The sequence below is a fragment of the Acanthochromis polyacanthus genome, chromosome 23 (assembly GCF_021347895.1).
Source record: "Acanthochromis polyacanthus isolate Apoly-LR-REF ecotype Palm Island chromosome 23, KAUST_Apoly_ChrSc, whole genome shotgun sequence".
In the NCBI taxonomy this organism is placed as follows: Eukaryota; Metazoa; Chordata; class Actinopteri; family Pomacentridae; genus Acanthochromis; species Acanthochromis polyacanthus.
In genome coordinates, this window is record NC_067135.1 from 736,657 (window position 1) to 858,252 (window position 121,596).

At 41.4% G+C, this 121,596-nt stretch overlaps 4 protein-coding genes and 1 long non-coding RNA gene across 7 annotated transcripts; 3 read left to right on the plus strand and 2 right to left on the minus strand.

Moving 5' to 3' along the window:
• Nucleotides 1-4,521: 4,521 nt before the first annotated feature.
• Nucleotides 4,522-27,977, minus strand: LOC110965651 (microtubule-associated protein futsch-like). The gene is made up of 27 exons (XM_051943974.1): nt 27,963-27,977; nt 23,772-23,833; nt 23,338-23,376; nt 23,010-23,222; nt 22,728-22,930; nt 22,006-22,187; nt 21,637-21,771; nt 20,875-20,973; nt 20,705-20,766; nt 19,682-20,505; nt 17,589-17,732; nt 16,984-17,133; nt 16,859-16,893; nt 16,506-16,652; nt 15,247-15,375; nt 14,346-14,384; nt 14,090-14,212; nt 13,891-14,017; nt 13,120-13,214; nt 12,808-12,870; nt 9,339-12,311; nt 9,195-9,267; nt 8,500-8,652; nt 8,230-8,424; nt 7,702-7,812; nt 6,138-6,259; nt 4,522-5,445 (listed from the first exon to the last, which is right to left on the minus strand). Exons 5-27 carry the CDS (start codon nt 22,756-22,758, stop codon nt 5,389-5,391), a joined length of 6,069 nt encoding a protein of 2,022 aa, XP_051799934.1. The 5' UTR covers nt 22,759-22,930; nt 23,010-23,222; nt 23,338-23,376; nt 23,772-23,833; nt 27,963-27,977; the 3' UTR covers nt 4,522-5,388.
• A 5,794-nt stretch (nt 27,978-33,771) lies between these two features.
• Nucleotides 33,772-42,523, plus strand: LOC110965649 (type I phosphatidylinositol 4,5-bisphosphate 4-phosphatase-A). Its single transcript, XM_022214768.2, has 7 exons — nt 33,772-34,085; nt 35,586-35,767; nt 37,551-37,657; nt 38,632-38,743; nt 38,838-38,890; nt 38,980-39,070; nt 40,195-42,523. Exons 1-7 carry the CDS (start codon nt 33,983-33,985, stop codon nt 40,336-40,338), a joined length of 792 nt encoding a protein of 263 aa, XP_022070460.1. The 5' UTR covers nt 33,772-33,982; the 3' UTR covers nt 40,339-42,523.
• A 20,249-nt stretch (nt 42,524-62,772) lies between these two features.
• On the plus strand, nt 62,773-105,556 carry LOC110971259 (uncharacterized). Of its 3 annotated transcripts, none has more exons than XM_051943971.1 (35): nt 62,773-62,904; nt 70,242-72,591; nt 75,986-76,047; nt 76,804-76,842; nt 76,958-77,242; nt 77,323-77,525; nt 78,066-78,223; nt 78,322-78,456; nt 78,709-78,807; nt 78,918-78,979; nt 79,422-80,233; nt 82,415-82,558; nt 82,661-82,695; nt 82,902-83,054; nt 83,841-83,969; nt 84,605-84,643; nt 84,864-84,992; nt 85,077-85,203; nt 85,469-85,639; nt 85,716-85,750; nt 88,532-88,696; nt 88,788-88,922; nt 90,870-90,908; nt 90,991-91,131; nt 91,301-91,386; nt 91,502-91,525; nt 92,439-93,306; nt 93,396-93,458; nt 93,958-96,957; nt 97,029-97,101; nt 97,644-97,796; nt 97,872-98,066; nt 98,484-98,594; nt 99,922-100,043; nt 104,676-105,556. In XM_051943971.1, exons 2-35 carry the CDS (start codon nt 70,537-70,539, stop codon nt 104,736-104,738), a joined length of 10,110 nt encoding a protein of 3,369 aa, XP_051799931.1. In that variant the 5' UTR covers nt 62,773-62,904; nt 70,242-70,536; the 3' UTR covers nt 104,739-105,556. The 3 variants fall into 3 exon arrangements, with proteins under 3 accessions (XP_051799931.1, XP_051799932.1, XP_051799933.1); XM_051943972.1 differs by having other exon boundaries at nt 62,803-64,018; XM_051943973.1 differs by lacking the exon at nt 62,773-62,904 and having other exon boundaries at nt 64,032-72,591.
• Nucleotides 105,557-108,822: 3,266 nt separating this feature from the next.
• Nucleotides 108,823-120,796, minus strand: zgc:77880 (zf-DHHC domain-containing protein). Its single transcript, XM_022216082.2, has 9 exons — nt 120,631-120,796; nt 119,176-119,264; nt 118,188-118,261; nt 117,050-117,162; nt 116,905-116,966; nt 116,383-116,503; nt 114,666-114,738; nt 114,316-114,490; nt 108,823-114,087 (listed from the first exon to the last, which is right to left on the minus strand). The coding sequence occupies exons 1-9, from the start codon at nt 120,753-120,755 to the stop codon at nt 113,996-113,998; spliced, it is 924 nt and encodes a 307-aa protein (XP_022071774.1). The 5' UTR covers nt 120,756-120,796; the 3' UTR covers nt 108,823-113,995.
• On the plus strand, nt 115,411-115,780 carry LOC127532384 (uncharacterized). The gene is made up of 3 exons (XR_007939768.1): nt 115,411-115,521; nt 115,553-115,649; nt 115,749-115,780. It is a non-coding gene; the product is annotated as an uncharacterized LOC127532384 (long non-coding RNA).
• Nucleotides 120,797-121,596: the final 800 nt, after the last annotated feature.

A 121,596-nucleotide genomic window follows, 5' to 3' on the forward strand; every position in this document is an offset into this window, starting at 1 on the left:
ACATTTAGTCTTTATTATGAGCATTATTATGTATTATATCTCACTGGATGTTCTGTCAATGATGTGTTGATGACAAATATCGTACCTGCTGTTGATGCTCACGTGCATCCATGGAAACCCATCTCTGTTTACCCTGAGTATCACAGCTCAGCTCTGGAGCTCCCAGAGCGGTGGACGTCGGTGGCAGCTCCACTGGTTAAGCAGACGACGCTAACGAGACAAAAGAGGAGCAGTGAATAACAAGACAATAAGAGCAGCAACAGGAGGCCTTCATCTGTGGACGCAAGGCTGACAGGAAGTGGTGTCAGAGCAGCCCTTTCAGCCACAGACACAGCAACACACAGTATTAGTGGAAATAGAACAATGACATTTCTTCAGTAAAGGTATGCGTGCTCCTATAGCAGCGGTTCTTCAGTCAGACCACAAACAGGCTGTAATCATCTGTAACTTCCTGCAGCCACCTGGCTTTTCGGCTCACCCAAACTGAGCTGCTGGTGTTTATCTGTACTCTTCACTTTACATTTAGATAACATTTATTTACAGGTCCACAGTTTATTTTACTCTACAAACTACTTCAATTAAAAAAAAAAAGCAAACTGTTGCGTTAGTTTTTCGTGAAGCCAAAACATGTTTGAGTGTAGCGTTAAATGCTAGCAGGTCGCTATGGCAAGGTCGTTTTATAAATGTATTACACATATCTGTTAATTAATCCTAGTCAAATAGGAAAGTTCAGTTAAGCCCAACTGTCATTCCAGATGAAAACACTGTTTTCTTTCTGGACAATCATTTATTATTGGTGTGTTTCTCATTACAGATGTCTGCAGTGAACATGTGGATATCTGCAGCTGAATTCTGACTGGATGTGATGCCGGTTTCAGATATCTACAGTTTAATTCTGACTATTCATAATTCTAATAAAAGACATCTTTATTCCTCCTCAGTTCAACCTACCTGTGTGGCAGACTGAAAACGATTGCTCACACTCCACAGGATCAGCAGTTTATTCTATGCGTCATGCGAGTGAGAACAATCAGCGCTAATTATCAGAAAACTTTAACCGATCAAAATTCACTCAAAAATCATTAGTATCTATTCCTTAAGTTTTTATGAAGTCTTGTGAAAAAAAGTCCTGTTTTGTAGGACATTTTACTATTACTTTGCTTACAAAAACAAGAACTTTCCAGAGATTAAACAGAAATTACCTCTGCACAATAGTATAGCAGCTAACAGCGGCAAAACACAAGAAGCTAGTGCTAACGTTTGTTAACCTGTAGGTCAACAACTCATACTAAACTTATAGTAGCAGTCAAAGTTATTCAGAATTTACAAATTATTGAGACATACCGTTTTCGTGGCATCATATTGGTTATTTGCACCTCATACAGCGCTTCAAATCACATTTAGCAACGCTTTTACACCATTGACTGAGAAACTAGCTTCACTGATGTAGCCAAACCGGACTGGACACAAAATGGCCGACTGTTGTTCTGCAGCTGACAGAAAACAGCTCAACAGCAGGATTTGGTCTTTTCCCATAAAGTAGCACAATTATTAAAGATATGTGAAGTGTATACTCAGTAAAAATATATTCTAATTATCAACTGACTATCCTCAAGGCTTCATATGATATTTTAAATTAAGTTAACAGTTACCACAGATTTTTAAAATGTGCTAATTTTGTGTAGCACAATAGCCTAGCTGCTAAAACAAAAAGCTAATGATAACATTAGCTTACCTGTGGGCCAGCTAGTGATGCTAAACCTTTTGTAGCAGCCTTAGCTCTTAGCTACTTACAGATTTAGGAGTCCTATGGCTTTCCTGGCTTCAGAATGGTTATTTGAACCTCACACGGCGATTTAAATCACATTTAGCAACGATTTTATAGGACTGAGAAACTCTGCTGGCTTCACTGATGTATCTGATTGGACACAAAATGGTTGACTGTTGTTCTGCAGTTGACAGAAAATAGCTCAACAATAGCAGTCAATCTTTTACAGAGACTGTAAAAGATAAAGAACATTTACTCTGTACAAATATATTTTAAAAGTCAGTTGACTGTCATAAAGTGTTCATATTATATTTTAAATTAAGTTTACAGTTACTACAGATTTCTAAAATGTGCTAAAGTTCGTGTAGCACAAAGCCTAGCTGCTAAAACAAAAAGCTAATGTTAACGTTAGCTTACCTGTGGGTCAGCTAGTGATGCCATATATATATATATATAAAACTATTATATTATTACTATTATATTATTTATATTGTTATATATTTTTCAATTTATTGTATTTTTCTTTTTCTTCTTCTTCTTATTTTATATTTTATTATATATATTATATGTATATTATATTTATGTTTTTATTGTCACTATTTTATTATTCATATCTATGAGTGACGCTATGAGGGTCAGCTAGTGATGCCATATATATATATATATATATATATATATATATATATATATATATATATATATATATATATATATATATAAACTATTTTATTATTACTATTATATTATTTATATTGTTGTATATTTTTTAATTTATTGTATTTTTCTTATTATTTTACCACAAAGTTTAGTCAGTAAAGGTATATTTTATATATAAGTTTACTGTACAAAAAGCTTCATATGATATTTTAAATTCAGTATCTAATTACTGCAGATTCTTTCTTTTATATTTCTGTTTTGTATTCATTAAATTTTTCCATTTATTATTTGAACATAATTTATTTACCAAAGTACCTACACCCACCCCATTCAATATAAGCTGCTTGAGTAACCAAATTTTATCATTATTGTTTATATTTATCAACCAAATTAGAAAAAAATTAAAGCATTTAATTTGCAAAGGAAAATATCTGCCTGCTACTATTGAAATTAATTTACAAATAAAATGAGCTACACATAGCATATTAACACTGAATTAGTAACAAAAATATAATTATTTTTGTAAAATGTGAATGGTTGTATTTACACAGAGCTTTTATCCAAAGCGCTTTACATGATACGTCACATTCACACACTGATGGAGGAAGGTGCCATGCAAGGCGCTAACAATGACCCATCAGGAGCAGTTAGGGGTTAGGGGTCTTACTCAAGGACACCTCGACATGAGCTTGATGGGTCAGGGATTGAACCAGCAACCTTCTAGTTACAAGACAGCCACTCTACCCACTGATCCATGCTGCCATGCTGTGTTGTCAGAAGTATGAAAAAACATTTAAAAAGTTTGATATTTTCCAATGTACTGTGTACCTCTGCAAAAAAAAAAAAAACTGAAAAAACCTGAACAATGTGAAGGCGAGTGTTTGACTCAGTAAGCTGCACCCAGAGAATTACAACAAAATGTGAAGATTAAGATTTTAAGATTGCTCATGTGACCGAATTAAAGCTGGATGAAGGTTTTGACAAAAGACAAACAGGAGAAAAGGCAGTGAAGGCATTTCAAGCGTTGAACTCGAGATAATTTTAGGTTCACATACACACCTGGAACTTTCTTACACCTTTTATGCAAAATAATAAAAGCTAAATGTGTGATGAGCATGTTGTATGTGGTCCTGGTTGGCAGCAGGCTGTGGGCATTCCTGTTGCTCCTCTATTTATAGAGCAGCTGCAGCCATGTCATCCACACATGCAGCAGAATGTGTGCTAACGGGAACTGTGCTACCTCCAGGGAGGCAGATATAAATAAGACAGTGGACCTCACAGTGAGTCTGTGCTCGTGTAAACTGCAGGTTAAAGTGTATAAACCACCACCCATCTCATTTTATTTAGACCTAAACAGCAGGCAGACCAGCGGGGGTCTTCATTAAGTCTTCACAAAGCACAAAAACAAACTGTGTTCTAATATTGAAAGCTATTGCTAATCCTAAATGTTCAATAAGGAACCAACAGCTTTAATTACACAGTAAGACTGAGGCACACAGGCAGCATCATCTTTTTAGCTGAATTAATGCAAATTTCTCCACTGTGGGTTCAATAAAGTTATCCTCTCTTATCTGTAGAGTTTTCTCTACTTTTTAGCAGCACCAGGGACCAATAATTATAAATACATGCATCATTATCTGAAATGTTCTTGGCTTCATGTCTGCATCACAGCATCTTCCATCATATCAGTTAGAAGCTATTGTTCCTAAGTGATCCTGCTAGAATCAGATTTCCTCTCAAATTACTGAGGAGCTGATGGAAGATGTCTAAAGGAACCTCCAGCTCTGAAAAAAACTCTGCCAGAGAATCAGGAGCTGCAGAGAAAATCAAAGTAGCCTAGCCTGATTTCAGAAAACCTCAGAAAAAGGAATTACAGTTCATTTATTCAGATCTGACTCTGACATTAAGGCATGAAAATCCAAAAATTAGCTTGAAAAAAATGAGAATGCAACACTTTGAATCCACCATTTATCACATCTGCAGGTTTCAAAGCTCACTGGATTTAATCCTCACAATCAGAATTCAAGTTTAAGTTTCACATTTTTCAACCAGATCTAAAGTTTAAACTGATGTTTGATAAAAACAGAACAAAAGCAAACAGAACAACCTTTTTTATTTACTCTGGAAAACAGATTCTTACATATACAGTCGTAACTTCTTTGAGTTTTACAAATATGTACAAAACGACAGTAAAAAAAAAAAAAAAAAAAAGAGGCGCTTTGCACCTGACTGTCAAGATAACAGTTTCATTTGGATGAAAACATAAAAAAACAAACACCAGAGCATCATTTCTGCAGACTGTTTACAGTTAAATAAAAGATATTTCATATAAATGAGTCACTTCGAAGGTACAAACATTTCTTGGAACAGTTCTAAGCTGAGGAGCTGATGTGTGTTAGCATTAGCATGGCAGCGAATAAAGAGCCTTGAATTCTACATTTGCCAACAAATCGACCTTCAACATCTGAACAGAAATGTGCAGCGATTTCCCATCAGCCCCGGAGCGTTTCTGGATGGATGGCGCCTTCTGCTGGTTTTAAGCTGCACAACAATCGAGTATTTAGGAATCTGGAAGTCAAATTTACCTCAAACTCAGAGCAAACTTCGAGAAAATCTGTAAAAAAAAAACAAAACAAAAACAAAAACAGAACTGATGACAGCGCTAAATCTGCAGCCGACAAAGAAAAAGGCACTGATCAAAAGTCAATCGAAGCTGAAACACAACATTTAGTTCGTAGATCTTTCCAGGGACGTTTCATCGATGCTGCAGGTTTAACATTTTAAAGATGTTTCTGCTTATGTCCATTTTCAGTGTAACAGCGTTAAAACTGCTGAAATAATAACGATGGAAGACGTGGAACTTAAATCAAACAGCTGGAAGTCTCATTCCATTTCTGTTGTCCAGCTTCTCCTTTAATTAAACAATAATCAGCCGTTCCAGTCGATCAATCAGAACTGGAGCTTTAAGGGTTTTGTGTCGACGTTCTTGAAAGTTTTTGTCGAAGCCTCTGGTAACGTTTCTGAAAAAAATCAAGAACACAGAGACTGAAGAGGAGAGTTTTCATGAGTTTGAAGCACATTATTCTGGTTTGTATTTTACTGCTGAACAGACCAAAAGAGTCACAAGCTGAGAGTAAATAGCTCAGCCCCACAGGACTGAATCAGCCTGGAAATAAAAACCCATTCCATTGACAAACACAGCAGAAGAAGCTGCAAACTAAACCAGTGCACAACCTAAAAAACTTCATCTTTCTATGGGAGAACAGTCTTCAGGACGTGATGTCTGGTGATGTAAGAAACAGCTGATCAGTCATGTGACTTGAAATGTTTGTGACATCAGAACTTATCCAGAAAAAGAAGCCTGGATCTCAAAATGTCCATAAAATCAACCAAATCTGAAAAAGTTCCCTCGACCTCCTCACAACCAGCTGATTCCTTCAGGTCTGAACCGAAACTTTGACTCCATTCAATGCTGTGTGTGTGTGTGTGTGTGTGTGACTGTGTGTGTTTCACTGTGTGTGTGTGTGTGTTTCACTGTGTGTGTGTGTTTCACTGTGTGTGTGTGTGTGTTTCACTGTGTGTGTGTGTTTCACTGTGTGTGTGTCAGTGTGTGTGTCAGTGTGTGTGTGTGTGTGTCAGTGTGTTTCTGTGTGTCAGTGTGTGTGTGTCAGAGTGTTTCAGTGTGTGTGTGTGTTTCAGTGTGTCCTCAGACCTGCAGGTTGTCGTAGTGTCTCTGGCTGCTGCAGTGCGTCTCCTTGGCGCTGATCTCATTCAGGTAGAAAACAGAACACAGCTCACAGAAAAAACCCGACTTAGGAACCACAAACTCCACACCTGGAGAACAAACACAACCATGAGGAACCCAGAGTGGTGGTCTGTGAGGTCATCGTGTTCAGTTGTTGTGTTACAGTCTATCAGTGTGAAGTTGTGTAGTGTTATTGTACAGCTGTGTGGTAGGGTTATTGTATAGTTGTGTTATTGTATAGTTGTCTTATTGTGTAGCTGTCTTATTGTGTAGCTGTGTTACTGTGTAGCTGTGTTATTGTGTTGCTGTGTAGTTGTGTTACTGTGTAGCTGTGTTATTGTGTAGCTGTGTTACTGTGTAGCTGTGTTATTGTGTAGCTGTGTTACTGTGTAGCTGTGTTACTGTGTAGCTGTGTTACTGTGTAGCTGTGTTATTGTGTAGCTGTGTTATTGTGTAGCTGTGTTATTGTGTAGCTGTGTTATTGTGTAGCTGTGTTACTGTGTAGCTGTGTTACTGTGTAGCTGTGTTATTGTGTAGCTGTGTTACTGTGTAGCTGTGTTATTGTGTAGCTGTGTTATTGTGTAGCTGTGTTATTGTGTAGCTGTGTTATTGTGTAGCTGTGTTACTGTGTAGCTGTGTTACTGTGTAGCTGTGTTACTGTGTAGCTGTGTTACTGTGTAGCTGTGTTACTGTGTAGCTGTGTTACTGTGTAGCTGTGTTACTGTGTAGCTGTGTTACTGTGTAGCTGTGTTACTGTGTAGCTGTGTTACTGTGTAGCTGTGTTATTGTGTAGCTGTGTTATTGTGTAGCTGTGTTACTGTGTAGCTGTGTTACTGTGTAGCTGTGTTATTGTGTAGCTGTGTTACTGTGTAGCTGTGTTATTGTGTAGCTGTGTTACTGTGTAGCTGTGTTACTGTGTAGCTGTGTTACTGTGTAGCTGTGTTACTGTGTAGCTGTGTTATTGTGTAGCTGTGTTATTGTGTAGCTGTGTTATTGTGTAGCTGTGTTATTGTGTAGCTGTGTTATTGTGTAGCTGTGTTATTGTGTAGCTGTGTTACTGTGTAGCTGTGTTACTGTGTAGCTGTGTTACTGTGTAGCTGTGTTACTGTGTAGCTGTGTTATTGTGTAGCTGTGTTATTGTGTAGCTGTGTTACTGTGTAGCTGTGTTACTGTGTAGCTGTGTTATTGTGTAGCTGTGTTACTGTGTAGCTGTGTTACTGTGTAGCTGTGTTATTGTGTAGCTGTGTTACTGTGTAGCTGTGTTACTGTGTAGCTGTGTTACTGTGTAGCTGTGTTACTGTGTAGCTGTGTTACTGTGTAGCTGTGTTACTGTGTAGCTGTGTTACTGTGTAGCTGTGTTATTGTGTAGCTGTGTTACTGTGTAGCTGTGTTACTGTGTAGCTGTGTTATTGTGTAGCTGTGTTACTGTGTAGCTGTGTTACTGTGTAGTTGTGTTACTGTGTAGCTGTGTTACTGTGTAGCTGTGTTACTGTGTAGCTGTGTTACTGTGTTATTGTGTAGTTGTGTTCACCCAGGGGTGTGCTGCTGCTGAATGGAGGCAGACTGAATTCTCCACCAGCAGACTGACATCGAGGTTTCTTAGCTTCAGGTCCGATCAGCTGCTTCCTGCGTTTCTTGTCGGCTGAGAAGAAGAAGAACATGGAAGAACGTTGAGAAGCTCAGAGGACCAACCTGGAACATCTGATCTACTTCACAGTTATGAAAACATGTAGTTTATGTGGTACTTTATACCAGTTTAAGCTGAGATTTGGGTTTATTTCCTGGTAGAACTGAAAGTCACACGTGGTGAGTTCAGGGACAGTCAGAAACCTGAAAATCTGATGTTTTCTGACTGATCAGTTCCTGTCCAGATAAATGGTTTCATTTAAAGCTGCAGCTTTGGTGCTTCAGAGGTTAAAGACGTGGATCTACTTCATAGATATTAAACATGTTGCTGACAGTCAGACTCGTGTCTCCACAGACGTCTGATCTTCTACTTCCTGTTGTGCTCCTCAGAGTTCATCTGGACGTTCAGAGTGTATCTGGAGCTGAACTTTACCGTCGCTGCTCCGTCCCTCCTCCTCCTCCAGATGTCCTTCCAGCTGCTGCCCAGCAGAGGCAGCCTCCTCCTGGGCTCCACTCGCTGCTTCCACCTCCGTCCTCGGGATGGGCGGCTCGTCGCTCTGCGCTGCAGAAGAATCCACGCTTCCTTCTTCTTCTGGAGTCTCCGTCTTCCCTCTGGTGGATTTTCTCACTGCAGGACGAGAAGATAAATGATGAGTTTCCTGTTTCTACTGGACTGAGCAGCAGATGCAGCTGTGGTTGTTACCAGCACTCTGTCTGCTCCTCTTCTTGGGTCGGCCTCTGGTCCTGGGTGTCCTCGCCTCCTCCTTCGTCTCCTCCTTCTCTGTCTCCTCCTTCTCCTCGTCTTCGGCGTCTCCCACCTCGTCCACCGTCACAAAGTTCACGCTTTGCTCCAGAACTACAAATCAAACAGGTTCACACACACATCAGACTGAAAACAAACCTGCAGAAAGGTTCAACAGTCAAACGACTACATTACCCATGAGCCTCTGCTGCAGACGGACTTCAGACACAAACTGCAGATTAAATCATTACTTTTCTCCATCATGTGATCTTTTTCTGTTACATAACAGCATCTTCAGCTCTGTGAGGGACGACTGACAGAAATGCATCATGGGAGTTGTAGTCGACGGTAAAATTAACTCCATTTTATGGTCTTCATGTTTGATCATCACTTTCTGATGCTTTTATTTTGTAATCTATAAAACACTGATAAAGTTGATTATAATTAGTCTGCTCTACTGTGATTCTCCATTAAAAGGTAAATCTGAACCATCATCAGACTTTAAAGACCATAAAATGACCAGAATGCATCAGTGATCTGGTGTCCTGAAGCAGAAGTTTTCTGTTCCATAAAGTTCAACCTCTTGAACCTCTGGTAGGTTCAAGAAGATGTTCCACCATCCATCCAAGAAGAGAGGTGGAACGTGGATAACTCACCTGCGCTGCTGTCGTCGTCTTCGTGTTTCCGTTTAACAGATTTTGAGGTTTTCTCTTCTTCTTCATCTGCAGCCTGAAAACAGACACAACATGTTCAGCATCTCAGTTTCTGCAGGAGAATAAAGCCGTTGTTTGAATCTTCACCTGTGGGTTTGAGGAGGCCTCTGATTGGCTCTCCTGGCCGAGTGGGCGGGGCTCTGGCATGCTGAGCTCCGCCTTTCCCTCCTCTTCTTCACAGATCTCATCCAGAGTGACGAGTTCCTGCAGCTCTCCCTCCGTGATCTCCGGACGCCGCCCGTCTCCGTCTCCTCCCACCTCATCCAGAGTCAGCAGCTGCTGGCCGTCGGCCTCCATCCTGGTCGTCACGGCGACGCTGCTTCCTTCTCCTCTTCTGCGACTCCTCGGCTGCCTCTCCTCTCTCTCCCTGCTCCTCCTCTCCTCATGCTGCTTCTTCATCTGCTTCTGTTTCTTCTTCAGCTCCTCCTCCTCGGTGCTGTCGTCGGGGTAATCCTCCTCCTCTTCGCTCACTTCGTCCAGGTTCAGAGAGCTTTCCAAAGCCGCTTCCTGTTTCTTCTTGGTCGAGGCTTCGTCTGGTTCTGGACTCTTTTCCTTGTTTTCTGCAGCAGCTGGATGAAGCTCACCTGTCTGCTGCAGGTTCTCCTCCACTGCTTCTGCTGCTGAGGTTCCTCCAGGTTCTAGGTCTCCTGTTTCTGCTGCAGGATCTTCATCTTTAGTCCAGCTTCTTTCCGTCGTCCGTCTGTCTGACTCTTCTGTGTTCGTCTTCTCTTCTTGATCGTCTTCCAGAGAATCTACGATCTGGTACATCGGCTCCTCCTCCTCCTCGTTTATCAACGATGTTGAGCTTTTCTTTGTTTTTCTGCCGTCATCTTCACAAACTGGACTCTTGGATTCGTCTGTGTGACGCTGATCGTCCACTGTTTCGTCCCCGACAGAGTCCAGAACCTGATAAGCGTCTTCTTCTTCTTCTTCTTCGTCTGCGGCGGCTGCTTTGTTGGGTTTTTTAGCCGTTTTAACGTCTTTCTTTGGTCGTCCCCTTCGTGGTTTTCCTCCAGTTGTTGGCTGATCGTCCTCCACAGAGTCTAATATTTCATAGGTGGCCTCCTCCTCACCTGCGCCGCTCTTCTTCTTCGTTGGTGTTCTCTCTTTTGCAGCTGCTTTCTCCTCGTTTGGTTTCTGTGAACCTCTGGCAGGTGTTCGTCTCCTTCTGGTGTCGTCTTTTGTTGCGTTGGAAGCTTCTTTCCGGCTCGTTCTTTGGCTTCGTCCTCTGGTGGACCTCGTGCTGACGGTGGGTTCGTCGACGGCGGCCTCGTCCTCCACGGAGTCTAAAATCTCGTAGGTGATCTCTTCTTCTCTGTCGGGCTTTTCGGTGGCTTCTGTGTGACTCGGCGTCTTTTTCTCCTCTTTGTTTCCTCTGGTGGATCTTCTTCTACCAGACCTTTCTGTGGTGGAGGCTCCGTCCACAGAATCTACCGTCTTTTTGAGTGTCTCTTCCTTGTCCTCCTTCTTGTCTTTTCCTGCAGTGCTGTCCTTTGTTCCAGTCTCGTGTTTTCTGACCGTCCTGTCTGCTTTCTTTGGTGATTTCTCTTTGTCTTCACTCCGAGATGTTCTGGTCCTCGGGGTCCTCCTGCTTGGTCTTTCGTCTCTTTTAGTTGCCGATGCTTCTCCTCTCTTGGTTCTTCTCTCTTTGTTGTTGCTCTCTGACTCCGTCTCTGTCTGATCTTCCACAGAATCGATCACCTGGAACAGATCTTCTTCTGTGGTTGTGTCTCCTGTAGGTTTCTGCTCACTGGGAGGTTTCTGGTCGTCTCCTTCTGTGCTGGTCTGATCTTCCACTGAATCCAGAATCTCAAAGGTTCCTTGTTCAGAAACATCAGTTGAAGCGTCTTTGTCGTCTCGGCCTTTGGGAGGCTTTTCTTTACTGTCTGGGCTTCCACCTGCATCTTTGAAGGCTTTGCAGGATTCTTCTGAAGGCATTTCTTGGTCTCTGGTCCTCCTTTCTCCGCTCCTCGCAGATTTCCTGCTTCTTGTGTCTTGATTCTGATCGGCTGAATCTTCAGCAGCAGATTTATCAGAGCTGTCCACTGCTCTGCTCGGGTTTTTATCCGTCGGCTGTTTCACTTCCATCGGATGTTGGTCGTCTTCAGCTGCAGCTTCCTGGTCTTCGGTGATGCTCTCCAGCACACGGACTGAAGCGTTTCCTTCCTCTGGACGAGCTCCACCTTCTTCCTCCACCCTGTCCAGGACCTGCTGGACTCCATCATCCAGTCTCTGCTCTGACTGAGCTTCATCTGGATTCTCTTCAGTCATCTGTTCGTCTGTTTGCTCCTCCACTGAATCCAGGATTTGGTAATCTTCTTCTTCCTCCTCCTCTGTGTGTTTGTCAGCTTCCTCCTTTTTCCTTTCTTTGCTCATCTCCTCCTCTCTGAGCGACTCGTTCTGCAGACTCTGTGTTCGACTCGTCACCTCTGACTCCTGTCTCTGTGCAGGAGGAAGCATCTCTGATGAAGCTTCTGTTTCCGTCTCTGACTCCACAGTTTTTGCAGCAGCGCTCTCTGCTGACACCTGGTGGTCAGACCTTGCCGCTGCGCTCTCTGTGGGTTTTTCCTCTTCTCTGTGCGACTGATGACTTCCTGCTGCCGTCTTTGCTGATCGCGTCCGGCGGCCTGAGGATGAAGACTGCGACGCTCTGGCTGGAGACTTGGTGCTGCTCGGCTGAGCTCTGTGACCGGAGGAGACCGGAGGTTCAGCTGAGGTTCTACCAGCAGCAGAGGGTTTGATGTGGGATCTGCTGGGCTTTGATGAGTCTTGGTGCCTCTTTGGCGACGCAGACTTTGAGCTAGAAGATGAGCTGCTTCTCACGGAGGCTTTAGTGGGTTTGGACGAAGAGCAGGATGAAGAGGCCGAGCTCTTGGAGTCTTTAGAGGACCTGGTTGAGGTCTGTTTGGCAGCGTCGGAGCTTTCTCGCCCTCGTCCTTCTCTGGAGGTCCGCCTCGATGAAGAGGAGCTTTGGATGTCGTCGACGTCAAAGTTAAAACTCTGCTCGTCGAATGAAAAGAAGTCTGAGGAATCAACGTCGGCTGTGAAATCACTTGGATCCTGATGGAGAACAAAGAAGAACGTCTGAACAAACAGTCTACTTGCAGACCAACAGACAGAACTGAGACTTTACTGACAAACGCTGCTGTTAACAAGAACTGGAAGGAAAAACAGAAGCCATCATTCAGGGCTGCAGGTCTGCTTCATTTATGAACACAGACATTCAAATAATAACTTTATTTCTAGAAAACTAAGTAACAAAGAGCTTCACGATAAAACTAATGTCAAATTTATACAAATCATGAAAACAAATTCAGAAAAAAGATAAAATAGTTAAGTCTGCTCAAGATGATTTTATTTTATTTAGCACATTAGTCATTAGGAAGTCATTGCAGTAAAAAGAATCACAATCATTCAGAAAGTATCCCAACACGTGTAAATGTTGGGCTTCAGACTGCCGTGTCCTTTATGGTGTGATTTTAACTCAATGATTTACATATTACGCATTAAAACTCATGTTAGTGACATAACATATTGATATATACCACATTTTTACCTTTCCTCGTGCTGTGTCTTTATTTTTTACACTTCTGGAGCTTGTGCTGTTTCTGCCGGGGCTCTGAAAAGCAAATATTAAAAAAGAATGAGTCGGATTTTCAGGATTCGTGACAAAAAATGTAAAATACAAACATGAAGCAAGGGAAGACTATAATTATCTTTTCAACATTTTATGTTGCTGCAGTGTCTCAGATTCTGTTCAATCTTCATAAATGTGTTCACTGGGGACACAAACTAACTCCTGTGACAGAATTTCATGCTGACAGTTTTTCTATTTTTATCCTGTGAAGTCATTTTTAAGGTTTAATACCTCCACAAACTGAACTCCACATCTTGTTGTTGGGACGGATGCCCCGGCAGCAGCGTCTCTTCTGTCCAGTACGCCGTTTGGTTTCAGTGGTGATGCTGCTCAAACACACAAACTGGAGTTACTTTTTTATTCGCCAATTCATTTGTAATCTTTCAGGCTGTAAAAGAAGACGACTGTTGGTTTTAGTGCGACACCTAGTGGTTCTAAATTACAGCTAATATTTATTACTCCGCCGAGTCATGGAGTCAGTCAGTCAACTCTAAAACAAACCAACAGATTTACATGAAGTTTTCCCTGAAGCTCAGAAATGACTCAAGGACCAAGTGATCAGATTCTGGCAGTGATGCAGCTTATAGTCTGGATCCATGGATTAGTTAAAGATTTCTGTATCACTGCCAGATAGCAGCACGGTGTCACTGTAACCATGACAACCAGTGAACACTACATCAGCTGATTGTGATCCTACTACAAATCCACCTCTGAGGACTTATCAGGACTTATCCATCAGAAATGATCCAAGGAACAGCTGATTAAACTGTGGGGGGGTTTCTGAGTCCCATCATTTCCCGCTACATACTTAGGTCACGTGATCCGGTATCCATACATAACGTACACCTGCAGAACACACGCCTGTGCTCAGAGGAAGGTCATTTTATTAAAGATTTCATCCGTCAGAAATGAGCAGCCTTGGAGGAGTTCTGCTCTGACACCTTTTCCTGTTCGTGTTTGTTCTAAAACTTGCATGTTTTCTCGTGCCTCAAACAAACTTACGTCGCAGGGTAATCACGTCTTTTGGAATTCCTATCCAGTACAGCTTGTAGCTGTTGTCCTGTTTCAGGCGGCTGTACCAAAATCTGAGCTGATAAGCATCACGGAGGGAATAAAACTCGATGAACACCTGGAACACAGACAGATTAGACTAACAGGTGTTTAAATCTGCATGTGCTCGTAGGTGCTGGTGTGTTTTTACCTTGTTGAGAAGAGGCAGGTAGTTTCTGACAGATGTGATTTCCGTGATAGTTTTCCTGAGATCTCTGGCCTCGCTGGGTGAGATGTTCTTGATGAAGATCATTCTGGTCTCCTCCTTACCGGGCTTAGCAGCAGAACACACACAGAAAACACAACGGTTTGTGTTCACAGTACATTTAGAGCACAGACCGTATGTATGACAGTGTTCAGGTTATTTTGCGTGTGAAAGTTATCCTCCGTGTGTTTCTTTTACTTACGAATCGCACCAGTCTCATCAGAGATCTATAAAAGCCGAGCTGAAACAAAAGCATCGGCTAACGTCAGTACATCACATATTCAGTGTCTCTGTTCATCCAACTTAAAAATGACAATCGACTATTGAGATTATTAAAAAAAATCTTAAAAATAAAGATCAGGTTTCATGAGTTTCAATCAACAAAGAGCCTAATTTACATCTTCTTCTTGCAGAAATAACAATTCTTTGTTGGAATAAAGGAGCTCCCTTAAATAAATGTTTTCTATTGTGAATCTTTCCGTTTTGGGCTTTGCTACTGAATTCCTGCGACGTCCAGAGAGGATGAGGAGGCAGACACATTGGAGACTGAGAGAGGAAGGCTGACTGATATCAGGAGAAGTGACATCTACAGAGCAGCAGCACATTCAGGAAACGCCAGCATCAGTTCTGAGGATTCTCTCTGATTTTTGGGTTTATATTGTAGTTGGGAGAAGGTCAGCTTTAGATTACAGCCTGGCATGAGGACAACTTATCTGCTCAGCCATGTCAGACTAAACAACATCTAATCTTAACCAGGTCAGGGAGTCCTGGCATATCTTCTTCCAACAGCAGTTGGAGATGTATCTGCCTCTCTCAGGGTCATACCAGAGACAGAAAATATCTGACATTGCTCACAGGTTAAGTGAAGGATACTCTGAGGTGGCCTACAGGGGGTCCTCGCCTTACGTCAGAGTTCTTTTCCTATAGTGCAACATTTTTCGCCGTAAGTTGGAACTCTGACAAAAATGTAAACGAATCCGTGCATCACGACATCCATCAGTTCTTCATAAAGTCATGAAAATGTCTTAGTAAGGGGAAAGAGAGTAATTTTTCCATTCACAGCTTCATAAAACCCAATCCCGTAGTGTTTTCTACATGCGTACCGGGTGCATTGACATGGCGTTGTTCACCACATGCGGCGAAACTTTCGACCCTTTGAGTAAAAGGCATTGGGAGTCTTTTGCTTTGAGAACATTTTGTAACTCCTTCACACCTGGCATGAGGACAAAAGCCTGAAAGGAAAACCAGAAAACACAAATGGTGTTTAAAGCACATGAGATGAATGATGGAGAACATGTTAGACTGCAAGGTAGAGTTCACTTTTACCACCAACAAAACACCATTTATCACAGACAGAAACTGTATAAATTTAAAAAACAGTGGGATTTTTAACTGAACGTCTGTGACGCACCATTTCATCTGAATAATTAGCCAACTTTAAGTTTAAAATCATGATATTCTTCCAAATCAGTTTGTTACGTAAAAAACAGACAAAAAAAGCAACCATGAAGCCAAAAGTAATTCAACCAACAGTCAGTGCAGCATGGCTCAGAAACAGTGAACAGAGGGGGCAGTTGTTGGAAGATCCATCCAGCATGGTGAAACATCTTTTACAGCTGTCATTATTCATATTCAAAATGACATAAACTTGTGCAAAATGAGTGCAAAATGGTCAAAAATGACTGAAAAACTGTTTGAAATTACATAAATTCATTTGAAAGGACTCAAAAAGGGTCTAAAGTAGCAGAAACCTACGAGCAATTGTTAAAAAAAAAATTCTAAATGCTTCAAAATTTGTCCAAGATGACATAAACTTGTGCAAAAATCACTTTGAAACTGTCTAAAATGGGATAAATCTGTGCCAAATTGTTGAAAGAATTATTCTAAATGTTCCAAAACTTGATAAAAATTAATGAGAGGAAAATCAAAGCTACTGGATGAATAAAATAAATGCAGCATGGCTCAGAAACAGTAACCAGAGAAGCTAGTAGGAGTACATCTTTCTAGAGTAGAGAGGAAAAGTTTGTAGAGGCTGGAAATAGTTAAATATCTCTAATGTGGGGTCTCCATGTTTTGCAGTGTTGGTAACACTTGTGGGAGACATGTCAGACATGTTGATTTCAGGGTTTTCTCATTTTTTGTAAAATGAATAATTAAAGTAATCCAGAGCTTGTTTTGTCTTTTCTTATGATTTATAGATTTCTAACGTTGTTGCAGTGCAGACAAGACGTGTCTGAGTTTTCTCTCCTTCTTCGTGGTTGTTTTGGTTCTAAAGAGGTGCAGGACTTCATATTGTTCCTCAAACAAGGAAAAGAAACAAACAAAATCATAAGCACAGGATGAATAAGTAGTGCAGACCTACCATGCGTGTCTGAGGAATAACATAGATGCGATCGTCTTTATACCGAAACCCAAACGGGACGAGAAGATTGGCGACGTCCTGCTCTGTGTAGCAGCCGTCCTGATACTTTGGCAAGTTGTAAAGGAACAGCAGCGTGCTTTTTCTAAACTGGAAAAAAAAAAAAAGAGTCACAGGTTGGATGAAAGAAGAAGTTGAAGATGAAGAAAAGCACAAAGTCTCAGCATGATGTAGAATACGACACGATGTAAGACAAAGACAGAAAATGGTCGAACCAGATGAATAAAGTCTGGAGAAGTCATCACGGATATACCAAAACCCTCACTACCTTTATACGTCTTTGTATAACAACTTACTTTAGGCGCCAGGCATTTACGCCTCGCAATAAACCCTGAGGAGGAGAATCAGAGAAGACCAAATTAAGAACTGTGACCACAAGCAGAGATTTATGATCTTCTGAGAGATTTCTTGGATTACTTACTGAGGTTTGTTACACTGAGGTGTTTTTCTATCTCGTCCCCGACAGTCAGGGCAGGAACAGGAGCTGAAAGAGACGTGGTCGCTGCTGCTTCAGTCGACGATGATGGAACACCGACTGTTAATGCCGCATCCTTCTGGGTCGGTACAGCATCTTCAAAAGGAGGAAATACAGTTTAGATGGAGAGGAGTGTTTTTTTTAAAGATCCAGAAAGTGGATTCTAGTTCAGATCGGAAAACATTTGTCGTCAATTCAAGGAACAGAAGGTTGTTTCTGTAAATCCTTCATAGTCTGACAGAAAGTACAGTATGAAAAAGTAATCTGCTATATATATATTTATATAAACAACATGACATGCACGATCTTCTTCTTTGGTATCAGTCAATGTTTCTCATCAGTTAAAGTACAAACATTTGCTTAATGACACAAAAACTTTAGTATTTTTTGTACTTTCCTGCTGTCAGAAATCAACCCAAAGGAAAACACTGCACATCGAACACCCCGTTCTCTCAGATAAGTTGGATCTCTGTAGTCTTTTCATGAGAAACAGCAAGTGTGACCACCAGAAGGAATTTATCATCTACACACAGGTTTCTTGGATTTCTTACGGATTCTTTCTTTCAGCAGATGTTTTTCTATCTCGTCCCCCATAGTCAGCTTGGCAACAGGAGGTGAAGAAGGTGCTGCTGCTTCAGTCGACGATGACGAAACACCGACGGTTGGTGCTGCATCTTTTTGGGTCGTCACAGCATCTTTAAAAGGAGGAAACATCATTTAGATGAAAGAAGTATTTTCTAAAGATGCTGAAAGTCACTTCTAGTTCAGATCACAAAACATTTGTTGTCTGACTGTGAAGTTACTGAATCGAGCGCAGAGGGAAGCTGATGGACAAAAAGTCACTGACGTATTATTTTATATGTATAATCATTTACTATAATTTATTGATGTGGTGAGTAATGATTGATGTGTGTCTATAGTTCCTGGTGTGTGTTTTTTGTCACTCATCCTGCATCTTGTCATGGTGAGTGAGCTTCAAACCCAGACAGGCTCTCACTGTTTGCAACGTGCAGAACATAATGAGTGTTTTTAAGGAGATTTCATGCATGTGCTATGTTAACTACAGCTGTGTTTCTTCCTCTCTGTCTAAAGACCTGCTTTAGACAGTCTGAAATTAGTCCTTTAAAGGTCTTAAACCAGGACCAAAATCAAACCGAAACTACTCCTAGAAAAGTCTAAGACATCGTAAAACCAGTCCTTTAAAGGTCTAAAACCAGGAACAAAATCAAACCGAAACTACTCCTAGAAAAGTCTAAGACATCGTAAAACCAGTCCTTTAAAGGTCTAAAACCAGGAACAAAATCAAACCGAAACTACTCCTAGAAAAGTCTAAGACATCGTAAAACCAGTCCTTTAAAGGTCTAAAACCAGGAACAAAATCAAACCGAAACTACTCCTAGAAAAGTCTAAGACATCGTAAAACCAGTCCTTTAAAGGTCTAAAACCAGGAACAAAATCAAACCGAAACTACTCCTAGAAAAGTCTAAGACATCGTAAAACCAGTCCTTTAAAGGTCTAAAACCAGGAACAAAATCAAACCGAAACTACTCCTAGAAAAGTCTAAGACATCGTAAAACCAGTCCTTTAAAGGTCTAAAACCAGGAACAAAATCAAACCGAAACTACTCCTAGAAAAGTCTAAGACATCGTAAAACCAGTCCTTTAAAGGTCTAAAACCAGGAACAAAATCAAACCGAAACTACTCCTAGAAAAGTCTAAGACATCGTAAAACCAGTCCTTTAAAGGTCTAAAACCAGGAACAAAATCAAACCTAAACCAGTCCAAACAAATGTTCAGACCCGGTCACAATCCAGTCCTAGAAACGTCAAAAACCAGCACAACGTCAGGACTAAAACCAAACCTAAACTACTGCCCCCACCACTCTGGAACAGGGTAAATCTGGACTCATCAGACCACATGACCTTCTTCCATTGATCCAGAGTCCAATCTTTATGCTCCATAGCAAACTGAAGCCTTTTTTGTCTGATCATCCTCATTGATCAGAGCTTTTCTTAAAGCTACAGCGGTTTAGTCCCAGAAATGTTCGTACTTTCACTATTCAACAGCCCTGAGTTCTACTGGTGGTTTCCTACGATCATCTAAGAGTTTGTTACTGAAGATGATGGTTCTCCACTATCCTTCAGGTTCTAATGACGTGTTGGACGGTTTTTATCCTCCTTTTAGTCGTTTCATCTCCTCCGTTGTTTTCTTTGCTTGATGCAGGCCAATAATTTGACCCTTCTGAGACAGATTAACATCCCTTCCATGGCCACAGGAGACGTCTTCCAACACAGTTGTTAAGAAATGAGAAGCTCCTCACTGCATCAGCGAGGGTTAAAGAAGGCTTTGTCATCACTGCAGTAATTATCCAATAGAAGGATCTTACCCATTTGCTGAGTTAAATCCAGGTGCTGACCTTCTTTTTGGACAGGCAGTGTATTAAGCGAAATCAACTGATTAGCTTGTAATAACTAACATTCATACTGATAACACAAGAACAGTAGTTGCTGTGTCACTGTTCTTCTGCCAGAAATACTCAGTCCAAAACTAAAGGCAGTACCCAACAAGCACCCTCATATCTCAGATAAAGTGACTCTCTGTGGTCTTCTCATTGGATTTGTTGAGAAAAATGGTCTCCAACATACCTTTTTCATTTGTTTTGGTGTCCACCCCTTCAGCTGAACCTGTTGCCGTCTGCTGCTGGGTTTGCAAGGCCTCCGTCTTGGTCTCTGGTGCAGGGGATTTTGGATCTGGTTTGGTGTCTTGTTGGATCTGCGATGGAGCTTTGACGGAGGTTTCAGGAGTTGTAACGGCTGGCTGTGGTTTCTCGGGTGGATCAGTCGGGGGTTCAGGTGAAGACACACTGGATGCAGTCTGAACCGTAGACGGTGGATGAGTCTCACTGGACTTGGTTGGTAAGGGCTTTGTATCTGTCACTTTTTCACCTTTGCCTTCAGTAGAACTGGCAACCTCCATGGGTTCCACCACTCCTGTTTCTCCGAGCTCCAATGATTCACTACTTTTAACCTCTTTAGCTTCAGCAACAGGTTTGCTAAGTTCTGCCACGGGCTTCACTGCAGAAGCTGCTGCATTATTGGTTTCACCGTCCGGTGCCACCACAGATTCTTTAGCGCTGGTTTCACATGTTTTAGGTTCAGGTTCTTTCTTAGAAACACCAGCATCAGGCTTCTTTACTGGTTTGTTGAGCTTGTTGGATCCTACAACTTTTGAAGCTCCTTTTTTTACATCAACAGATTTCACACCTCCTTTTGCAGTTACTTTGCCTGTTTTTGTCTTTTTGACAGTTTGCTTGGTTGGTTGATTTTTGGCTTTGGAAACCAAAACCTTTTTCGTAGCGACTAGTTTGTCTGCTTTATGTTTGTCAGCTGCAGAAGGCAGAGATGAAGATGCTCCTTCAGGGGTGGATTTAGTGCATTGAGGCATGAGGGTAGTGGACTTCATAGATTTTCTGTGAAGAAGAAAGTTACATGAGGTCCAGTGGCATAAAAATCAGAGGTTTTCCTCCATCTGGCAGCAACTGTTTGTTTTACTGAATGAAAATCTGAAAACAAGCAGCAATAAAACATTTCTAGAAAAATATAAAAATCAGAAACAAGATCAAACTCCAACTACTGCTAAAAGAACAGTCCATGTGAAGCACTTCTTACTGCTCAGGAGGCTTCGTTGGCTCCTTTGCAGAACTTGGAAGAGGTTTCTTAGGAGGAGATTTCTATAAATAAAGATAATTCTGGATTAATGTGATTGTTGACAGCGTGATCAGACTACAGCAGACTGATGCCGACAATATTTCCATGGACAGACAGAAAAGCTGCCATACCTCCTCTCTGACCACAGTCACTGGCATCCCTTTCATGCTGATGCTATTGAAGCTCCTCAGTTTCTCGGCGTCTTCGGCGTTCTCAAAGCAAACCACCGCCTACGTGAACACAAACACAACATACACTTTGGATCACCTCAACTTCATCTTTCAACAAATGAAAGATAAAACGGCAAAATCCTGACTTTAAATCCGCTTCCAAGCTGATTTTCTTGAGTCTATCCACCTTTTCAATGACATTTCTAAACATTTTAAACAAGTAAAAAGCAACGCCGGATCAGCCGGAGTCTTCTTACATCAGAAAAGATCAGTTCTTCAGTAGAAATCTTCTCGTGTCGTCACACATTTCAATTAACCCATTTCTGAAAACCCATTTTCATAGGTGGCGTTTCAACACGTCATAATCCTGTGCTGCTTTTTCCTTCACCATTTTTATGTTTGACACATTAGAACATGCATTCTGTGTATAATGCCAGGTTTATCAGTTACTGATCCAGAACTGGAGCCATTAATCAATCAAGAGTTAACCTGCGGCAACTTATTTATTATTTGTTTAAATGGTGTTAAAACTGACTGCAGTGAGGTGGCATTTACTGCATTTTGAAATCAGAAAAGGACAAAACAAGCAATTTGAAGACGTAGCTTTGACTCTAAGAAAATATGAACTATAAAAATAGATGTCAGTTAACCCTCTGAGCCCCCAAAAATATAGAAATAAACCACCAAAACAAAAAATAACAGGAACACTCTTTATGTTCATACCTCCACTTTGGAGCGAAACAACACAACTGATTTGGTTTTTCCAAACTGCTCCACTGCAGCGACCACGTCACCATGAGACAGACTCGTACGAACTCCTTGCAGCCTCACCATCGTTGGAGGAAGAGATTTAACAACCTGAGAATACACACAACCACAAGAATGTAGGGAAGATATAGACTTGGTCATGAAGAACAGACGACTTTAGGAGGAGACAAACACGTCTAAGCTTGGATGTTCATGACAATAACTCCTCCATGACAGGTCTAGATGTTTCCTGTTCATGTCTTTGATTAAAGTCAGTCATTCAGATACAAGATTAGAGGAAGAAATTTGTTCAGATGTTATCTGGCTGCTGCCAAACAAACCAACCTTTGGCTTTGTGAAAGAACTTGCTTCACTCTTCTGAAGACTCGACTTTGCTTTCTTTGTGGTCAACTCCTTCTTTGAGGATGATGATGATGACTTCATCTTGGTAAGCTCAGCCAATAAAGCAGGAGCCAGAGTTTTAACCACAGTCTCCAGGTCCGACTGACTCGACAGAGACTGGACAGCTACAAGGACAAAGATACAAGAGAGTCTCAGTTTTGGTGGTTGGGAAGTCCCAGAAAGTTTCTACTGAGGACTGTTTAACACGATCAAATGTGGAGATAGAGATATTCAATGGAAACGATGAAAATTAGGCCACTTTTAGGACAAAATGCCAACATTCTCTGGCTGCAGCTGCTTGTTATCCTAAAAAGCAGTGAACTGAATGTTTTTGGGGTTGACAAGTAAAGATGTTGCTTTGGTCTCCGGATAACTGATGTATTTACTATGTTATGCCATTTTACGCAGGCTGTGTAATTCCAACAGAATCAGTACAAAGTCAGGATTGTTAATATTCATATTCTTCACTCATGGATGGATCTGTACAATTTCAATGTTTTTTGAGACACTGAATAATCCTGTGCAGCAGTACTTGTGTATTTTGCATTTTTTGACTGATGTCCCGATATTTCTGCTCTGTCCCCTTTGCTGCTGTAACACTGAAAACTTCCTCACTGTGGGATTAATCAGGGATTATCTTATAAAACATCTGCATTTTGTCCAACCTGTTGTCTGCAGCAGTTTCTTCGTCAGCATGTCTGTGCTGCTCGACCTCTTTCGGCGAGGGGACGACCTCTCCGAGGACGATCGTCTCTCACGACGTTTCTCATCCCTCCTCCTCGGTGAAGATCGTCTCTCATGGCTCCTTGAACGTGATCTGTAACGGGAGGAGGTGGGCCGGTCGTATCGTGGGGAGTTAGAGCGAGACCTGAGGGAAGAAGGAAAAAACTTCATGACTCGACTAATCTTCCTCCTTGGTTTGTCTACTTTGTTCACATTTCACAGACCTGCGAGTGTATCTGGAGCTGTACGGTGATCGCGATCGGCTACGTTTCTCTCTTCTGCTTTCTGAACCATAATAGCGGCGAGGGCTGTACGAGCGAGAACGAGATCGGCTGCTGCGTGAGCGGGAAGGAATCTCACGGCTGCTTCTCTGGTGACGTTCTTGGTAAGTTTGGGCCGAGGATGAAGGTGAGGGCTTGGCATCGCTCCTTGGGGCTCTGAAAAAAGGCAGTCAATGAGGAAAACATTACTGAATAACAGAAAAGGAAAACTGGCAAAGATCAGCAGGGTTCTCAGCTGCTGTGGTTGATGTTTGAAGACAAAGAAACTTACCTTGGTAATGATGGTACCTCCCCATCCCACTGAGGGTATCTGTGAGAAAACATCCAAACACACACATTAAAGCAGAAAACACTTGGCATTGATAACAGTGGAGTTTCTGCACTTAAGTAGAAGAAATTCTGCAGATTTTAACTACTAAAACAACACAGGAGGTACATTAAAGAACTCATTCCTAAGTCCTGATAGGAGTTCCACCAAACTTCCAACATTGTATATTTACAGAAGCTCGTGGCTGATGGTTCAAATTGCTTTACAAGTAATCCACAATAAGCCATACAGGTAGTAGTAATTTGCAGAAGAAGTGGCATTGAACTCCATCAGGTTTCTGTGCAGAAATGTTGGTCTATTATTAAATAAAATCTTTAAGGAAATCCCACTAAGTATGAACATCACTGAAAGAAACCTTTACAGAACAAAAGACCAACCGTGTCCGGAGAAGTTTGCAGTTCTCAAGGTGAAGGCTTGTATTCTGGTGAGAGAGCCAATCCTAGTAGTCAGAACAAGAAAAAAAATAAAGTAACCAGGAAAGAAGCCTTTATAATTATAGCTCACAGCCTGAATATAAGGGTAACCACATTTTATCATGAAATGCAAGAAATACAGGAGTCACACTGTTGGGAACATAAAATGAAACCAGTCTTCTCGAATTCTGGATTCGGTGATGTCCGGCTCTGCGGTCCTGGGTGGTGTCAGAATTTTTTGAGGTTTGGTGGTGGTCATCCTGGTTGAGATCCAGTTTCGTTCAGAGCAAAAACATCCAACCCCAGTGACAACACCGGGTGTAGAAAATGGTTTAATAAAATGTAAGACCCTGTTTCCTTTCTGAATTATTCACACTCCAAAAACATTGCAAGAACAAACAAACAAACCAGAAAAATCTTCTGTTCATAAAGGATGATGGTTACTCGAATTTGTCGTAACGGAAATTCTTCTTGGGGACACAAAACACTTCTGTACATGAAATAAAATGTGAGTTTGGCTCCATTAAGTACAAAAAATGAACTGCTGTATTTACAAACAACTGTTTTAAAAGAATGAAAATACACATGAAAGAACAGCCAAAAAACAAAAACAAATGTAGAACAGCCATCTACCATCATCATCTGACATCAGTTTGAATTAATGAAATTTGACTTCAGAAATAAAAAACCCAAAGTTTGCAATCCAAACTGGCAGAGTTCTTACAAATCTAATGTTGTTGTAATTATTTTGCTCTTAGATAAATATTTTACAGAAATTGAATAGGCTTTAAAGTATCATCCTTTGTTCTTTTAACAAATGAAAATCATTCTGCGCTTCCTTTTTCCACTCACCTTCATCTGAGAACACTCTTTGTTACACAGAGTACAGGTATGTGGAAATATTCTCGGTGAGGCTGCAGCATAGTCATGCATCATGGACGCCGACGGTAGACTCCTGGACACTTCCCCCGTTGCTGCACGCTGGTTGCTGGAAGGTGGCATCTGCATGTGAAGGAAGTTCATGAGGCCTGGCACTGGCTGGGGTAGAGCTGGAGTAGACATCAAGGGCCGAGGTACACCGACAAACACCGGGGGTAGAATGGAGTGCGAGGTGCTTGAGCTGCTGGGGATGAAAGAAGGTGAAGGAACTGGACGTGGAGCAGGAAACCCTTGAGGCTGCAACATTTGCCCCATCTGCAATACCGGCTGCTGCTGCTGCTGCTGCTTCACTGGCTGCTGTTGCCCCAGCTGCTGGGGTTGTTGCCCCAGCTGCTTGGGTTGTTGCCCCAGCTGCTTGGGTTGTTGCCCCAGCTGCTTGGGTTGTTGCCCCAGCTGCTTGGGTTGTTGCCCCAGCTGCTTGGGTTGTTGCCCCAGCTGCTTGGGTTGTTGCCCGGGCTGATCAGTAAACACTGAACTTCTTCCTTGAGTTTTATTCTGATCCTTAGAATGACTCTTGTCTTTACTGTCGAAGAGCACAACACCACATCGGACAGGATTCCCACCACGAACTAGAGTACCAGATGGTTCGGTTTTTGACACTTGCTGGTTATCTGACTTTAACTCTTTCGTCACTAGGGGATTGGGTATTTCAGTCTTGAAAAGTCTTATATCTGTGTCTTTCTTTGGCATAGGAAAAGAGAAGCTTGTTTGAGAAGTCTGGTCTGGTTGGGTCTTCAATCGTTTAGTTGGATCATTGCTTGGAGGAGTTGCAGAGCTCTGCATAGAACTGTATGAAGAGCTGAGGCTGGCACCAGACGCCCAGTGGTCATGTGAAGGAACTGAGGTACCTCTTTTGTGACTGCCACCACTGTAAGGGTTCATCTGGAACATACTTCCACTGCTACCACTATTTTCTCGACTGTCACTGGTCCTTCCAATCTCATCCCCAACCCCTCCAGTATATTTGCTCGTATGTCCATAGTCAATGACTTTACTTGGCTGAAGAACAGTTGATGACATTTCATTCAGGTGCATCCCTGCTCCTCTGGAGCTACTCATGCTTGTGGTGGGTTGGGGTTCAGGGTAGGGTTTGGATTGACCTGCACTTGCACCTTTTTTGGCCTTCTGGATACGGATTTGGCGCAAGATGAAGGGCAGATTGTCAGGGGTGATTTGGTTTTCATCGAAAGAAATTAGATGTTCCAAGTCCTCTTTTTCAAGTCCAAAGTGCAGAAGGATGTTAGCAGCTGATTCCGAAGTGTACTTTGGGCGACTGGACTCTGTCGGGGCAGCAAGTTTGTCTGGACCTGGATAGTCATAGTCACCTAAGCCTGGAATGGACTGCATACCACGTTCTCTTCCACTGGAGGCATTGAAACTACTGTCGTCACTGCTGGGAAAGCTACACGAAGCAGATGTTGAATAAAATCTCGATGAATCATCCTCAGTGGCCCTTTTGTAGTCTTGCAACCAGTCCAAGGAGCTACTGCCACTTTCAACATCAGTGTGTCTTTGCCCTTGAGAGGATGAGGGCATCGGATAGGAGATGTCCCCTGTGCTGGAGAAAGCAAACCTGCCGGTTTGAATGTCGTTAAATCGAGAGTCCTGACTGACAGGTTGATGCCTCACCTCCTCCCTGGCACTGCTAATATGCATGTCTAGGATTCTCTCTATTTCCTTGTCTAATACAGGCCGCCTCTGGTTAGTCCTGTAGGTCACTGGCAGAGATGGGACTGTTCCACCAGAGTTTGCTGGAGTCGCAGAAGAAACTCCAGATGAGCTGAAGTTGGACCCAGGTCCAAGGTGAGAAGGTGTCCTCCGAGGGTCCCTCTCTGGTGGTACATTGGAGTGTCCATACTGCCCCTGGGAGGAACTTTGGTTCCCAGAGGCATAGGGGTTATACAGAGGATGGGACATGGTGTTAGCAATCTTCAGAATGTTCAGAAGACTGATGGCTGCTGCAGTTGGGGAGGGGTGTGTTGTAGATATGTATGGTAGCAGGGTGTTGGTCAAGGGTATGGCTCGTCCACCAAAAGCAACAGTGTTGAGTCATCAGTGCTGCGTTATTCCAAGTTGAGTGTTCAGATGAGCCAGCTGCAAGGATGCAGCCTGCCGCTGAGTCAGCAACAAGGTCCCTGGGAGCCCTCAAACTAGAGGCTCATTTGTGGCCCTCCAGCACGAGAAGGGGCACGATGCCCCAATAGCAATGAAAAGCTGAAAGGTTAAAAACAAAGCAAATGGTTAATGGACAGGACGAGTCATCAGCTTCTTGGGTGAGTGAAGTCCATCATTTGGAAGGTGTCGTCTTGGTTTGCCCACTCTGGTGCCTCCTGTCAGATACACTGCATCAGTATCACTTTATAGTGTTCACTAGAAAGAAAGAACAAAAAAAGGAGCATCTTTGGACAAAGAGAGAAAACTGAGACAAGCAGGTGTAGGGCGGAAACTTGAGGCATAATACTAGTAGGAAAAGACAGTTTAAATAATAAAAAAAACTACATATTCAACCCTGATTCACAATTTCTTGAGTTAGGGGTGAGGTAGTGTGACAAGATGGTATCAACAACAACAAAAAAAGGTTACTCCAGCCCAACTTCTGCCAGACTCCACACTTTCACCAGATGAGACTGCAATGTGACGAAAGTCATGCAAAGGTTTTTCTCTTCTTTGACCAACCACACATGACAGATTAGGGGCGGGCAATCTGGCCAAAATATCATGTAACAATCTTTTGGAGCAGAATCCTTGTTCAGTTCATTGTTGTGGTGGACCTCGGTGTCATTCAGCCATCCCTCCAGTGAGTCTCTCATCAAGGACTCCAACTCTTCCTTCTTCTACAATCATCGGCTATTTCATCATGGGTGGATTTTATGGTATCCTCTGTGAGCTTGGTGAGCCAGTTCTTCACCTTTTGCAGGAACAAGTTGGTGGCGATGAGACTCACTGGAGAGGCAGATGAATGACATAGAGGACCGTCACAACAGTAAGCTAGCCAGTCTGCATGTAGGGAAACAAGATGGACCAGGAAGGTGCTGCATCAGTGTTACATGAGCAGTGTCATATGCTCCCCTGAAAAGCAGACCATGGGCCAAATTAGGACTGTCCATGATATAAGATCGTCAGATCACCAAAACCTAACTTGAGACTTAGATTACTTTGATTCTGTTGTTTCCAGAGATGTAAAGTCCTGTCTTCTCTTACAATCCCATCACATACCTCTCTGTTGTAGGGATGTACCAATCAAGTCACGAGCCGATCCAAGTCCTTCAATATATAGCATCTGCCGACACGGACTCCCAGTCTAGCACTACTTTCCTGGATAACACACACACACACACATATTGTGTACATTAAAGTCATTACTGTATACATGACAGTAAAATAAAAGTTTAAATTAGACCCTCCAGAAAAACGCAATTATGCGATCGCATGAATTCCCGCATTAATCACCAAAATGCCGCTGATTATGCGGGGGTCAATTATTTCCCAAAAGGCTGCATAATCCCCACAAAACAGCGCATAAATCCCGCAAGAATCTCACATTTCCAAGAAAAAAAAAAGAGAAATATGTGGGTCCCGCTTGATTTCACAATTTCCGCATAAAATGAGAAAACTATAACCGATATAAATGGAGTTGTGAGTTTTTATGTACGCCCGGCCTGACGTCATCAGTTCATTCACACACACACTAGAAGCACGAGCTGATGCGGAGCACGGCGCCAGTGTTGCCAACTTAGCGACTTTCTTGCTAAATCTAGCGACTTTCCAAAGCGTCCTAGCAATTTTTTTTTTTTTGGTCAAAAGCGACTAGCCACAAATCTAGCGACTTTTTCTGCCGTTTTGGAGACACTGACATGAAAACTCAGATCATTCTGCAGTTACTGTCCTCAACAAGCAGCAGGTGCTGCTGTGAGCTTCTCCCCCTCCCAGAGCACAGGCTGTCAGTCCAGTAACCCCACAGCAGTCCCAGTGTCTGATTAGAGGACGCATCCGTCCACGGCCAGACGGCAGGTGAATCGCGCATATTTTTGCATATTTCACAACTATTCGCATACTTTGCAACTTTTCGCAATTTCCCCGCATAAAATGGCATAAAAACCCTGCATATTTATTCGCATAATCAAGGATTTTTTTCTGGAGGGTCTATTAAATAAGAGTAATCTAGTGCTGGGAGTGCATGAAGACTTTTGGGTTCACTCTTGCAGTCAAGAGCAGAACATTTGGTGAGTTTTGCTCATGGATCAGACATATGAAATGTAACACAAGCAGCTGTGGAAATGAAATGAACAGAGATTCTTTTCATTGGAACTAAATCTACACTATCCAGAACTGACAGTTTTTTCCCTCTCTATTGACAGCTCCTCAGCTTCTCCCTCCCTTCAGGTTAAGAGTCTGGGTTTCATCCTCGATTCCTCACTTTCCTTCTGTTAGGATTTGTTTTTTTAAGGCACTGCTCGCTGAACACTGAAACTGATATCACATATGGGTATTACAATATTGATATTAATAACCATTTATTGTGCAATTAATGCTCGAGTTGTGCTTTCAAGGCAGAGATATGGATTCAGGTATTAACCCTAGCTGTTCACACACACACACGTTTGTTCTTCTATCTTAGTGAGGACATCCATAGGTGTAATGCATTTCCTAGAGCCTTACCCTATCCTTAACTATCACAACTGATGGCCTAAACTTAATCCTTCCCCTAACCCTAACCAAACCTCAATTCATACCTGTTCTCTAAAAACAAGTCTTCACCCTCAGACATGGCTGTTTCAAAGTGAGGACCGGCCAAAATGTCCTCACTTTGATAGTTAAATGCAGAAAATGGTACTCACAATGTAGCAAGTACAAGAACACACACACAGGTTTTGCTATGCCTCACAGTATATTCCTATTCTCTTATAAGGTAACAGCAAGCTGCACTGAAACTGCTATATGAGGTGGGAAACCATAACAATCCTTCCTATGGGATACCAACAGTAGCTGCATCGCATCACAGCTAACGAAGGAGAAGAAATGACAGGTAGAACGGAAAGTCTTAGAAAGGAGGGTTCTTTCCACAGGAGAATGGATGGATTGTGTGCTCAGAGATACGGACATATCTGTGCACCAACTACAGGGAGAACTGAGTCCAAACCACGGTTCATCCCCACCTCCTAGCCATTCACATTTCATCATTTGAACTATATGTGTATGTCCTATAGCCAATCACATTGCACCATGTAGAATAAAATGCTGTGTGTGTATATATATATATATATATATATATATATATATCAAACTTTTTCTGGGAGGTTGTTCCAAACAAAAGAGGTCCTTGGAAAATACTTTTTGAGACAGTGATAATGGAAACTAAACAGCTTAATTGGAGAGAAATAGTTTGTCTTCTGCCTGAAATAACAAACACATGATCCCACAATTCCAGTTTCCTTAAAAGGTAAAAATTAATTACACTGAAACTGCTAAACTCAAGGTTGTTTAAGGGTGGAAACCAAAATAACCCTCCCTATGAGAAGTATCACAGTTAAAGAAATAGAATAACTGTCGTGGAATGACAAAAGTCCCGACTTAGAAGTTACCTCAAGGTTCAATTCTATCTAAGATGAAACTGTCTTCAAAATATCTAGATTCTTTAGGTAAAATTGGTCTAAGTCTCACCAGTAGAGACAACAAGGAGTCCAGGAGTCAATCTTCAGATCCCAAAAGGGGATCCGAGAGATACCCCAGGGTATGTCTAAAGAATTGCCAAAATACACAGCCTTTTATACTATTTTGGGCTGAGGGCTTTCCACACCCCCAGCTCAACCTTCTTTTACTCCAACCTGCACCTGCTTTTCACTATTGTTTTCTCAATTCGATTTTGTATGGGACAGTATCTAACTTGTAGCCTAGCCACGCTAGACCCAGGTTTGAAGGCACAAGGGTCTAGGAACGCTCGACAGGGAGGGAGGCGGGCTAAAAGGTTGTCTTTCAAATCACTCTGCAGCAATTGGGTAGGTATACAACCAATCAGCGCAACGAATAGGCTGACGGAGTTCCTGGAGCACCGGATTGTGGCTAAGTCCCATTAGCTTCCCAACCAGCGGAGCCAACTGGTATATTAAGGATTTGCCATATCCCGTTGGCATAAGTCCAAATACGTCTTTCTTCTCAATGAAACACTTCAGTGCCGTCCTTTGTTTATCTTTCAAGTTGAATTTTAGCTTCAAATCTTTAAGGGCTGTGGCCAAAGCCGAGTCGAAAGATAACTGTTTATTGTGCGCCGGTTGTTTCTGTCAGAATCGTCGCGCCTCTGTCGTCACTTAGTTACGCCCGCCTTCTGACTCTACACTTCATGGTGATTGGTCCGGCCAGTTTTAGGAGAATCCAGCCTCGAGCCTTATGGAGGGTAACTAGACCCTCCCTGGCAGAGAATTAAATTCGTTGCCGTGGGTTGTCCAGTGCGGCTAGGCTACCTACCTTCCCAAAAAATATAAGATTGGAGTGGGCATTCCCCCAGAGGGAGGGACCCTCCCCCTGGCCTCACGCCAACACCAATCATGTGCTCTTTATTTTTATTCAGGGCGTCTCTTCAGTTACTAGGTAAATGAATACAATAAAGGTTTGTCACTCATACATTGGGGTTATATAGTCAATACATCACTATTAAAACACACACACAGAGACAGTGCTCTTAAACAATACTATAAAGAGATAAACTCCTGGTCCAACAGAGAGTTCTTCTCCAACCAACTAACTATCAAACTTCTTACTAGCAGCCGCTAACTTTAGCCTCCGCCGCTCCGGTGATAACCTGACGGTGAGAGAAGGACAAACATCGGCTGGAGCTGGAAGAAGTACAAATAAGTCTCAGTATTTACACGGTTTGGTTACCTACCGTTCAGTACAAATGCAGCAGAAACTTCTTCACACCCAAGTTTCCTCGGCAGCTTCAGGAAGCTTCAGTTGGTTTCCTTCTTCTTCTTCTTCTTCTTCTCCTCCTTCTTCTTCTGGTGAATCTGCGGCAGAGACCTGCTGCTGCCCCCACAGGCCACTTATGGAACTGCACTGTCATGGTTAAATCCAAGAACAGTATGGAGTCACAGGAGTGGCACAGCAAAAAATAAATCTGTTAAAAAATTCGGAAATAAATGTGCAAATATAAAGATAAATAAAAAAATACATCTGTTGAAAAATCAGGTAATAAATGGTTACATATAAATAGAAATAAATCAACGAATCTGGTAAAAAAAAAAGGAAATAAATATGTAAATTTAAAGATGAATGAATAAATAACTAAAAAATCCAGACAATGAGTAAATATAAAGAGGAATAAATAAGAGAAATAATAAATAAATAAATCTGTAAAAAATCAGGAAACATTAGTAAATATAAAGAGGAATAAATAAAAGAATGAAATAAATAAATAAATCTTTTAAAAAATCTGGAAAAAATGTGCAAATATAAAGAGGAATAAAACAATAAATAAATAAGTTAAAAATAAGGAAATAAAAGTGTAAATATATAGAGAATAAATAGATAAATTTGTTAAAAAATCAGAAAAATGTGTAAATTTAAAGAGAAATAAATAAAAGAATAAATAAACAAATGAAAGGGTAAATTTTGTCTTTCTTTTTCCCTTTGTTTTTCCTTTTGTTTTTTAATTTTTTCATCAAGTAAAAGAGCAGTATGTAATGTAAAACCTGAATATGATTAAAACAGTAATATTAAGGCTCTGTGTTTTCATTAATCCTGAATATCTGCTGAGTTTCTGAAGTTCAACAGGAGAAAACAGGAAATCTATTCTCTAATTGTCCACGTGCCGCTGTAGGACCAGATGTTAAACGACTGATTCACATTTTGTCGTACTTCTTACTGCAGTAGAAAAGAACAGAAAAGGATAAATATTATAGAAAAACAAGCACAAAGCAACACACATGGAATAAATTTAACATGAGGGTCATAACTTAAGTTCTACATGAATCAGGTTGATCTTCATAACTAACAATATTCAGCATTAATGTGTGTTACAGTCAAGTAAAGTAATGCTTTATTTAATGTTTGTCAGATTTTAATCCATAATATGCAAATTACTGACTTGTAAATTACTACTTGTAAATAAGATAATGAATTTATTTTCTAATGTTGAATAAATGTCTGACTTTATGAAATACCTGCAGCATCAGACAGCAGCAGGACAAATATGAGTTTCTCCAAAGAGACCACCCATGCAACTGTTCCAGAAACTTCAATAATTTGTTAGAATTATAACATTTCCCTGACATGGAGACGGGATGGAACAGGATCCAGATTAGATTAGATTAGATTAGATTAGATTAGATTAGATTAGATTAGACATGGCACTGTGGCAACAGACTGGTGACCTGTCCAGGGTGTCCCCTGCCTTCCCCCGAGTCAGCTGGGATAGACTCCAGCACCCCCCATGACCCCAGTGAGGATAAAGCGGTGTATAGAGAATGGATGGATGGATGGATGGATGGATGGATGGATGGATGGACAGATTGGACATCTATCTTTAAACCAGAAGTGCAAAAGAAGCAGTAAAAGTGAAAAGCAACATGCATAAGTGGAATAGCTTTCAGGGCAGTATGATTATGCTTAGATATAAAGAATGTGAGCAAAATAAACAGTAAGTATGCAAGATGTATAAGTCATATGCAATAAAGGTATACACTTATTATTTGATAGATCTTCCATGTTTTATTATATTACAGATCATATCTTGTAAAATCACAGAAAAAAATATTAATTTACATGTTATTAAAAAAACAGGTCAGAACTGTAAATAATGACATTTAAAATGATGATGTTTGCCGTTACTTGAAAGGAAACTGATGGATGTTTTACTGTTATGAGATATCCATAGAAATATACATTAATACGAATTGTTCCGTTAAAAAAATGGAAATACAATAAAACATTTAAAAAAAACATCGAAGCAGTCCAATCAGCGCATCTGGCCCCGCCCATCAACCATCCTAGCTCGCTCATTGGTGGAGCCCGCAGTCCGTCACAGTCGTGACTCAGACCACAGTCACGTGACCGATGTTTTTGTCGCTTCGCTTCCGCGGCCGTTTGGTGTTTTCGCCGCGTCATGTGGATATCAGGAAGCCGAACTTAGGGGCTCAGAGGCTGAAAGCTACAAACGGACTCTTCCAGAAAGCTGTCCCGGGGTTCCGAGGACTCCCCACCTCTGCACACACTCTTCCTGTGGGCGTTTTGCGAGGCTCGGGATGGCGGACGGGGAACGGTCGCCGCTGCTGTCCGAGCAGCACGACGGGACCAACGGCTTCTCTCCTGGGGGAAGCTCCAATGGATACCTGTCCAAACCGCAGAGTAAGTCCTCTCAGGGGTCTGCCAGCTCATTTACAGTAACACATATTAATTTACAGGCTTTTAAACATCATTGTCTTTGATTTCAGTTCATTCGGAGGCTTTATTTGTAAACAGTTGTCAGCCACTTTCTGTTTCCAAGCTTGTTAGCAGTTAGGCTAACGTTAGCTGCAAACAGTGAGGTTAGCAGACACATAGAGGAGATTTAACCCCTAAAAATAGACTTTACACACATTTAATGCACTTACACAAGCTATCCAACGTCTCTAAGCTGCTGCAACATTTAAACTTGGTATATGAAATGTGCTTTTTATCCAAAACAATACTATGAATGCCAGTCAGTTTGTTTGCTTGTTTACGTCATGAACTAAAGCTCATAGTTCATTTTTCCTGTAACAATCCACATTTGAGTTGACTTTTAAATCTGTAAATAAACAAAGTGTTGTAATTTAGTAGTCATCTACCATCAAAAACTCCAAACATTAGCAGTTCCCAGCTTCCTGGAAATGAGAGTCTGCTACTTTTCTGCTGTTTATGTATTTGTACATTGAGTATTTTAGAGTGGTTTTACAAAAATAGATCATTTAAAATACCATTTTGGCCTGTGAGAACATGCGATGGCTAGTTTAGGATTATTAAGCAACTCAACGACAACTTGAAAATGGGAATTAAAAGCAATAATTTATTTTTAAGCCTTTGCTGTTGAACTGTTTACAGCCACATTTCTATCTTCTTGTTTTATTTTTCTTATCTGTGCTGTAGCTCCTTCCCCTTTCTGTCTTCTTTACTTGCTTCCTCTGAACTACTTCGGTTTCCTCTTAGTGTCTTTCCTTCTTGTGCTACTCTTGATAAGGTTTGGCCTTTGCACAGATAATGTCCCATTAGCGGATGTAGTTGACATTCAGTTTTTGCTGACCAATACATGAGTCATTACTAGTGAACAAAGCCAACAGTAGAGGTTTATTGCGATATTTGGACTCCACCCAAACTCTTTATCACCAATAAAGCTGCCGTTTAAAAGACTTTATGTGTGTTTATGCTCAGTGTGTCGCAATAAAACTGGGGCACAAATTTTTTCTGTATTTTACCACATTTTTTATAGAAAAACATGTGGCAAAATATAGAAAAAATGCAGTTAAAATATAGTAACAGTACAGTGAAAATATATTAAAAAATAAAGTGTAAATAAAATATAGAAAAAATACTGGAAAATATAATAGAAATATAGTAAAAAATACAGTAGAAAATGTAGTTAAAATAAAAGGTAAGGATAGGGAAAGGTGTGGAACTGAGGAGACCAGCTGCTCCTTTTGCTTTCTGATCATTATCTGATCAGCTTAAGCTGGATTCACACTCACCAAATGAAAAGAAACATTCAGGTTCTGTCAGCAGCGTTCCTCCATGTTTATGAAACACATTTCTGCTCTTGAACCGTGACATTTCCAGCAGCTGATGTGTATCTCGGCGTAACTAAACCACGTTGTGCTGGTTGTTCGTCCCCAGGTTTGGCACCGTTCCCCAGCTCGGTGGCGCCAGGCGAACCCCCGCCACCGTACTCGCCCCAGGGCAGCCCGGACAGCAGCAGCGCTCCCGTCATCAGCTGCCGGGTCTGTCAGACGGCCATATCCGTGGAGGGGAAAACGCACCAGCATGTGGTGAAGTGCAGCATCTGCAACGAGGCGACGGTGAGTCACATTCAGACACGGTTCATCACAACATGTCGCCTCTCTTCTCTAAGATACAGTTATTGGAAACGGTGAAGCTAACTACAAATTCTGTCTGCTTATGTAAGTGATTTATCTCCCCCTGTGATGGCCGAAACTGATTTAATAAGCCGTGAAAAATCAGTCAGTCCTACTCAGGACCAGATGATTCTTTATCTACAGTAACTTTATTTAACGAAGCAAAGTTTTACCTTCATACTGGGAATATTTCCAGAGTTCCAGGTCCTTCAGATAACATAGAAGTGGGTCCAGATTTCACACTTTTAATGGAAGTTTTCCGTCATTTCTGAGCCTCAGAACTTCATCAGTCCAGCAGATAGACACATGACATTTAGGACACCATTTTTCCACAGCAGTGTCAAAATGTGTGTATAAATGCTCCTTTCATTGTCTGGAACTTGTTCTGTCCGACCACCTGTTACACATGCTGACATGAGCCTTAAAGTTTACCCAGAATGCACTGTCTAGTGAGACAAAAACTGTTCCAAAATGACCCAAAACCTGTCCAATCTGACTAAACTTTGTTCAAATTTGTCCAAAATTACTCAAAATGTGTCTAACATAACAAACTTCTCAAAGGATCACTCCAAGAATGTCCAAAACCATTCAGTTCTTGTCCAAAATGACATAAAACGTCTCTAAAATGATTAAAAATGTGCCCAAAATGATCAAAAAGTTCTTTAAAATGACTGAAGTGAAGAGGAGTCTTCAGCCTCAGAGCAGACAGACTCGTGACATGTTCAGGAAGAAGAACAATCTGAGTTCTGGTAAAAACTGCAACCAGATCAGTTTTACATCCACTCCCAGTGTCATGATCTAATACCGAAATCTGGTTTCTGTTCCTTTAGTCTGTAACCAACTGTGGCCATCAGTATCATGGGATGTATGGTGGTTTGAACAGCAGAACTGCAGCAGATGTTGTGTGAAATAATTGTCTAATTTAGCCTCCGTTAAATGTGCCACAGTTACCTTACATCCACACTGATTTTAAGAGAGTTAGGGGGAACTTTTTCACATTTTTTTGTTTTATTTGTTGATTTATTTTTTCTTTTTTCAAAGAATTGGCGAAAACCTGGCTATGTTATCCCTTTATAACATGAATCAGTCTAGGTTTTTGGTTGCAGTAATGCATAAGCTTCCACTTTAAATTATTTAGCAATCCACATTAATAATTGAAAAATAATAATAATAATGGGTACTCAAAGCGCTTCACAATGGATCCATCATTCATTCACTCTGGTGGTGGTAAGCTACATCTGTAGCCACAGCTGTCCTGGGGCAGACTGATGGAAGCGTGGCTGTTAATCCACGCCTACGGCCCCTCTGACCACCACCAACATTCACACACCAGTGTGAGAACACTGGAGGCAAGGCAGATAAAGTGTCTCGCCCAAGGACACAACGGCACATGACTAGGACAGAGTCCTGTGAGAATCGAACCGCCGACCCTTCAGTCGTTGGACGACCCGCTCTACCACCTGATCCACAGACGCCCCATATCTAAATATAACATGAAACCTGTGACGAGTGAAAACATGTACTAGAAGTGTCTTCATATGTGTTAAATTGTCTGAAAGTTGAAATCAGCTGCTGTGTTTCTCAACCATAAAATATCAGACTGTGTCCAGGAGTGATCATGTGTCTTTGCTCAAGAAGTCTTTCCATCATCTCCTCCTCAGAATCTCCTCTGCTGGGATTCAAACTGAACCTCTTTTCTTATTTCTCATCTCTTCTCTCTCTGCAGCCGATAAAGAACGCTCCTGTTGGGAAGAAGTACGTTCGCTGTCCATGCAACTGTCTGCTGATCTGCAAAGTCACGTCTCAGAGGATCGCCTGTCCCAGACCGTACTGGTGAGGCAGGAAAAGGCAGTGTGGGTTTGTTTCCACAGCTCTCAGCTCTGGCGTGTCATCGCTCCATCTGTGCACAAAGCTGTGATAAAATGACTGCAGCCGCCGTCAGGAATGTATTTATTTTATTTTCATCTTGGGTTTTGGAGCCATGTTTTTTTCCATCATAAAAACGCCTCCTTGTTCAGCTGTGAGGTATTGAGGTTCAAACAGGACCTCTGGTGGCACCAGGATGTTGGTCATCCATCCTGGGGGTCCTGGAGGCTGCAGGGTGGGGTCGTGGTTGTTCCCATGCATCTCATAGATATTTGATTGGATTGAGATCTGGGAGTTTGGAGGCTGGGTGAACGCCTTGGGCTCTTTGTCGTGTTCCTCAAAGAACGGCAAAACGACGTAAACCAAGGACCTCCTCTGTTCTCTACATGTCAGTAAATATAGGTCAGCTGTAGTTCCTGATTGTTCCACCAGGTGGAACCTCTTCCTTTTTAAAATAGAGGAGGCATCACTCACACTATAGCTAAAGCAAAGAGCATTGTGGGAGTTTAGCAGCAACGGTCACCATGACAAAGACTTCTGAGGAGGTTAATGACCTCCAACCAGAACTGACAAAGTTAGAAGTGAGTTTAAACTTCCAGGTTATCAAACCAAAAGAACTGAGCGGCGTTCGCACTAAATTTTGTATGTTGATGGCCAAAATTTTCTTCTTTTTCTTCAAACTCTACAACATTTGTTTGAACAACGAATCGGTTATTGATTGTTACGTAGCTGGTCTGAGAAATGTAGATGGTCTTTTCCACAGTTTAGTGTCTTCATCCTAAGAAGATGTAAATCAGAGAGGACAGTTTTAGGACGGAATAAAGATAATCCACATGGGGATCGTTTTGCCTCGCTAACGGTTAAAGTTGTTTTTCTCTCACTGAGAGACGTTCAGGTGCTTTAAATCAGCCACTTCCTGTTCTGTTTTCCTGTTGATGCAGTAAACGTATCATCAACCTGGGCCCGGTCCACATCGGCAGAGACAGTCCAGAACCACAGCACCAGCCGGTCGGCATCAGAGTCATCTGTGGACACTGCTCCAACACATTCCTGGTAGCACACACACGTTGGAACTGTAGATTCATCTGTTTATTTGCCGTTTGCCTTCGATCAGATCCACTCACTGAGCTCTCTTTGTGTCTCTCAGTGGACAGAGTTTTCAGACCGGACTTTGGCTCGATGTCCTCACTGCAGGAAAGTGTGAGTGTCTCTGTATCTGTGTGGTGGAGGTAGAAGATCTTTCACTTGGTTCTGTGACGCTAAGGCTTTGTCCCGGTTCTGATTTCCAGCTCTTCCATTGGCCGACGGTACCCGAGGAGGAGGAGCCTGCTGTGCTTCCTGCTGTTTGTCGCCCTGGTCGCCTCCACCATAGGACTCCTGGTGAGCATCTGAGTGAAGAACAGGATGGTTTCATCATTATTCACCAGAGTTTAGGAATGAAGAACAGGATGGTTTCATCATTATTCACCAGAGTTTAGGAGTGAAGAACAGGATGGTTTCATCATTATTCACCAGAGTTTAGGAATGAAGAACAGGATGGTTTCATCATTATTCACCAGAGTTTAGGAATGAAGAACAGGATGGTTTCATCATTATTCACCAGAGTTTAGGAGTGAAGAACAGGATGGTTTCATCATTATTCACCAGAGTTTAGGAGTGAAGAACAGGATGGTTTCATCATTATTCACCAGAGTTTAGGAGTGAAGAACAGGATGGTTTCATCATTATTCACCAGAGTTTAGAAGTTGTTAGTGGTTGTTTACAAGTTTCCACAGGTTTTACCAACAACAAACTAGTTTTGTTCTTTTCCATACTCGTCTCCTGTCAGAGGAGAAAGTTTTGGTTTTTACAGATTTTAAGTTGAGATAATGGTTTGTTCTTGGCGAATTCCTCAATGGGGCATCGAATAAAATGATTTTGATGAAATATCCAGATTTTATGCTGAGATTCTAAACCTGCAGAGTTTTTGTCATGTGACAGTCTGTCAAAGCTGAACTGTTTGCTTTTTACAAAACGTATTTGTGGCGGTTTCTTAAATGTAGAACAAACTGATTTTGAAGTTTAGTTCAGAAACTCTTGGCTCTGGCTGCTAACTGGTGTATTTTTAAAGGACAACATGTGTTTAAAATTCAGATTTTCAGGTTCAGATGGTTAAATTGTGCTAACGTTTTAGGTTATTTTTGCTAATTTTGTTTACATGTTGCAAAAAAGTACGCACTTTGGAGCGAGTTTTTTAAATTTTATCCTTATCTTGGATAATAAATAATACACTGAGTTCACACAAGAAATCTCCATTATTTTTTACGTTTTACCTGCATATCTTGTGAACATATTGTGACAGAAGCAATCATGTCTCAAAGTTGATTTTAAATTGAACGTCCAATCCCCAGAACTCGGGTTATTTACGGCTCAAACAGTGAAGCTGAATTCTAATTGGACAGAACTGGAATAGGTTGAAATAAAAAGAAGCTGTGAAACATTTCCCTGTGTCTGTTTCTGTCCAGGTCGGTACGTGGAGGCCGGCCCAGCGGTCCAAAGGGATCTACGTCTCCTGGGTGCTGCTGATTCTCTTCGCTGTGTTCACGCTGGCCAGGACCATCTACTGGTGGTGTCTGAAGATCAGCGAGCCCATATCCAACATCACATAGAGACAGGGAGGCAGAGAGCCAGGGAAAGATCTGAAGAAACCATGAGCAGAACAGATGAAGGGAGCGGTAGATGTAGAGGGAAGTGAAGGAGGAGGTAAAGCAACTATTTAACACGTCTAAATGCCATAATTAAACCAAGCTGGGTTTCAGTGTCCATGATTGGCCTCTAAACAGCACAGTGACTAATCATCTCCAACGTCTTCACTTCACCGTGGTCCTTTCAGAAGTCAGACGAGTGTTTTCTGTGATGTTTCCAAGACTTACGCTGCTATTTTTTTTCTAGATTGAAACCTCCACGGGATAAATTCAGGAGCGGGATTTGTTCGTTTTTTTTCACCTGAATTCAGAGAAATCTATGAAATTAAATGACAGTGACAAAGTGATGGCATCCTGGTGACCACTTTATGTTTTCTATCAACAGTGAGATTAATGCAGTGGAGGAGCTGTTTGAGTTGGTTATTGTGGATATGAAGAAACAAGATGCACTCATTTGTGGTTTTTTATCAAATTCAGTCCTTTTCTGACTGTTTTTCACACGTTCACTTTCAAACTCATCAAAAACAGCACAGAAGTAAGTAATGTCTCTACATTTGTCTGAAATGACATAAACTTGTCTAAAAAGATGTGAAATTTGTCCACAATGACAAAAACATGCCTATAAAGACTTGAAATTTCAAAGTGATTCCACATTTGTTAACTATCAATATAAGCATTACAAAATAACCATGAATTTGTCCACTTTGCCAGAAATCATTGTCACAAATGACATAAACATGGTAAAATTACTTAAATTAACCTATAACAATGCTCAAATTGACTCAAAATTTGTCAAAAATGAAATGTACCTTTCAAAAAAGACTCAGGAAATTATTTCAAATTTGTTTACAAACGGACTCCACATTTGTCCAAAATTACCTGAAACTTCAAAATGATTCCACATTTGTCAAAAATGAATAAAAAACATTCCAATAACTCAGAATTTGTCCCAAAATAACAGAAATGATAGAAGAATCAGTTGAAATAGCCTGGAACTTTGCCCAAATGTGCTCAAAAAAGACTCAAACTTCACACAAAGCAGTTTGAAATGTGTCCAAAGCGTAGCAATGCCACATGAGCAGTCCTGGAACTTTCTGATCACACTCGTACATCGAAGGTTCTCTCTTGTTCATGAGCTGATTAGCTTAGCTGAGCGTTAAGACGTCAGTGCTTTGTTTTTTAAGCTGAAGTGTGAAAATTACAACTTCAAGTTCTGCTTTTATGCTGGATATTTTTTCTTGCTGTTTGCCTCCGTTTCCGGGTTTAATGCTAAGCTAAGCTAAGCTAACCGCATTCAGGCCAAAGCTGCTGATGAACCTGAAATGTCAAAGTCTTTCTGAGGATTCTAATTTGAGCAGAGAAACATTCACTATGACAGTTTTAATGATAAAAAACACCGGTTGAACTTTCACTGTTGTAATAGTAAAATGAAAATTAACGGCGAAAACGACATTTTTTCACGTCTCAGAAACAGAATACTGAAAGCTACCACCACATAAACCCAACAGCTCATGTCATTTAAAGGCTTGTTTTCAGTCTGAAGAGTGAAATTTGATCACAAAGTCTATAAAAGTATGAAGAAACCCGGTGGAAGGCCGGCGATGTTCAGAAGTTAGTTTAAGCTAACGGAGGATTTCCACGGGGACGTTTCATAGACGGGCATTACCTGAGGCTGTCTGGGATCTTTTTCTTTACAGGTTTTCTAAAGTAGTAGTGTGCCAGCATCATATCATCTCACATGGGGGGTTTGGGGAGATTTTCTTTTTTCTTTGTGACGAAAACTCAAAATTTTGTGTTGATAACATGCAGAATATCACTGATTTCTGATAATTTTTTCCTGTCTGTAAATCACCTGAAGCACACAGGAAGTGTTTTATTTATTTAATGATGTGGATCAGACTAAACTCGCGGGTTAGACCTGTGTTTCTGTGTAAATATGTCCAGTGGATGTTGATTATTTCAGACTGTACAGTTTATCAGAGCTGTTGCTTCCCCCTTGTGGCCGATTAATGTAAGTACCTGCTGACTGTGAAACATGTTGCACTACATTGTACTGATGTACTACTACTGGATGTTTACTTTCTGGTGGACGGATTGTTCTTTTCTCTGTTTGTATATTGTGGAACAAAGTAATACTTTTAACAAGGTCCTCTGACTCAAACATGCCTCTTTTTTCACTTAGTAGTTCCATATGCGTGGATGAATTCATAACTGTGTCGACATAACTCGACTTTGGTTTAAAATGACATAAACTTGTTCACAAAGACATGAAATTTGTCCACAATGACGAAAACTTTTCCAAAATGAATCAAAATTGTCTAAAAACGGATTCAACATTTGTCCAAAATAACAAAAACATCTCTTAAATGTCTAAAAATGATCAAAAAGTTCTATAAAATGACTGTAGTACATATTTAATGGTAGAATGATGATGATCAAACTGTTGTTTTGTTATGAGTATGAATTCTACATTTCAGGCCTTATTTTACACACAGGAACAACATAAATACATACAGCTGAGCCCCAAATTATTCATGTTATTAAAAAAATCAATTAACAGTCATTTATCTTACAGGCAGTTATTTTCTATCCTTTATTTTCTATCCTGGAATGGACTTAAGCGAGAAGACGACTGTGTTTTAACAATTTTTATGCTCTTTTTTTACATATTTGCTCCAAATGAAGTGTCCAAATTATTCAAGCTGCTTAAAATTGTTGGAATTTACAATGTCCTGCTGTCTTTTGATGCTCATTTTTTTTAGTATTTCCAGCCAGAGGAAACTTGTCTGTGAACTACAAATTTAGCATAAATATCAATAATTTGGGGTTTGTAGGTTTAAATGTAGTAACGAGCAGCCGCCATCAGAGGGCAGCAGCACCGTGACAGAGGAACAGCTGATAGGATTCATAAATGTACTGTTTGATAGACATTTCTCTGTTCAACACTTCTGCCAGCAGGGCTTTGAGGTCTGCAGAGCATCAGTATTATGGGATGTACGGTAGTTTGAACAGTAAAACTGCAGCAGCTAAATGACATACAGTCCTAGAAACAATCATTGGTAGCCTGGATGATGTTCTATTTAAATTTGGCCAAAACTACTAAACAATTGTCCAAAATGGAAGCTAAAAAAAGCAGACGCATCGCAGAGTACGCCTTCGAACACGCCAGGAACAACCAGAGGAGCAGCGTGACGGCCGTCCACAAGGCCAACGTCATGCAGATGTTCTGTTTCTGAGAAAATGTCGTGAGGTGGCTGAGAACTACAAAGACGTGAAGTTCACTGAGATGTACCTGGACACCGTGTGCCTCAACACGGTCCAGGATCTGACCCAGTTCGATGTCCTCGTCATGCCTGACCAGAAAGGAGCTAAACATCGTTCAAAAAGTGGCTCCAAAAACAGCAACAGGTTTCCCAGAATGACTCAGAAGTGGTCCACAATGGCATAAAGCCTTTCTGAACATGACTCCAATTTTTGCAATACATTTTAAAGCCAACTTTGAGCATCAATATTATTGGATGTATCATAGTTAGAACAGTAAAAGTGCAGCACTTTAATGTCATAGAAAGTGTTTCTGTTTGTTCTGGAGAAAATGTTAACATTTTTCACTCATTTTAGGACTAATTTTGCATGTTTTTGCATAACTTGTAGACTTTGTTTTTGTCATTTTGAACCTTTTTTCATAATTTCTTTTCAGAATTTTAAGGCATTTTGGACACGGATGTGTTTCTGTTTTCTAATAATTCACCACAGAAAGCTTTACAAAGTGCATTGTGGGTAAACTTTAAGGCTCTTATCAGCATGTGTGATAGGTGGTTGGTCAGAACAAGTTGTAGACAAAGAAAGGAGCATTTTACCATGGACACGATTCACTCGATAAAAAAAGCTAAAGATGAGACCTGAACCAGAATTAGACTGCTGCAGTGTTGCTGTTGAAACTGTGATACATCCCATAATACTGATGCTTAAGGAGAAAATGAACAGGAAACAGTAAAAAAAGTCCATCAGAGTTTCTCAAATCAAATCAAAGATGGTGTCTTATAACCTGTAGCTCTGTCTGACCAAGAACCAAAAATGAGTAAATATATGAAGATGGAAGATGATGCAGATTCTGAAATTTGACTGTTTTGCTTAAATGATTGATCTGTGATCAAAACAAAGAAACAGTCCACAAATTTGTCCAAAATGACAAAAAGCTGCTCAGAGTTGTCCCAGTGAGTCCAAACTGGTCTAAAATGACTTAAAAATTGTAATAAATGAAAATGTGTCCTTATTCTAAACATTTATTCTTCAGACACCTGGATGGATTTAAACTGATCTGGGTCAGTTTTTACCAGAACTCACATGTTTCTCCTCCTAAATGTCCTGGTTCTATCTGCTGGACTGATGAAGTTCTGAGGATCAGAAATGATGGAAAAAGTCCATTAAACAGGACTTTTCATCGTTTCCCTTCATCAGAACCTCATCAGTGTTCATCTGGACCTCTATGAACCTGAAGGACCTCTAGATCTGAAAACATTCACAGTTTGAAGGTAAAACTTTGCTTCATCAAATAAAGTTCGTGTAGATGAAGAACCAGCTGATTCTGAGAAGATGTGCTTGATTTTATACTTAAAGGACTGAAATATTCCAGTGGAAGCTGAAACGTGTTGAAGCGACTTCATCAGAGCCTATTTTTAGCGTGACTGAAACATGTGTGTTTTACCTCCCATCTCCCCCCTCCAGAGCAGAGATCCTCCTCGTTCAGCCTCTCCAGCCTCCAGTCCTGCTCAGACTCGCTTTGGTTTCATGCTGGAGTAGTCGTGTCGCCTCTGGGATTTATTCTGGGATTAAATTAGAGGTGTGAGTGTGAATAAAGTGCTATGTGTGTGTGATTGTGTTTGAGGCCATGTTGGAGAAAAAGAAGGACCGAGGTTCATGTAAGATCAGCACCAAGCAGCAGAAGTCTGCAGCCGGTAGCAGCAGACCGACGTCCAGCAGCGCCGCCCGTCCTGCAGCGGGGTGAGGACGCACTTATCTCCTCTGTGCATGCATGCAGCGATGATTTGACTTTTACCTTTCTGAGCCGTGAGCAGCTTCTTCTGCTCATCTGTTGTTTTTCCTCTCAGTGGTTCATTTTTTACACTAATCACAGGGAAAAGACACTTTTCTGTCATTATTTATAAAAATGCAAAAAAAGCAAATACTTAGAGTCAGTGTGTCTCACTGTGTGTTGTTTCCTGTTTGTGTTGTTTTGTGTCTCGTTTTTGAACTTGTGTGCTGTTATTGCCGTTTTGTGTCTCACTGTGTGTTGTTTCCTGTTTGCGTTGTTTTGTGTCTCATTTTTGAACTTGTGTGCTGTTATTGCCGTTTTGTGTCTCACTGTGTGTTGTTTCCTGTTTGTGTTGTTTTGTGTCTCATTTTTGAATTTGTGTGCTGTTATTGCCGTTTTGTGTCTCATTGTGTGTTGTTTCCTGTTTGCGTTGTTTTGTGTCTCATTTTTGAATTTGTGTGCTGTTATTGCCGTTTTGTGTCTCACTGTGTGTTGTTTCCTGTTTGTGTTGTTTTGTGTCTCATTTTTGAATTTGTGTGCTGTTATTGCCGTTTTGTGTCTCATTGTGTGTTGTTTCCTGTTTGCGTTGTTTTGTGTCTCGTTTTTGAACTTGTGTGCTGTTATTGCCGTTTTGTGTCTCACTGTGTGTTGTTTCCTGTTTGCGTTGTTTTGTGTCTTGTTTTATAACTGTTTGTCTCATTGTCGTACTCTTTTGTCGTTCTGTGTCTCATTTATGATGTATTGTGTCCCATTTTTATTGTTTTGTGTCACATTTTTGCCGTTGTGAGTCTTGTTTTTGTCATTTTGTGTAAAAGAATAAACACCTGGAGTCAACATGTTTCCAGGTGTCCACAAGGTCCAACGTTTTTACAAACTCTGCAAAATGTTTTTCCTATTTTCTGTCTTGTATTTCTTGTTTTTTGTGTCATTTTTGTCATTTTATGTCTCTTTTTTGTTGTCTTTTGTCTCGTTTTTGAAGTTTTAAGTCATGTTTTGTCATTATTTGTGTCACATTGTATGGTGTCTAGTTTGTGTTGTTTTGTGTCATTTTTATTGTCTTGTGTTTTGTTTTTGTCATCTTTTGAAAGTTTGTTTAGTTTTATTGTTTGTGTATCATTGTTTAGTTTTCCTCTCCGTTATTGTCTGACTTCTTTTTCTAGTTTTGTGTCTCGTATTTCTTCTTCTGTATTTGTTTTTGTCATGTTGTGTCTCATTTTTGAAGTTCTGTGCCTTTTTTGTCTTTTTGTGTCTTGTTTTTGTTGTTTTGTCTCTTTGTGTATCTATGTTACAGATATTTAACTATTTCCATGTTTACATGTTTCCTCTACAAACTCGTTTTTTCCCTCTCTCCTCTGTTCATCATCACTATAAAGATATATATGTTTCTCCATGCTGGATGGATCTCCAGCTTCTAGCTCCTCTGTTCTGTTTTTAAGCCATGCTGCACTTTATTCTCAGTGTAACTGTCCAAAATAACTAAAAAATTGTCCAAAATAACTAAAAAATTGTCCAGAAGGACTCAGAAAATTGTCTAAAATAGCTTAGTGATGTAAAACTCGGCCAGAGTAATATAGAATTGTCCAGCGTAACTGGAAAGCGTCTGTTTCAGCCTTTTTCTCCTCATTCCTCTGCGTCCATGTGTGCATACGGGGCAATTAGCACGTGTGAAACAGTCCTGGGGCATTAACCCGGGTGAACCCGCCGAGCCGGAGCTAAAACAAGACGACAACTGTGTGACAGGGTTACGCGTGCATGTGCAGGAGGTTCGTCCGGCTTTAAACGTTTTCATCTCATCATGCATGCACCACAGAGGGAATGTGTGTTTTCAGCTTTCTATGCTTTCATTCCAGGGATCTCAGCTTTAATCAGGCGATGTTTCATTTAAACCAGTGGAGGAAATCATGTTTCCAGGCGTGAATGGTTCAAAAAGTGCAGGAAAGTAGCCAGCAAACAAATGTGTTTAGGTCGGAGGAGAATGTGGACAATAACAGCTGAAAAGCAAAAAAGGACAAAACTAAAGCAGAACAGATCATATGGAGCTGCTTTGGTACCAGAAAAGGTTGGAAGCAAGTCAGTTATATGTACTACTGTTGCAGCAAATTCTGTGCTTTTAGTTGAAGATTGTTCTGAACTCCAAGCAGGGCACCGTTTCTGAGCCATGCTGCACTTTACTTCCAGTGTGATTGTCCAAAATATCCCAAAAAATTCCAAAATGACCCAAAAAATTGTCCTAAAGGACCCATAATATGTCTAAAATAACTTACAGTAACCTAAAACCTGTCCAAATTATTATAAACTGTCAAACGTGACATAGAACGTGTCTAAACCTCCTTAAGAATTGTCCAGAATAACTTAAAGCTAGTTTAAAATGACTGAAATTTTATATATTGACACATAATACCTCCAAGTACTGCTCAGAAAGTTTCAAATCCAATGATCCTTTCACTTTTTACAGACTCTGCTGCTGCTAGACGCTGTATTTGTGGCCTTCTTAGCCCTCCTGGCAGATTTGTGGGGCTCAGACTGAAGGATTTCTCTGCAGAATAAGATCAGTGTGGTGTTTATGTTTCTTCTTCCCGTCCAGAAGGTCTGGTTGGACGGAGACGTTCCTGTTGTTGGTTTAACCACCTCTGAAGGTCAAATCAGAGCTCCAGTCTGTGTTCTTTTTGCTTTTATTCACTTCAGTTTGATTTAAACCACCACGTCCAGTGTTTTTGGAGTCATTCCAGCTGCAATAACTTAATTAAATTCACTTGTTTACTTCATTTTTAAGTCCTCACCTCTTATCAAACATTCATCTAAACTGGTAAAAACCCTTTGATTGTGGAGGAAAAACTGACTCCTGTCACTCAGTGTGGTTTGTTGGTTGAATATAATTTCATTATTAGTTGTCAGAACACAAAAAGACACAGTTAAACTGTTGTGTTGATGTTTTTTGTTGATCTGATGCAATATTCTATAGAATGTAGGTTCAGTGTAATGGTCTAAAATAACATAAAAATTGTCCAGAATGACCCAAAACGTGTCTAAAATAACTTAAAGTAACTTAAAACTTACACACAAAATGAAGTTGACGCAGCATTAATGTCATCCATCGAAGTTGACTTTAAATCCTGACGTCAAGGACGAGAAAAATGAAGTGAGAAAGCCACTTTCATTTAGTTGCTTCAACTTGACGCTAGTTTTAAATCAACTAATGCAGAAATTTGAGGTAAATTACAAACAATTGTGGACATTTTTGAGTGATTTGGGATGAATTTTGTAGCATTTTGAACATTTTTCTTGTCATTTTGGACACATATTGAGTCCCTCTGGACTTTTTTTGGTCATTCTGGACAAAGCAAGTGAAGCAGCTTGTAATAGTTTTCGTGGACAGCCGATACTCCAGCAGACATTCTGGTCCTAGGCTTGATGGTATGAAGGGGAGTAAACACTGTGAGGTAGGGTTGGAGGTAAACCAAAGGGACAACAGTGGACGTTTTATTATAAAAGGTGTGAAATAGCTTCGGTCTGAGCTCTCTGCTGCTGTGAATTCAATCTGCCGGATATAGCAGCGTCCATGTGTGTGAAAAACAGTTTTTATTTACCTCCATGTCTTTATTTCAGGTTTCATCACTTCACCTGCTGGGTTTATCAGGCTTGTTTCTGTTCAGTTTTAGATTCATGTGACGGCATTTCGCCACCAGCCAGCAAAGAGACGAACCGTTAGAGTGAACGTTCTGATGTAGAACCTCAGAAATACGTTTCGTCCGACGTCTCTGGCAGCTCCAGTGCAGCGGTCGGTGGAAAGTCACGGCGATGCAGCATCACGTAGTGCTGCCTTTACGTCTGCAGGTCCAGTTACATCATCAGCTTCCTGTTTCATCACCATCGAGTCATCATCGTTTGTAGAGATACAGCAGGACTGTTGTTTGGACTTCTCTGGTAGGTCCTTGAAGACGTTCCACCTCTCATCTTGGATGAACCTACCAGAGAAGTCCAGCTGAACCTCCTGTAGGTTCTTAAAGACGTCCCACCTCTCATCTTGGATGAGGCCTACAAGACCTTCAGGAGATTCAACTGGACTTCTCTGGTAGGTTCATCCAAGATGAGTGGTTGAACGTCTTCAAGAACCAACCAGAGAAGTCAAGGTAAATCTCTTGAACCTCCTGCAGGTTCTTGAAGATGAGTTACATCATCGTGGCTTCGTGTTTCATCACCCTCGCGTCACGCTGCCTCTCCGACACCGGATCAGCTGATATGGCGACTCGCTTCAAGACTTCTACTATTTTAAGAGGCTAAAAATACAGACGAGCAAGGGAGACTGGGTTTATTTTAGAAGATGCTGACTCCAGTTCCCAGTGAGGCGATTCCTTCTCGTGTCCTTCGGTATCTTTGGATCTGCAGCCGCCTTTATCTCCGCTCATCACCGAGGCCAGGCTCTGCACTGTGACGTCCCGTCCACAATCATCTCACTGAAGGACCGGAATCTGACCCAGAAACTCTCCTCACAGCCAATGAGCCGACTGTCAGGAGAGAAAAGAGGATTTATAGAGCTTCATGAATGGAAGCTCCTCTGTGAGAAACATGAACAGAATTTATTCATCGAGAAGGTTCATTTGGTTGGAACTAATGACACAGTGTTTGATTTTTAGGTTCTTTAACTTAGCATAGTGTAGTTTTTCTGGCTTCCTAACTTCAGTGAAGCAACCCGATTGGTCGACTTGTGTTCATAATTGTAGTAATTAAACACGTAAAACACAAACATTAGCTGTAATTTATGGGAAAAACTTGTTGGAACAAACTTCATTTTATGAACTAGAACAGCACTCAGAGAGCAGAACTCCTCCAAGGCTGCTCAGTCTTTGTATCATTTCCGACGGATGAAATCTTCAATAAAATGACCTGAGCACAGGCGTGTGTTCTGCATGTGTGCGTCATGTACGGATACCGGATCACGTGACCTAAATATGTAGCGGGCGAATCAGAAACACCCCCACAGTTTAATCAGCTGTTCCTTGGATCATTTCTGATGGATAAGTCCTGATAAGTCCTCAGAGGTGGATTTGTAGTAGGATCACAATCAGCTGATGTCGTGTTCACTGGTTGTCATGGTTACAGTGACGCCATGCTGCTATCTCACAATGATGCAGAAATCTTTAACTAATCCATGGATCCAGACTATAAGCTGCATCACTGCCAGAATCTGATCACTTGGTCCTTGAGTCATTTCTGAGCTTCACTGAAAATTTCATCGTCATTTGTAGAGATACAACAGGGTTGTTGTTTGGACTTCTCTGGTAGGTTCTTGAAGACATTCCACCTCTCATCTTGGATGAACCTGCCAGAGAAGTGCAGTTGAACCTCTTGTAGGTTCTTGAAGACGTCTTCATGAACCCAAATCCGTTAGTCTGTTTTTGAGTAACGTTGCTGACAGACAGACAGACTACACCCCTTGATGGAGCAACAAATAAAAACTGAAGGATAAATCTGCTAATTTTTCATTACCAAAGCTCCAACCGGTCAGAAGTAGCTGCAGAAGAGAACACCAGATGTAAACCTCCTGCTCACCATGATCCGATGTTTGATCTCTGTTCAGCTCATTTGTAACTTGAAGCTGTTATTATCGTTATTATTATTGTTATTATTATTAGACCGTTGTAATGTTGTCTGAGGCTCTGAGAACAAAGGACCTCCAGGTCTCTAATGTGTGGTGCTAAACTTAAACCTGTTAAACCTGATCGCCACATTGAAGTGTTAACGGTGCACAGGCGGGGAACGGGACGCTGAGAAACGCCGGTGTGAACTCTGCAAAAGACATTAAAGAGACATGAAATAACACCCAGCAGCAGGAAAAAGACACGAAAAGTGAGACGAAATGAATCAAACTCAGCAGCTGCACTCTTAAATCCACCTGTTGGGACAATCACACCCGTCAGATTCCAAAAAGCCAAACCCTCCCAGACATTTACGAGGTGTTTGGTCATATGGGGAGAGTGTAGGATAAATGTGTGACCGCTGCAAGGTCAGCGTGTTTTCAGCTTTCAGTCCACAGTGTTTCCTGCATGCTTCTGTCACTAAAGCAACAGGAATATCTAAAGCTGCCCAGTGATGATTGTTTCCCCTTGATTATAATTTACATTCAGAATGTTTTATTACAGTTATTCAGGTTGAGAAACTCAACCTGTGAAAACGTGTGTGAAAACATGTTCAGAACTGTGAAATGATGTGAAATCCTAAAAATAACAGCAGATACCAGTAGGACTTCTTTTGTTTTGGCTTGTTTATGAATTTCATCTTTTTCTGTACATTTTATTATTATTTATTATTGAGCAAAACATATGAACTCTGTAAAGTGACAGTAAATCGTTAAAGAACATTATATGTCCAGACCATTAGTTCATTTTTTACGGTGCAGATTGACTCTAATGTGACGGATTAAGAACGAACGAAGGAACAAACCAACAGAACATTAAGTCAAACACCTCAGCGGTTCTTCGTTAAGCTGCCAGAGGACAGATTTATGGTCCTGACAAGCACACGGCAGGGTTCGCCCGGTGTCCGTTACCGTGGGTGATCATTTCAACACGCCTGTCTGTCACTGAGGTAACCACACACCCCCATCACATGACCGAGAGCAGCCGATCAGAGCAGGGCATGCTGGGTGAAGGATGTAAATGTGGACCAGCAGAGAATGAAAAAACAACAAGAACAAGACAACAAGACGACATGGTCATCAATATCCCCCGCCACATGTGATGTCTATGAGTCTATATCCAAAATAGTGATAAAGGGCCATAACTCTGTTAAATATTATCGCACAGGTCTCATTTTCGAACTTCATCAAGGTGTCCATGGTGTGAAGCTGCACACTAAATTTCGTAATCCTAGCTGTAGCAGTTTCTGAGAAAAGCTGTCCCCTTCATCTCGGACGGACGGACAGAGGCCAAACCTATATCCTCCTTTTCTACTTCGTGGAGGCGGGGGATAAGGCAGGGGATAAATATTACAGAAACAAGACAGAAGATGACAAAAAATTAGACAAATGACACAGAACAAAGCAAAAAAAAGAGACGAAGATAGCACAAAACGACAAAAATGAGAAACAAAACAACAAAAATGTGAGACAAATGACAAAAATCTGACAAAAAAGACAAAAAATAGAAAAACAAGACAAAATATTACAGAAAAAATGAGACAAATGACACGAAACAAAGCAAAAAAGAGACAAAGATAACACAAAATGACAAAAATGAGAAACAAAACAGAAATATGAGACAAATGACAAAAATCTGACAAAAAATAGAAAAACAAGACAAAATATTACAAAAATTAGAAACAAAATGACAAAAAATGAGACAAATGACACGAAACAAAACACAGAGATTTAAAAGTTAGAAAGCGACAAATGAAAATACCAGGACAAAAATGGTAAATGTGAAAACCAAAACAACTAAATAAATAGATAAAGAACACAAACAAGACAAGAAAACACAAAAATAACAAAAACCTGACCTCCTCAGAATCAGCTGATTATTCATCGACACTAACTTCAGTAGATTTAAAGTTCTACCTTCATACTGTGAATATTTTCAGAGCTACAGGTCCTTCGACAGAAACCGTCCAAATTCTAGTCTATCTGCTGTACGTGGCCCGGAAAAGACAATAAGAACCGCTCTCAGAGAAGATGTTTTAGCTCTGGATATAAAATATAAACGTATGCCCATCTTTGTCTGTCTGTCTTAAAAAGATGCCAAACGCTATGAAGTCCATGTGAAAACTGATGAACTGGTGAAGTTATGAGGTTTGGAAATGATTAAAAAATACATTAAAAAGTGTACATTTGGACCCACCTCTACGGACTTCAAGGACCTGGAACTCTGGAAATATTCACAGGATGAAGGTAGAACTCTGATCATTGATAAAGTTACTGCAGATGCAGAACCAGATGTTCTTTGGGGTCATTTTGCTTCTTTTAGTGGTGATTTTGCATCTTTCTGTGAAAGTTTCCTTGTGGGATATTTACCTCTTTATGTGGTGATTTGAGGTCTTTTTGCGGTGATTTTGCATCTATTTGTGTTGATTTTGCATCTATTTCTGGTAGTTGTAGCCTTTTTGTGGTGATTGCAGTTTCTATCAGAACTCAGATGTTTCTCCTCCTAAATGTCCTGGTTCTATCTGCTGGACTGATGCAGTTCTGAGGATCAGAAATGATGGAAAAAGTCCATTAAAAAGTGATAAATCTGGACCCACCTCTGTGGACTCCAAGGACCTGGAACTCTGGAAATATTCATAGTATGAAGGTAGACCTCTGTATGGATTCGTTAGGATTGATTGAGTTGATTTTTTAGTTGATTTGAAACAAATTCTACCACAATTTTGACTGTTATACTAACAAATCCCCTCTAAATCCTTCACAGTGTAATCTGCTGGCTCCAACTAGCGACACAAGACCAGCCAAAGTCATCATATTAATGTTCCATCCAAATTAAATACATTAATAATCGGACTCCCCAGTAAAACAGGCTCTTTGTTGCAGCCACCTCGTCATGTTGGGACTCCTAAACATTCCTCAGAGCGTCTCCACTGCCCACATGGCGAGGAAATCCAATCAGTGTTTCTTCTGGACAGATACCCAGGGTTGGAGATGCTCAGATACTAATTTAAGATTTCACATTCCTCGTCAGACTTGGCAGCACTTCCCGTCCGTCGTCACCGACGGGGACTCGGGTTTCTTCCAGCTGGAATTATCCAGATTCTTTGAGAAAACCTGACCTCGTCTTTGAGGGATGGATAGGCAGATACTGCAGATCGCGTTAGCAACGACTTCCATTAATGAAAGTTATAATGAGAGGTTTTTCTGACCTCAAGCAGTTCTCCTCAGTGCCAGAGCTTCTTTTTTTTTTTTTTTCAAATTTATAGTTTATTGAAAAGCACATTTATAGTTTACATTCAAGATACAATGGATATGTTTCCAGCAGTTTTGCTTTTCCATTTTATACAGAAGAACATAATATATAACTACCAAATAGAGGAGCAAGGGAACCCATTCATTGACATATCATGACAAACAGTGGTATATGTGTTTACGTTAAGCAAAATCAGATCTTACAGGCTTTACATATTCTGTCCATTTGGACCACATTGAGTAAAATTTGTCCAGTTGTAATTTGAGGGTAGATGAAATCTTCTCCATAATAAAAATGTCTTTCACGACATCAATCCAACTCTCTATTGTTGGTCTTTCAGGTTTGAGCCACTTTCTTGTAATATTTTTTTTGCTCGCCGTCAACAGAATATTGATGAGTTTTCTGTCCTTTTTGCCAATTGTTTGAAGGTCTACTTTACCCAGGTACATTGTAGTAAAAGATGGGGGAAAAACAATATTAAATATATTTTGCAAGTGCTGATGAATGTCCAACCAGTATTCTTGTATAACCGCACATTCCCAAAATATATGAAAGTGGTTGGCTGTATTCTTGTTGCATCTCCAGCAGGTATCTCCTATTCCCTGGTACCTTTTCTGGGCTGGTGTAACAAAAAATCTCATTGTGTTTTTCCATTCGAATTCACGCCAAATATTCGACCCAGTCGTGGTCCACTGAGTCTGACATATGTAAGTCCATTCCTCTTCCGTAATATTAATTCTTCCTTCTGTTTCCCATTTCTTCTTTACGTAATATGTGTTCCCTCCTTTACCCACCAGGATGCTGTCATATAATTTAGATATGATTTTGGTAGGGGAAATTGGTTTTGTTATTGACATAAATGTTTGTAAAAATCCTTCAACCTGTTGATTTTTTATGTTTTGGTTAAAATAGTGTCTGATCTGTAAATATCTGAAGAAATCTTCAGAGTCCAGTCCATGTTTTTGTTTTAAACATTCAAATGATTGTAGTGCCCCTTTATGAACAAAGGAGTTGTAGTCTGTTAATCCTTTTGAAATCCAAAATTTAAATCTATTGTCATATTTATTGGGGGTAAACTCGGAGTCATAAGCACACCATCTGTATATTTTTGTATCTCCCTCCAACTTACATAATTTAATAACTTCGTTCCATGACATGAGCATCGTGTTGGATATTGTGTCATCTTGAAAGTTAGTTTTCTGCTGCAATTTAATGTCGAATAATAAAGCTTTCAATGGAATATTCTTAATTGTTTGCCCTTCTAAGCTTTTCCATCCTGCCGTGTAAGTCGGTGAGCACGCGCAAACAAGTGGCCTCAGCTGGGCAGCATAGAAATATTCACGTAAACATGGAAGGTTTCTACCCCCACTGTCTTTTTTTAGTTGTAATGTTTTATATTGTATTCTGGGTTTTTTGCCTCTCCAAATGTATCTTGATATCATTCTATCCCACTCTACAAATTGTTTTTGCGGTATTGAAAATGGCAGACTTTGAAATAAATACAGCAGTTGAGGGAGAAGAGTCATCCTTATTGAGTCAATTCTAGAGTTAAGATCCAGAAACGGCACATTGTTCCATCTTTTCAAGTCTAATTGTAACTTGTTGTTTAAAGGTATATAATTAACCTCATACATTTTTGTTAGGTCTCTATGTAGTATGATACCTAAATACTTTACCGCCTCTGCATCCCAGCTCCATTTGTATTCATCTTTAATATTTTGGGGTGGGTTGTAGTTGAAAGTTAGTACCTGTGTCTTATTTACATTTATTTTATAGCCTGAAAAGGTACCGTATTCTTCAAGTGTTTTTATTATTATGGGTAGGGTCTGTGTAGGTTGGGTTATGGTCAAGAGTAAATCATCGGCAAACAAGGCAAGTTTTTGCTCTTCATTAGTAACTGTTACACCTTTGATATCTTTTCTTTGCCTTATCCACTGGCCTAACGGTTCAATATACAAAGTAAAAAGAAGAGCGGAAAGATTGCATCCCTGTCTGTTTCCCCTCTGTAAAGTTATTGACTCCGTGAGGTCTCCATTAATTTTTATTCTGGCAGATGGCTTGTTGTATAATCCAGAAATTATCTCAATTACTGATTTATGAAAATTGAATTTGTCAAGTACCTTGTACAAAAAGGTCCACCTCACGGAGTCAAAAGCCTTTTCCGCATCAACACTAATAATTAGGGTTTCTTGTTTCTGTTGAACGGCATGTTGTATTATTCTCAAGACTCTCCTAATATTATCCTGCGTTTGTCTGTGTTTTATAAAACCCGTTTGATCATTGTGTATTAGTGATGGTAGTATTGTTTCTAATCGTTTTGATAAAATAGATGTAAATAATTTGTAATCAATATTCAAAACACTTATTGGACGGTAATTACTGCATTCTAATCTATCTTTCCCTTCTTTTGGAATTATGGATATTATTGCTTCATTCCATGAATTTGGTGTTATTTTCTTTTCCTTCACCCAGTTAAATGTTTTGAGCAATGTTGGAATCAGGGTGGTCCCCATAGCCCTGTACCACTCAGGGCCAAAACCATCAGCCCCCGCCATCTTGCCAGTTTTTAACCTCTTAATGGCTGCTAGAATTTCCTCTTCAGTTATTATAGCACAAAGCTTATCATTTTGTTCATTCTTTAATTTTGGTAAATCTAACTGTGCCAAAAAATAATCTATTTGTTCGTGATTATTCATCTGAGTTTGAGAGTACAAGCTTGTATAGTAGTTTTCAAAACATTGTTTTATTTTCTCATGTTCAATTTCAATTTTATTATTTAAGGGATTTTTTATTTTATATATTGTTCGTTCCGCTTGCTGTTTCCTCAGTTTATATGAAAGTAGCTTCAAAGATCTCCCATCAGCTTCGTAGTATCGCTGTTTTGTTAATATAAGTTTTTTCTGTATTGCCAATGTATTAATATCGTCTATTTCCTTTTTTAATTTTTGTATGTCGGACTTTAATTCCTTTTTTAGGGTCTTAGAGTGCTCTTTTTGAAGTTCTAGCAATTTTTCTTCTAAACTTTCAAGCTTGTGTTGATTTTCTTTTTTCTGATAGGCGGATATGCTGATAATCTTACCTCTCATAACTGCTTTAAGTGTGTCCCATAAGGTCCCCGGAGAAACTTCATTATTATCGTTAAATATAAGAAATTCTTTAATGTTATCTTTTAGTTGCTCTTTAATTTTTGGGTGATTTAAAATGGTATTATTCATCCTCCAAAGTGTAGATCTTTTATTACTAGTAAGGTTAACATTGACAATGACCGGATTATGGTCCGAAATAGCACAGGGTCGAATATCACAACTCTTTACCAACGTTAGATCATTTTTGAACATAAAAATATAGTCTAATCTGGAGTAAACATTGTGTGGATGGGAATAGTGGGTATATTCTCTTTTTGTGGGGTTATTTTCTCTCCACACATCTATAATACCTAACTCTTCCATAAGATGTAGCATCTTTTTTCGGATCCCCTTACGATCCCCTTTACTATTTGTTGAGTCAAGTGTATTATTTAAAACAATGTTAAAATCTCCACCGCATAATAATGTTCCTTGACTTTTTGTTGATATCAGCTCTAAAATATGTCTGTAAAGAGACCAATCGCTCCCGGGAGGGATATAGACATTAAGTAAAGTAGTAAGATTACCTTCAATTTTTCCAGTTATCATAACATATCTGCCCTCCTTGTCTTTGTAGTCAAATAAGTGCTCATAGTTCAGTACCCCAGATATTAGGGTCGCCACGCCTCGCCGCCGTCCCGAGCTATGTGAAGAGCAAAACACATGTTTGAAACCCATTCTTTTCAACTTTAAGTGTTCATCGTCCGTGAGGTGGGTCTCTTGCATAAAAGCTATATCTGCTTTATCTTTCTTAAGATTAGACAGAGCTTTCCACCTCTTTACTGGATTGTGCAAGCCATTAATATTTACTGTAATAAGCTTTATATTTCTGCAACACATGTCTTATAGTTACAAACAATAATGCACAAGTGTTCCCTGCTCCTCAACATGAACAATAAACCCAGAACAAAAGATGAACTTACAAGATAAAAACATAAAGAACTAAAATTATGAAGAGCTGACTTCCAAGGTAGGGGTTTTTGAGGCAAACCCTCTTGGGCCTCTAAAGGCAAAGTCCACATCAGATGATGGGGGCCCTTATTAGCTGAGAACTATGCAGCAAGAGATTACACCCCCATCGAACCATACTTTACATTGTGTTTTACACCAAAAATAACATTATCCTTAAACTTTAATTATTTTACAAATAGAGAGTCATGAGTGTTATTTGAAAATATTGTAAAGAAAACCTCAGTCTCCAGAAGCCCCTGCAGTGTGTCTCCTGAAGGCTCTCAGCTTCTCTTTGTAGCTCTGGGTCTGCCTTGAAGTTACTGTTGTGCGCCCGTTTCCTCTGGCTACTCTGCTCCAGGTCAGCTCCTTCAACTGCTCCACGGTATTCTCCGGTGGCATGATAACGGCGACAGGAAAGCCTTTTCGGGACATGTCCTCACTTGCTTCTCTGGCGGTGTGGTAGGTCTTTTCCCCATCAGCGTATTTCACCCTGAGCCTTGCGGGAAAGAGCGTTTGGAACTGGATCTGGTTATCTTTTAAAGTCTTACGAATGTCTGAGTATTCTCGTCTTTTTTTCAGGATAAGAGGAGGGTAATCGTTGTCAAGTGTTATGCGTTTTTCATTCCAGGTAATGCCTCTTTGTTGCCAAGCCTTACGGAGAATCCTTTCTTTTGTTTTGAGGCTCAAAAACCTCACCAGGATGGAACGGGGAGAGGCCCCACTAGGGGGTGGGGGGCCCAGGGATCGGTGTGCCCGTTCGATACCAATATCCTCTGTTTGGTCTATTTGTAAACCATCACGTAAAAGTTTTTCAACGAAACCAATGATAGTTGAGGCTTCTCGTTCCGATTCTTCGGGAACACCGTAAATCCTGATGTTCTGCCTCCTAGACTGGCTCTCAAATTCAGTTACCTTGTCCACTAGCTTCATGTGGGACCGCACGAGCTCAGTTACGACCTCTTCCACATTTAGCATCCTCTCCTCCGTCTTTTCAATCCTCTCCTCTGCTTCTTCTATCCTGTTGTTCACTTTCGCAATGTCTTCTTTGATGCTGCTAAGCTTTTCATTGTTTTCTTGGCGAAAGTCTCTCAGCTCTTTTAAGAGTTGCTCGCTTTCGGCCATGCTACAGGTTAGCTTGGCTGGTTGGTTAGTTAGCCAGTTAGCTTTGCGCTCGTGGAAATAGCCTTAGCAGCTAATGTAGCACTACTCAATTTCGGAGTATTTCACTCAAATGCTCTTCTGGACACTATATTTTGGTGTATTTCTCTCCCCCTCTATGTTGTCTTCGATAGGAATCTTCAATTTTCTTCGTTATAGAGGGGTGGCATATGAATTGCTTTGGTTCAATCGGGAGCTCCCTCACAGCACAGCCATCACGGTGATGTTCCCCGGTAGTCTCTGCCAGAGCTTCTTTTAACACAAGTTAAAGCTGTTTATGCTGAAGCCCAAATCACTCCCTGTGGACAGCGGAGCTCACCACATTGACTGTCTGTATCCAGTCCACAGAGGGGGGTCCACATCCAAACTCCAGCAGATAGACACATGACATTTAGGAGGAAAAACACATCTGAGTTCTGGTAAAAGCTGAAACCAAACTTTACAAAGTGCATTGTGGGTAAACTTTAAGGCTCATATCAGCATGTGTGATAGGTGGTTGGTCAGAACAAGTTCTAGACAATGAAAGGAGCATTTTACACACAGAAGACACCAGGATCATCGTATAGACACGATTCATTTTCTCTGGTTTTCAGTCATTTTGGACAATTTTTGAGTCACTTTCGAATTTTTGTCTTTAGAGACAAGAATTGGGTCATTTTGGACAAATGTAGTTGAAGGAAAACATAAAATATTTTTCCAATTTGTGCATTTTCCTGAAAACCCCTCTTCACTATTCATTTTAAAGAAATTTTTGATCATTTTGGACAGGAACTGAATCATTTTTGACAAATTTGAAGTCGTTTTTGAGAAGTTTATGTCATGTTGGACACATTTTTAGTAATTTTGGACAAATCTGGAGTAAAGTTTAGTCAGCTTGGACAGGTTTTGGGTCATTTTGGGCAAATCTTGGGTCACTTTAAAGACATTTTTGTCTTTTTAGACCAGACTTTGGTCATTTTGGACAAATTTGGTTGAGTTTTTGATCATTTTAGACACTTTTTTAGTCATTTTAGAGATTTTTTTGTCATTTTGGACAAGAACTGGATGACTTTTTTGGATGTTTTTTTCATGTTAGACATATTTTAAGTCATTTTGGACAAATCTTGAGTCACTTTGAAGAAGTTTTAGTGTTTTTAGGCAGTGCATTCTGGGTAAACTTTCAAGGCTCATATCAGCATGTGTGATAGGTGGTTGGTCAGAACAAGTTCTAGACAATAAAAGGAGCATTTTTACTCACAGAAGACACCAGGATCATCTGATAGACATACTCTAATCGAGAAAAGCTGTTTTCTAATGTCTGCTCTATGTTGGTTGTGGGCAGAATGAATTCTCTCAGTGTTTCTGTTGGGACCCCTGCAGTGGCTGTAGAACTGATCTGATGTCTCCACACATGCCAGCGTGTCCATGCGTGTGCGCTCGGCGGTGAGGTCACTGCCATGAGCCTCCATCAGGGTAGCGATGACAGCTGAAAATAAAACCGGACTTGTTTTGGCCCGCCGTCCTCTCCCAGCGCTGCCAGTCAGCTGTTGGGTTGCAGAGGGGTGTTAAGCCCTGCGGTCCCGGGGAGGGGATAAAGGGGATATATTAGTAATTTGCTGCAATACCCAACAGAGAAACATCCTTTAATGAAAATATTCATCATCACCTTCTGATAAACTGTTGATTCAACAGTCTGTAAAGTCAACAGCCGTTCATTATCAAAGACTTGCAGCTCGTATCAGTGCTCTCTGACTGTTACTGAGCAGAAATGAGGAGTAAGATGAGGTGTTTGTCTCCTTAGATCCTCAAAATCCTGACTGATTCTCATTTTTATTCGCAGGAACAAAAGGTTTATTGCTTTGTTCTCAGGGCTTCAGTAACTTTATCTGCTAGAAATGAAAGTGTAAGTAGACTAAAGGAGGACACACACTGGAAAAAACATCTCAGTTCACCCACTTTTTACAGCTTTCTCTGGTAGATTTTTAGGACTCTATGTCATAGACATTAAACTGCTGCAGTTTTACTGTTCTAACTGTGATTCATCCCATAATACTGATGCTCAAAGTTGACTCTAAAATGTACTGCAAAATTTGGAGTCACGTTCAGAAAAGGCTTATGCCATTTTGAAGCATTTTTGAGTCACTTTTGACCACTTTAGTTGTTTTGGAAAGCTTTGGAGCCAGTTTGGATCAGTTTGAGGCATTGTGAACAATGTTTAGCTCCTTGCTGACTGTTTTTAGCTTTAATTTTGGACAAATTATGAGACATTTTGGACAGTTGTTAAATAGTTTTGGCCAAATTGAAACAGAAACACATCCAGGGTACCAATGATTAACCACGCCTGACGAACGTCATTGGGGTTACTGCATTCGCTTCGGTATCTGGCTGGGTAAGTATGTATGTATGTATGTGGCGGGGTATGTCCGTTCAGACATCTCTGCAAGTGCTGAAGTCAGGATAATCAAACTTGGCACTGAAGATCAGTCTAAGGTCCCCTGCTCAGTTGTGGAGTTACAGGTCAGCAGATCAAGTAGGAAGGGAGATACGTAGGATGATCAAAATTGATACAGAGTATCATGCATAGGTGTGGTTCTGCCCTCTACTGGGGGCTTGTCTAGTTGTTTCTATGTCATTGAACTGCTGCAGTTTTGGTTGGTTGTTTGCTTACAGAGTATACAAACTTGGTTATAGAGAAAACGAACAGTTAACAGATTTATTCTTCAGATTGTGACAGCTGGATGGACGTAAAACTGATCTGGTGTCAGTTTTTACCAGAACTCAGATGTGTTTCTCCTCCTAAATGTCATGGTTATATCTGCTGGACTGATGAAGTTCTGAGGCTCAGAAATGAAAATACATAAAGAACTCATATCTATATTTCAGACTATGTTTTAGAGACGGAGGTTCACACAGATTAAATCCATCCTGACCCACTGGGAGCTTTAAATATGTATTGAACTGCTGTTACAGTGGCTCCACCCTGTGGTAAAATAATGAAAACACTTGTCCTGCTTTTTAAATAACAAAATAAAATCCAGAAACACTCAGTCTGTTACTTCATGCAAACTAAAAGAAATATTAAGATTTCTGTGGTTGTTTGTCACTGAAATATGATTAACAGACTGAATACACTAAGTCTGTGCACAAGAAGAAGAATAACAATTAAAACAAGAATGGATTTTCACAAGACAAAATGTCCTATTTTCCTGCTTTTACTCTGAAAGCGGCTCGCCATCCTGGAGTCGTACGTCATGACGTCACGGCCCCTACGTGCTAACAGTTTGAGAAGCTAACTCGTTCGGCCAATATATACGTCATTGCGTTTGGCGGCCAGAAAACCAACCCGGAGAGACGTTTGATCGCCAGAAAGATGTCAGAAACACACAAATAACGGGCGGTATGTAAAGAATGACGGTGATTTTATTAACATGGAACTATACGCATTAGCTTCCAGCCGTGTTCGGTGCTTGTGGAGCCGGTTAATGTTGTCAGGTTATAGCCGAGCCCCTGGAGGCTAACAGCTAGCAGCTACTGGCGCAGATCGAGAAACATTCAGCTGCTAAACACACTTTATAGGCCCCGAAAAGAGATTTAGGCATCAAATAGGTCCTGTTGGTCAAATAGGTCACAGAACGCAAATATTCTGAGTTTATAGTAAAGCTATTTATTGTTTAGACCAGGAGGCTGTAGTGGTTAGCACTTTCGCCTTGCAGCAAGAAGATCCCCGGTTCAAATCCCGGCCTGGGCCTGGGATCTTTCTGCATGGAGTTTGCATGTTCTCCCTGTGCATGCGTGGGTTTTCTCCGGGTACTCCGGCTTCCTCCCACAGTCCAACAACATGCTGACGTTAATTGATTACTCTAAATTGTCCGTAGGTGTGAGTGTGATTGTTCGTCTGTATATGTAGCCCTGTGACAGACTGGTGACCTGTCCAGGGTGTCCCCTGCCTTCGCCCGAGTCAGCTGGGATAGACTCCAGCACCTCTCGCGACCCCAGTGAGGATAAAGCTGTGTATAGAGGATGGATGGATGGATGGATGGAGGTTCACACTGATTAAATTCATCCTGACCCACTGGGAGCTTTAAATATGCACTGAGCTGCTGTTACAGTGGCTCCACCCTGTGGTAAAATAATAAAAACACTTGTCCTGCTTTTTAAATAAGAAAATAAAACCCAGAAACACTCAGTCTGTTACTTCATGCAAACTAAAGGAAATATTAAGATTTCTGTGTTTTTTTTGTCACTGAAATATGATTAACAGACTGAATACACTAAGTCTGTGCACAAGAAGAATTAATAACAAATAAAACAAGAATGGATTTTCACAAGACAAGATGTCCTATTTTCGTGCTTTTACTCTGAAAGCCGCTCGCCATCCTGGAGTCGTACGTCAGACGTCACGGCCCCTACGTGCTAACAGTTTGAGAAGCTACCTCGTTCGGCTGCAAGAAACCTACCCGGAGAAACGTTTGATCGCCAGAAAGATGTCAGAAACACACAAATAACGGGCGGTATGTAAAGAATGGTGGTGATTTTATTAACACGGAACGACACGCATTAGCTTCCAGTCATGTTCGGTGCTTGTTAATGTTGTCAGGTTATAGCCGAGCCCCTGGAGGCTAACAGCTAGCAGCTACTGGAACAGATAGAGAAACATTCAGCTGCTAAACACACTTCATAGGTCCGGAAAAGAGATTTAGGCATCAAATAGGTCCTGTTGGTCAAATAGGTCATAGAATGCAGATATTCTGAGTTTATAGTAAAGCCAGTGGCGGCTGGTGAAAAATATTGTAGGTGGGTCTGTGCCACATCAAGTCAGTTTCAGTAACCATCCCGATACAACTGAACAGAAACGGCAGGATATCAGTGCTCTGTGAAATAATAATTATTTAATGCCAATATTAATAACTCGAGGCATTTTTGCACAAAACATGCACAACATATTGCGTAACCACAATTTTGGCAATAAATTATATATACAGCTGAGCTCATGAAACAGTGCATTAGTGTTGAACTGACGACTCAAGTATTATGTTAAGAGTTAAGTATATTAAGAAATTAATACTAGAACAGAAAAATGCTGTACAGTAATTTATGATAAAGCTAAATGTTACTAACTGATCAGAACTGCAACAATTAAGTGATTTTTCAATTAGCAGACAAAGAAAAATACAATCTGCAACAATTTGGATGATTTCAACATTTCAGTGAAGAAGCCAGAAAATGATGAGCAGATTACATAAGAAACACTATTTAGACTAAATATCCACAAATTACTCAGTGCAATACATTGCTGGATGATGTGCTAAAGTCAACTTTATACAAAGAAAAATCTGGTCAAGGGAATAAATGTGTGTTTACAGACAGACAGTACTCTTCTGTTGAAGATTACTTTGCATGAATATGAAACAGGCCTGGACAAAAATGATGGTACCCTTAACTTAATATTTTGTTGTATAACCTTTTAAAGCAGTCACTGCAGTCAGGTGATTTGTGTAACTCTCAGTGAGACTTCTGCACGTGTGGACTCCTGGTGAGCAAACTGCTCCAGCTGTCTCAGGTGTGAAGGCTGTCCTTCTCCAGACTGCATGTTTCAGCTGCTTCCACAGATGTTCAGTAGAATTCAGATCAGGGCTCATTGGAGGCCACTTCAGAACAGTTCAGTGTGTAACTGTGTGTCACTCTTCATCTCTTCATCTAGCTGCGTCGCGATGTTAGCCTTGCCTAGCATCGTTAGCTTAACGGTGTTCTCCATATGTGCCCTCCTACTCTCGTGTTTCTTTATTTTCTCGGATAAATGTTTCATATCTCTTACTCCTGAAACAGTCCATGCCGTGTCTGTCCCAGCCGTTTTATAGAGCAAACACGGGAAGCAATATAAAGCATTTGCATGACGAGATCCAGCTAGCCAAGCCTTCCTCTTGTCACTGTGACAGTGTCAGTGTCACAGTTACCCACCGCACTCACGCATGCTCACTTGGCTTGGGGCGAAATCGATTTTGCCCCACTGGGTATCGACGTCGCTGATTGGATAAATTTCTGTTGCGATGTCGAATCTCTTGTCGGTCATTGGCTGCTCTGCCGCACTAAAGGGGCGATTTCTCTGGCGCCCCAGCAGCTCAGCAGAGATGAGCAGGAAACTAGTTTCCCCGAAAATTCTATTTAATATTTTGTACATGACATGTAATTGCGAATTTAAACATGCATGGTGCTAATAATAACTGATTATTGTTTATTTTAAAAAAATATTTATTTTAAAAATGAAAACTAAAAAACACCGGGGGGCGGCGCCCGAGTGCCCTCTATTGGCCAGCTGCCACTGAGTAAAGCTATTTATTGTTTAGACCAGGGGTGTCCAACATGCCGTCTGCGGGCCTAACCCGGGCGCGGGCGGGCGAATATTCGGATACCAAAATTAATATCCGGATACCGCCGTAGCGAACGAATATTTGGATATTCGGGTTCAGCCCTAGTTATTTGTAGGTTATTATGCTGTGATTTTACTGGTCTGGTCCACTGGAGATCAAATTGGGATGAATGTGGAACCTGGACTAAGATGAGTTTGACACTCCTGGTCTAGATTGTAATTATCATTATCAAAGGATGGTATATATCCCAATTGGTTCTTTATGAGGCTATTTCGACAGGTTAAAAGACCTAGATTAGTTATAATCAATGCCACAGAACAGGGAAAGTAATGCAGAGGCATAAGCATATTTGCAAAATAGGCATTTTAATCATAGTTGTTTGACCAAGATTAAAGCAGCTGTGGATGTATATAAACTAGGCAATATAAATTTGACAGAATATTACTTTATGGCACAACGCTGACCCAAGTAAGAGGAGTCAAAGAGCTTAATTGGCCAGTATTGTGTCATATAGTACAAATGAATTGGGTTAGGAAGTTGCTTTCTTGTCATTTTCTCTTTAAATGTGGCTCTAACTTCCCATAAGGTCTCTGACTGGCCTCAGGGATAAAGTGTGTATAAAACATTTTTTCAGCATCATTACAGCATAAGTATCTTCTCGAATAGAACACGTTTAGTGTCCGCTGGGGTGGAAAGCTTTTCTTGGCTCGCCAAACACGGGGAGCATCAACATTACCAAAAACACAAGCCGCTGGTACATTGTCAACTTTTCTTTTCTATGATGTGACGCTACTTTAACGCTCAGAGAGTTTATCCAAAAATTTCTCGTCACCCTAACTGTGTATACTGAAGCGCTTTCCCATATTTTGGTAGATAAGTCACTTGCTTGTTTACAGTTGGGTCTCAACAAAGTCTAAGAACAGTTCAGAGGTGTCGACTGAACTCTCGTTTTAGTGCTCTTCCGTTCTCCGTAGATGTAGAACTTCCTTCAGGCCTCTGTCTTGAAGACATATCTGCTACAAAATTTTTTCAACCCCTTTGTAGAATAAGTCTGTTGGGATTGCTGTGGAAGCCATCAGCTGCCCCCCAGCTGATCTGGGGGCAGCTGATGTCTAGCTGGGGCTTCTTCTGATTGGTCAGATGGTGTGAATATATGGCCCATGTTTCCAGGGATCTATCTAAAATGTTATTGTGCTGATTGTGAATGCAGGACTTGTATGAATAAAAACATTTTGTCATTAATCTCATTCCAGGCAATATTTTTATTCGTGTGTGTGGTCAGCACTAGTCTTACAAAAACTTTGTTTTCTAAAAGATAATCTTACAATTGCTGAAATATAGCTTGGCTAATTGTCATGTTACTGCAGCATCATCAACTCAGTCCTTTCTGTATGAGTATTACTGTCAGGAAGATTCTTCAGTGGAGTCCTAACTTCTCAAAATTAATGGTCAAACTCGTTTCTCAAGTCAAAGCAAAGTTTAACTCGTGGGAAGGAGTCAGCATGAACAGAGCACAGTCTGACCAAATGACTGGTAATATGGGAAACAGTTTATCTTTTATACAGGCACATAAATGGTTTACATTACCATGAGTTACCAGATGTTTGATTTGCAGTGGGATTATCAGTTTCAACCTGCTGTTTGCAAAACCAACTTGGATATTTTCATGCCCAGAGTTAACCACGGAGACTTACTGAGTTCACTGGGTAGTATGAATTCACAGTTATACAGTAGTTTGAGATCATAAAGAGCATTTAATCAGAACATTATTATAATTTTAAAACAATTACTTGCATCAACCAATCCAATCCAATCCAACTTTATTTATAATGCACTTTACAAAACAACACAGTTGACCAAAGTGCAGTACACACATAAAATATATAAGACATTAAAAAGCAATAAGCAAAAAAATAAAAACAGGTATAAAATTACAACTTAGAGTGAATTAAAAGCTAAAGTAAAAAGATGTGTTTTAAGAGCTGATTTAAAAACAGGCAGTGAATCGATCTGTCTAAGGTGCAAAGGTAGTGCATTCCATAAAATAGGACCAGCGACAGAAAAAGACTGAGCACCTCTCCTTCTCTTGTTTGACTTTGGGGTCACCAGCAATGAAAGATCAGCTGATCTGAGGGAATATGCTGGTACATAGGGCTGCACCAGCTCAGTCAGATATTGTGGTGCAAGGCCATGAAGGCTTTTAAAAACAAAAGAATTTTAAAATCAATTCTGTAGCGTACGGGAAGCCAATGCAAAGACTTCAGGATAGGAGTTACGTGCTCCCTCTTTTTAGTCCCAGTCAAGAGTCGAGCTGTTGCATTTTGTACCAACTGTAGACGATACAAGAGTTTTTCTTCAAGACCGACATACAGCGCATTACAATAATCAAGACGGTTGGTCACAAAAGCATGAATTAATATTTCAAAATGCTTCGGAGACAGAATAGGCTTAATTTTAGCCAGTTGTCGGATTTGGAAGAAGCTTGTTTTTACAACTGAACTGACCTGCGCTTCAAGTTTGAGGGTGCAGTCAAATTTTACACCCAGATTCGTGATCACCGGCTTAAAATACTGGCGCAGGGCACCAAAATCATCCTGAGCCGGGGTTCCACTGCTAGGCTCAAACACTGTCATTTCCGTTTTACTGTCATTTAAAAACAAGAGATTTAAGGACAACCAGTCCCTGATTTCCTCAACACAGTCAAGAAGTTGTTTTACACTATTGCCATTTCCATGCTTCAGTGGCATGTACAATTGTGTATCATCTGCATACAGATGAAAAGCAATGCCATGTTTCCTAAAAATTGTTCCGAGAGGAAGGAGATACAAAGAAAAGAGCAAAGGACCAAGAATGGACCCCTGGGGGACTCCACAATTTAGAGGGGACACTGCTGACTGAGAGGAGCCTATCCTAACACAGATTTCCCGATCAGTGAGGTAGGACCTCAGCCACTCCAATGCAGTACCCCAAATGCCGACACACTTTTCTAAGCGGGTCAAGAGTATCTGGTGGTCTACAGTGTCAAAGGCAGCCATCAGGTCGAGCAAAACAAGAATGACACTGTGACCACAATCAGTAGCTTGAAGACCATGTAACCATGTAACCACAGAACCACAGAGTCCACTTTTAAGATCTGTGGTGCAGTGAGTTGTTAAAACACAAAACAAGCATAAATGCTGTATTTACATATTGTTTTAATTCTTTTGGGGGTTTGTTTGTGAGATATTAAACGTTATCCAATATGCCCTGTCCGTGAGTTTAAAGGCTTACAAGAACTGTGTCCCAAGCCTGATCAAAGTAGTTTTATATTTGATTTTTGCAGATACCTAAGCCCATTTCAGTATCATATTTATTGATTTTGCACTGATATTCCTGTCTGAGCTGCAGGCACATGATACAGGCCGCAAAATTATATCGACCAAGTTCTAAATGATATCTGCCACTGGGGAATTTACCCCCACTTGATTTAGTACATGGAAATCATGAAGCCTCAAAAGACTTTGTCATGGTGGCCCTTTAGCTTAACCCCCACAACACGAATGCTTCTCAACACAGAAGTACCTACTTTATGGTGTTAAAAAGTAATGATACCAAGAACCACAGCCAAGCTACAAAACCTAAAGTGTCTATTAAGTTTGAATATGGCCCTGGGTATCAGGGCCATATTAGGAGCATTATATTGGGAGCAAAATAAACCCTCACTGAGACATTCCTGATGACAGCTCGACCCAGTCAATAATAGCAGGATTGTAGGATGAGACATGAGTTTACAGTTCTGGAAAGTCACCAGTCAGTCGATAAAGCATAGAAATAAGATATCCATGGAATAACGTGATCTAAATTTAAAATATCTGGTCAAAAATAGTGTGGCAGAGGATGATGGAGAGTGAACTTTAATTGCCTAATGGCTCTGTTTTTTTGTTTGTTTTGCATTAGAGGGAGTTTCAGATTGGTTCTCCTAATACATAAGAAGATGGCATTTTTTAAATTTGTCAGAGATTTGCTTTTTAAGGTTGAGCTAAAGTCAATCTGAACTGAGTACTAGTCTTGCATCGACAGTTTTGTGTTTTATTACAGTGTACCTGTCTAGGATCAATAAATTATCAGCCTGGCTGATTACTGAAGCCAATATCAGACACTTTCCGATTACTGGTATCAATATTTTTATTAACCATTTACCGCTAAATATGTTACATGCTTGTTAGTGAATAGCATAAAATTATATTGATGGACTAAATGTGTATCTGACAGGAAGCACCAGAGCGGGAAAATCAAGACAACACCTTCCAGATGATGGATTTCACCGATCTGAGACGCTGAAGCCCAGTCCTGTTAAATAATCCCTGTCTTTTCTTTAACCTTTCAGCTTTTCATTGCACTTGGAGCACTGTGCCCCTGCTTCAGGGCCACAAGCAGGTCCTCTAGTTGGAGGGCTCCCAGGGACCTCTCTATTGATCGGACGGCAGGCTGCATCCTTGCAGCTAGCACATCTGAAAGCTCAACTTGCATTGGCGCAGATAAACAACGCTTTTTCTGTTGGTGGCCGAGCTGCAACCTTGACAGCGAACTCCAACACGCTTGCTCCATACATATCTACAACACCCCCCTCCCCAACTGCAGCAGCCATCAGTCTTCTGAACATTCTGAAGATTGCTAACACCATGTCCCATCCTCTGTATAATCCCTATGCCTCTGGGAACCAAAATTCCTCCCAGGGACAGTATGGACACTCCAGTGTACCGCCAGAGAGGGACCCTCGGAGGACACCTTCTCACCTTGGACCTGGGTCCAACTTCAGCTCTTCTGGAGTTTCTTCTGCGACTTCTGCAAACTCCGGTGGAACAATCCCATCCCTGCTGTCTCTGCCAGTGACGTACATCCCTAAACAGAGGAGGCCTGTATTAGACGAGGAAATAGAAGGGTCTGTAGACATGCATATTAGCAGAGCCAGGGAGGAGGTGAGGCATCAACCTGTCAGTCAGGACTCTCGATTTACTGGCCCTCAAACAGGCAGGTTTGCTTCCTCCAGCACAGGGGGCATCTCCTATCCGACGCCCTCAACCTCTCAAGGGCAAAGACACACTGATGTTGAAAGTGGCAGTAGCTCCTTGGACTGGTTGCAAGACTACAAAAGGGCCACTGAGGATGATTCATCGAGATTTTATTCAACATCTGCTTCGTGTAGCTTTCCCAGCAGTGACGACAGTAGGTTCGATGCCTCCAGTGGAAGAGAACGTGGTATGCAGTCCATTCCAGGCTTAGGTGACTATGACTATCCAGGTCCAGACAAACTTGCTGCCCCGACAGAGTCCAGCCGCCCAAAGTACACTTCGGAATCAGCTGCTAACATCCTTCTGCACTTTGGACTTGAAAAAGAGGACTTGGAACATCTAATTTCTTTCCCTGAAAACCAGATCACCCCTGACAATCTGCCTTTCATCTTGCGCCAAATCCGTATCCAGAAGGCCAAAAAAGGTACAACTGCAGATCAGTCCAAACCCTACCCTGAACCCCAACCCGCCACAAGCATGAGTAGTTCCAGAGGAGCAGGGATGCACCTGAATGAAATGTCATCAACTGTTCTTCAGCCAAGTAAAGTCATTGACTATGGACATACGAGCAAATATACTGGAGGGGTTGGGGATGAGATTGGAAGGACCAGTGACAGTCGAGAAAATAGTGGTAGCAGTGGAAGTATGTTCCAGATGAACCCTTACAGTGGTGGCAGTCACAAAAGCGGTACCTCGGTTCCTTCACATGACCACTGGGCGTCTGGTGCCAGCCTCAGCTCTTCATACAGTTCTATGCAGAGCTCTGCAACTCCTCCAAGCAGTGATCCAACTAAACGATTGAAGACCCAACCAGACCAGACTTCTCAAACAAGCTTCTCTTTTCCTATGCCAAAGAAAGACACAGATATAAGACTTTTCAAGACTGAAATACCCAATCCCCTAGTGACGAAAGAGTTAAAGTCAGATAACCAGCAAGTGTCAAAAACCGAACCATCTGGTACTCTAGTTCGTGGTGGGAATACAAACCGACCTGGAATTCTGCGCGTGGACGGTCATGACAAGAGTAGCTCTAAGGATCAGAGTAGTACTAAAGGACAAGGGTTAAAGGTGACTGAGCAGATACAAAAGCAGCAGATGCAGCCGAAGCAGTCCGAGCCACAGCTGAAGCAGCTGGGGCAACTACCCAAGCAGCTGGGGCAACTACCCAAGCAGCTGGGGCAACTACCCAAGCAGCTGGGGCAACTACCCAAGCAGCTGGGGCAACTACCCAAGCAGCTGGGGCAACTACCCAAGCAGCTGGGGCAACTACCCAAGCAGCTGGCACAACAGCAGCCAGTGAAGCAGCAGCAGCCGGTATTGCAGATGGGGCAAACGTTGCAGCCTCAAGGGTTTCCTGCTCCACGTCTAGTTCCTCCACCTTCTTTCATCCCCAGCAGCTCAAGCACCTCGCACTCCATTCTACCCCCGGTGTTTGTCGGTGTACCTCGGCCCTTGGTGACTCCTCCAGCTCTACCCCAGCCAGTGCCAGGCCTCATGAACTTCCTTCCCATGCAGATGCCAACTTCCAGCAACCAGCGTGCAGCAACGGGGGAAGTGTCCAGGAATCTACCATCGGCGTCCATGATGCATGACTATGCTGCAGCCTCACCGAGAATATTTCCACATACCTGTACTCTGTGTAACAAAGAGTGTTCTCAGATGAAGGTGAGTGGAAAACTGCCCTCTGTTCTCTCTCCATGTTGGAAATTCTGCGTTATTTCATTGTGTTACATTTTTGTTCTCATGATTGGATTGTTAACTTTTTCTTTTCATTCTGCTACTTTCAAGCCTATTTGAGTTCTGTAAAATGTTTTTCTCATGGAATAATTACTCCGAATTCATGTGAGTAGGAAGCCTGACGTCGTGGATCGGTAACTCTGGGAGAGATTGTGTAACCCTGAAAGTATTTTTCATTTATTCAGACTTCACATTCTGCACCAAACTGTTTCAAGAATGAAAGTTATGGTGAACATTATATTGATATCCATAATTGGAGATGAATATATTACAGGTGTGTATTGGTCACTGTCAAGATTTACAGTGATTGTTTTCCAATTTGATCAGGGTTTCTGCCACTGTATTGCCAGACAAAGCCTGTGGGAAATTCTGCTTTTTTCTTCAGTGATGGTTTTTAAACTCTAGTTAGTGTGGAGGCTCTGTTAAAAATAAGTTTAATGGTTGGAAATCCCACGACAAATCTACAATTCTACAATTCTACAATTTGATTTAGCAGACGCTTTTGTCCAAAGCGACCCCCTTTTGTGTTTTTTTGTTTGTTGTATTTGTTTTTTCAACTTTGCCAGTGCTAAATATGTGCTGGGTTTTGGACCACCTGACTTATTCTACCCCTAAGGTGGAGTCGGATTAAGTGCCTAGGTGTTCTCTGAACAATTGAGTCTTCAATTGTCTCTTAAAAGTAGAGAGGGACTCAGCAGAACGCACAGAGTTTGGTAGTTTGTTCCACCATTTAGGAACAACAGAGGAGAAGAGTCTGGCTAGAGACTGCGAGTCGTGCTGGGCTGGAAGCACCAGGCGTCTCTCACGTGCAGAGCGAAGTGGGCGTGAAGGGGAGTAGACCTGGATCAGGGAATCCAGGTAGGCTGGGGCCGTTCTTGTAAATGTTTTGTAAGCCAGGAGGAGAGTTTTGAATTTGATTCTGGCTGCAACTGGAAGCCAGTGAAGGGAGATGAACAGGGGAGTGACATGAGCTCTTTTGGGCTGGTTGAAGACCAGACGTGCTGCTGCATTCTGGATCATCCGCAGAGGTTTGACTGTACATGCAGGGAGACCTGTCAGTAGAGAGTTGCAGTAGTCAATGCGTGACATCACAAGAGCCTGAACCAGAAGTTGTGTGGCCTGTTGGGTCAGGAAGGGTCTGATCTTCCTGATGTTGTAGAGGGCATAACGACAAGATCGAGAAACTGAGGCCACGTGAACCTTAAAAGTCAGTTGGTCATCAATCATGACACCCAGGTTTCTGGCTGAGTTTGTGGGCACAAGTAGGCTCGAGTGAAGTTGGACACTGATCTGAGGCTGAACAGATGGACAAGCAGGAAAGACCATGAGTTCAGTCTTAGACAGATTTAGCTGAAGGTGCCGTTCCTTCATCCATGTGGAGATATCAGCCAGACATGCTGATATCCGAGCTGAAACTGTTGTGTCGTCAGGTGGAAAAGAGAGGAAAAGCTGAGTGTCGTCAGCATAACAGTGGTAGGAGAAGCCATGGGAGCGGATCACTGCACCAAGTGAGGCGGTGTACAGAGAGAAGAGTAAGGGACCAAGCACTGACCCCTGAGGGACTCCTGTTGATAGGCCGTGTGACCTTGACACCTCCCCTCGCCATGACACTCTGAAGGATCCGCCTGTGAGGTAGGACTTGAACCACAACAGGACAGAACCTGAGATGCCGAGCTCAGAGAGTGTGGAGAGGAGGATTTGATGGTTCACGGTGTCAAAGGCAGCAGACAGGTCCAGCAGCAGTAGGACAGAGGACTGACCAGCAGCTCTCACCAGCCGCAGAGATTCTGTGACTGATAGGAGTGCAGTCTCAGTAATCTCACTAATTTAACAGTTTGAAATAAGTTGGCAGTCCAAACAATCGGCAACACGAGTGCTTCCACATGGGTGTAGTGTCAGGGAAGAAATGTGTCAGCCAAAGATGTTTTTCTGGAGGTGATGACATTTAGGAATAGACCAAGTCAACACCTTAGCCCAGCCTCGAGACATAGTGCAGCAAGCAAACACCTCGTTTTCAGTAAGTTTTCACAGAAACTGTAGGATCCCTCAGAAAAGGCTTAGTTGCTGTCTTATGTAGGCAATTTGGTATGTTGAGACAAATTGTAGAGGACTGGTACTTTCCTGGGCCAGTCCCAGAGCCAAACAACTTTTCTGGCAGAGACCCTGTTGACATAAAATGATCTTCTGAGGTGGTTGCCGGAGATGGAGCCAAAGGCCAAGAAGGCATGGTGAGGGGAAAATCTCAAGAACTGGCATGTCAGATGATGCTGAAAGATGGTTGCTCTCCTTTTGTTTCTTTTTTTACTGTTATCCTACACTGTATTTTCAGTTTTACTCTTTTGAAGTACTCGTTCGTGAATAGTGAATTTTCCTTTTCTGTCTTGTCACTTTTGGAGCTGATGCATTTACATTTTGTTATCTTAGCACGAGGTGCTACTTTTTGAACTGCACAAGCAGCAGAGCATTTTTCTGGTTTATTTGTTTTTGATGACGTTTCAGACTTCCGCTAATTCATAAAAGAAACACCGGCTCTCTCCAACTTCCACGCTTGCTACCATTTTCTACACCAGATGTGATCGCTTGGGTTCTCCATTTTTGTCCTGATCCAAACCGAACCTTGGCCAAGAGGACTACCGAGCAAGACTGAAGAGCCAGACACCACTGAATCCAGTCCCCGAGAAGACCTTTTTAGTTTTATGTTAACACTGTGACTCCTGTATTTATAGTAGCGCATCCTCAAAAATGAGAACTTCCTGAAAAAGTTTTTGCCATCAGCCTTTGTTTTAGTTTTGGTTAGTATAGCTAAGAGCTCATGAAAATCAGAAAATAAATGTTTTAATATTTTGAGAAACTGGATTTCAGATTGAGCTAGAAGCCACAGTCATCAAATTTGAAACAAAAAAGTCTTGAAGTACTTTTGCTTTTTAGTATATTAAGTTTTAGAATATACAGCATCTTCACCGTTGTAAATAGCTGATGGAAAATATTCATCGTTTTCATGATGTTCTGATTCTCTCAAACCCTTGTTAAACCTCAACTCAAGCTGTGAGCTGTAACTATAAAGGATTTCATTTCCCCAGTGAATTTCTACATAGAGAAAGGTTTCTTTTGTCTTGCCTGTTTCCCATTAGTGTTTGACTTCTGAACCATCATGTAAACACAATCTAAACAGACGACTAATGTCTGTGTTTCTCATTCGACTGTGAAGTTTAGTAAAATGTATGTTTCCAGACCATTAGAAAAGTTGAGCCATTGAAGCTGATGGCACTTGTGGTGATAACGAGGCCTTATCTAAATATTTGTTTCTTGTTCTGACTACTAGGATTGGATCTCTCACCAGAATACGAGTATTCACCTTGAAAACTGCAAACTTCTGCGAAAACGGTTGGTCTTTCTTGCTTTTAACTTTCACATTGTCTCACAGACTTAATGATTGATAATGAATATCTATGGTGTGGCCCCAAGAGGAATTTATAGTATTTCTGTACCCACTTCTTTAGAATTATGTGAACTTGGGATTTCTGATCTAATCTGGTTTGGGGCTGATGACGGCATGTTTTAACAGATTGGTGTTCGTTCGGTGGTCATTAAATGTCACAGAGATCTTTGTCATTGGTGCCCGTTACGAGTTAAACTCCTTGTAGGGCCACAGTACACCCTGCCCTCGAACACTACATTTCAGACTTTCCTACCGGAGCTTTTCAACAAGGTTCCACCGACAGAACGTTAAGGAACAGACTGGTTAAAGAAATGCAACTTGTTCCTCAGCACATGGCAGAGATATCTGGTTGTCAAGCAGATACGTTGAAGTGATTTTAATGGCTATTTGAAGTAGGTATTTGTAGTGTTTATTCTTGAGGAGAAGGGTATTGGATTGGGACTTGGTATCTGCAGGTACTAAATTTTAAATGACCAAGATCAGATCTTGGGCAAAAAATTTGATCATTCCTGGTTTTCTATCAGGTTGGAAGTTTGGTGGAACTCCTATCAGGACTTAGGAATGAGTTCTTTAATGTACCTCCTGTGTTGTTTTAGTAGTTAAAATCTGCAGAATTTCTTCTACTTAAGTGCAGAAACTCCACTGTTATCAATGCCAAGTGTTTTCTGCTTTAATGTGTGTGTTTGGATGTTTTCTCACAGATACCCTCAGTGGGATGGGGAGGTACCATCATTACCAAGGTAAGTTTCTTTGTCTTCAAACATCAACCACAGCAGCTGAGAACCCTGCTGATCTTTGCCAGTTTTCCTTTTCTGTTATTCAGTAATGTTTTCCTCATTGACTGCCTTTTTTCAGAGCCCCAAGGAGCGATGCCAAGCCCTCACCTTCATCCTCGGCCCAAACTTACCAAGAACGTCACCAGAGAAGCAGCCGTGAGATTCCTTCCCGCTCACGCAGCAGCCGATCTCGTTCTCGCTCGTACAGCCCTTGCCGCCATCACGGCTCGGAGAGTCGAAGGAACCGGCGCAGCAGCCGATCTCGTTCTCGCTCGTACAGCCCTCGCCGCTATTATGGTTCAGAAAGCAGAAGAGAGAAACGTAGCCGATCGCGATCACCGTACAGCTCCAGATACACTCGCAGGTCTGTGAAATGTGAACAGAGTAGACAAACCAAGGAGGAAGATTAGTCGAGTCATGAAGTTATTTTCCTTCTTCCCTCAGGTCTCGCTCTAACTCCCCACGATACGACCGGCCCACCTCCTCCCGTTACAGATCACGTTCAAGGAGCCATGAGAGACGATCTTCACCGAGGAGGAGGGATGAGAAACGTCGTGAGAGACGATCGTCCTCGGAGAGGTCGTCCCCTCGGCGAAAGAGGTCGAGCAGCACAGACATGCTGACGAAGAAACTGCTGCAGACAACAGGTTGGACAAAATGCAGATGTTTTATAAGATAATCCCTGATTAATCCCACAGTGAGGAAGTTTTCAGTGTTACAGCAGCAAAGGGGACAGAGCAGAAATATCGGGACATCAGTCAAAAAATGCAAAATACACAAGTACTGCTGCACAGGATTATTCAGTGTCTCAAAAAACATTGAAATTGTACAGATCCATCCATGAGTGAAGAATATGAATATTAACAATCCTGACTTTGTACTGATTCTGTTGGAATTACACAGCCTGCGTAAAATGGCATAACATAGTAAATACATCAGTTATCCGGAGACCAAAGCAACATCTTTACTTGTCAACCCCAAAAACATTCAGTTCACTGCTTTTTAGGATAACAAGCAGCTGCAGCCAGAGAATGTTGGCATTTTGTCCTAAAAGTGGCCTAATTTTCATCGTTTCCATTGAATATCTCTATCTCCACATTTGATCGTGTTAAACAGTCCTCAGTAGAAACTTTCTGGGACTTCCCAACCACCAAAACTGAGACTCTCTTGTATCTTTGTCCTTGTAGCTGTCCAGTCTCTGTCGAGTCAGTCGGACCTGGAGACTGTGGTTAAAACTCTGGCTCCTGCTTTATTGGCTGAGCTTACCAAGATGAAGTCATCATCATCATCCTCAAAGAAGGAGTTGACCACAAAGAAAGCAAAGTCGAGTCTTCAGAAGAGCGAAGCAAGTTCTTCTGCGTTTGTTTGTAAAATCTGCTTGTTTCAGTCATCTCTTCTTCATGATCAAGTCTATATCTGCTCTACATTTCCGTGTATTCTCAGGTTGATGAGTCTTTACCTCCAAACGAGGTGAGGCTACACGGAGTTCGTACGAGTCAGTCTCACAGTGACGTGGTCGCTGCAGTGGAGCAGTTTGGAAAAACCAAATCAGTTGTGTTGTTTCGCTCCAAATTGGAGGTATGAACATAAAGAGTGTTCCTGTTGTATTAGTCTACAGTATAAAAGTCATTGTGCCACCATAATTTGTGTGTTAGGGTATTTTGGCAAATGTGTTTATGTAAAGTATCTCTGTATGAACATAATTAATAAAGCAAATAAATCTGTACACCTTCCTGGACAATAGTCATGTGGCTTCACCCAGTCACCAGAGTCATCTTTGCACTCTTAAGACGATCCCAACTCGTGTTTGTTGTGTTTGCGTTCACCCAGGCGATCGTGCGTTTCGAGAACGTTGAAGATGCTGAGAAACTGAAGAGCTTAAAGAGCATTGAGATAAAAGGGATGCCAGTGATTGTCATCAGAGAGGAGGTATGGCAGCTTTTCTGTGTCTGTCCGTGGAAATATTATTGACATCAGTCTGCTGTAGTCTGATCACACTGTCAACAATCACATTAATCCAGAATCATCTTTATTTATAGAAATCTCCTCCTAAGAAACCTCTTCCGAGTTCTGCAAAGAAGCCAACGAAGCCTCTTGAGCAGTAAGAAGTGCTTCACATGGACTGTTCTTTTAGCAGTAGTCTTGTGTTTGATATTCATGTTATTGCAAAAATATTATATTGCTGCTTGTTTTGAGATTTTCAGTCGGTATATTCTGAATTTTGTGATTATACTGTTTTGACTTCTGGAAATTTACTTCATGACAACATCTATTGTATGTGAATTTTATTTTCAAATGAAGCTACACATTTAATAGCTAAAACTGAACATCCTTTATTCTTTACTTGCACAGAAGCGTGATGTACTTTCTTTTAACTCTACATGTTTTATTTGCATAATATTGAGTCCATCCTTTTTATTTGAAATGCCATTTATTTTGTTCTTTTAAAAAGAGTTGACCTTTTAAAGGATTGTACTGTCTTGAAGTGAAGAGTTCCTCAAATTTTTCTCTCACTTGACCTCATGTAACTTTCTTCCTCACAGAAAATCTACGAAGTCCACTCAAAGCACTAGATCCACCAATGCTGGAAAATCTTCATCTCTGCCTTCTGCAGCCGACAGACCTAAAATAGTCAAACTGGTCGCTAAGGCAAAAGTTTTGGTTTCCAAAGCCAAAAATCAACCAACCAAGCAAACTGTCAAAAAGACAAAAACAGGCAAAGTAACTGCAAAAGGAGCTGTGAAATCTGTTGATGTAAAAAAAGGAGCTTCAAAAGTTGTAGGATCCAACAAGCTCAACAAACCAGTAAAGAAGCCTGATGCTGGTGTTTCTGAGAAAGAACCTGAACCTAAAACATCTGAAACCAGCGCTAAAGAATCTGTGGTGGCACCGGACGGTGAAACCAATAATGCAGCAGCTTCTGCAGTGAAGCCCGTGGCAGAACTTAGCAAACCTGTTGCTGAAGCTAAAGAGGTTAAAAGTAGTGAATCATTGGAGCTCGGAGAAACAGGAGTGGTGGAACCCATGGAGGTTGCCAGTTCTACTGAAGGCAAAGGTGAAAAAGTGACAGATACAAAGCCCTTACCAACCAAGTCCAGTGAGACTCATCCACCGTCTACGGTTCAGACTGCATCCAGTGTGTCTTCACCTGAACCCCCGACTGATCCACCCGAGAAACCACAGCCAGCCGTTACAACTCCTGAAACCTCCGTCAAAGCTCCATCGCAGATCCAACAAGACACCAAACCAGATCCAAAATCCCCTGCACCAGAGACCAAGACGGAGGCCTTGCAAACCCAGCAGCAGACGGCAACAGGTTCAGCTGAAGGGGTGGACACCAAAACAAATGAAAAAGGTATGTTGGAGACCATTTTTCTCAACAACAAATCCAATGAGAAGACCACAGAGAGTCACTTTATCTGAGATATGAGGGTGCTTGTTGGGTACTGCCTTTAGTTTTGGACTGAGTATTTCTGGCAGAAGAACAGTGACACAGCAACTACTGTTCTTGTGTTACCAGTATCAATGTTAGTTATTACAAGCTAATCAGTTGATTTCGCTTAATACACTGCCTGTCCAAAAAGAAGGTCAGCACCTGGATTTAACTCAGCAAATGGGTAAGATCCTTCTATTGGATAATTACTGCAGTGATGACAAAGCCTTCTTTAACCCTCGCTGATGCAGTGAGGAGCTTCTCATTTCTTAACAACTGTGTTGGAAGACGTCTCCTGTGGCCATGGAAGGGATGTTAATCTGTCTCAGAAGGGTCAAATTATTGGCCTGCATCAAGCAAAGAAAACAACGGAGGAGATGAAACGACTAAAAGGAGGATAAAAACCGTCCAACACGTCATTAGAACCTGAAGGATAGTGGAGAACCATCATCTTCAGTAACAAACTCTTAGATGATCGTAGGAAACCACCAGTAGAACTCAGGGCTGTTGAATAGTGAAAGTACGAACATTTCTGGGACTAAACCGCTGTAGCTTTAAGAAAAGCTCTGATCAATGAGGATGATCAGACAAAAAAGGCTTCAGTTTGCTGTGGAGCATAAAGATTGGACTCTGGATCAATGGAAGAAGGTCATGTGGTCTGATGAGTCCAGATTTACCCTGTTCCAGAGTGGTGGGGGCAGTAGTTTAGGTTTGGTTTTAGTCCTGACGTTGTGCTGGTTTTTGACGTTTCTAGGACTGGATTGTGACCGGGTCTGAACATTTGTTTGGACTGATTTAGGTTTGATTTTGTTCCTGGTTTTAGACCTTTAAAGGACTGGTTTTACGATGTCTTAGACTTTTCTAGGAGTAGTTTCGGTTTGATTTTGTTCCTGGTTTTAGACCTTTAAAGGACTGGTTTTACGATGTCTTAGACTTTTCTAGGAGTAGTTTCGGTTTGATTTTGTTCCTGGTTTTAGACCTTTAAAGGACTGGTTTTACGATGTCTTAGACTTTTCTAGGAGTAGTTTCGGTTTGATTTTGTTCCTGGTTTTAGACCTTTAAAGGACTGGTTTTACGATGTCTTAGACTTTTCTAGGAGTAGTTTCGGTTTGATTTTGTTCCTGGTTTTAGACCTTTAAAGGACTGGTTTTACGATGTCTTAGACTTTTCTAGGAGTAGTTTCGGTTTGATTTTGTTCCTGGTTTTAGACCTTTAAAGGACTGGTTTTACGATGTCTTAGACTTTTCTAGGAGTAGTTTCGGTTTGATTTTGTTCCTGGTTTTAGACCTTTAAAGGACTGGTTTTACGATGTCTTAGACTTTTCTAGGAGTAGTTTCGGTTTGATTTTGTTCCTGGTTTTAGACCTTTAAAGGACTGGTTTTACGATGTCTTAGACTTTTCTAGGAGTAGTTTCGGTTTGATTTTGTTCCTGGTTTTAGACCTTTAAAGGACTGGTTTTACGATGTCTTAGACTTTTCTAGGAGTAGTTTCGGTTTGATTTTGTTCCTGGTTTTAGACCTTTAAAGGACTGGTTTTACGATGTCTTAGACTTTTCTAGGAGTAGTTTCGGTTTGATTTTGTTCCTGGTTTTAGACCTTTAAAGGACTGGTTTTACGATGTCTTAGACTTTTCTAGGAGTAGTTTCGGTTTGATTTTGGTCCTGGTTTAAGACCTTTAAAGGACTAATTTCAGACTGTCTAAAGCAGGTCTTTAGACAGAGAGGAAGAAACACAGCTGTAGTTAACATAGCACATGCATGAAATCTCCTTAAACACTCATTATGTTCTGCACGTTGCAAACAGTGAGAGCCTGTCTGGGTTTGAAGCTCACTCACCATGACAAGATGCAGGATGAGTGACAAAAAACACACACCAGGAACAAAAGACACACATCAATCATTACTCACCACATCAATAAATTATAGTAAATGATTATACATATAAAATAATACGTCAGTGACTTTTTGTCCATCAGCTTCCCTCTGCGCTCGATTCAGTAACTTCACAGTCAGACAACAAATGTTTTGTGATCTGAACTAGAAGTGACTTTCAGCATCTTTAGAAAATACTTCTTTCATCTAAATGATGTTTCCTCCTTTTAAAGATGCTGTGACGACCCAAAAAGATGCAGCACCAACCGTCGGTGTTTCGTCATCGTCGACTGAAGCAGCAGCACCTTCTTCACCTCCTGTTGCCAAGCTGACTATGGGGGACGAGATAGAAAAACATCTGCTGAAAGAAAGAATCCGTAAGAAATCCAAGAAACCTGTGTGTAGATGATAAATTCCTTCTGGTGGTCACACTTGCTGTTTTACTGTGTTTGACCTTTTGCTTTGATTCTCCATCACAGCGATTCTGAAGATGGAGAAATTGCAGAATAATAAGGTAAATTTTCTCCAACCGGCTGCATGAACTGCTCACTTCTTCTTCAAGATATAAACCATGTGAAGAGTTAGTTCTTGTTTTATTAAAGCTGATCTTGGTTTACAGAATCATCTGAGAATGTTCTCATTCTTTGATAATGTCTACAGAAAGTGCTCTTTCCTTGTTTTCAGAATCTAACCTGACCTTAACTGCGACTCTTTTTTCAGCTCTTTAAACTCAATTACAAGGTGTTGTTAGTTAGCAACCTGCCGAAGTATACGGACGGCCGCTACACAGAGCAGGACATCGCCGATCTGCTCGTCCCGTTTGGATTTCAGTATCACAAAGACTCCATCTATGTTGTTCCTCAGACAGGCATGGTAGGCACCAGCTTATCAATCTACAGTCATTTATTTTGTGCTCGTTCGAGGAACTTTTAGGAATTTCTGGGTGTGTTTCGCTTCATTTTTCTTCAATGTGGGTTCATTTTTCACGACCGTAAAGTCCTGCAGCTCTAGAAACAGAACAACCATGAGGAAGGAGAGAGAACTCAGAAATGTCTTCTGTGCACTATGACAGAATCAGGAAAATCTGACATCAGTATGTCCAATATTATCCGGGTTTCCTCTTTTGTTAGCAGCACTGGAAATGTTAAAACACTAATTCTAAATGCTCTAGATAATTTACTGCTTTCATATTTGACTTTTTTGTGTGGTATTCTCTGCTGTAAACACTGCCTGCAGTTCAGCCTGAACAGCCCGTGATTGTTGGTCACTGCTGCAGTTTTAGTTTTTGACAGAATCTGCTAAATGTAAGTGGTTTATTTTGGGGTAAACTGTTTAAAGAAAGCACATAAAATATAGTGATTTGGGTGAAATGTCATAATTCTCAGCTCAGATTTGAGTTATTTTTTTCAGATAAAACAGTAAATCACAGGTGAGCAGCTCACAGAAAGTTGAAAATTTACAAATCTTTTCTGCCTTTACAGCTATTGACTTGAATAAATGGGTCATTTAGCTGTTTTTTGGGTTCAGGTGGTTCTAGTTTAGTTGTGAAATCACTCCTAACTCCAGTTCATGCAGATCTACTGTCACATGCACGCTGTGGGTGTCTGTTGTCAATAGACTGATTGGCATCATAATACGTTTTTGCTTTCTGATTTTCAGGCTTTTGTCATGATGCCAACTGTACAGGAGGTGAAAAACATCATGAGACCAGCACAGAAGAGGGAAATTTTTCTCCACGGCTCTAAAATCTCTGTGGAGGTCGTAAAACAATACATATTTTTTGAACCGGTAAGCAAAGTATTACATTTTATTTGTTGTCAGTGTAAAATCTCAAAACTAGACGAACAAGAGCTTTTAAAGATATTGGAGTCCCTCTTATTCGCTACTAAAGGTACATGTCCACTGGATCCGGCAATTTCCTGTATCCCATTCATTGTGTATGTGACCAAACAACCACGCTGCCTGCTGGTTCTGTTGTGATCCGTTTCGAGCTGCGATCCAGTGCAGCTCGTTTGCATCATGTAGACTTGACGTCCACTTGATGCAAATTTGATACGGCTTGTGGAAGTCCGGCGCATTGCGAAACTTTGGTCAAACATCTAAACTAGCCGTTATTGCACTAAAGCCAGGACAAATTCAGCAGCTTATTTCTCGCCCCAAACCAGTCAGGTCATTCCGGACGTTCCTCCTCCCAGCAACGCTTTCCAGCTCTTCCTGGGGGATCCTGAGGTGTTCCCAGGCTGTCAGTAATAATAAATCTGAGTCTCTGGTGATGAGAACACTAAAAGTTTTTTTATTTTTACAGTCTGAGTTTCATTGTTCAGAATAAATAATGGAAATAACCTTTGAAACTCTGTTTAATGTAATACAAACGGATGAAAACTGAATATGAAGTGTGTTGATATCTGGTGTTTTTCTTTCAGATTGACTTTTATAAATCTCTGATGAAACTGATGCATTCTGTAAGTAACACACACACACACACACTTACACACACACACACACTTACACACACACACACTTCTATCCTCAGCACTCTAGAATACTAAACCTCATTTGTACTTCTTGATTGAAATGATTGAGATCTTGTTTATTCCTGTGTTTGTCAGTTGTCACGTAAACCTGTTACTGTTTGTGTGTGTTTCTGGTTGATCTGAACGTTCCTTTGATGTTCTCAAACAGCAGCCGGTGTTGGATAAAGGAACTAGAACAGTCTTCATCAGGAACATCTCCCAAAGCGAGACCAAGGACCTCAGGGAAGCTCTGAAAAAAATCTGTTCCGTCAGAAACTTCCTGCCTCTTCTCAACAAGGTATGAACACCCAGACGCCTACAGGTACACGCATCGAGGTGGATTCAAAGACTTCCTAACCTCGTCTGTCCTGCGTGGTTCCAGGTGTTTGTTGAATTTGATTCCATTCGTGATGCCGATCGCCTGGGAGTTTGGTTCAGCCTCCTGAAACAGACCCATAACTACAAGCTGCTCCGGCTGGAAATACCGCGAAGTGCAATCACAGCACAACGTGAGTCTGAAGAAATAACAGAATATAACAGATCTGGAGACAATCAGAGTACTTGATTGTGACTGTATCCTCTGTGGATCTATTACTCCGATAGGCGAACTGTAGGAATAATAGATCCTAACGTTGGCACCAAAATTAAACAGCCAATCATTGCTTCTCATGTAATAATATGAAATAAAGGTCACAGTATGAACACTAAAAATGACTTCGGTTCAACCCTATTCTATCATCTTTAATGTACAACGATGGATCTTTGTTGACACAGCGCCCAGGCTGGCAGCGAACGCCCTGCCCGACAGCAAGGACATCGTTGCCGGGGCAACCATCCCGACGACAAGATCTGGAGTTCCTCACGGCAGCACGGCGCCGTTTTGGGTCACCATGAAAACCAGTCCCTTTGTGTTTCCGACCACGTCTCCGTGGTTCATCATCCCAAGTGAGAGCTGAAGCTGAACGTCGCTTTCAGGTAGAACACGTGGACGGAAAGTAACCGTGTTCGTTTTGTCTCCCAGATTATCAGACCGTTGACGTAGCACAGGACGTTGGGGTAAGCACCTCCTCAAGTTTGTTTTTGTTTTTCATGTTGGTGGTGGAAAACTGTTTAACCAGAGAAACCATCAGATCAGTCCAACAAGTCACATTTTAACAGATATCTGCCTGAATGCAGCATTTATTTGTTATTGCTGTAAGCGTCTCTCCTGTGTTATAGGTACTGCTGCTAATCTACTGTACCTTTCCTGACCTGCATGACCTACATCTTCTATCTTATTGGTTCATATATTTTTATTTTGCTAAGTTTTGTGGTGGGATGCAATAAAAAAAAGTGTCTATTGAATTAATTGGAGGATCTGTGATGACTTAATTGCAATTATTAATGCAACTTTTCTAAGGTTGGGTTATGGTCAAATTGCTGTTCGGGCCAGCCCTAGTTTTGTGTCTTTTTGTGGTAATGTTGTGTCTCTTTGTGGTTGTTTTGTGTCTTTTTGTGGTAATTTTGTGTCTCTTTGTGGTCATTTTGTGTCTTTGTGTTTGTTTTGTGTCTTTTTGTGGTAATTTTGTGTCTCTTTGTGGTCATTTTGTGTCTTTGTGTTTGTTTTGTGTGCCCTTATGGTTGTTTTCTCTTTGTGGTTGTTTTGTCTCTTTGTGGTAATTTTGTGTCTTTTTGTGGTAATTTTGTGTCTCTTTGTGGTTGTTTTGTGTCTTTGTGTTTGTTTTGTGTCTTTTTGTGTTTGTTTTGTGTCTCTTTGTGGTCATTTTGTGTCTTTGTGTTTGTTTTGTGTGCCCTTATGGTTGTTTTCTCTTTGTGGTTGTTTTGTCTCTTTGTGGTTGTTTTGTGTCCCTTTGTGGTAATTTTGTGTCTCTGTGTTTTTTGTCTCTTTGTGGTTGTTTTGTGTCTCTATATGGTAGTTTTGTGTCTCTTTGTGGTCATTTTGTGTCTTTGTGTTTGTTTTGTGTGCCCTTATGGTTGTTTTCTCTTTGTGGTTGTTTTGTCTCTTTGTGTTTGTTTTGTGTCTTTTTGTGGTAATTTTGTGTCTCTTTGTGGTCATTTTGTGTCTTTGTGTTTGTTTTGTGTGCCCTTATGGTTGTTTTCTCTTTGTGGTTGTTTTGTCTCTTTGTGGTAATTTTGTGTCTTTTTGTGGTAATTTTGTGTCTCTTTGTGGTTGTTTTGTGTCTTTGTGTTTGTTTTGTGTCTTTTTGTGTTTGTTTTGTGTCTCTTTGTGGTCATTTTGTGTCTTTGTGTTTGTTTTGTGTGCCCTTATGGTTGTTTTCTCTTTGTGGTTGTTTTGTCTCTTTGTGGTTGTTTTGTGTCCCTTTGTGGTAATTTTGTGTCTCTGTGTTTTTTGTCTCTTTGTGGTTGTTTTGTGTCTCTATATGGTAGTTTTGTGTCTCTTTGTGGTCATTTTGTGTCTCTTTGTGGTGATTTTGTGTCTCTTATGGTTGTTTTGTGTCTCTTGTGGTTGTTTTGTGTCTTTTTTCTGGTTTTTCTGTCTCTTTGTGGTTGTTTTGTGTCTCTTTGTAGTGGTTGTGTCTCTTTGTAGTGGTTTTGTGTCTCTTTGTGGTGATTTTGTGTCTCTTTGTGGTTGTTTTGTGTCTCTTATGGTTGTTTTGTGTCTCTTGTGGTTGTTTTGTGTCTTTTTTCTGTTTTTTCTGTCTCTTTGTGGTTGTTTTGTGTCTCTTTGTGGTGATTTTGTGTCTCTTTGTGGTTGTTTTGTGTCTCTTATGGTTGTTTTGTGTCTCTTGTGGTTGTTTTGTGTCTTTTTTCTGTTTTTTCTGTCTCTTTGTGGTTGTTTTGTGTCTCTTTGTGGTGGTTTTGTGTCTCTTTGTAGTGGTTTTGTGTCTTTTTCTGGTTGTTCTGTGTGTCTTCCTTCACTGTTCATCAGACTTTCTTAACATCACTCAGTTCGTCCTGTGTATCTTCGTCACGGCTGAAAACAGACTTTAGATTTATTAGCGCCACCTACTGGGCTGAAGTGTTCATAAGTGTTTGCGGTGTACCAGAAAGTAGGGAACTCAGAAATTAAATGCATTATTTTTTTTGGCACGATATTTTTTCTGGAATTAATCAAAATTAATGCGTTAAAGTTCCAGCCCTAGTTAAATTATAAACTTATCTAGTAATGCAGGTGAATGGTTGTTGGTTCTCATGTGCTAATGTTACTGTTTTGTAAATGCTAAGGCCAGCTCATCAGTTTTATTTTGGTCTGAGATAGGGCTGGGCGATAAATCGAATTAATTCGATTAATTCGCCTTTTTAAAACCTGAAGATTTGAAAATTTGCCAAATAGTAAAATCGAGGCGAGCTTAAATATATAACAATAGATTCTTCTTCTGCCTTTCACGACTTATGCACTGGCGTTTGCTTCCACCTCTCATCTCCTTCCACCAAAACACTCACACCCCCGTCATGGCGGACAGAACAGCAGACGAAGAGTTGGTCGCGAGAAAAGGGCCTCATGTTACATCGATTATATGGAAGTGGTTCGGCTTTGACAAGACTGACACAGAGCAAACTACAGTCATGTGCAAGGTTTGCAAAAGTACTGTGAAAACCAAGAGTAGCAGCACAACTAACCTCTTTCAGCACCTCCTGCAGAGGCATCCTAAAGAATGGGAAGAGTGCTGCAGCTACAGGAGTGCGGCATGGCTAGCACTAGCCATAGCAAACAGACCGCAAAGAAACAACAAATATCCATTAAACTCGTAATCGTCCAAGATGACTAAAAAAATCGAGATTTTATTTTTTTTGGCCATATCGCCCAGCCCTAGTCTGAGATGACGTTGCTGTGTGGGCTTTCAATAAACATATTTTTATCCGTCTGTCCTGTAGATCTGCTCCGGTCTAGGTATGAAGTTCTACACACTCATGCTGACGGGTTTGCCAGAAGGAAACTACAGCCAAGAGGACGTGGCCAAGCTGGTGTGGAGTTACTTTCCCAAGCAGAACCTCCACTGGCTGTACTACAATGTGACGGTGCTGACGCTGCAGAGGAGGGTGAGGAGTCCACGCTGCAGACCGATAGAAGTCCGGATGTTGCTGTTTTACTGTCGTGACACCTTTCCTTCTTCTTCCTTTTTACCTCCAGGCCTTTGTGTATTTCAGCAGCTGGCAAAAGTGCCGTGAATTTATCCGAGATCACATCAAGAGTCCGGCTTCTGTAAACGACTGTACGCTGAAAGTCCACATAGTCCTGGAGGACATACGTCATGGATCCAGTGAGGTACTGAAGTTGTGGAAAACATCAGAGAACTTAACTATTTTGTTCATCTCTCTTAAAGGTGTTGATCCCAGTGTTAATCCCCCAGTAAAAGGACCACTGGACCAGCTCTCCGTTTCTCGGGTTAGGTTCCACCAGGTGTAAACTAACCGTGACGTCACCCGTTGGTTTCAACGCCGAGAAAATGAAGCCCGGATTTTGCTACTTCCTGGTCGCCATTTTGGATTTTTTGGAGCCAGTGACGTAAAAAGCGTCATCAAACAGACTGGACCGGAGAGCAACTAGGGACAGGACCAGTCTATGGGACTGTCAATCAAGTATAGCCACGCCCCCTGGCTCCACCAACTTTAACGATTTATTTAAAATTCAGTATTGATTTATTTTAAGATCTGATCTCTCATTTTGACCATGAAAACTAACGGGAAAAAAATCCTGAGCTGTAGAACATCAGTCTATCAGATTTTATTTTTTCCAAAAATGAATTGGGGTCTATGGAGAAAAAGCTTTTTGGAGCCAGATGCTACGTCCATCTTTATATACAGTCTATGGGTTGAACCAGCCCAGAAGGTCTAACCCTGGTGGGTTCTGAGGAACAGCTTAAATCAGTGACGAGGAAACTCACCCAGCTTGTAACTGCCTCCGTTCAGATCAGAGTCAGAATAGGTTTTATTGCCAAGTACGTTTTTTACACTTACAAGGAATTTTCTCTGGTGCTCTTGGTGCAAGTACAGATAAAGTAAAATAAAATAGCAAGTAAAGAGATGTAAGAAATATGGTTCAATAGACAAAGTATGTTCAGTTACTAAGTAGTAGTAATTCATACGGTCAGCAGAGCTGATTTGCAGTGGCCTGGCAGTGTTAATAAGCGAAGCAGCAGAGGGGAAGAAGCTGTTCTTATGGCGGGAGGTTTTAGTCCTGATGGACCGCAGCCTCCTGCCTGAGGAGGGATAGATGGCTATCCCTCTTACTCTGATAGTTAAATCGACTGAGTAGCCATTGTATTTAAATCAATCCATCAGTCACACCTGTTAACAGCAGCTTTCCTCTAAATGGATCTGGCTCTTGGTAAGTTGTGAGGTTAAGATTTGGAGGTCTGGAAAGAATTACCCCAGGGGTAAGTTTAGATGTTCTGTTTTAGCCGATTGACTAGAACAACCTTGAAGAACCATTTGAATGTTGGGCACACAATAGCCTAATGTTTTACCTCCATGGAATCAACAAGGAAAGGAGGAGTTAATTGATTTTCTGAACCGTTAACTTTAATTGCAGGATAGATGTTATTAGAATGTTTCAGCAAGGGCAAAGCAATAGCTCTTGATTACAAAATTAATGATTCACAGATACCTAAAAACACTCTTTTTTACAGATTTGGTTATTTTTACATGAAAGTAGCCCAAAATTTTCATTACAAATGACATTATCTGCCTCATAGTTTGGGTCAGAATTGAATGTATGATTAAATATGTCTGAATTTCAGAATCACTCAGCGTTTATTGGTCAACTTTTTGCACTTGAGCTGCATGGATTACAAGTTTTCTACTTTAAAAACTTTCATATTTGACCTCTTTACGTAGTTTTAAGAGTCTTCATCTGAACGCTGCTGCAATGGAAAGATCCAACTGAAGGAGATCTGAACTGTTGGCACAGAATGGTCACTGATAAAAGAATTAGAGCAGAATCTGAAGTATTTCTTCCTCATTTCACGTCTACTCTTCTTTTTAAATGCCTCTCAACCCTCAAACTTTGATTATTTTGAGGTTTACGTTGTAATATGACAGATTATCTTCTCTAGAGTTTGACATGAGATGCATTTACATTTAACAAACAACCAAAAGACTCTAATCATCAGCTGGAGTAATGAGTTTTACAGATAGAATGTCATGGCTAAATGCAGATGTGCTGTGCTTTAAAGGTGTTGTTGACAGTCCCTGTGTTGTGGTCTTGTTGCAGGAGGTCATGTACAGAAATCTGATGAAGTGGAGCAATGCTGTAAGTGGTTCATCCTTTATTTAGATCTGCAGCTTCTTCTGGACTTGGTGGTCCTCATCACCGACTGTTGGTTGTTTTCCAGCATGTTCCAGAGTTGGAGTCTCTGGAGGACCGGCTGCTGTCTGTGGAGATCTCTGAGACCAACATGGACCTCATCATGCTGGTCATGCACTTGGTTTCATCCATCGCTCCTTTCATCAGCTTTCTGCCGCTCGCCAACCGGGTACGACGAGTCCAGCTGTGTCAGGATTACTCTCAAACTTCTCTGTAACATCATTGAGGACCACAGTTGTGCTTGAATATTCAGAAAACCAATGATTCTTACGGCTTTCACATTGCTGTCTCCTCTGTTTCTTTGGCTCTCGTTGTTCATGGTCGTCTTTCTGCCTCAGATTCTCATTGAGATGTCTGAACCCAGTGGAGTCACAAAGGTGGTGGAGTCGGCCTCACAGCACCATTTGACTGCAATGGAAGCTTGGTATGTGTGTTCTGAAATTCATGCTCACACACCGAAGTAAACTATTTATATCACCTTTATCCAAGGTTCTTTATGTGTTGTTTGTCTGACCGGCTCCTTTATTTCTCTGACACAGGAGTAAAGTTCAGCGTATCGAAACGTGAGTATTTAACTTTATATTTGTTGTTTGTTGGGTTCCGCAAATCAAACACCTCTAAAAAATTCTGGTTTTCACAGGAATTAGGAGATTTGACCTGTGATTGATTGCTGTTTAGCTCATTAACCCTTTAAGCTTCAGTCAATTCCAGCCGTTTTCAGTACAAAAAATCGCTAATATTCTATTTGTAAATAAAAAATATGACGAGAAATACAGGGAATATTGGACGGGCATCGCGAGGTGCATTTCCTTGAAAACGACCGATTCGTGGATTTTATACCGACTTCAGGACATGTTTTGGACAAAATAGTTTACTGGCTTGTGTCGTCTGGATGTCCAAGGTTGGATTATGGCCGTTTTTTGTGGAATATTTTCATCTGTGTGTAATAATGAACCCGGAAATGTGAGTCGCGCTGTGTGCTTTGAAGCCGTGTACAGAGAACGGATGGATGAATATTTGTTTTTGTCGGACAAATGTGTTTTTCTCACCCGCTGTGGTAATCACATCTGAAAGTGGTTTATACCGGCGGATTCATGAGAATCTAAGCTTTCCATCGGCGTATAGTGTTTGTATAATCGTGTTTGGAGCCGTCGGACATTCTTTAAATTCCTATGCAAATTAGTAAGTGTACCGCCGGCGGGACACTGAAGTTTAACGGGTTAAAACATCAATGTAACAGATTCTGTGAAACACAAAAACTTCACCGCTCCTCTGAGCGACCATAGAGCCACAACTAAATCAGCTGTGACCAACAGAGAAAAAATCAGAGTTTTTATATTGAATTGCAGGCAGTGTTTCCACAGAGAGACTGAGAGGAAATCCTAACATCGTGGATCAATAAAATAACTGCAGCATGGCTCAGAAACAGTGGACAGAGGAGCAAGTTGTTGGAGATGTGTTTATGCTTGATTTCAGGTTGAAGAGCCTGAAACAGCGTTTACAAGACTCCAGTGAGATCATCATAAATCTTGGCCTGGACGCCACAGACGTCAGTTCCAGTCTTCCGGCGGTTTCTTGTGAAGCTCAGCCTCCTCCTTTAAACCCTGATTCTGCTGTAGCAGCTGTTGGATCTGAATCCATCACAGCAGCACCAGCAGACGTAGAAATGAAGGACAGCGAAGAGAAACCAGCTGCTCAGGTCACCGTGGACTCCAGGATTCCTCCTGAAGATGTGAAGAAAGAAGTGATGAGTGAAAATGAATCAGGATCTGAGGTCACCGGGGACTCCAGGATTCCTCCTAAAGAAGTGAAGAAAGAAGTGATAAGTGAAAATGAACCAGGATCTGAGGTCACTGTGGACTGCAGGATTCTTCATAAGGATGTGGAGACGAGCGAAAAGAAACCCTCTGCTGAGGTCACTGTGGACTCCAGGATTCTTCCTGAGAACACGGAGAAAGAAGTGAAGAAGGATGGACAGAAACCTTCTGCTGAGGTCACTGTGGACTCCAGGATCCCCCCTGAAAACATGGAGAAAGAAAAAGTGAAGAAGGATGGACAGAAACCTTCTGCTGAGGTCACTGTGGACTCCAGGATCCCCCCTGAGAACATGGAGAAAGTGGAAGTGAAGGACGGTGCTTCAGCAGCAGCTTCAGTCTGGTCTGCTGATGGAAACACCGTCGCTGCTGCTTCCAGCTCTGATCCTTCAGCCACCAGGGAGGTGAAGACCCAGGAGGCAGAACTTCCTCCAATCAACGAGGACGTTTTCAAGGTGATCGCAGCAGCAGTCCGTCAGCACCGACTTGCTCTAAGAGGCGAGACGTCGAACGAAGACAGAGAGGTCCAGGTGAAGTGCCTGTTCATCTGGGGGGTTTGTTTGTATTTCACTGTCTTTGTCACGAATCCTGAAAATCTGACTCGATATTTGCTTTTCAGAGCCCCGGCAGAAACAGCACAAGCTCCAGAAGTGTAAAAAATAAAGACACAGCACGAGGAAAGGTAAAAATGTGGTATATATCAATATGTTATGTCACTAACATGAGTTTTAATGCGTAATATGTAAATCATTGAGTTAAAATCACACCATAAAGGACACGGCAGTCTGAAGCCCAACATTTACACGTGTTGGGATACTTTCTGAATGATTGTGATTCTTTTTACTGCAATGACTTCCTAATGACTAATGTGCTAAATAAAATAAAATCATCTTGAGCAGACTTAACTATTTTATCTTGTTTTTTCTGAATTTGTTTTCATGATTTGTATAAATTTGACATTAGTTTTATCGTGAAGCTCTTTGTTACTTAGTTTTCTCGAAATAAAGTTATTATTTGAATGTCTGTGTTCATAAATGAAGCAGACCTGCAGCCCTGAATGATGGCTTCTGTTTTTCCTTCCAGTTCTTGTTAACAGCAGCGTTTGTCAGTAAAGTCTCAGTTCTGTCTGTTGGTCTGCAAGTAGACTGTTTGTTCAGACGTTCTTCTTTGTCCTCCATCAGGATCCGAGTGATTTCACAGCCGACGTTGTTTCCTCAGACTTCTTTTCATTCGACGAGCAGAGTTTTAACTTGGAGGACTTTGTCACCGTTGATGAAATCGTTGAGGACGACCAAAGCTCCTCTTCATCGAGGCGGACCTCCAGAGAAGGACGAGGGCGAGAAAGCTCCGACGCTGCCAAACAGACCTCAACCAGGTCCTCTAAAGACTCCAAGAGCTCGGCCTCTTCATCCTGCTCTTCGTCCAAACCCACTAAAGCCTCCGTGAGAAGCAGCTCATCTTCTAGCTCAAAGTCTGCGTCGCCAAAGAGGCACCAAGACTCATCAAAGCCCAGCAGATCCCACATCAAACCCTCTGCTGCTGGTAGAACCTCAGCTGAACCTCCGGTCTCCTCCGGTCACAGAGCTCAGCCGAGCAGCACCAAGTCTCCAGCCAGAGCGTCGCAGTCTTCATCCTCAGGCCGCCGGACGCGATCAGCAAAGACGGCAGCAGGAAGTCATCAGTCGCACAGAGAAGAGGAAAAACCCACAGAGAGCGCAGCGGCAAGGTCTGACCACCAGGTGTCAGCAGAGAGCGCTGCTGCAAAAACTGTGGAGTCAGAGACGGAAACAGAAGCTTCATCAGAGATGCTTCCTCCTGCACAGAGACAGGAGTCAGAGGTGACGAGTCGAACACAGAGTCTGCAGAACGAGTCGCTCAGAGAGGAGGAGATGAGCAAAGAAAGGAAAAAGGAGGAAGCTGACAAACACACAGAGGAGGAGGAGGAAGAAGAAGATTACCAAATCCTGGATTCAGTGGAGGAGCAAACAGACGAACAGACGACTGAAGAGAATCCAGATGAAGCTCAGTCAGAGCAGAGACTGGATGATGGAGTCCAGCAGGTCCTGGACAGGGTGGAGGAAGAAGGTGGAGCTCGTCCAGAGGAAGGAAACGCTTCAGTCCGTGTGCTGGAGAGCATCACCGAAGACCAGGAAGCTGCAGCTGAAGACGACCAACATCCGATGGAAGTGAAACAGCCGACGGATAAAAACCCGAGCAGAGCAGTGGACAGCTCTGATAAATCTGCTGCTGAAGATTCAGCCGATCAGAATCAAGACACAAGAAGCAGGAAATCTGCGAGGAGCGGAGAAAGGAGGACCAGAGACCAAGAAATGCCTTCAGAAGAATCCTGCAAAGCCTTCAAAGATGCAGGTGGAAGCCCAGACAGTAAAGAAAAGCCTCCCAAAGGCCGAGACGACAAAGACGCTTCAACTGATGTTTCTGAACAAGGAACCTTTGAGATTCTGGATTCAGTGGAAGATCAGACCAGCACAGAAGGAGACGACCAGAAACCTCCCAGTGAGCAGAAACCTACAGGAGACACAACCACAGAAGAAGATCTGTTCCAGGTGATCGATTCTGTGGAAGATCAGACAGAGACGGAGTCAGAGAGCAACAACAAAGAGAGAAGAACCAAGAGAGGAGAAGCATCGGCAACTAAAAGAGACGAAAGACCAAGCAGGAGGACCCCGAGGACCAGAACATCTCGGAGTGAAGACAAAGAGAAATCACCAAAGAAAGCAGACAGGACGGTCAGAAAACACGAGACTGGAACAAAGGACAGCACTGCAGGAAAAGACAAGAAGGAGGACAAGGAAGAGACACTCAAAAAGACGGTAGATTCTGTGGACGGAGCCTCCACCACAGAAAGGTCTGGTAGAAGAAGATCCACCAGAGGAAACAAAGAGGAGAAAAAGACGCCGAGTCACACAGAAGCCACCGAAAAGCCCGACAGAGAAGAAGAGATCACCTACGAGATTTTAGACTCCGTGGAGGACGAGGCCGCCGTCGACGAACCCACCGTCAGCACGAGGTCCACCAGAGGACGAAGCCAAAGAACGAGCCGGAAAGAAGCTTCCAACGCAACAAAAGACGACACCAGAAGGAGACGAACACCTGCCAGAGGTTCACAGAAACCAAACGAGGAGAAAGCAGCTGCAAAAGAGAGAACACCAACGAAGAAGAAGAGCGGCGCAGGTGAGGAGGAGGCCACCTATGAAATATTAGACTCTGTGGAGGACGATCAGCCAACAACTGGAGGAAAACCACGAAGGGGACGACCAAAGAAAGACGTTAAAACGGCTAAAAAACCCAACAAAGCAGCCGCCGCAGACGAAGAAGAAGAAGAAGAAGACGCTTATCAGGTTCTGGACTCTGTCGGGGACGAAACAGTGGACGATCAGCGTCACACAGACGAATCCAAGAGTCCAGTTTGTGAAGATGACGGCAGAAAAACAAAGAAAAGCTCAACATCGTTGATAAACGAGGAGGAGGAGGAGCCGATGTACCAGATCGTAGATTCTCTGGAAGACGATCAAGAAGAGAAGACGAACACAGAAGAGTCAGACAGACGGACGACGGAAAGAAGCTGGACTAAAGATGAAGATCCTGCAGCAGAAACAGGAGACCTAGAACCTGGAGGAACCTCAGCAGCAGAAGCAGTGGAGGAGAACCTGCAGCAGACAGGTGAGCTTCATCCAGCTGCTGCAGAAAACAAGGAAAAGAGTCCAGAACCAGACGAAGCCTCGACCAAGAAGAAACAGGAAGCGGCTTTGGAAAGCTCTCTGAACCTGGACGAAGTGAGCGAGGAGGAGGAGGATTACCCCGACGACAGCACCGAGGAGGAGGAGCTGAAGAAGAAACAGAAGCAGATGAAGAAGCAGCATGAGGAGAGGAGGAGCAGGGAGAGAGAGGAGAGGCAGCCGAGGAGTCGCAGAAGAGGAGAAGGAAGCAGCGTCGCCGTGACGACCAGGATGGAGGCCGACGGCCAGCAGCTGCTGACTCTGGATGAGGTGGGAGGAGACGGAGACGGGCGGCGTCCGGAGATCACGGAGGGAGAGCTGCAGGAACTCGTCACTCTGGATGAGATCTGTGAAGAAGAGGAGGGAAAGGCGGAGCTCAGCATGCCAGAGCCCCGCCCACTCTGCCAGGAGAGCCAATCAGAGGCCTCCTCAAACCCACAGGTGAAGATTCAAACAACGGCTTTATTCTCCTGCAGAAACTGAGATGCTGAACATGTTGTGTCTGTTTTCAGGCTGCAGATGAAGAAGAAGAGAAAACCTCAAAATCTGTTAAACGGAAACACGAAGACGACGACAGCAGCGCAGGTGAGTTATCCACGTTCCACCTCTCTTCTTGGATGGATGGTGGAACATCTTCTTGAACCTACCAGAGGTTCAAGAGGTTGAACTTTATGGAACAGAAAACTTCTGCTTCAGGACACCAGATCACTGATGCATTCTGGTCATTTTATGGTCTTTAAAGTCTGATGATGGTTCAGATTTACCTTTTAATGGAGAATCACAGTAGAGCAGAATAATTATAATCAACTTTATCAGTGTTTTATAGATTACAAAATAAAAGCATCAGAAAGTGATGATCAAACATGAAGACCATAAAATGGAGTTAATTTTACCGTCGACTACAACTCCCATGATGCATTTCTGTCAGTCGTCCCTCACAGAGCTGAAGATGCTGTTATGTAACAGAAAAAGATCACATGATGGAGAAAAGTAATGATTTAATCTGCAGTTTGTGTCTGAAGTCCGTCTGCAGCAGAGGCTCATGGGTAATGTAGTCGTTTGACTGTTGAACCTTTCTGCAGGTTTGTTTTCAGTCTGATGTGTGTGTGAACCTGTTTGATTTGTAGTTCTGGAGCAAAGCGTGAACTTTGTGACGGTGGACGAGGTGGGAGACGCCGAAGACGAGGAGAAGGAGGAGACAGAGAAGGAGGAGACGAAGGAGGAGGCGAGGACACCCAGGACCAGAGGCCGACCCAAGAAGAGGAGCAGACAGAGTGCTGGTAACAACCACAGCTGCATCTGCTGCTCAGTCCAGTAGAAACAGGAAACTCATCATTTATCTTCTCGTCCTGCAGTGAGAAAATCCACCAGAGGGAAGACGGAGACTCCAGAAGAAGAAGGAAGCGTGGATTCTTCTGCAGCGCAGAGCGACGAGCCGCCCATCCAGAGGACGGAGGTGGAAGCAGCGAGTGGAGCCCAGGAGGAGGCTGCCTCTGCTGGGCAGCAGCTGGAAGGACATCTGGAGGAGGAGGAGGGACGGAGCAGCGACGGTAAAGTTCAGCTCCAGATACACTCTGAACGTCCAGATGAACTCTGAGGAGCACAACAGGAAGTAGAAGATCAGACGTCTGTGGAGACACGAGTCTGACTGTCAGCAACATGTTTAATATCCATGAAGTAGATCCACGTCTTTAACCTCTGAAGCACCAAAGCTGCAGCTTTAAATGAAACCATTTATCTGGACAGGAACTGATCAGTCAGAAAACATCAGATTTTCAGGTTTCTGACTGTCCCTGAACTCACCACGTGTGACTTTCAGTTCTACCAGGAAATAAACCCAAATCTCAGCTTAAACTGGTATAAAGTACCACATAAACTACATGTTTTCATAACTGTGAAGTAGATCAGATGTTCCAGGTTGGTCCTCTGAGCTTCTCAACGTTCTTCCATGTTCTTCTTCTTCTCAGCCGACAAGAAACGCAGGAAGCAGCTGATCGGACCTGAAGCGAAGAAACCTCGATGTCAGTCTGCTGGTGGAGAATTCAGTCTGCCTCCATTCAGCAGCAGCACACCCCTGGGTGAACACAACTACACAATAACACAGTAACACAGCTACACAGTAACACAGCTACACAGTAACACAGCTACACAGTAACACAGCTACACAATAACACAGCTACACAATAACACAGCTACACAGTAACACAGCTACACAATAACACAGCTACACAGTAACACAGCTACACAGTAACACAGCTACACAGTAACACAGCTACACAGTAACACAGCTACACAGTAACACAGCTACACAGTAACACAATAACACAGCTACACAGTAACACAGCTACACAATAACACAGCTACACAGTAACACAGCTACACAGTAACACAGCTACACAGTAACACAATAACACAGCTACACAGTAACACAATAACACAGCTACACAGTAACACAGCTACACAACTGCACAACTACACAATAACACAGCGACACAGTAACACAGCTGCACAGTAACACAATAACACAGCTACACAATAACACAGCTACACAATAACACAGCTGCACAATAACACAATAACACAGCTACACAGTAACACAGCTACACAATAACACAATAACACAGCTACACAATAACACAATAACACAGCTACACAATAACACAGCTGCACAATAACACAATAACACAGCTACACAGTAACACAGCTACACAATAACACAATAACACAGCTACACAATAACACAGCTACACAGTAACACAGCTACACAGTAACACAGCTACACAGTAACACAACTACACAGTAACACAGCTACACAATAACACAGCTACACAGTAACACAACTACACAGTAACACAGCTACACAATAACACAATAACACAGTAACACAATAACACAGTAACACAGCTACACAGTAACACAGCTACACAATAACACAACTACACAGTAACACAGCTACACAATAACACAGCTACACAGTAACACAGCTACACAATAACTCAACTACACAGTAACACAGCTACACAACTACACAGTAACACAGCTACACAATAACACAGCTACACAACTGCACAACTACACAATAACACAGCTACACAATAACACAGCTACACAATAACACAGCTACACAATAACACAGCTACACAATAACACAGCTACACAATAACACAGCTACACAGTAACACAGCTACACAATAACACAACTATACAACAACACAACACAACTACACGATAAGACAACTACACAATAACACTACTATACAATAACACAACTATACAATAACCCTACCACACAGCTGTACAATAACACTACACAACTTCACACTGATAGACTGTAACACAACAACTGAACACGATGACCTCACAGACCACTACTCTGGGTTCCTCATGGTTGTGTTTGTTCTCCAGGTGTGGAGTTTGTGGTTCCTAAGTCGGGTTTTTTCTGTGAGCTGTGTTCTGTTTTCTACCTGAATGAGATCAGCGCCAAGGAGACGCACTGCAGCAGCCAGAGACACTACGACAACCTGCAGGTCTGAGGACACACTGACACACACACACACACTGAAACACACACTGAAACACAGACGACATTTAGGTTTCTATGTGTTTGTTTTTAACAAGTTCTCACACAAACATCTGATATAAAAAGTTAATTATCTTCCGTGTCATATTTATTCTACTCCTGGACCGCTGTCAGTCATTATTATTTACTTTCTAACTCTTTATGACTCATAAAAGACATTTTAAAAATTGGAATTATGATTAAATAAATCTACAGTTTACACTGGTTGCTTCAAATTATGATTAAATTATTGATAAATTCTATAAACCATATTTGTATATTTTCTATGAAATGTATTAAATGATATCTAAAAAATATTTTAACAGTTTTATGATTGGCCTCCGTCGGTCAGAGTCGACTATGGGTATAGCATCCTAGTTGTGTACTTGGCTGAAGCTTCGGTGACTATGGCTGTGAAGACCGATGCGTAAATGGCAGTCCTTGTTGCAAGTGTTACATGTGTATGCTGTCTGTTGGACAGAGCTGACACAAAGCTTTCTGCGGGCCCGCCTCTCTGTGGCGGCTTGTGTCAGCTTCTCTTCTCCTGTTTTGAGGTGCTTGGTCACGGCTCCTCTCCATTGTGACCGATCAGCTGCAAGATTTTCCCAGCCTTCATGTCACGCTTCACAACGTCACGGTATCGCAGCTATGGGCGTCCAGTGCGTCTGCTTCCAGTGGCCAGCTCACCATACAATAAGTCTTTGGGGATGCGGCCGTCTGGCATGTGGTAAACGTGGCCTAGCCAGCGGAGTCTGCGTTGCCTGAGTAAGGTGAACATGCTAGACAGACCCGCACGAGACAAGACCTCTGTGTTTGGGACTTTGTCTTGCCACGAAATTCCCAGGATGCGGCGGAGGCTTCTCATGTGGAAGGTGTTCAGGCGCCTTTCTTGTCTGGCGTATGTCGTCCATGTCTCGCTACCGTATAGCAGTGTACTGATGACACAGGCATTGTACACTGCCATCTTGGTCTTCACTGTGAGCATGGGGTTGGACCACGCACGTGTAGTGAGGTGTGCAATTGTGGTAGCCGCCTTTCCAATGCTCTGTCAAGCTCCATGTCCTAGGATAGGTTGTCGGTGACAGTGGAACCTGGGTACGTGAAATGATGGACCACATCAAGCTCGTAATCATCGATGGTAATGGTTGGGTGTGTTTTTGTTACTTGTCCCAGGACGTTAGTCTTTTTCAGGCTGATGGTAAGCCCAAAGTCTTTACAGGCCTGGGAGAAATGGTCCATCAGTGACTGAAGTTCTTGCTGAGTGTGGGATCCTACTGCTGCGTCGTCAGCAAATAGCATGTCTCTTATCAAGGCTTCATGCACTTTGGTCGTGGCTCGGAGGCGAGCAAGATTGAAAAGCCTGCCATCTGATCTTGTATGCAGGTACATCCCTTCTTTTGATGTGCCAAATGCATGTTTTAGAAGCAAGGCAAAGAAGATTCCAAAAATGTTTGGGGCAAGTATGCAGCCCTGTTTGATGCCACTGCTGATGTTGAATGGCTCAGAGGTGCTGCAGTTAAACTGCACAGTACCCTGCACTAGGGCTGGACCCGAATATCCGAATATTCGTTCGCTACAGCACTATCCGGCTATTAATTTTGGTATCCGAATATTCCGTCGGACGTCACCGGGCGGAAAGAATATGCAGCGTTACTGTCTTCCCTCCGCCTTCGGCCCACATCGGCTCATCTCGTCCTGTGATCACATAAACATATACACATATGTCTATAACATATACACATATGTCGATGTGATCACCCCCTCCTCCCCCCAGACGAAAATATTCGGAGCTCGTCTCTTCCCTGCGCCTTCGGCCCATTTCGGCTCATCCCGCCGTGTTCTTCGGCTCATTTCGGCTCCTCCATTCGTGTCTGTAAACCCCACCCGAATGGCCGGGTGGCTGCCGACTCTGACATCATGCTTCACTTCGTTGCGTAAACACAAGACAAGATGCTGAAGACCGGTGTTTGGGAATTCTTCAGTTTAACTAAAGACTAAACGAGGGCAAAATGTGAACCCGGGAGACCAGACGAATGGATCCGACTATTCGGGCTGTCTCTGTCGCCGCTGCCGCGCCACCACACGAACGGATCCGAATATTCGGGCCGTCTCCGCCACCGCGGCGCGCACCCCCCCATGGGTGGAACCTTGCCACGGTGGAACCTTTTGGGATGGAGCCTGACCTTGCAACACACCAGGGAGTGGTCTGTGTCACAGTCTGCGCTGTGGTAAGAGCGTGTGTGGTGGACGTTCTTGATAGCGGTTCATCTGACCAGGATAAGATCCAGTTGATGCCAGTGCTTTGAGCGCGGGTGTTTCCAGGAGACCTTGTGCTGGGGTTTGGTCTTGATAAAGGAGTTGGCTATGCAGAGGTTGTGATAAGTGCATAGCTCGAGCAGTCTCTGGCCATTGTTGTTCATCTTGCCGATGCCAAACTTTCCAAGGCAAGAAGGCCACGATCCTTGATCAGCTCCTACTCTGGCGTTGAAGTCGCCCAAAAGTATAAGTTGTTCCTTGTTTGTGATGTTGCTGATCGTGGCTGCGAGTTGATCATAAAACTCGTCTTTAATGTCAGGTGTAGCGGAGAGTGTTGGAGCATACACGCTGACGAGAGTGACAGGGCCTGCCGTGGTGTTCAGGCGTAGAGTGAGGAGTCGTTCTGAGCCGTTGTTGCCTGGCTCTACCATATTCAGCAGGTTGTTCCTCACTGCAAAGCCCACTCCATGCTGCTGTGGTTCGTCGGAGCTCTTTCCCTGCCAGAAGAAGGTGTAGTCTTTCTCCTTTAGTGTTCCAGAGTCTGCAAGTCGCGTTTATTATAAGGTGGCAATGTCCACATGAAGCCTCCTCAGCTCGTCACTGATGACAGCCATTTTCCTAGAGTTGCTGACGTCCTGCAGGTCTTCCAAGAGACCCGTCAGCATTGTCCTAACGTTCCAGCAGCCTAGTTTCAGGGCTGATTTCTTTTTATGATTTTTGTTGTTGCCTGGTACAAAGTTTGTGGTCTGCCTGTCGGATGTCTCCTGATCTCCATGCACCCAATGAAGAAGGCAAACCGTAGCGGGACAGCACCTTACTGACTGGGGGCTGCCCAGCTTGAGGCGGGCGGTAGCTGTCCAGTGGGACTCCAAGATCACTCCCACCAACAAGAACGGCCCCTGGCGCTTCACTCTACGCCAATCGAACAGTAGCTTATCACCGGTAAACTGCCGTTCTCCGTGTTGTCGACGCCATGGGCGTAGCTGGAGTGTCCTCTCTAGGTGTGGTGCAAGGCGTGTTGGTGTGTGGTGTAATTGGATTCTAGCCTGGGCAGTGTTTTAGGGAGGACAGGCTGTTGCCCATATATCATGTCCCCCCTCTCCACGTCACTGATGAGGCCAAAGGAACAACAGGGTCGTTACAGTTTGGGGCCAGTGCCATTGCAGGAGCTGCCAGAACGGGTTGAATACAACTTCGAGCTGCCTTAGGGACTCCGACTCCGGATTTTTCCTCGAGGTTTACTCCTGAAGCCTTTTCCATGAGTGAATATAGCCTCAAGGCAGCGGAAGTTTGAGATAAGGGTTTTACTTTCCCTCGGCAAACTGCGTTCCCAGGCTGAACTCCACCTGCCCTTGGTGCCACCACTAGATAGAACCCTATCTACCCTGTGCTGTAACCCTAGCAGGGGTGGCTGCGGGGCTGCGGACACTTGCCAAAGGTGTCACCCCAGACTCTGGTGGGCGGGGTCGTCCATGTCCCCGTGGTAGGCTGAGGTCCAATATGTCCTACCCCAGTGCCCATAATTTTAACAATGAATGATATAGAAACAGTTAAGCAATATAATTTTGTTATTGATAAATTCTGACGTATTTACATATTATGTTTAATGTTCTACACGTTTTGTTTTGTTTCTTTTGTTTTGTTTTTTCTTGTATATCTAAAATGTAATATGTATATTTTTATTTTTATATTTTAAATGACTTGAATTTTACGCAAATTCAAGTCATTTAAGTATCTTTATATTTTGTTTCTTTTGTTTTGTTTTCAGTTTTTCTTATATATATATATTAATTAATTCTTAGTTATTATTAAGAATGCAAATTCTTTTTAAATTGAAGTTTAGACCTGTTTTTTTGTCATAATTTAAATTTGTTCATTTTTTCTGTAGATATTTTCTGTAAAATACCAAATCACAGAAAATTTGTTTTTAAAAAAATTATTGAAAGCATAATTTTAAGTCTCTGTTATACATAATTTTAAATAAAAAATATTTTTTTGTCTGTATTTAATACAATAAAGCTGATTTTACAGCCAAATAAATGACTATTTGTCAAAATACAGATTTGTATTAATTTCCAGTCTGCATTAAATTAATACTTGTGATTTTACTGGATATTATCTGGAATTTAAATATGGAAAATGTGTTGACTTAAAATAAATGGTTGTTGAAAATGTTGTTATAATTTTACACAAATTTAAATCTTTCTGGGATTTTCTGAGTGACGTTGAATTGATCCAGCTGGACTTTATGGTGTATTTTTAGATCTGTTTATGTTCTATACACGTTATTTTAACGTTGTGATTTATGGTCAAACTCTGATGATTTCTATTCTTGTTTTTCCAGAAACATTACCAGAAGCTCAAACAGAAACTTTCAGGAACACAAAACCCTCAAAGTTGTGACTGACGGAGCAGAACGACTGAAGATCTTCACCTGGAGGAGAAAAGCCATCAGAGAAGGAAGCTGCTGCTGCTCATCACATGAAGTCCATCCTCTGGTTTATTCTGGCTTGAAGATGCCCGAATAAAATCAACAAAGAACTCAAGTGTGAAAGCGAACTTTATGATGAAATATTAAAAAGTGCAGCGATGATGAAACTACAAACTAAAGGTTTCAGCCTCGGTGCCTTCTTCTTCTTCGCTGCCTGCAGGTTTTGTCTCCAGGTTCATCATGAATTTGAGCGAAATTTGACTTTTAGACTCGACGGTTGTGCAGCAGAACGCCACCAGAGGGCGCCGCTGGTCCAGAGATGCACCGGGGCTGATGGGAAATGTAGGAAACGGAGTGTTACTGCTGTGAATGGGAGCCTGTTGACAAATGAAACGTAGAATTTAAGACGCTTTATTAGCCGCCATGCTAATGCTAACTAGCATCAACGCTGCAGCTTGAATTGATAAAGATTCGTTTGACCTTTGGAAAGACGAGTTCATGTGAAAAATACTTTTATTAGGAGTAACAATAAAAAACTAATGATTTAAATTCTTCATCGTTCAGTCCACAGTAGCGTTCAGGAGGCCAAAGAGCCACTTTTATGTCCGGATTGTGTTTTTATTTCTATGAAATCTTCACTGTTTTTACATCAAATAAATCTGTAATCCTCCGTTAGAACCTTGTTTTTACTTCAGTTAGTTGAACTCGTAGTAAAATCAGTAAATCTGAACATTAAAACGGGTCTTTTGTTCCAAACATCCAATAAAACCTGTTTTAATGTTTGTTACCTGGAACTGATGCTTTGGTTTCCATTAAAGGTGAATAAATGAACGAATGAATGAATGATGGTCAGCAGAAATGACAGAACCAACATGAGAACAGGTCAGGTGTCCATTTATTTTAGATATAAGACTTAAGTCTTTTTTGACAGTTTTGTAAAACTCATTTCAGACCATTTTTACATCATTCAGAAGCAGCTGAAAGTCGTTTTGGATGTTTTTTAAAAATACTCATTTTAGACAAATTCTAGTGAAAACTGGACTTTGTAGTGTCATAATAATCATGTTTATCATTGTTTGATTAATGATATATATAAATATATATACACACACACACACACACACACATATGTTTGTACTTCTATCTTAGTGAGGACATCCATAGGCGTAATGCATTTCAACACGGTCTCACGGGGATTCGTGAAACTGTTACGTAAATTTTTTGTTTCTTTTTCGTGCGCACCAACACGATTTCGTCATGTTTTTCGTGCCGCTCACCACGAAATGTTTTTCGTGTTGCTCACAACGAAACCCGCTGTGGTAATCACAGCTGAAAGTGGTTTATACCAGCGGATTCATGACGATCTAAGCTGTCCATCGGCGTATACTGCTTGTGTGATCGCGTTTGCGGCCGCCGGCCGCCGGACATTCTTGAAATTCCTATGCAAATTGGTAAGTGTACCACCGGCTTATGGTTAGGTTATGGTTAGGGTTATGGTTAGGGTTATGTTTAGGGACGATGTCATGCAAAATATAGCGTTGGATTCGCCATGGTTTTACATTAAAAATATAATACACACATTCGTTTGAAATACGTTCTGAGTGGCACGAAAAGTCCGCCGTTTAAAATACATTGGTGCGCATTTCGTGGTGAGCGGCACGAAAAACATGACGAAATCGTGTTGGTGCGCACGAAACCGAAACAAAAATTTACGTAACAGTTTCACGAATCCTCGTGAGATCGGGCTGTGCATTTCCTAGAGCCTTACCCTAACCTTAACTATCACAACTGATTGCCTAAACTTAATCCTTACCCTAACCCTAACCGAACCTCAATTCATACCTGTTCTCTAAAAACAAGTCTTCACCCTCAAACATGGCTGTTTCAAAGTGAGGACCGGCCAAAATGTCCTCACTTTGATAGTTAAATGCAGAAATTGGTCCTCACAATGGAGCAAGTACAAGAACACACACACACATACACTGCTCAGAAAAAATAAAAACACTTTTTAATCCTATGAGACAACACCAAACCGGAAGAGTTTACAGGTACGTTTATTATTCATTTCATAGTTTGTGTCAAACATTTTTTGAGTAATTTGTCCAATATTTTGAGTAAGTTATGACCATTTTGAGTCATATATTATGGGTCATTTATGACAGCTTTTAGTCAGTTAATTTTGACTCCTTTTGGATCAATTATTGTTCATTTTAAGTCATTACTGATGCATTTGTCCTGCATTTTCAGGGATGTTTGACCATTTTTATTCAATTATTTATAGTGAATTAGGGCTGCACAGTGGAGAAGTGGTTAGCCTCTTCGCCTTGCAGCACGAAGATCCCCAGTTCAAATCCCGGCCTGGGATCTTTCTGCCATTGCCAGAAGGTTTGCTGTGTCTCCCAGCACATTCTCAAGCGCATGGAGGAGATTCCAGGAGACAGGCAGTTAGTCTGGGAGAGCTGGACAGGACTGTAGAAGGTCCTCAACCCATCAGCAGGACAGCTATCTGCTCCTTTGTGCAAGGAGGACCAGGATGAGCACTGCAATAGCTCTACAAAATGAGCTCCAGCAGACCACTGGTGTGAATGTCTCTGACCAAACAATCAGAAAGAGATGTAATGAGAGTGGTCTGAGGGCCCAGCGTCCTCTAGTGCCCGCTGTGCTCGCTGACCGGCACCGTGGAGCTCGGCTGGCATTTGCCATAGAACACAGGAATCTGCAGGTCCACCACTGGTGCCCTGTGCTTTTCACAGATGAGAGCAGGTTCACCCTGAGCGCATGTGACAGACATGAAAGGGTCTGGAGAAGCCGTGGAGAACGTTATGCTGCCTGTAACATTGTTCAGCATGACTGGTTTGGTGGTGGGTCAGTGATGGTGTGGGGAGGCATATCCATGGAGGGACATAGAGACCTCTACAGGCTGGACAATGGCATTCTGACTGCCTTTAGGTATCAGGATGAAATCCTTTGACCCATTGTCAGACCCTACATTGGTGCAGTGGTCCTGGATTCCTTCTGGTGTAGACAATGCCCAGTCTTATGTGGTAAGAGAACTCATGCAGTTCCTGGAGGATGAAGGAACTGATACCATTAGCTGGCCCCCACGCTCACCTGACCTGAATCCAATAGAACACCTTTGGAACATTATGTTTTGTTCCATCCGACACCATCAGGTTGCTCCTCAGACTGTCCAGGAGCTCAGTGATGCCCTGGTCCAGTTCTGGGAGGAGATACCCCAGGACACCATCCATCGTCTCATTCAGAGCTTGTCCTGACATCGTCAGTCATGCATACAAGCACATGGAGGCCATACAAACTACTGAATACCATTTTGAGTTGCTGCCAAGGAATTTCAGAAAGATGGACCAGCCTGCCACATCAGTTTTTCACTTTGATTTTGGGGTGTCTTGAATTTAGCCCTCCTGGGGGGTTGATCATTTTCATCCCATCAAACAATGTGGGACTTTTCATTTCTAACACATTATCCAGTCCATATCAATGTAAATATCCAGTTTGTTTTCCCCCGTATTGAAATATGATGTGTTTTCAAAGTGTTCCTTTAATTTTTTCGAGCAGTGTATAACCTAGCAATGCATGTTGCTAGCCTAGCTTAACCTAGCTTAGCCTAGCAATACACATTTTAGGGCTAAGGATGATGCTAGGTAACCTAGAAATGCATGTTGCCAGCCTAGCTTGGCCTAAAAATACTAGTTATTAGCTTCATGGAGCTGGTGACAAGCCTGTTTCTAGCCAAGTGATGCTAGTCACTGGATAAAGGTGCTAAAGGGATGCAAGTAAATAGCCTAGTATGGCCTTGTGATTCTAGTAGTTAGAGATGCTCGTCTAAATAAACCCAGTCTTGCTATATATTAGCCAAAGCTGATATAAATACTGATCAAATAGAAAAATATTACATAGATTATTTCTTAATGTAACTACAAACTGTCTTCAGTGTTTTGCTTTTGGTTTCGTTTCTCTACATTTCAGCCACTGCAGATTTAAAGAATCCGTAGACGAATGAACTCAACCAATCAGGCTAAAGAGACCAGAGGAGGCTGCATCGTTTAAAAGACATCTGTTTTACTTCAGATTGAACAAATCAGAGCAGCATATCAATAAAACACAGGTCACGGTTTAAGACATGGAATAAATAAAACATCAGTCAGCTGTAAACATGATATTATACTCATCGTTGGTTTAATTTGCAGGACCTGAAAGTAACCTTGAGCCAAACCAGTCGAACAGAGGATGTTCAGGAGCAGAGGTGGAGAATATGAAGATGAAGGTATGTTTGGTTTAGAATCAGACTGGGGGATGTTCTGGATGATCTGATCAACTTTTTATCTCCAACCAGTAGAAAAGCTGTTTGGCTGAATGTTAGTTTCAGACCTCCTTCGTTTGTACACACATTCCTTCCCGCTGTCTGGAGAACAGCTAACAGGGTGCGCTTGTTTCCTTCTAGCTAACAAAAGCCACTTTTACTGGATGAACAGAAACAAGCGCACCCTGAGGATACAAAAACAAACCAAACGAAAAACAGAACAACTGCTATTGACCTGAAATCAACGAAACATCCACAGTTTGAAACATTGAGCGTCTGTCGTCCAGATTTTACAAAAAGACTTTCTGTTCAGCCGTTCTTTGGAGGAAAAAAGACTTCATTAAAAGAGCTAAATGTTGGTTTACCTCAGAAATCACAGAAACATTTCAAACCTGGTTCTGTTTCACCCAGAGAGGAAGAAGTAACCATCCCTTCATCAGAATTGCACATCATCCATCGAAAACATGAACCTCGTCTGTACAGGACGAACCAAACTTGGCTGAGGAACAGAGAACGTTACGGGAAACATTCAGGGAACAGAACATTTGTTCATCTACTGCAGTAAAACTAGACACGACGATAAGGCAGCTTCCAGCTTTCATTCACACTGTGAGCAAAATGAGTAAGGAATCAGGCAGAGGCCATCGATAGGTGGAGATGTGACTTAGAAGCTCTTTGACTTTAGTTATAAAGGTTAAAACAAACTTGGACAACTGTTAGCTTACTTCTACATCCCAGTTTTCCTGGTAATAATGATCCCCTCAAAGTCAAACATTTGTTCCCTGTTAGCACCATGTAGCAAACAATAACCCCAAGCTATGACTTCTGGGGCTGAAAAATGAACATGGAAGTGACAAAACTGCATTTCCTTCAGTGTCCACTTGAGGCTCCAGAAGTGAGCTAAACCGACCTGCCCTCCATGTAAAAAAGTCTTTAGCAGCAGAAATGTCCACAGCCTCATCCCAAAAACTGTTCTGGTCTGGACAGCTAATTTCCTTGTTCATGACAACTGTACAGAAAAACTCACTTCAGTCATTACCCTAGCCTGAGTACACTAGGCTAACCTCAGAATACTAGTGGCTAGCCTATGGATACTCGTGAGGAATGCTAGTTGCTAACCCAAAGAATTAGAGTCGGGAGGAGTCGCTCGTCATTTCCACACCGTTTTTTCTTCATGTCTGTATTAAGTGTAATCTACACACTGCACCCCCTGGTGTTCAGTGCAAGGAAATGCATTTCATATTTCATTTCTGCTGCGGCTGTGGGAGAGATGCTAATTAAATGCTATCAGCTTTTACCATCCAGTTTTATGGAATGTAGCATAAATGCAACAAAAACAGAATGATGATTCATGGTAACTAGCTAAATTAGCTACTGTGTATTTACATATTAGCATGATCTGACTGTCAACATAATCAAACAACCGAACACCCTGGTAGCTAACCGATGTTTCCAAACAGCTTCATCGTACTGAAGGCATCAATAGTTTCATTCCAGATGGAACAAAGACACAAAGACCTTAAATTTAGCTGATACCGTTCAGTTTTCTGTAAATTCTGTTGAATATAATGCTTTATAATAACCCGTATTAGAAGCATTAGCCACGTTGTTCACAGTGTGAATCCGACGTCGCTGCATGTTCCTCGTGACTTCTCTCTAGTATTCACTTTGAGGACAAACTTGATATTAATGTTTTTTCTGGTAAAAATGTTCGAAGCTGAAAGAGTGTTTAGTATCTAAAAACATGTTGAATAAAAAAGGCAGACCGCTCCATGTGACCGAAGCAATGATTCAAGACTTTTCAGAGGAAACTAATTCTGGTTCTGATCCAAACATCTGAGGACGTTTGTTAAAATAGATCATCTGAAGCATCATGTTCCCTTGTGCCTCTGAAACTGGTGTGCAGCTCAGGTTAGGATTCAGAATAATTATTTACAGTCATAAAAACACACAGAGGGTGAAGCCGCCTTTGAGCTGAGCTCTGAGATTTTCAAAGTAAAAGTTTTAGTTTCTCTATTACACTTTACATTTCAGAGGTACTTGTGGTTTGTTTTAGCTTTGGTCACTGGTTACAGATTCAGACTTGACATTTTTTAAGATATTAGCTTGTAAAATACCTTCTGAATTAATCATAGTTACAAGAAAAGGCCTTTACTTGTCTTCACCCGTACAAAGATGTAAAAATATGCAGTAATTCACAGTAAAAGCAAAGTTACAACCCCTCGGCTAGTCGCCACGTTTGGAAACCAAGTGACGGGCCAAAGAAATATTATTTTTAGCTTCGCCAAGCCTAGAAATACTGGTCATTAGCCTCAGGATGCTAGTTAGTAGTCTATTGCTAGCGTAGGAATGCTAATAACTTGTCTAGGAGTGCTAATGACTATTCTAGCAGAACCTCAGAGTACTAGTGACTAGCCTCAAAATGCTAATGACTAGCCTAAATATTCTTGTTGCTACCCTAGCTTAGACTAGCTATATAATCCATTAGCATAACACTGCTAGTGACAAACCTAGGGATGGTAGTTGCTAGCCTATTTTTAGACAAGGAATATTAGTGGATAACCTCAGAATTCTAGTCTCCAACCTAGGGATGCTAGTTGCTAGCCTATTTCTAGCCTAGCAATACTAGTAGCCCAGGAATGCCAGTCTCAAATCTAGGAATGCTAGTGGCTAGCCCAGTAGTGCTAAAGGCTAATGCCAGTGACTCTATAAGCCGAGCCCAGGATTACAAGTGGCTAGACTATGGATGCTAATGACTTGCTAAGGAATGCTAATGGCTAGCCTAGAGATGCTAATGGTGAAACTTGGAATACTTGTGACTTGGCTAGAGATGCTAGTGGCTAGCCTAGTGGTGCTAAAGGCTGGAGTAGGGATGTCAGTGACTTTTAAGCCTAGCCCAGGATTACCAGAGGCTAGCCTAAGGATGCTAATGACTTACTGAAGAATACTTGTGACTTGGCTAGAGTTGCTATTTGCTAGCCTAGCCATGCTAGCAGTTAGCCAGGGTCTTCCAGTGATGAGCACAGAGAGATTAATAGACCTGGTTGTAAATTATTTGGCTGTTTGAAGCTAAAATACGTCTGTAAAGAAGCAGCAGCTTGTTCAAAGGCAGCTCCACCGTCACATAAAACTCCACAAATTGTTAGAAACAATAAATAAGTTAAGAACTGACAAAACACAACTTCATCCCAGATCAAAAATAGACTTTAAGAGTCAGTAAACAACACTCTGCGTTCCCCTTTCACCTTTGAAATTGCACCTGTTTGTGTAAATATAGAAGTATTTGTAAATCTGTAACACGTCTCTGTACTTCAGATGAACATAGAAATGAAGGAGGAAAACACACAATAAAGAAGTTTTCCCTGTTTGCTTTTTACGTCCTGTTAAACCAGCTCATTAGTTCCTGTTTGATCAATTAAATAATATTAACGTTGGAATATTTACTGATATTAAAGTGAACAAAAATAAATAAAAGGATAAAACTGCCCTACATAATTTATTTTTGGTGTTCAGTTTAATGTAACTGCACTAATAAACTATGTGGCCAAAAGTCTGTGGACGCTCAGTCTCAGGCTGTTATTAACGGTTTAAACTGGACTTGATGTCATTTCCAGTTTTAAAACGACAAAAGCAGGATTTGTAATGAACTGGTTCCCTGTCTGGTGTGAAAATATTCCACTGGTCTCTGAACATCTGAAAATCCAACTCTAATAACGCGAGGACACAGCGGTGTAACATTCAGGTGTCCACATGGTTTTGGCCATAAAGTCTGCCGTGCTTCACGTGATCAAAAATGTTTAAAAAAACAGACATCAATTTAAAGCTTGACCTGTTTGGTACCTGTGAGTTCACTAAGCTTCGTTAAAAACATCTGAAATCCACATTCACTGTAAAAACATCAACATTTGGAGCGGCTATTTAAAGCTGCGACTCGACAGGGATCCAGAACTAAGCAAAGAATTTCTGTCATCTTGTAAATAATAATAATAAAGCAAATAAAATTAGTGATAAACTCATTTCCAGGCAGAGTTTGCTTCCACAGTTCAACAACCAGGAGGTCAGGTCAGATTCAGACGTTCCAGAAAGCACCGGGTTTGACTGAGATGGAAAATAGGACTTTAAAGAGGATAAAGTCACATCTGTCTTTGTGTTGTTGCTGTTTTGGGCTTTTTTCCTCCTGATTTTAAAACGTTCATATTAAAATCTGCTTTCTTAGTTTATTCTTTAAACCTCTGAACCCCAAAAACCATCCGGCAGCTTTTGAAGACAACAGATATTTAAATTAAAAGACAAAGAACCACAAAATTACTCCATTTATCAGCAATAAACTATTTTAAAAACTGTGATTTTATATAAAATCGATCGTATAAAATTGTCATTTTGTCTTGTTTTTGTTGTTTTCTGTTTCGTTTTTGTCGTTTCATGTACTGTTTTTATCATTTTAAGGCTTGTTTTTGTCCTTTTATGTCACGCTTTTGTCGTTTTGTGTCTTAATTTTGTCGAGATAAAAATTAACCTACAGTGAAAAACAAACAAACAGCTGCTTGGAGTTCAGAGCTTAAAGGACAAATAAGGACTGTGGGTCTCACTTAATCTAATTCTCAGAGACGACGTGTTGCATTTTCTGGATGTTTTAGTGGTTTTCTCTGTGACTATTATGGTCTGGATAATGTAATAAAATATGTAAAAGACACATCAGTCAAACGTCAGCGTCCACAGAGGATCGACTCACATTTAGATTCACCAAATCATCAATCTGCAGCTTCTGGTGTAGGTCCTGGAAAGAAAACACTTCATCTGTTCACTCATTCATTCATTCACCGTTCGTCCTCCGTCCTCTACTCAGGTCCAGAGATAAGACATCGTTTTGGGCAGATAATTCCCCCTCACATCCACACCTTCACCTCCGTCCTCAGACGTCGTAGTCAGGTAGAGCAGAGTAGGAGACGCCTCCGACTGATGGAGGACTGGAGTGGAGAGGAAGCAGCCAGCAGAACACCGAGCCTGAAAACACACACAGCAGGAAGAACAGGGTTTGTTCACAGTTTGATGTCTCGTTTTTATCTTTTTGTGTCTTGTTATTGTCGTTTTGTGTCTTGGTTTGTCGTTTTATGTCTTGTTTTAGTTGTTTTCTAATATGAACACAGAGCCTGAAGACACAGACAGCTGTCAGAATGTTCTGCAGCTCAACCATCTGGACTAACGTGGACAAACATGTGGACAGGGACTGACCTCGTCCGAACACCTCCCTCAGCAGAGCCAGCTTGGGCTTCCTGGTGTGAGGAGGATGGTGATGGGGCAGCTGTGAGGAGGAAGAGGAGGACGAAGACGAGGATCCCCGGTCTTTGATCATCAGCCGGTTCCTCATCTGTTCGATGGGCGTCTCGTCTGTGATGATGGAGACCAGCTGAGGGACGGTGAGACGTTCTATTATTTGATTATCAGCTTTTAGAAGATCTTTGAAAAACCTCCATCAGAGTTTAGATTGAAGAGTTGGTGTCCTAAATGTGTTTCTGGAAACATCTGAGGCCAGAAATGAGCTGCTTCTGGTGTGTTTCTACAGAACATTAGTAGTTTTATACCTGATCGTAGAAGATGACCATCACAAACACACCGAACAGCACCGACTCCACCAGCAGGATGATGTAATGAGCCCTGAAACAAAGAGAACAGACAAAAACAGTTAAATCTGTAGAAACGTTTCTCCTGATCTCCTCAGAACATCTGGTTCTTCATCGCCAGTAACTTTATTTAATGAAGCAAAGTTCGAGCTTCACACTGGGAATATTTCCAGAGTTCCAGGTCCTTGAAGTCCATAGAGATGCAGATGAAGTAATGAGGCTCAGAAATGACGGATAAAGTCCATTAAAAATGAACTTGTCAGTAGGTCTGCTCTAGAACTTTCTACAGCTGTCGGTAGGTCTGCTCTAGAACTTTCTCCAGTTGTCAGTAGGTCTGCTCTAGAACTTTCTACAGCTGTCGGTAGGTCTACTCTAGAACTTTCTACAGCTGTCAGTAGGTCTACTCTAGAACTTTCTACAGCTGTCGGTAGGTCTACTCTAGAACTTTCCAGCTGTCGGTAGGTCTACTCTAGAACTTTCCAGTTGTCGGTAGGTCTACTCTAGAACTTTCTCCAGTTGTCAGTAGGTCTACTCTAGAATTTTCTCCAGTTGTCGGTAGGTCTGCTCTAGAACTTTCTCCAGTTGTCGGTAGGTCTACTCTAGAACTTTCCAGTTGTCGGTAGGTCTACTCTAGAACTTTCTCCAGTCATCGGTAGGTCTACTCTAGAACTTTCCAGTTGTCGGTAGGTCTACTCTAGAACTTTCTCCAGTTGTCAGTAGGTCTACCCTAGAATTTTCTCCAGTTGTCGGTAGGTCTGCTCTAGAACTTTCTCCAGTTGTCGGTAGGTCTACTCTAGAACTTTCCAGTTGTCGGTAGGTCTGCTCTAGAACTTTCCAGTTGTCGGTAGGTCTGCTCTAGAACTTTCTCCAGTTGTCGGTAGGTCTACTCTAGAACTTTCTCCAGTCGTCGGTAGGTCTACTCTAGAACTTTCCAGTTGTCGGTAGGTCTGCTCTAGAACTTTCTCCAGTTGTCGGTAGGTCTACTCTAGAACTTTCTCCAGTCGTCGGTAGGTCTACTCTAGAACTTTCTCCAGTTGTCGGTAGGTCTACTCTAGAACTTTCTCCAGTTGTCAGTAGATCTCCTCCAGAACTTTCTCCAGTCGTCGGTAGGTCTGTTCTAGAACTTTCTCCAGTCGTCGGTAGGTCTACTCTAGAACTTTCTCCAGTTGTCGGTAGGTCTCCTCCAGAACTTTCTCCAGTCGTCGGTAGGTCTGCTCTAGAACTTTCTCCAGTTGTCGGTAGGTCTGCTCCAGAACTTTCTCCAGTCGTCGGTAGGTCTACTCTAGAACTTTCTCCAGTCATCGGTAGGTCTACTCTAGAACTTTCTCCAGTCATCGGTAGGTCTACTCTAGAACTTTCTACAGTCGTCGGTAGGTCTACTCTAGAACTTTCTACAGTCGTCGGTAGGTCTGCTCAAGAACTTTCTACAGTCGTCGGTAGGTCTACTCTAGAACTTTCTACAGTCGTCGGTAGGTCTGCTCTAGAATTTTCTACAGAGGAAATTCTCCTCTATGGACTTAAAGGACCTGTAGATCTGTAAATACTCTCAGTATGAAGGTAGAACTCTGATCATGAATAACATTCCTGTAGACGATATTGATTGGTTCTGAGGAGGTTCAGGTGTGGATCCTGATTGATCTTCTACTGATTGATTAATTGATTGATTGTGAGGGCTCACACGATGAGGTGTTTGCTGGGCGACTCCTCTCCTTCTTTCTCTGCGTCTCCTTCTCTTTCACTCCTGATCCTCCAGATCCAGGCCGACACCACCAGAACCATGGAGTAGAGACTGGCCATCCCTGGACACCACAACATCAACAACAGCACTGACGCTTTGTGTCTCCTTGTTGTCATGTTTTGTTTTTGTTGTGTTTTTTGTCTGACTTTTGTCGTCTGTCTCATGTTTTTGTCGTTTTGTGTTTCCTTTTTGTCTCGCTTTTTTTAACTTATTTTCATCATGTTGTGCTTCGCTTAATTTGTTGTTTTGTCTTGTTTTTGTTGTTTTGTTTCTCATTTTTGTCCTTTTCTAATATTTCTTAGACGTTAGAGATCCTCGGCTCCTTTTTTTTGAATGGAGCCGAGGATCTCTAACATCTCAGATTCTGTTCACACTTTACCTCTCTGTCATCTTAGTTAAGTTCTGTCAGATGTTTCAGCTGAATTTTGAGCCTTATTTCGTTTTCTGCTGCAGTTTACTCACCGGTGTAGAAGAGAAACTGGATGAAATACTTCTGGTTCAGCTCCCCGACGCAGTTATTGATCCTAGAAAACAGACAAAGCGCAGACAGACGAGCTGAGAAGGAGAACAGACGGAGGATGGATGATAAAAGGGAGCGTGGTCTCACCAGGGACAGTGGTGGTCCATGCGACGGATGCATCTCTGGCAGACTCTGCAGTGGTGAGCTCTGGGAGGTCTGTAGGTTTCACAGCGACTGCACACCGTCCATCCCTCACAGCCCTGAAACAGAAAAACAATCAATCGGATTAGTCCTGAAACACAGAAATAATAAATAATATATATAATATAATCGGTCCTGGAGCAGCTGCAGCTGTTTTATTCTATTCTTTGTGCCTGATTTTAGTCATTTTTTGTCGTTTTTGGTCATTTTGTCTCATTTTTGTTGTGTAGTGTCTTGTTTTTGAGTTTCAATTTTATCGTTTTGAGTCTCATTTTTGTCGTTGTGTCTCATTTTTGTCATATTGTGCCTTTTTATTGTCGTTTTGAGTCTCATTTTTGTTGTTTTGTGTCTCGCTGTGTTTTATACTGAAGTTTATTCATCAAACGTCCACTTAAACCTACTTAATACTCTTTCTAAAGCCCCCAAAATACAGATGAGTGTCTTCCTTCAGTCTGTCCCAATGTCTTCATTCAAATGTATGCCGATGATACAGTTATTTACGCACATGGCAAGAACGCTCAACAAGTTGCAGATAAACTCACAGAGTCCCTGGTACACGTGTCAGAGTGGTTAAACCAGTCATGCCTTAAACTTAATATCAGCAAAACAGTCTCTATGTTCTTTTCTAAATCTGCGGACGTCCGTCCGTCCGTCCGTGCAGGATTACTATTGCAACAACACATCATCAGTAGGGTAAAACTAACCTGTCTCACGACGGTCTAAACCCAAAGCCAAAGAACCCAAAGAGGTCCGTGTCACATAACCTCCTTGGCGGAGGTAATTACAAACATCAGATCTAAACTTCTCCTCAGACGTTCAGAGTTTCTGGTTTTCAGACTGAACTGTGCAGACTTCAGTCTCTGAGCTCATAAGATAATAATGAGAGGCTAAGAGCAGCTGGAGGACGTAAACACAGAGAAGCTGTCAGATAAACAGAGTTTAAAGCAGCTAATAACTGTTATTAGCCTTTAGCTGGTTTTAGCTTCACCTGTTAGACCAGAAACCTGAAACACAAACATGAAGCTGAAGTAAATGTTTGTGAACAGATGTGGAGCGTTAACGCTCATCTGGAGTCTGAACTCACCCGTTCATTCATCCGAGTCGACTGAGATCGAAGGTCTGAGAAGTCGATGGCTGTTTCAGGGAGAGGAACCATACCTGGACGCACAAACACAGAGTTAGAGTTAGTTAACGTCCCTCTGCCTTTCACATCAATTTAACTCAGTCTGATTATTAATATCAGCCTTTAGAAGAGTGTTTCAAACATTTCAAACACAAAGAACTTTACATAAGTTTTTTTTTTAAGGTAAAAACCTGAAGAAGAAACTAAACGTCTGAACAATCAGTCTAATTATTAACTGACATTTATCATAAATTTCCCAATTAGCTGCTGAAATATTTCAGTAAAAACACTTTTTTTAAAACTCAAACTGACTTGATGTAATAAAATGTCCAGAACAGAAGCTTTTTCTGAAGACGTTTGTTTTTTCAGTTTATAGTTTTATATCATTTGCTAATTTATAGGATTTTAATTATTTTAACTTATTTTTTCTAATATTATTATAATTATTATGTAAATATTTTTGTCTTCTCTTATTTGTCTGTACATCTACCTAATTTTTATCTTTTCTGTTCAACAACTGCATTATTATTATTTTATTATGTATTTTAAGTCATTCTGATTTATAATTTACATGATTTTGACCTAATATTTATTAATAATTTAATGAAATTATTTTTGGATGTCTGACTAATTTTACATTTTTGTTCTGTGCAAGAATTTCTTTTCAAATTTAGTTGTTAAATTACTTTTTAAAATTCTTTTACTTTGTCACATTGTGTTTCTTGTTTTTGTTGTTTTGCGTTTCCTTTTTGTCTCCATTGTGTTTCAGGCTTTAACCAAAATGTCTCACATCATTTTACAACAACAAACATCTGTGGTTTTATCCAGTTTCTTTATAAATGTCTTTTTCAGGACATTTTCTAATTTACAGGCCTGATAAACGGTTTCTTTGGGACGTGAGCAGACAGAATAATTCAGTGAACAGTGAAGCGTGGAGGTTAAAACCGACCAGGATCTGAGAAGACGGCTTTGGAGTGGCAGGCCAGCAGCAGCAGCAGGATCAGGTTGAAGACGGAGCCGTGGAGCGTACACCACACACTGTTCAGAGAGGAAAGTCACACATTTAGCACACAAAAAGCATCACATTCATCCTCCTGAGTCTTTATTTTTATCATTTCAACATCAATGACTGTGATTTGGTCCATAAAATGTCAGAATATCGTGAAACACGGCAAAACCTCCAGAGTCTGTGTCTTCAAACGTCACAGAGTTTTCAACAAATGGTCCAAAACCCAGATAGATTCAGCTTACAGTGACATTTCTCACATTGAACAAGCTGGAACAAACCATTATTTTGTCATTTTTGCTCATAAAAATGCCAACAAACTATTTTTATTATAAATTATAAGTAAACTGCTGATTATTGAAGGCTTTATTTTGTTCAACCAATCAGAAAAAACTAAAATAAAATCCTAAAATATTAAACGTATTCTAAAGTAGGACAAAGTAAAGCAGAAAATCTAAAGAGATGCAAACCATAAATGACAGGGAATTGTTGTCATTTCTGTGTAAAAGTAAGTTAAATTATGATTTTAAAATATTTATTATTATATTTATTCCATTTATATGAGACTGTGCTATAAATTTCACCAAAACACCACAGATTTTACTGATTAACTGGATTATTGCTCTGTAATGCGCTAAACCAGTTCACAGTTTTAATTAAACGTTTTAAAACAGTATTATTATCCATCATAAATGTGGAATTCAGGTGTTATTCCCACAAATGTCAAAAGTTTCAAGAACCAAAGTGTAATTTTAATAAAGTAACACTAATACTCATAAAACAACCAGGAAAATCTAAATTAAATCTAGAAGAGGTAAATCAATTGTACTCATGTTGGTGAGATGACGCTTAAGTTTAAACTTTTTAGGTTAAAACTGTTTTCCACTGCCAGGATCTGTTCAGTCGGTGAGGAAGACCCAGAAAATCACCTCAGAAAAGTAAAAATTATTAGCAAAGACAGAATTCACATCATGTTTGATGTATGCCGAATTAAAGGCTGTCTGTTGCTGGCGTAGAAACGGTCATGGTTCAGGTTGTACATGTTCAGATGTTTGTCAGACACACAAGACAGGATTGAATTAGTGAAATTCTGAATGGAGCCTGGTCAGGACGGAAACCCTCAACACCTGCGGACTGTTCGGATCAGCCGCCTCAGGAGGTAAACAAACAGAAAACCACATTTATCGGGTGTCATTTCAACACAAAATCATCACAAGCACACAAATAAATGCCTTTAAACAGACGTTACTGTGATAAAAACACCGTTAGAGAAAAGAGGCTGAAGATGAGGATGGAGGGTTCGTATTAAAAGCTGTCAGATGAATGGAGAAGAGGCGCCATGTCGCCGATTTTAGAGGTTTAAACGGAATAAAGGGAATAAAGAGACAAAGCACCGACCTCCCGGAGTAGGCGGGGATGAGGACATACTGTATGACCACGTAGTCCGCGTAAAAGACGGAGAAATAAGTTAAAATCAGACAGATAACACCGCAGGGATCCCGTCTACAACGCAGAAACGCCATCTTCTGCCGGGCTCCGCCCCCTGGCCTCCGCTTCCGGGTGACGTCAGGTCGAAACTCCTCGCTTCCTGGATCTCAGAGTGACGCATTATTTCTTAAAGGGACAGTTCACTCAAATAAAAAGTCCAAGAACGATAAAATTACATACTTGAATGTTGAATGCCTTTAAGCTGTATGATGACAATAAAAAATAATAAATAAAAAAAACACGATAAAATTACACTGAAAAAAGTGTACATTTGGGTCGATATACAACTGAGGGACTTTGGAATTCAGTGGAATATATCTTGCATACATTTTCATTAAAAAAAATCATCATGAAAAATATCATTATGATCATGTCTTTATCCAAAATCCAAAATGATGAGAAACAATCCAAGCTGACATAAAACGTTTTGAAACTGACATGAAATTTGGCCACAATGACTCAAAAATTATTGATAATAATTTGTCCTCAGTCTGTGTATTACCTTCATGCCTGAGTCTGTTTTTTGAAATAGTATATATATATATATATATATATATATATATATATATATATATATATATATATATATATATATATATATATATATATACATATATATGTGTGTGCGTGTGTGTGTATATATATATATATATATATACATACATATATATATGTGTGTATATATATATATATATATATATACATACATATATATATGTGTGTATATATATATATATATATATATATATATATATATATATACACGTATGGCATGCCGTTTAGGAAATTATATATATAATGAAAGTCGATATATATATAATGAAACTTGATATATATATATAATGAAAGTTAATATATACAATGAAAGTTGATATA

Coding starts and splice junctions, on each gene's coding strand:
- LOC110965651 (XM_051943974.1), bottom strand. CDS start 22,758: ATGCTGACGAAGAAACTGCTGCAGACAACAG. Junction 22,188..22,727: donor GAAACTGCTGCAGACAACAG/GTTGGACAAAAT, acceptor TTGTCCTTGTAG/CTGTCCAGTCTCTGTCGAGT. Junction 5,446..6,137: donor GACACTACGACAACCTGCAG/GTCTGAGGACAC, acceptor GATTTTTTTCAG/AAACGTTACCAGAGGCTTCG.
- LOC110971259 (XM_051943971.1), top strand. CDS start 70,537: ATGTCCCATCCTCTGTATAATCCCTATGCCTCTGGGAACCAAAATTCC. Junction 78,457..78,708: donor TGTTTCGCTCCAAATTGGAG/GTATGAACATAA, acceptor GCGTTCACCCAG/GCGATCGTGCGTTTCGAGAA. Junction 88,697..88,787: donor TGCTGACGCTGCAGAGGAGG/GTGAGGAGTCCA, acceptor TTTTACCTCCAG/GCCTTTGTGTATTTCAGCAG.
- LOC110965649 (XM_022214768.2), top strand. CDS start 33,983: ATGGCGGACGGGGAACGGTCGCCGCTGCTGTCCGAGCAGCACGACGGG. Junction 37,658..38,631: donor GCCTGTCCCAGACCGTACTG/GTGAGGCAGGAA, acceptor CTGTTGATGCAG/TAAACGTATCATCAACCTGG. Junction 38,891..38,979: donor TGTCCTCACTGCAGGAAAGT/GTGAGTGTCTCT, acceptor TCTGATTTCCAG/CTCTTCCATTGGCCGACGGT.
- zgc:77880 (XM_022216082.2), bottom strand. CDS start 120,755: ATGGCGTTTCTGCGTTGTAGACGGGATCCCTGCGGTGTTATCTGTCTG. Junction 116,504..116,904: donor CCAGTTTCTCTTCTACACCG/GTGAGTAAACTG, acceptor TGTGGTGTCCAG/GGATGGCCAGTCTCTACTCC. Junction 114,088..114,315: donor GAGGGAGGTGTTCGGACGAG/GTCAGTCCCTGT, acceptor GTGTGTTTTCAG/GCTCGGTGTTCTGCTGGCTG.